The sequence below is a fragment of the Miniopterus schreibersii genome (assembly GCF_964146895.1).
Source record: "Miniopterus schreibersii genome assembly, chromosome: 16".
Classification (NCBI taxonomy): Eukaryota; Metazoa; Chordata; class Mammalia; order Chiroptera; family Miniopteridae; genus Miniopterus; species Miniopterus schreibersii.
Genome location: NC_138116.1, coordinates 1,953,545 through 2,090,000, shown reverse-complemented (window position 1 = coordinate 2,090,000; position 136,456 = coordinate 1,953,545). Strand labels below are relative to the sequence as shown.

The following is a 136,456-nucleotide window of genomic DNA, read 5'->3' as shown; positions in this document are numbered from 1 at the left end:
CGCGCCCCGCAGCCCACCCTGGGCCGCCGCTCCCAGTACCGTCTTTCCATTCCCTGGTCGCCGGGTTGATGATGCCAAAGAGCTCGTCGCAGGTGACGGCCTTGGGGTCCAGGTCCACCGCAACCGGCTTCCTCTTCATGTTCTGGTAGGTCTTGTTGAGCGACTTGAGGACCTGGGCAAAGGGGGGTCACTCAGCACGGGTCACTCAAGGCGGGCTGTAGGCGATGCCCTCAAAGGGGAGGGTCCCACGTGAACTCGGCACCCAGGCGCCCGGCCCTGGGTTTGTTTTGCTTTGGTGACACACGGGCGAGGTGGGTCTGCGTCCCCCCGATGAGGACCCGGGTCCGGGGGCAGCAAACAAGCCGCTGTCATCGTCTGCGGAAGGCACAGAAGTGCCGGCCTCGACCCCTCGCTGCGACCCAGGAAAAGCCACAGTAGCTTCCTGCTGATAAACATAACCTATGCTCCCCGAAAAAATGTAAGGGACAGAAACAACCCCTAATTCTTCCAGCCAGAGGACAAGATAGCGCGAGGCTCCTTTATACGCATGTGCGTATATTCCCTGTCGGTAAACTGGGTTCAGAGCTCGCTGTGAGCGTCCCCACGTGGCCGTTAGCGCCGGGACGTGGTGTTCACCCCTCGGGCGCCCAGCTGAACGCGCTGCTTTAGAGGCTCCCGCGTTTGTCAGAGCCGGTGACTCGGCCGCCACCCTCTGCTCCCACCGCCCCAGGCAGCGCCTGCAGACCGCCGAGGGGGGCGGCCCCCGGGGGGGCAGGTGGCCCCGGGAGAAGGGCCCCATCGTGGGATCAGGGTCCAGTGGTCACTGCTTGCCCCCCCCTGCTCAGGACACACTCGGGTGGGGGTGGCCTCCGGGATGCCCAGGGTGGGGGCAGGTGAAAGGGGGCTGACCCTCCAGCAGCCTGCCCGCCCGGCGGGAACCCTGCAGGGCCCTTCGGTGGAGGTGGGTGGGTCCAGGCGCAACTCGAGGGCGACCTGCCTGGGACTTGCCGCTGCCCGCGTTCCCGATGACGAACACTGAGTGGCGCACTTGCAGCAGCTCCTCCAGCTGTACCACCTTCAGCACGAAGTTGTCCTCGGCCTGCAGCTTCAGCTCCACGATGCTCTGCTTGATGATCTGAGGGCACAGGATGGGGCGCTGGGCATGGGGCTGGGCACAGGTCGGGGTGCTGGGCACAGGACGAGGCACGGGGCATGGGCACTGGGCCCGGGCGTGGGGACCAGGCTGTGTTCTGGGTGGGGAAGCTTCTGCCCAGGGGAGAGATCATAGGGGCACAGTCGCCCTTGAGGGCGGCTGTGTCTCCATGTCCCACCACGACGGCCACCGAGACCTCCATGGGTTTGCCAGAAGCCCCTTGGTTCCTCTCGAGACCCCAGCGTTAAGGGAGGACTGGCCAGGGCTGGAGAGGCAGCCTCGTGTGTGTGACTATCGCGGACTGGAAGACGGGGCCACCCACCCCAACGTCGCACCTGCCACTGAGGTAACCCATCTGACACGCGGTGGAAAGAAATACCCAAGCCCTGACCACTGGGCTCCCAGGCTGGGCCAGAGGCTGGTAGGACCCACCTTCTCAAAATTCAGGTCCCGTTTCCGCGGCACGTCCAGGGCTGGGAAGAGGTCCCCGATCAGCCCCATGAACACCGGCAGGTCGTCGGTCACGATCTTGGGGATGTTGAAGTCCCTCAGGGCCCTCATGAGCACCTGGTCCTCTGCCCGGCTGGGGTCGCCCCTCTTCAGGGAGCCGGCCACCACCAGCACCGACTTGATGGCCCGCAGGCCCCAGTCGTAATGGTCCTGCGGGCGGAGGCCATGGGTGTGAGCGCGTCTCCCAAGCTGGCCGGCTGGCAGTGCCCACCCCCGAGGCGGGTCTGGGGTCGAGGAGGGTCAGGCGGAGGCGGGCCTGCTGCTGGGACACGTGGAGCCTTCACCAGGCCAGCCAGGGAGGCCCCCGGGCCCCTTTGGTGTTTGCCCCTCGAGCACCCTGGCTTGGCGGGCCCAGGGTGCCACCGGCTCTCACCTGCTTGGAGAGCAGCTCTTTGCACAGCGTGTAGAGCGTGATGAACTTCCTGGCCAGGAGGCGGGCCTCCAGGAAGCCCTCCGCCACCAGCATGATCTCGCATATCAGTTCGAAGTCGGGGACCACCATGGCGCAGGGCCTGGTGGGTCAGAGGCTCAGCCGTGGCTCCTCCCCTCCTGCTCAGACCTACCTGCCCCTCCCCACCCAGGGGCACACCCACCTCCCCGGGGGCGGGGGGGGGGGGGGGCACGGCATCCCTGGCCTGGGGTCTCTGCTCCCTCCCCACCTCCTCCGCCCTCCACACCAGGCGTCTCCAGGCCCTGCATTTCCTCTCCTCCACCTTCTCTGAGAGTCACCCCGAACCCTGCCTTCCATCGCCTCTAGTGGGGACCCCTGACCTGGGAGACAGAGCAGGAGAAGCTGCCTGCTCTTCAGGGGGCCCTGGCCGGCTGGGTTCTATCTGCCTCGGGAGCCCCGTCTGCACCCCACTTGCCTCTCCCGGCTCCGCTCCTCTCCGGGCACCCCCCCCCCCCCCCGCCACGCACCTGAACAAGGCCTTCAGGTTCTCGGGCAGCTCCGTGCGCCCCGCGTAGCCGGGGTTCATGGTGATGAAGATGCCGACGCTGGGGATGAGTCCTATCATCTCCCCCAGGAAGTTGAAGGTCTTCTTCTTGGCCCGGATGGCATCTTGGACGCACTTGACCTAAGCGGCCGGGACGCAGGCCCGTCAGTGCGGGAAGGAGCGGCCGGAAGGGAGCGGCGAGGGGTCGGCAGAGGGGCCCCGACGCCGCCCGGCGTCTCTTTGTTTAAGTTAAACTTTAAATCTTGAGACAGCTGTAGTTTTAAGACAGAATGTGGGGAGACCCCCACGTGCCCCACCCAGCCACCCCAAGGTGACCCCTCACAGCTGGGGTGCTGCGCCGCGGACACCGCGCAGGCAGCCGGGACGCGGGGCGTCTGTCGCCGAGGGGACCCCGCAGGTCACCGCCACAGCCACACCTCCCCCCGCCCGCCCGCCTCTCCTTGACCTGCCCGGCCGTGTCCCTAACTGCCATCCCATGGACGTGACTAAGCGGGTCGCACAGTATGTCCCCAGAGGTGGGCTCTGTCACCAGCAAAATGCTGGGAGAGTCCCCAGGCTGCCGACGTGTCCCTGGCGTGTTCCTTGTCGTTGCTGCATGAGCCCTGCTCCTGCGACGGCAGTGACAGTGACGGCAGTGACAGGGACAGTGACGGCAGGGACAGTGATGGCAGGGACGGCAGTGATGGCAGGGACAGTGACGGCAGTGACAGTGACGGCAGGGACGGCAGTGACAGGGACAGTGACGGCAGGGACAGTGACGGCAGGGACAGTGATGGCAGGGACGGCAGTGACGGCAGGGACAGTGACGGCAGTGACAGTGACGGCAGTGACAGGGACAGTGATGGCAGGGACAGTGACGGCAGGGACAGCAGGGACAGTGACGGCAGGGACGGCAGGGACAGTGACGGCAGGGACAGTGACGGCAGGGACAGCAGGGACAGGGACAGTGACGGCAGGGACAGCAGGGACAGTGACGGCAGGGACGGCAGGGACAGTGACGGCAGGGACAGTGACAGCAGGGACAGTGACGGCAGGGACAGCAGGGACAGTGACGGCAGGGACAGCAGGGACAGTGACGGCAGGGACGGCAGGGACAGTGACGGCAGGGACAGTGACAGCAGGGACAGTGACGGCAGGGACAGCAGGGACAGTGACGGCAGGGACAGCAGGGACAGTGACGGCAGGGACAGTGACGGCAGGGACAGTGACGGCAGGGACGGCAGGGACAGTGACGGCAGGGACGGCAGGGACAGCAGGGACAGTGACGGCAGGGACAGTGACGGCAGGGACGGCAGGGACAGTGACGGCAGGGACAGTGACGGCAGGGACAGTGACGGCAGGGACAGCAGGGACAGTGACGGCAGGGACAGCAGGGACAGTGACGGCAGGGACAGTGACGGCAGGGACAGTGACGGCAGGGACAGTGACGGCAGGGACAGTGACGGCAGGGACGGCAGGGACAGTGACGGCAGGGACGGCAGGGACAGTGACGGCAGGGACAGTGACGGCAGGGACAGTGACGGCAGGGACGGCAGGGACAGTGACGGCAGGGACAGTGACGGCAGGGACAGTGACGGCAGGGACAGCAGGGACAGTGACGGCAGGGACAGCAGGGACAGTGACGGCAGGGACAGCAGGGACAGTGACGGCAGGGACGGCAGGGACAGTGACGGCAGGGACGGCAGGGACAGTGACGGCAGGGACAGTGACGGCAGGGACAGTGACGGCAGGGACGGCAGCGACCCATCGTCGCCTGCGTCAGTGTTTGAGGAAGCCGAGCGCCCCCCCCCCCCCAGGCGGCTGCAAACCTCCAGCCACCGCCTGAGGGCGCCCCGCGTTCGCAGTTAGCGCCGGTCAAGGGCCTGCGGGGGGGGGGGGGGTCCCCCTGAATCCCTGCCACCTCGCCTCTGCGGGAAGCCTTGCCCCACCTTCTGTTCCAGTTCCGGCGCCTTGGTTCCAGGCCGCGCACTCTTAGCACCCGAGGCGGGCTCTACGCGAGGCTCCTGGGGCCTGACTGGCGGGGGCAGTGCCGCCCCCGGGCCGGGGCGCTGGCGGCCTCGCCTTCTCTCTTACTGCCTCCAGCCCGGGGCTTGGGGACAGTTCCGCGCAGCCCAGGGCAACCGCAGCGCAGGCTGCCAGCTCCCTGCATTCACCCTAATCTTGCCGGCAAACCTGTGTCGTCGAACCCATTTTACGGATTAAGAAGTGGGGGCACGGACGTTGGAATCATCGGCAAGCACAGAACTGGGGGTCAAATTAGTAAACTTAAGCTGGGCTTCACCCCAGGCTGTGGGTCTGAGTAACCGGCCCCCCTCTGCTCCTCCCGCTGCCCGGGACTGTCCAGCTCTGCCCGCAGCCTCGCGTCCCCCGTGGGCCACAGGTCGGGCTCCAGCCACCTCCCGTCTACCCGTCTGTCTGTCCTGGGGGGGGGTCTCAGCACCGCCAGCACCCCGGCTCCCGGAGCCCTTTGAAGCATCAGAGTTGATTCCGGACCCTGAGGTTGGCCTCAGCTTCCCTGAGAGAGCCCAGGGGTGCCCAGGATGGACCGAGGCGTTTGTGCAAAACGCAGACACGTTCCTCCAGACATGTGGGGCAGGGTGGGCGCCCACAGGCGGCGGGTGATGCCGTCCCCATCCAGGAGGCCTGCTCCACCCTGTCCCCACCTCCCCACCTCGTGTCCTGGGCTCTGGCCCAAGTGTTCCCAAGACACCAGAGCACAGGCCCTCCTTTCCTTCTCTCCCTTGCCTTCCCGTTCTCCCCCAGCACCCTTGTCTAACAAACTCCTATGCATCCTTCAACACCCAGATCCATTGATATCAACAACAAAACCCTCTGTCCTGGTCCCCTGAGCAAAATCAATCGTCCCCTCATCTCTGCTCAGTCGCGTGCATGCCACCAGAGCTGACTTTCCTGTTTTCCCTTCTGCTCGCCCAACCGAAGCATGGGCCCCTGAAGGACGGGGCTGGGTCTCCCTCGTCTCTGTGCCCGCTGGTCAGGCTGAATGAACAGGCTGCAGGAAAGCGGACCTGCCCCGAGCTGGCAACGCAGGGAGTCCTCGTGTTTGACCCAGGCGGCCCTACCTGCACTGCGATCACAGACAAGACCTCCACCGAGATGCGGTTAAACTCGTCGAAGCAGCCCCAGGCTCCCGTCTGGGCCAGGCCCTTGTAGATGTTGCCACAGGACTGGAAAGGCCAGGTTGGAGGAGCGAGGAAGAGACCCGGTCAGTGGCGCGTCTAGAGCTCACCCGGGGCATGCAGGCTGCGGCCTCCCGGGGGGGGGGCCCTGCTTGGCCCCCCAGGGGACGTACCTTGTAGTCCATCTGCTCAGAGCAGTTGAAGACGTACACCATGGTGCCCAGGGCCCTGCCCAGGTCCTTCGTGGTCTCTGTCTTGCCCGTCCCCGCTGGGCCAGCAGGGGCTCCACCCATGATCAGGTGGAGGGACTGGGTCAAGGTTATGTAGCACCTGCAAGGGACCCCTGCTTAATTTCTACGCCAGCACCCCACGGCCGTCACTTTCCTCTCCTGTGGCTTCAGGGACACCCGCTCGGCCCCCCAGGTAGGGGAGGGCTTGCGATGTGATGGAGGAGCCAGCACCGTGCCTGGTCCTAAGCGTCACCATGTTCCCCGAGGTTTGCTCTGGGCGGTGCCGCTCCAAGCACTCTTTGCTGCTAAATGATTCGCTCCATCTTCGACAAGCTCACAGTATCCCCACTTCGCAGGCCCTCAGAGAGGTCAAGCAGCTCCCCTGAGGCCACACAGCTGGCCCTGGAGCGAGGGAGTGAGAACCCCGCGCCCAAGGATGGGCTCCGGGCAGGCGGCTCCAAACATGGGCCCCCCCCCGGCCCGAACGCCAGGCTCTTTCGGCCTCGGCAGGACATTCGGGTCTGAGAATCCGGAGAATGGTGGGGAAGGGCCCACGGGAAGCCCGGGCCTCCTTTCCCGGGCGGTTCGGGCTCAGGCGCGGTGGCCCCGGGACGCAGGGGCCGGGCGTCCGCACCTGTCGGTGAGCGGGGTGATGACCAGCCTGGGCGTGTTGCCCAGGTACTCGTACGAGTACTGGATCTGGGCGTCGCAGATGTTGGCGAAGCAGTGCCTCTTCTCTTCATCCCAGCGGTGCCGGAGCTGCGACTGCCAGGTGAAGGCCTGGGAGCTCTCCACCTGCAGGGCCACCGAGGCCGGCCTGTCACCGGGCTGCCCGGGCCCAGGCCATGCTCCCGCCCCCTCCTCCTCCAGTGCAGGGGTGAGTCCCAGGGAGGGCTGAGGGGAGTGGCCTCCCAGGAAGGGGCGGCAGTGGGGGGCCGGAGCCCCCCCCACCAGATGCCAGGCCCCTCCCCAGCGGTTCCCTGCCCGCCCCCGGCCCGCACCTTGGCTGCGATCATCTTGGCCACCACGTCCCGCGCGTGCACGTCGATGGTGCAGATGGTCATGATCTTCATCCTGTCGCCGGCGCTGAGGTTCCCAATGAGCAGGGTGATCAGCACGTTCAACTGGCTGATCTGCAGGAGCGAAGGCCCTTCGCTGGGACACCGGGCGGCGCCTGCCGCGCCCTGGCTGGTCCCCGGGAGCTGCCCACCCACCGCGCCCGGGTTCACGAGAACGAAACGCAGGGGAGACGTTCACACCGGCCCCCAACTGGGGGTGGGGTGGCTGCGGAGCGGCCCCCGGCAGACGCCGCGAAGCCACTAAAAATGGTGTGGTAGAAGGAGACCCGGTGCCGTGGAAGGTGTGGACGTTAAGAGAAAACTGGGTTTTAAAGCATTGGAAAACAAAAACCAAAAAATTTCATAAAAAAATAGGCCGTTGGATGTATGTTTAACATATATAATACAATAATATTATTAAAGTAATATTATTTTGTATATTCTATATAAAAGTAATACTATTCTATATTATTAAAGTAATACTATTAGAATAATAACAATAGTATTAGCACAATAATTAGCTAATAATGTGTTGACGGTGGTTATATCTTGGGATGGGTTACGGGTCATTTTTCTTTTTTCCATTTGACATTACCTTTGGTATCTAAAATCCTAATCAAGAATCTTTATAAATAGAGTCGCGGTAGCAACTGGTTATTTCCAGACAGGAAAGTAACGTCCTGCCTTGGCAAAGCGGCCCCTGGGGCAGGGCCGCGGGCCTGCGCTAAGGGACCCCCCCCTGGGGACGTGGCCTCCGTGCCCCGCGGAGTCCCGCAGGGTGCACCCCGCGCACCTGCTTTTTGTTGTAGTCCTTGATGGCGTTCTCGTAACCCTCCTCCAGCCTGGCGAACGCCATGCCCACCTCCGTGGTCCACCAGATCTGCGTGCAGGTGAGCGCCACCTGCGGCGGAGGGCGGCCGCCCGCAGTGAGCCCGGCGCCCCCGGCGGCGCGGGGACCCTCCCGCCCTCAGCCCCGAGCCCTCGCCCCCGACACCTGGGCCGAGTAGTCGAAGATCCACTGCTCCCGGGGCTTCTCCTCGTAAGTCACCACGGCCTCTGGGATCTCGTGGCGGAGCGTGGTGCACATGCGGTCCAGCACGCGGTTCAGCCACACTTCCACCTGCGGGAGGACGGAGCCTGCTGACTCGAGAGGCCGCGACCGTCTAACTCCGACTCGCTTCGCTACGTAAAGATTTTAATATCGGTCATCATATTGGCCCCAGGGATTGAAATGTCAAGGCCTTTCTAGAGTAGTAAGAACGGCCAACCGGAAAAGGGGCTGGGAAGCTGGGGGTGCCGGGCACTCATGCTCACGCGTTGTTTCTAGGCAGGGGAGGGAGGGGGGACCAGAGGAAAATCGAGAAGAGAAGACAGGCTACGTCTGAGCCCCTGGGCGTTGCCGACATTCGGAGAGGCTGCGTCTCATCTCTGCCCCCCCCCCCGCCGTGTTTCGGGTTCTGAACAGTGGAGCCCCCACCTGCTCCTCAGGTGCATCGTCTCAGGATCCAAGACCGTGACCCGGGACAAACCTGCCAACAAGGCTGCTCGCGTCTTAAATACAAACCCTCAACTAGCTGCTACTGGGGGCGGGGGACCCAAACGGATCGCAGGGCCGCTCTTCCTCTTTAACTACAGGTCCAGCGTGGCGGCCTTCCCTGTGGTTCGTGGTCACGTCTAAGGAGCTCGGTGGGGAACGGGTCTGACCCAACTCCGATGGGGGGATCTGGCCACGGCCCGCCAGCCCCTCCGGGCACAGCAGGCGGCCAGGCTCCCAAGTCCACGTCACTGAATCTCGGGGTTTCTCGCATGAGATTTCCTCTCCCCCTGAGCGGACTTAGCTCCAAATTACATTTTGCTTAGGCTCATGTCAACATGGGTCCCGAGGCTTGGTCAACACTCGGGCGATGAGCTGTGGGGGAGGGGCAGCCGGGACGTTTCCCCGGAGAGGGGCACAGGGCACCCAAGGGAGGAGGCCTCTGCCATCTCTCAAAGCGATGGGGCCGGCGGTGCTTTCTCAGCGGGTATTAGAACTTGGGTCGGGTGTGTGTGACCCCTTCAAAGCCACAGGAAAATTCAGTGGCGTCCATAAACTCTTTCCTCCCCTCCTCGCCTTTCTTGGCTCTTTCTTTCAAGAACACACCTCACGCTACGTGGGTCCGGCTGTGCCGGAAACTCTGGAAGTTAGTCCTGGAAGGACTCCTTCCTCAAAGGCAGGGGCAGGAGGGGACAGGGACAGTCAGGGACTGGCGGCGACACCCGCCTGAGGGCCCCTGGCTCTCCCAGCGCCGCCCTGTCCTCCTGAGGGCGCCGTCTCCGCCCGCGGGCCCCGCACCCACCTGCCCCGAGAGGTCGCACTCCCGGTCGAAGTCCACGTATTCGTCCTCTTTGCTGTACATGCCCAGGCCCAGCTTGAGCGGCTTCTTCTCCGCGTCCAGCCGGAACTTCAGTTTGCAGAGGCTGTCGAAGAGCTTGGACAGGTGGCGGCTCACCTGGGGGCGGGGGGGCACCGGAGTTACACGGCCGGGGGCTCCAAGGGGCGCCCGCAGCCCGCGTTCCTTGGCGGCTGGAAGCATCTTCCTTTCCGGGGGGATCGACTCCCGCTTCTCTGGTTAATGTGAACTAAACACGCTCAGCCAACAAAAGGGAACAGCGGAAACTGCTGGGTCCTCGCCGTACACGGTGTCTGTCCCCAAGATTTCTTTTCCTTGAGAAGTTCTGACCCAGCCACCGGGCCTATTTCCCCAAGTCACACACTCAGATCTTTAAATTTCGGGCCACCCTAGTGCATCCCCGATGGCGAGTCCCGCAACTTTACAGTTAATATATAGTCACCTTCCCTTCACCTGGTTAGTTAACCTCCCCTCTTTCAGAAGAGACTCGAGGAGCCTTTTTTCCAGGCCCCGGGGCCGGCTTTATGGTGGGGGGACCTAGTGAGTGGGCATCTCTCTCAGGAAAGCGTCTTGCTCAGCCCCTGGCATCGAACCCACTTTCCACACGAGGAAACGAGGCCCAGGGTCCCCAGAGAGTCTCCCGGTCTTTCTGTCATAGTTGGGCCCCGGGTGGTTTCTGGTGTGGACAGCCTCGTGGAGGTGACGCGGGACACCAGGGACACTCCTCCACAATTCCAGGGCCGCCCGATGTGGGGGTGAGCACGCGGTCCCCTGGAGCGGGCCTGTCCCTCGGAACGGCGGGGCCACCTACCTCCACGGGGTCGTTTCCGTTGGAGAGAATGTCCAGGAGGTCGGCCGAGGACACAAAGTAGAACCTCGGGAAAGCCAGCCTTTTTGTCTCCAAGTACTCGGCCAGGGCCTTCTCGCACACGGCCAGCCTAGGGCAGGGGGAGGGGCTGTTGAGGCCCGAGGGGCAGAGGGTTTCTCCTGGGCCACCCTGCCCCTGTGGACTGGCAGCCAGAGGTGCCCAGCCTGCCGGCCCCAGCCTGCTTGATTCCAGCTTTCCAACCCGACGTGCTCATGCCCTGCCAGCCCCTCACCTTGGGGGCATCCCTAAGTAGGAGGGGGCATAGTTTAAGGTCCACAGCTGCTGCTCCCTCCAATGTGGCCGGACGTGGCCAGACGTGGCTGACGTGGTCAGGCGTGGCCGACGTGGCTGGGAGCACTAGCTCCCAGGGGAAGGGTGTGCAAACCCACGACCTGGGTTTTTGTTTTGTCTTTTGCGTTGTCCTGGCCAGCACTCGGGTTCCCCACCGTGGCGTCCCTGGTCTACATGGGCGTGGGCACCTACCTCTTCTTCAGATCCTCCAGCTTGTTGTAGAGACCAGGCTTGTTGGTGGCTTCCACCACGTTGGGTGTTTTCACTGCGTCTTCCATCAAGGCCTGGGGAGAGGAGGGGCCGCCCAGGGTCAGGAGCCCCGCCTCCTCGAGCGCAGCCGTTTCTGGAAAGGGCGGGCGGGCGGGAGCGAGACGGCCGCGCTCACCTTGAATTCCCTGTCGATGTCGTCAAAGTTCCGGGAGTCCTGCGGCAGCTGGGAGCGGATGTCCTCGGAGCCTACGAAGATGCTCTCCAGGTGGCTCCAGGTCCTCTGGACCTCAAACCAGATGGAGATGACCGAGTCCGCCGTGGACAGCTTCTGCTGCCAGCTCGTCACCTCCTTCAGGAAGTGGGACAGGTACTTGGACATCATGAGGTTCTGCAGCTGCACCTGGTTGTCCTCCAGCGTCTCCACCAGCACCTCGTCGGACTTGAGCATCATGGTGCCCGTCCGCGGGTGCGGCTCGTGCTCGAACACCATGGTGGACCAGGTGCTGTCCAGCACCTTCAGCACCTTCCGGGGAACAGAAATCGGGTCAGCGCGCCTCTGGCAGGAGGGCCTGGAAGGACCCAGAGTTTCCTAGAACCTGGAAAAAGCCCCTCTTTGAGAAAAGCCAAACTGTTCGTACCGACGTCATTCACAGTGGCCAAAAGGTGGCAACTACCAAAGTGCCCACCAGCAGACGGTGGATAAGCACGACGGGGTCCATCCACACAGCGGAATATTACTCGGCCATGAAAAAGGAGTGCAGCCCTGACCCCTGCCACAACGTGGCTGGGCCCTGAGGACGCTGCGCCGAGTGAAAGAAGTCAGATTCAAGGGCCACGTGCTGGGCGAGTCCCCTGATGTGAAGTGTCCGTAATATACAAACCCACAGGGACAGAAAGCGGGTCAGTGGTCGCTTAGAGCTGGGGCAGGGGTGGGTATGAGAAGACGGGATGTGGGGGGTAATAGCTAAAGGACAGAGGTTCCTTTTTGGAGATGACAAATGTTCTGAAATTGACTGACTAGTATGTGACGGTTGTGCAGATCTGTGAATACGCTAAAGGCCGTCGGGTTGTACCCTTTGCACGGCGAACGGTGTGGTATGTGAGTTATCGCTGAATAAAGTCGTTTTGTTTTGTTTTTTAAAAAAGCCAAAAGGTGGCGATCCAAACTCCTGCAACAGTTAGGAGAGGGGAGAGGTCCGGACCACACAGGGCCTCGGGGTGGCCCTGTGGCTGGCGGCTCATTAAGCTCCTGCCCCCTGCCTCCGACATCCGGGAGGGGCAGACAGGACACAGGTCGGGGTGCCCCAGGAAAGGAGAGAGCTCGGGGTGCTTCAAAAAGCGCAAACCATTTTGGGCAGGGAGGCAGAGCTACAGCCAGGAGCTGGCATTCCGCCCCCCCCCCCGGGGATAACATCAGGAGATATTTTACAAGATTTCTCCCGTGGGCCGGGTAAGAAAAGGCCCAGGAAACTTTCCCTTTGTGTTACGTGAGCGCTGGCGCCACGTGGAGTGAGTGGCACACGGCGGGTGGCGCATCAGCGCCTGCGTCACCTCAGATAAGACAGACAAGCCACGGGCCCGTCCTCGAGGTACCTTCTCCATGCCGGACTCCTTCACCGCCTTGTCCACGATGTTCCGGACCTCATCCTCAAACTTGTGCAGGTTCAGCTGCAGCAAGTCCGCCAGGGTGGTGTCCTCTGACATCTCAAACTTCACCTGGGGGGGGGACAGGCAGGTTCCAGCAGGCCACCTGTGCTCCGGCGGGGTCACCTCTGTCCCCCGGGAGAGGCAGGTCGGTGAGCCTCCCAGGCCACAGACGGAGCATCCGGCCTCGCCTTTCCTCCCCGTAAAACTGCGAAGCCGCAGCACCCGCCTGCAGGGGGCTGAACCCTGTCTCCCAAATTCTTGCCCCACCCCCCGCCCGGACCTCAGAATGCAGCCTTTTGGAAATGGGGTCTTTGCGGACGCTGAGGGTCCTGAGATGAAATCCTGCTGGTTAAGTGTGTGGGGCCCAAGTCCAAGGGCAAGAGCTCTCGCAAGAGAGTAGAGAAGGGGCTTGAAATGCAGGAGGCGGCCACGGGACCTCAAGGCTCCACTCGATGTCTCTCCCCCAAGGCCCAGGCCACACAGCGCAGGCTCTGCAGTCCTTCCTGCTCTCCCCTCGCCTTGGGGTGACTGCCTGCCTCCGCTACACGAGGGGAATCGTCCCAGAACACCCACCCGCGTGGCCTCCCCTGCGTGGCCGCTGTGCCCGGGGTTCCTTCCTTGCTTCCGTGAGAGCGGAGGGCTTGTTTCTCTCTCTGTACCCCCGGCACCTACGTGGGGCCTTTGCAGAGGGGCTGGCGAGTGGATCTGTGCTCAGTGTTTGCTGATGGAGGGGGAGTGTTCCCATTTTCCTTCCGTGGGTGTCAAGGCCAGACCCCCATGAGGCCAGACCCCCAACTAGGGGATATCCCTGGGAAGATCTGGGCAACGGGACTGTGCTCCTGAGGTTCAGGGGGGACCCGAGAACTTTTCATCCACCCCAAGCTCCCTGAGCTCTGTGCATATTCAACCTACAACCAGAACCGGCTGCACATTTGGCGGGGCCCAGGTCAAAATGAAAATGCTGCAGTCCTTTGTTTAAAAATTAAGAAATGCAAGGAGGAGACAGCAGGGCATTCAACCCGGTGCGGGGCCCCCTCTGAGCCAGGGCCCTGTCACCGTTCAGGCCACACGAGCAGGAAGCCGGCCCGTCCACGTGGGCCTCCCTCAGCGCCGGGCCCCGAGCACTGGGCGGAGCGGCCGCCAGCCCCCCGGCCCCGGGGCGGGGCCCTCGCTGCCCCGACGGGCACCTGGGTGGCCTGCATGAGCTGCTGCCAGTGGCGGTCGCGGATGGCGGGGTTCTGCAGCTCGCTCACGGCCCGCAGCGAGGTGATCATGTTCTTCACGGTGTTGTCCAGCCCCACGAAGGCGTCCCAGGTCTTCATCTCCTTGTCGAGCGACCTCACGTCTTTGGCAAACTTCTTGCAGTCGATGTCCATCTGCTCCACGTTGATGTCCTTCCACTTGGTGGTCTTCCAGTCGTCGAAGCTGGTGTTCACCTGGGGGGGGCACTCGCGGTTGGCTCCCGCGGGGGAGGCTCAGGACGGCGCCCGGGCCGCCCGCCCGGCCGCCCACACCCGCGCCAGTGAGGAGACTTGGAGCCAGTGACAGAGTTTGAGAGAGCGGGCGGGCCCAAGGGAAAAACAACCCCGTCGCAAAGATGCCACTCAAGCCCGGCCGGCGTGGCTCGGCAGTTGGGCATCGACCTATGAACCAGATCGCGGCTCGATTCCCGGTCAGGGCACAGGCCCGGGTTGCAGGATCGATCGATCCCCAGCAGGAGGCGGCCGATCAGTGGCTCTCCCATCACGGATGTTTCTATCTCCCTCTCCCTCTCCCTTCCTCTCTCTGAAATCAATAAAGACATATATATATGTGTGTTTTTTTTAAGATACAACTTAAAAGATACAAAAGTCAAACTTAAAAATACAACTTGAAAGTTAGCACTTAAAATCTGTTTTGGCACAAAACCAGTTGGGACATAGACGGACTGAGCCACACAACCAACCCCCAGCATCTAACCGACACACAGAGCGCGTTCCACCCACCAGAAGCAGGACACGCTTTTTTTTTTTTTAAATTCCAAGTGCCCACGGACCACTGACCAAGACAAACCCCACCCCGAGCCACACAATAAGCCTTAAGAAATTAAACGTAGTTGAAGTCATGCTGCGCGCTCTCTGACCATGTGGAACCGAACCAGAAATCGACAGTTAGAAAGGCAACAGGGAAACCCCCCAAACGCTCAGAAATTAAAAACACGCTTCCGAATAGTCCACGGCTCAAGCGGGGACCTCAAAAGGAATTAAAAATGACACAGAACTGAAGGAAGTAGCGAGACACGCGGGATACAGCTGAAGCCGAGGGACCCGTTTTGTAAACGCCGAACGTCTGCACTGGAAAAGGCGGAAAGCCTCAACTCAATAAAGATCCAGTCGAGAAACTAACGAGAGAGAGGAAAGGAAAAAAAAAAAAAGTGCCAATAGGCCCGAAGCAAAGAGCGGGAAGGAGCGAATAAAGACAAGGCCGGGCACCAGTGACGACGGAAGCCGCGAAACGGCGGAGAAAAAGCGTCACCCGCAACGCGGGCTCTTTGAAAAGTCGGTGAACTTCATGGTTTATAAACCTCCGGTGCCGACGGCGAGGGCGAGGGCGGACGCCCCGCATCGCCGGCGTTGGGGGCGCCACGGGAAAGGGTCACACGGAGGAACGCGACCACCTTTCTCCCGGGACCAGGCGACGCAGAGGAAACGGGCCCGGAAACCACAGGCCACCCAGCTCACTCCCAGCTTCTCGCACAATTGCCACAGGCAGCCGGAGCGGGGCCGTGCCCACTAGAGAAACGCCATTTATCACCAAAAACCTCCCCAAAGAAAAATCTCCAGGCCCAGCTGGTTTCACTGGAAATCTTGCCGCGCAGTCAAGGGGGCGTGAACGCCCGTTTTCCACAAGAGTGTGAAAGAAAAGCGGTCACTGGCCGGTTCCTCTCACCCTGGTGCCAGAGCCGAAGGCGATCACGAGAGGCGGCAGGGCGGAACCTCTCGCGGACTCGGACACAGGCATCCCCAGCGGATGCTTAGGAAGCCGAGTCCCGCGACACGCAGGAAGACGCCGGGCCGCGGCCAAACGGGGTTTGCTCCGACGGCCGGAGCTCGAGCGGTGTCACGGCGCCGTTGCAGCCGACGAAAGACGGAAAATCGCGCGGCCACACCGGTCGGCACGGAAAGAGCGTGAGCGTCGGCCGGCGCGGCTCAGGGGCTGAGCGTGGGCCACGCGCGGCAGGTCACGGGCGATTCCCCGCCGGGCTGCGGCTCCATCCCCAGCTGAGCATTCAAATAATGAAAAGACCCTGTGGGCAAATCACAGATCTGACGAAGGGCTGATTTCTAGAAGATATAAAGAAATCTCGAAACTCGAGAGAGAGGGGAAAAAAAGCCCAGTTAGAAAATGGGCCGGAGGGGCGCCCAGTCCGCAGAAGAGGCTGCCCGGGGGTCGGTGGAACCGCCCGCGAGAGACGCTCCCCGTCGCCAGCCAGTCGTCGGGCATGTGACCAAAGCCTCAGGGGTCTTTCTCTCCGGGAGATTAGGGGAGATTCCTTATTTTTTAAAGTTTTTAAAGAGAGGTGGAGGTGAGAGAGGGTGAGAGGAGGGAGACAAGCGGGAGGCAGTGGAGCTCGCGGCCCGTCACCTACAGAGAAAATGACAGAGAGACGCCCATCTCGGGGTCCCTCGGGTGCCTCCATCAGGGACCGGGAAGCTGGGGTTGCATTTTCACTACCGAAGGATGGGGGAGCGACCCCTCTTGGTGCTGAGCCCCCCCCCCCGGGTGCCGTCAGCACTGGCCGGCCCCCCCGCCCCGCCCGCGCCCTGGAGCCCTCGGCCGCTCACCATGAAGATCATGTCCCAGAGCTCCTTCAGGAGGCAGACCTCCTTGTGACAAGCCTTGAGCTGCCTGTAGTCGGGGACGGCCACTTCGAACAGGCCCCCCGACTTGCTCAGCCCCTCCATGATGTTCTCCATGGCCACGATGCTCCTTTGTTGCTGCGGGCGGGTGAGGAAGGCCGTAGGCACACCCAGTGGCACCCTGCCCCTTTCTCCCTGCTGCGCCCTGAGCCACGCGCATGCTCTACGCCAGCCCCTCTTACGTGTCCGGACGGCAAACTCGGCCATGGGGGGCCGGGGGGCGGCACCCTCCCCTCCCCGCCCTCTCAAAGCCCCCCTGCTTCCGATCTGACGGGAAGGGGGTCTGGTCTGTCTTTGCGAGTTCAGGCCCGGGGACTGACTTTTCGGGGATGTCGTGTGAATGCCGAACTTCCATCTGAGGTTCCCCAGAATCTCCCCCATTTCCCTGCTACGTGTATTTTTTTTATCTTATTAAAAATTATATAGGGGATGCTGGGCTGCTTTGAAAAAGAGAAAACCCTAGATAAGCAACGGCGGGGAGCCATCTCAGAGCCCATGATTAAGCGCGGACCGCCACCAACAGGAGCCCTTCGCCTCCAGCCCGGGGCCCGTGTGTAAGCGCTCGGGGGTCCCCGGGGAGAAGGGGCCTGTCTGCCCTGTGGCTCGGGAAACCGGAGGTTAGGAGGTGGCCACGGACAGAGGGTGGGACCTCGGCCTTCAGAATGGTGGGCGTCAAGCTGAGCAGGGGAAGAGCAGCGGCTTGGGGGGGAGCGTGGCGGACCCTGGGGGACACCTCGGGGCTCCCTGTGCTCTCGCCGCAGGGCAAGGCAGAGGTGTGGGCTGGGCGAGGTGCTGGAGCAGAAGCGCCGGCAGTGCCCAGCGTGCTCCCGGGGCTCCCTGCCGGCCCTGAGGGGCCCGTGGGGCCCGACCGTGAGTGGGGGCCAGGTCTCGGGCCGTGGAGCTTGCGAGGCGGACGCTGACCATGGACGTCACAGTGGGGACAGAGAAGGGCAAGGGTGAGGCTTGGCCATGGGCTGCAGGTGGTGGGCCAGGGGCAGGAAGGTACCAGGGGGCAGGAAGCTGCTGAACGTGAGGGCGGCTGGGGCCCAGGAGGCACAGCGCGGGGGGCGGGTGTGAGCCGCGGGCTGCAGCGGAGGCCAGTCCCACGGGGCGTTTCTGGGCTCGCGGGAACGACGGCCGGAGGAGAGAAGGGGCGCCCGGCTCCGCCTCGGGCACCGTTACCTTGCTCAGGGACTGGTAGGGCTCGGGGTCGCTGAAGGCGAACGGGGCCTCCTGCCTGAACTTCTCCCTGAACTCGTACTGCTTGAGCTGCGGGCGGACACGGGGGTCAGGCACCTGCTGCCCGCGGCAGCCCCGCCCCCCCGCGGCGGGCGCACCCCCTGCCCCGGCCGCGCACCTCGAACTGCTGGCACTTCCTCCTGAGGATGTTGACCTCGTTGGCCTGCAGGGGAGCCACGTTCTGCTTCACCTGGAAGGCCAGCTTCTTGGTGTTGGTCCACTGCTCCGGCAGCTCCTAGGCGGGCGAAGGCCGGGGGGGCGTCCCGTGATTACAGACCCGCGTGGGGAGCACAGAGTCCCCCGGGCCCCCAGCCTCCCGGGCGCCTCTGCAGGGCTGCACCTCCATGGCCAGGCCAGGCGGTGGCAGCCTTGTGTTTCTGGTACCCAGGGGAGCTGAATCCGCATCTATGTGTGCACGTGTGTGCGTGCGTGTGCATGCTGTGTGTACCTGCATCTATGTGTGCACGTGTGTGCGTGCGTGTGCATGCTGTGTGTACCTGCATCTATGTGTGCACGTGTGTGTGTGCGTGTGCTGTGTACCTGCATCTATGTGTGCATGTGTGTGTGTGTGTGCTGTGTGTACCTGCATCTATGTGTGCACGTGTGCGTGTGTGTGCGTGTGCTGTGTGTACCTGCATCTATGTGTGCACGTGTGTGCGTGCGTGTGCTGTGTGCCGGCGTGGTCCTGAGCAGTGTCATCCTGTGTCTCCAGGAGGAGGCTGGCCGTCTCCTCCAGCCACGGGAAGGGTCCCGGCCGTCCTCTCTCCCCTGGACACGGCCGCCCGGCCCCGCCTACCTGCAGCTTCACGTATATCTCCTCTGGCATCTCCTCCCCGTAGGTCTTGAGCAGCTCGATGGTCTGCTTCAGGGGCTCGAACATGGTGTCGGTGGCGGCCTGTCTCTCCTTCACCCGCATCAGGTGCCCCATCACGCCCACGAGGCCGTCATAATCCCCTTCCTTGATGGGCGCCCTGAGGCCCTCCTTGGCGACTTTCATGAAGGCTTCCAGGTCACTGAGGCTACGGGACAAGCAAACTGCCTGTGACAGAGGCCACCTCCCCGGGGGCGGGCTGTGGCCATCCGAGGCGGTGGGCTGGGGGGGGCTCCCCCCGGGAAGGCAGAGCCGGGGTCCATCTCAGGACACCTGCTATTTCCCCACCCGCACGGCCCCCCACGCCTCACCAGCGCCCCTCAAGCTGATCGGCAAATCCCAGGGTGAGGCCGCGTCTCGGAGGGCCTTTGCTGCCTCCCCAGTGGCACTGAGCTGGGTCACACTCTCTCGGGATCCCGCCCGTCCCTGTAGCTGCACCGTCCCTGGTGCCTTTGTCACCGGTCAGGACTCCCTGCCACACTCGCCTGAGCGGAGGGTGTCCTCACGCCTGGCACCCAGATGCCGCGAGTGCGCAGTGAGCAGGCGCAGGCCAAGAGGCGGAGGCCCCCTGGCAGCCAGGGGACCCTGCCGCTGGCGCCACCCTGGGGAGGGGGGGCTGGCCTCTCAGCTGGAACTCCACCCCCGTCTGCCCCAGAGAAGGCGCCGGACGACACCACGCACTTCCCCGGACGGTCGCCTGCAACGGGCCCGCCTGCCCCCCGGCTCCCCCAGGCGGCGGCAGGGCGCACCCACCTGGTGATGACGTGGTTGCTTAGGTGGCGCTTGAACATGAAGCTCCAGCGCTTGATGGTGTTGAGCAAGGCCTGCTTGAAGGGCCGGCAGTCACACTGCAGCCAGCCGCTGAACACCTGGGTGTTCTCGCACCGCGACACCTCCTCGTAGAGCCTCTCGTAGGAGTCGATCTGGGGGACACAGCCGGCTCGCCACGGGGCCGGGCCACCCCGCCAGCTGTCCTCCCCCGGCACCCCCGCCCCAGGGCCTGGCCTCGCACCGCTCAGGGGAGCCCGTCCGAGGGGCTCCCCAGGACGAGCAGGGTCGCCCGGCCCTCCTCAGGCCGCCCTCCCCGCTGAGGCTCTTGAGCGCCGCCCGCTGGCCCTGCCTTGTGCCGCACAGCGCGCCCACCTGGGCGCCCGCCTGCCTGCTCCCCGGGTGCCCTTCCCTCTCGCTGGGCCTCGGGAAACAGGTGCAGGCTCCCGTGTTAACTGTGTTTTCTTATTTTTTTTTACTCCAGCCTCTGGGGCCTCACTCGCCCGCGAGGAGCCCCCACCTCCACCCAGCGACAGCGCCCCAGGGAGCCGTCTTTCCCGTACAGACTGACCCACCCAGAGCCCACCCGCCTGCATCAGGCTCTCACGCTCCGGGCGCCGTCCCCGTCCTACGCCCCCCCCACCCGGGCCGAGTGTCAGAGCACTCGGGGGCGTCCCCCTGTCCTACGCCCCCCCACCCGGGCCGAGTGTCAGAGCACTCGGGGGCCGTCCCCCTGTCCTACGCCCCCCCCACCCGGCCGAGTGTCAGAGCACTCGGGGGCCGTCCCCCTGTCCTATGCGCCCCCCCACCCGGGCCGAGGGTCAGAGCACTCGGGGGCGTCCCCCTGTCCTATGCGCCCCCCCACCCGGGCCGAGGGTCAGAGCACTCGGGGGCGTCCCCCTGTCCTACGCCCCCCCACCCGGGCCGAGGGTCAGAGCACTCGGGGGCCGTCCCTCGCCCCGGGGTCCACGGCACTGATTCAAACCAGCCACCCCCAGGCCCGCGTGCCTGCCTCACTCGTTCCTTCCCATGGAAACCACAGCATGGCCTCCCCCCCACTTTCTTGCTCCGTTGCCTGCTGACCGACCCCGGTGCTCCCCCCTCGTGGCCCTTCGGGGAGCGGCGCCCCCTCCTCTTGGGAACCCTGAGTCGCAGACTCTTACGGCGGCAGCCGCCTCCTGCTCCGCCGGCCTCAGCCGTAACGCCGGGTCCGGAGGCAAACCCCGCGCCCCTCCCCGGGGAACGGGGGGTTCGGAGGCGAGGGAGCCAGGGGCGGGCGCCCAGGCACCTGCTGCTGGAACCGTGTGAGGGTGGGCGGCGTCCTGGAGGCCACGTCTTCGGTCCGGGCGTCCACGTCCTCCTGGGTCACCGTGCGGCCGTAGGCGAGGAAGTTCTTCATGGACTCCTGGAGGTCGTCCACCCAGAGGTAGGAGTACCTCTCGAAGGAGTCCTGGAACTCCTCCGCCTCCTTCATGGCGCCGACCACCAGGTTGGACATCTCCTCCCGCATCTGCATGAGGTCCCGCGTGTCCTCCAGGTCCGCCTGCAAGAGGCAGGGGAGACGCCGCCCGTGAGCCCGCGGCCGAGGCCAGACGGCGCAGGAGGGAGCCCCGCGGCCTCCGCTGTCTCCCGCCACCCCCGCCCACCCCATCCCGCCTCCCAGGAGAGCAGCCTGACCGCCGAGAGGGCCCCCGCAGAGAGACCGGGCGTTTTGTTTGTTTAAATGAACGAAATCATATTGTAAACAGGGTCCTCGGCTCCGTCAACACTTGACAACATGTCACGAGCATCCTCCCGGCCCGGGCTCATTTCTGCGGCTCCCCCGGGTGCCTTTGCGAGGATGGGCCAGAGCCTATCCAGCGAGTCCCGTCTGGCGGGCATTTCGGCCATTTCCAATTTTTGTTTTACTGTCCCACAAACGAGGCTTTGACAGACGCCCCCCTCGGAGGGGAGCCCAGTTTCCGGCGCCTGTCACGCCCCCGGAATCTGATCTGACCGCGTTTACTGTCGGCCAGGGTCTGACGGTATTGAGAGTGGACGGCCGTGGGAGCGGGCGGAGGCACACGTGTGGCAAAGGGCCTGGGTGTGGAGAGAACCGTCGCAGTGCTGACGTCACAGGAGGGAGAGAAACAGCCCGGGAGGGGCCCGGGCACACCCTGGGCATCCGAGGGGCGTGGGCAGGGGCCGGGGAATGGAGCCCGGCCACTCCGGGGGAAGGGCAGGGCTTGGGGGGTGGGGAGAGAAGTCCCCCCCGCAGTCCGGGGGCACCTGTCACATCCCGAACCACTGGCCCGTAAAATGTAAGTAACCAGGCTCCGCTGAGCTGGAAGGCGGCTCCGAACCGGGAGAGCAGCAGGGAAAGCGGGGAAAGCGGGGGGCGGAGGCGCCCGACCCACCTTGTAGTTGAGCCTGCCCTTGGCCAGGCGGGGGATGAGCTTGGCGGTGTTGTAGATGTCGTTGATGAGGCTCTCCATCAGCGCCAGGAAGCCCCGGTCGTCGCCCACCTCCAGGGACGGGCTGAAGGCCAGCCCGTCCTCACCCAGCTCCATGTGGACCTCGAACAGCGGCGCGACCGTCTCCTGCAATGGGCCGCGGGGGGGTCAGCGCCTCGCCCTCGGAGGAACCGTTCTCAGCGCCAGGAGGGTCGCTGCCCGGCTCCCACGGGCCGGGGCCACTCGGGAGGCCACGCTTCTCCGTGGTCCCTGCCGCCGGGCGGGAGGGCCAGCAGCCGGCTGGAGTAGCCCCGGGCAGGGCCGGGCAGCGACCGGAAGGGAAGGCCAGCGACCGACGGTCCCGGTTCAAAGCCCGTAGCTGCTCCTTACTCGCTGTGTGGCCGTGGCCGCCCGGTTTCCCCAGATATATATAAAATGATAAAAAGCATTTTACGGAACAGACAGCTGTCCCCATCTCTTTGGGTTACTGTGAGGACTGAACTAGTCAAGAACGTGTAAGCCGCGCACAGGGGTGGCTGGCTGGCTTCTCAGGGCCGGCGGCCACGGCCACGGCCACGGCGCGTGGTGGGTCACAGCCCGGTGGGACGAGCCCTCACGTGCATGGCAGGGTCCCGTTTAGAAAGCACGTGCACAGGTAACCCTGCCTGTTCCCAGAGCCACCCCCTCATGAGCCTGCGGAGCTGAGGGTGCCACCTCATTGCCAGGTGACAGGAGGGCGTCCCCCTGACCCTCCCAGGTCGACAGGAGGCGGCGGCAGAGGTCCCTGCCTTCCCTCACCTGGCAGCAAAGCGGGCGACTCTCAGATCTGCCAGGTGGGAGGGGACCGGATGAGCCGAGAGCCTGGAACCGAGGAGGGCCTGGGCGCAGGACTTGCCATTTTAAAACAGGGTCGAGTGGAGTGGGTGGCCCTGGCAGCTTCTCATAACCCTGTTTACTTGTAACGGGACAGCTATTCTCTCTCCAGGAAACTAACCTACCGATTCCAACGTAAACTTTGTATTTACAAAACCACATTTATAACACATACGTATTCTCTCACACAGCCCCGCTCGTCTTCTGCGTATAACTTACGTCCAGAACCATGTTGTTGATCAGGTAACTGAGAGACTTGCGGATGAAACTGTCAAATTCGTCCAAGACCATGCTGTCGATGTACAGGACGTATTCTTTCCAGGGCTGGGTGGCCGTGTTCGCTCTGAACAGCTCCGCGTTTTCCTGCCAACAGGCCCCGCAGTCGGCCGTCTCGCCGGCCCCCGACTCCCTCCCTCCCCAGTCAATGTTCACGGTGACCCGGGGCCGCCTGTCTGTCCCCACGCCCCCGACACGCCGCGCCTCTCGCCTTTTCCAGGCCTGGGCGGAGCGCCACCTTCCAGACACAAGCTGGAGGAAAGTGCGAGGAGCCCCGGGGGTCAGACCAGGCGGAGCCCCGGGGGTGCCAGGCCGCCGGCCAGCGGGGACGCCCCACAGGCCCTGAGACTGTTGGCGGGCGGGAGGGCCCCACGCTGCGGGCAGCGGGGCAGGCTCTGGTGTGACACGTGATCCCCACCTAGCGTGTTGGCCCCGACACGCCGGACACGCGCGCTCAGCGAGCCCCACTTTCCCCGGGCTGCTGGCGCCCCTCCTGGTCACCGGGGCCTCACACGGAGCTCGCCCCGCAGCAGCTGGCCCCAGAGGAACAAGCTCGGGGACCTTGTAAGAAGATGTCCCTTGTCTGCACCCACTTTGTGCAGGGTAGTGCTGGCCTGAGCACCAAAGGGTCGCGGGTTCAATTCCCTGTCAAGGGCAGTGCCTGGGTTGCAGGTTCGATCCCGGCCCCAGCTGGGGTGCATGCGGGAGGCAGGCAATCAATGCGTCTCTCCCGCATCGATGTTCCTCTCCCTCCCTCTCTCCCGCATCCTCAGGCGAAAATTAACAACCACAAAAAGTCTCTGGGGTTAAAGAGCGTAGATTCCGGGACCGCTGGAGTGGCTGTTGAGGGACCTCTAGCCACCCCCACCCCCGGCCCACGAAGGGCAAGCGGCCCCCAGGCCCCCGGGGCTCCGTACCGTGACCATGGCCTGGATTTTGATGCCGGCCTCCTTCACGGCCGTGTAGCGCTTGTTGAGGTTGACCAGCCTCCCGTCCAGGTCCAGCAGGGCCTCCTTCTTGTTGTCCTTCCTTTCAAACATGGGGTTGGCTGACCAGTCCTGGGGGACAACCGGGAGTGAGGCGGGCGCCCGGGGAGGTGTTCCGGGCCTGCCCTCCGCGGCAAACGCCCCTGTCCCCGCTGACGTCCGCGAGGACGAGGGGCCGCCGAGGACGCGGGCCGGAGAGCCCCCGTGCCGGAACCTGCTCCGGGTCTCGGAGGACGGCCGCGGCCTCCCTTGTCCGGGAGGCTCCCCCCAACCCCCAGGCCACGTGAGACACGCTCCAGCAGGTCCAGCCGTCCCTGCGCCACCCGTGGCCCCAGCGCAACCGGGAGGGCTCAGCTCGCCCCTCCCTCCTCTGCCAGGATTTGGTCTCTACTTGGACCTGCTCCGAATTATATAAACTTCAGGTCCAGGGGGGCTGACTCAAATCATTTCTTTTCCGATGAGTTTCCTCATGGAGCCAGGGGGTCCGACCCACTGTCTTTGTTTTTGGTCGTCAGTTGTTAGACAGGGTCTCGTGCGGCGGGCACAAGGCTGGGAGAGCCCGTGTCCTCCCAGACGCCCCTTCTGCACCTGAATGTGAGCATGCCGGCCCCCCCCCCAGTGCCCAGCACGTCACTTCACCGTCGCCCCTTCTGAACGTCTGTAGAGTCGTGGCTGTGGCTGTGGCTGTGGCTGTGGCTGTGGCAGAGCCGTGAGGTCGGCGTGGTTCTCAGTGTGACGGGCCCAGGCTGCTCTTCCTGGAACTGGGGTTGGTGTGGCCCCTCCAGGGTTTGTGTGAAATGCTTGTGTCCCTCCCAGATTCACAGGTCGGGGTCCCCATGGGGTGGTATCTGGAGGTGGGGCCTTTGAGAGGCGACTAGATTTAGATGAGGTCACAAGGGTGGAGCCCCCAGGGTGGGATCAGTGGCCTTATGAGGAAAAGCAGAGAGCCCTGGCTGGTGTGGCTCAGTGGGTTGGGCCAAGTTCTGTGCACCAAGAAGTTGCCGTTTGGTTCCCAGGCGGGGCACATGCCAGGTTGCAGGCTCCATCCCCAGTAGGGGGCGTGCAGGAGGCAGCCGGCCGGTGTTTCACTCTCCCATCGACGTTTCCCTCTCCTCTCTCTCTCTCTCCCTTCCTCTCTCTCTAAAAATCAATAAAAAAAATCTTTAAAAAGAAAAAAAGTAAAGGAAGGGAGAGTAGGTCTCTCGCCCTCTATCTCTGTCTCCCTCCCCCGTCTCCGCCCCTGTCCCACGCGAGGACGTGGTGGGAAGGTGGCCTCTACAAGCCGGGCAGAGAGCCTGCAGCTGAACCGGATCCGCTGGCACCTTGACCTTGGGCTCCTGGTCTGCAGACCACCCTTGCTGTTCAGATGCAGGGGGAGAGCCGAGTTAGGACACAGCCCCAAACCCAACAACCTCGGAGACCGGGGCCCATGGGGCCACGATGAGAGATGCGGCGGCCAGGTCGGGAGCCGCACGTGGGGCGGCTCAGAGTTCCGGGGGGTGCATGTGGGACGGTGACTTGGTAGAGAAGGTGCGGGGCTGAAGAAGCGCGGCACGGGGGCCCCGGGTGGCGGCCCAAGCCCGGACGGTTCCCGCTGCCCCCGGCACTTTCCTCAGAGTCTCTGGGACCCAACTCCCCGGCCCTGCTCCGCTCACCTTCATGACCTGGGAAATGGCCTCTATGTTTTGCTTGGCTTTCTGAATCCTGTTCTGCAGGTTGTGCAGAATTTCCCGCATCTCCTGGATGTATTCAAATACACCTAAGACAGAAGCGGAGAGGAACCTCAGCGATGGACCAGTCAGCAGGAGGAAACCTCCCCGTGGGCCTGCTTGACGGCCCTTGGAAAACTCATCGACTCCTCGGGAGCGCTAAGCAGAAGCCACTGAGAGGTCCCCGAAAGGCCACGCTGGGGGACAGGGCCCGCGGTGCCTCTGAAAGCAGCACCTCCCTGTCCCCAGACAGGCGGAACGGTCATTCCACCCGGCACTGCAGGCCCCTGAGGTGAAGGACCCCCCATGCCGGGCCCTGGGCCACGGCACAGTGCTGGGGACTTGAGCAGCCTGGACCCCAACGGCTGGAAAGAGACGCGTTCTTGGGCAGAAACGAAAGGAATCATACGACGCCCTTGCCCAAGATAAGCCCCAGTGGACCCTGGTTCAGACAAGTGGACAGTCCTGCCTTCTTGTTTAGATAGTGGAGGCAGAATAGGGGGGCAGAGGGCTGGAAAGAGGGCAGAAGGGGAGCAGGGAGGTCTTGATGGACGGGGTGCCCACCCAGCATGGGTCCTGGGGACGAGGGGAGTCAGGGGGCCTGGTCCAGGGGTGGTGGGGGAACAGAGGAAGGGGAGTCCTGAGTACGTTTCTTTCTACGTCTCCGACACCTGCCCTGAGCCGGCTGCCATGGGCATGGGCTCTGCCATCCGCTGTGCCTGCCCTGTGGGGAGCCACCATAAGCCCGGCCTCTAGCAAGTCCAGCTGTGAAACTGTGAGGTCCTCAGGGGTCCCCAAGGAGCCTCCACCAGGTCCCACAGGCTGTTTGGGGGCTGGGCGAGCAGGGGCCACTATCCTTTGGCCAAACACACAGCCCCGTTGCAGTCCCAGCGGACCCAGGGGCCCGGAGGCAGAGGCGGCCGGCCCCTCCAAGTCTAACCCAGGGGACAGGCACGGGGCCGCGGTACCTTGGCCGTTCCAGAACAGCGTGGTTTCGGCGCTCCATAATTTGACGTCGATTGCTTCCAGCTCTGCCTTTATGAGCGGGAACTCCACGTCCATCACCGTGGTCTTTATCTGCGGAACAAACAAGACCGTCTCGGGGCCTTCGCTCCAAACCCACCCCGACTCCCAGCGGTCTCACGGCGAGGGCGCTGACCCAGACCAAACCCACTACGATTAGCGTCACTTGACAGGGAATTATAGGGCCATCGGATTTGGGGAGATTTCACCTTTGAAAATTAATCACCGAGGGTTCATGTATATACCTAACGCTTCATTACCCACGTTATGGGGTAGAAAGGGAAGAAAATATGATCAGACAAAAAACAGCGAGCATATAATCCAAAACTTTATTGGACTTAGAATCACGCAAAGAAAGAGAGACGGACATGGGTCACTGGGCATTTCTGGGCTCAGACCCTCTCCTTGGTCCCACGTCTAAGGCTCCACCTTTGGTTGCCCCGGGGGCATCGGCGTTCACAATAGTATCGGCTCTATATGGTCTCGAGGCAGCGCTATCCTGCTCTCGGACATTAATTTACTGCTTGAAAACCTCCACTCATGGAAGAGAAAGAAAGGGGGCGCTCGTGACCTTCTCTCTAAATTATTCCTTTAAAGAACAAGCCCGCTGAGCTCCCATCCCGCAACAGTCTGGCTTCTATGTAACTTTTCCAGGTCACCCATCCCGCAACAGTCTGGTTTCTATGTAACCTTTCAAGGTCACCCATCCCGCAACAGTCTGGCTTCTATGTAACCTTTCAAGGTCACCCATCCAGCAACAGTCTGGCTTCTATGTAACCTTTCAAGGTCACCCATCCCGCAACAGTCTGGCTTCTATGTAACCTTTCAAGGTCACCCATCCAGCAACAGTCTGGCTTCTATGTAACTTTTCCAGGTCACCTGCACCCTTACCAGCGAGGCGTGGACACCGAATTAAAACCGTGTATGGGGGGGCGGCCGATTCGCCTCTCAGAATCCTTCTTTACATACATTTGGGACTTTCAATGGTCCCCGACTCCCCACCCCATCCCGCTAATGCCTTCAAGCGTTTTCAGACGGGGAACTGGTCGGAAAGGTGGGCAGGGGCGGAGACATCCAGCGTGTGAGCCACGGTGAGCGGAAACCGGGCCAGCAGAGGACAGCGCAGGGGGAGGCGCAAAGCAAGGCAGCGAGACGCGGCGCCAGCGGCGGGCTCGGCCCCCTCGCCGCGCCCGCTCACCTCGTTGTACCAGCCCACGATGAGCTCCAGGTTGCCCACGAACTTCCGGAAGGTCTCGTACTGAGAGAACAGCTTCTCGGCACTGTCTGGGATGGCTTTTTGTTGCTGGAAGTTCAAGTACTTGACCTCTCTCAGCACTGCCACCAACTAAGGCCAACAGAGACCACAGAGCCCGTCGGGGGGTGGCCTCCGCGGGGCGGCACGTAGCAGCACAGGGAGGGCCTGTCCCCGACGCCTCTACCGTCTGGGGCTGGAGCTGGAGGCGGCGTGTGCGGGGTGGGGCTGCTGGCCGGTCGGGGCAGCCTCACCCACTGACCGGGCAGTGTGGGTGGACAGGTCATCCAGCTTCCCCGCCCGGGGCGTTTGGAGGGAGACCAGAACCCCACCTGGCCCCTCCTTGGGACCTAACCTTCTGTCCGTCTCCTCCTACCTGCCACCACCCAGGAGGTCGGGTCAGTAACACACCCCATCCCCCAGAGCTGCCATCCTCACTGCTGGTCCAGGGCCGTCCCGTCAAGGCCCCAGTGACCTGTGTCGCTGAACCCACCGGTCACTTCACAGGCCTCGTCTCCCGGGACCTTGCAGCAGCTGGCCACCCCTTCCCTGGACACCAGATGCTCCTAGTCACCACCATCAGCCTCTTCCGACGCTTTTGAGATTTGCATGTTGGGGAGCTGCAGCGCGTGGTCCCCCCATCTCCTCTCCCCTTGGTGACCCCCCAACATCACAGCTTTGAGAAGCATGTGGACTATTCCTGCACTTACGTCCCGACCCAGACCTGCCTCCTGACCCTGGGCTCCTGTATCCACCTGCCTCCTTAGCATCTCCATTCGGGTGTCTTGTGGGCACCAATGTAGCCAAGACAGAGCAGCCGGTGCCACCCTCCAGCAGCTGTCTCCACCTGCGGTTCCGGCTGACCCAGTCCCACCCTCTGGCCGCCAGCCCACCGTCGCCGGCTGATTCCTCTCCTCCTCACGGATCCATTTCCAAGGGCCTGAAATCTCACTGGCTCTGTGATCAAAACCCAGTCGGCCCTCACGCCTTCTCTGCGGCCACTCGCTCCAGACCGGCAGCCTCTCATCGTCTCTCCTGGGTTCTAACGGGGGTGCCCCCTTCAACCTATTCACCTCACAGCGCCTGGAGGGACCCTTGAAAATACGGCCCCGCTCGAAACCCGGCCGTGGTCTCAGAACAAAAGCCCAGCGCCCCCCAGGCACAGGGGACACCCACCGCCTTGCTGAAGTTGACCCGGATGAGGTTGGTGGCCGGGTCCCGCTGGATGAGGGGCTGGCCCAGGTTGAAGCGGCAGTCGGCGTCCACCCCCGACACCCACTGCAGGTAGATCCTCTCGCGGTAGCTCCTCAGCAGCTCCATCATCTCGTCGTATTTCTGGTAGATAAGCTTGGCCTCCACACTGGACATGACCCTGGAGTCAGAGTCAGGCGGAGGGGTGAGGCGCGGGGCACCTGCCAGGGGTGTGACGCGCCATCTCCTCGGGGCTCCGGTGGCAAGATCCCCGGCAGCAGTGGCCCCACGTGGCCGGGGCTTGATTCAAAGCTGCCAGCTGCCCCAATGTTCTCCGTCCCTTCTGATATCAGACCGATGGGAGGAAGCCAAATAGGCTCCCCCTGGGCGGTCTCCCAGGACGTCCCTCTTCCAGGCCCCAGTCGGGCTCACCTGCGCCCTCCCAGGTTCTGCTGGGAACCCTCCCATTCCTCTGCCTGCCTTCAGGTCAATGCCAAACGCAGGCGACAGCGGCCACCTCCCTGCCACCACAAGCACTGAGCAAGCGGCCTGGGCCTGTTCTCACGAGGGGGTCTCTGTGGATTTCCACCTGACCGTCCGTCAGGGGGGAGGGCAGGCGGATTCCTCCTGACCACCCATGTGGAGAAGGCACCCAGAGGTGGGGACGCACACAGGCCTTTTCCGGGAAGCTTGTGCCTGAAAAGATGAGGCTCGGCCGGTAGGAGGCGTGGGGCTGCCTCGCGGTTTTCCCAGCATCACCCCCCACCCCAGGGCGGCCCGGCTGCTCCCCCGACTCACGGGTGCTCGATGTGCTTCAGGTGCCGCATGGGCACCTCCAGCCGCTCCTGCAGCTCCAGGCTCCACTTGAGCTGCCCGGCCACGGGGGGCATGTTCTTGTGGATTGGCGGGATGTTCCCGTCCGCGGAGGCCGCGATCTGGGCGTCGTACAGGATCTTGGTGTTGTCCAGCTCGGCGTCGAACAGCTCCAGCATGACCGAGTAGCGGGGCACCACCTCGGTGAGAATCAGCGGCCGCTCCAGGAGGCCCCCAAACATGTACAGGAGCTGGGGGGGAACAGGAGGCGGGCCTCAGGGAGCCTCCCCACCGCCCGCCCGGGCCCGGCCCCGAGGAGACCCGCACCAGCCCTGCGGCGGCTGACATGATGCTCCCGCTCCAGCCAAGCGCCAGGAGGGAGAAATACACGTCCTGCCAAGGCAGAGACGCCTTCTCTGCTCAGCCCCTGGCTGGGCGACGCCTCCAGGAGTCTTGTGATGACGTGTGCCGGGTCCCAGGATACTGGGCTTATAAACCCGCAGCACACGCCAGGTCCACGGTCCGGGGAAATGTATTCCAGGCCCAGGAGAAACAGGGTTTGGGCGAGGAAGAGCCGAACAGTTAAAAAAATACGATTTAAAAACTATAAAACCGCCCGGCAGGCGTGGCTCAGTGGTTGAGCATCGACCTCTGAACCGGGAGGTCACGGTTCGATTCCGGGTCAGGGCACAGGCCTGGGGTGCAGGCTCCTCGATCCCCAGCGGGGGGCGTGCGGGAGGCAGCCGGTCAGTGACTCTCGTCACTGATGTTTCTCTCTCTCCCTCCCTCTCCCTTCCTCTCTCTGAAGTCAATAAAAACATACCAAACAGACAGACAAGCACTGTAAGAATAGCTGGGACACTGCAACTGCGCAGCCAGGATGTCCTCTCACAGCCAGGCAGAGAAATAGAGGCCGAGTCGCAAAAATTACTCCCCCTAGGAAGGCACTCGCCCTCAAGGATGGGCCCAGGCAAGAAAACACACCCCCCCGGGGAAGTTTGCTCTACTGGGAACAAACAAGGGCCGTGGGGAAAGGGGAACCGGGAGGGAGGGCGCCGAGCTCACGCTGCGCGGGGTCCCCAAACGGCGGCGCTCACCCAGCGCTGGGTGTGAGCTCGCACCTGGGTGAGCGGAGCGTCCCGGGGCTGTGGTAGCAAAGTGCCAGCAACGGGGCAGCCTAAACATGACCTTTTGGGTGGCCACAGGGAAAGGGGGAGCGATTTGCAGGTCCCCCCAAAGCCACCTGGAGCGGCCACGACCCCTGGGAAGTAACCGAACCTCTGATGTTCTCCTGGGGCCGCTCCTTCCTGCAATTACCCCCGGGGGGGAGGGGGCCTGAGACAGGAGGTCGCCAGGGTCTTTTTTTTTTTTTTTTAAGTGGACATGTGACGGTTAGAAAATACAAGCTCCCCTGGCTGCTTCGCGCCCCCCCCCCCCCCGACATTTTCCCCTCTCCCTGTGCTCGTGGCCTCCTTTTCATATTCACAGATTCTTTTGGCTGATGGCGTCTGGGAAGGAAGCTAATTTCATTTTCTGCCAGGAGGAGATGAAGTGGAAAATTGCTCTAGAACTTTCTCTGCTGTGCGCGAATTACCGACGGTGAGAAACAACCCGGAGGCAGCTTGGGAACAGGCAGGGGACGGTGGGCAGGGGAGGGAGGGGACCCCGGGGCCCATCCTAACCAGGGGGCTGGGCTGTCAGAGGTTCTTAGGCGGAGAAAGGAGCAGATGGAGCTGGGGGGGATCCCAGTTTCCCTTCGCTTTTTTTTTTTGCTTTTCCGTCTGGCGCGCATGTAAAGGTAACGTTTAGAAGGTGACTTTTCCTTCTGCAGCACAAAAGCGGGTTTCGGCCGCCGTGGGAGAGGGCGTGGCACAGGAGAAAGCCGGGGGGCAGAGCAGGTGTGTCGGGGAGCTGAGCTCCCTGGGGGGGCGGCTTCTACCCCGAAGGTGCCCGAGCCAGTCCCCCTGACCTGCCTCCGCCCTCAGCGGGCCAGGTTCTCCGCCGCAGCGCCCCTGCCCCGGGTACCTTCGCACAGGACTCGATGGAGTTGCTCTCGTCGAAGGCCTGGCAGAAGATCGAGGCCAGCCTCCTATCCAGGTCTTGAATTTTGGTCTCAAAGTCAGCGTAATCGTCATTGAAATTCTAAAAGGGAATTAAAACGTCAACCTCTTTTATTAAAAAATATGTTTTGCCCTGGCCGGTGTGGCTCCGTGGTTAGAGCGTCGGCCACGGACTTGAAGGGGTCCTGGGTTCGGTTCTGAACAAGGGCATGTACCTCGGCTGCAGGCTCGATGCCCGGCCTGGGCCCCAGCTGGGTCACGTGCAAGAGGTAACCAATCCGTGTCTCTCTCTCTCACGGATGTTTCTCTCTCTCTCCCTCCTTCCCTTCCACTCTCTCTGAAAAAGCAATGGAAAAAATACCCTCCGGTAGGGATAAAAAAATAAAATAAAATAATAAAAATAGATGTTTTTATTAATTTTAGAGAGAGAGGAAGGGAGAGAGAAAGAAACATCATTGTGAGGGAGAAACATTGCACGTCCCCTACTAGGGATCGAGCCCACGACCTGGGCCTGTGCCCTGACCTGGAGTCAAACCAGCGACCTTGACCTTTTGGTACATGGAGGGTGCTCAGCCAACTGAGCCACACGGGCCAGGGCAAAACATCAGCCTCTTCGCTCGCATGCAACGCAGGGGCGGTGCTCACCCTAAACCAGCCCCTCTCCTGCCGGCAGGACTCTGGTGACGTCCCAGCTGAGCATGCGCCCTGCCTGGGACCTCTCCACGCGCAGTTTTCGTGACATCTTTCAGTGTTGGGATCGTCCGCCCGCACGCCCCTCCGTGGGCCTCCCGCCCCCTGGGGCCTCCGTCATCGCTCCAGCCCAGGCCCCAACCCACCAAATCTCCGGGGTCCAAGGGGTCGTATTTGCAGTCAGCAAAGACCTTCACCAGCTCGAAGACCTCCTCGTGGATCTGCGTGACCAGGCTTCCCAGGATGTTGCCCCGCACTCCCCCCACCTCGATCTTCTCCAGCTTCAGAAACTCGATCGCCGTTTTATAAAGGTCCTGGTGGAGCAAGAAGCCAGGACGCCAATCGGTCCGTGTTCATAACCACACTCAACGGCTCAGCCACGAATCCAGCTCTGGGACCAGCGGAGGAGCCGGGGAGCAAGCGGGATACCCCAGGGCCACGTGACCAAGGGGGGCTCAGTGTATTTGGGCAAATGCTCTCTGAAGTCATTTCTGGAACTTGGAGAGAGGGCGAAGGAAGGGTTCTATGAACTGTCTCCGAGTCCTGACCACGGAGGAGGTGGTGATGCTGGGTCCTTTCCTGACCTTACACCGGCCGGAACAACCACACAGTACGGGCCCTGCTTCCTCGCCTCGGAAGGAAGCGGTTTCTGAGGCTCTTGCTAAGCTTCAGATTCTCTGCTTCCTGGGGAGACCACCCCACACTCTGAGCCCGTCCCTGGGGGGATCTGAGAGGACACCCTCACATACGACGCCCGATGGGCGCCCCCGTAAATTCTACTTTCTCTGAGGTGCCGCTCACCCCTCTTCTCTAGAACCCCCCACTCTCCGCCCGTGCTCCTGGTTTTGACGTTTAATCACACCCATTAATTAGCGCTTCTGCGCGTGGCTCTTATTTTCTGATCGAGGCCCCAAAGCCTCCCTGAGGGCCACGAGCGGAATCTGACGCAGGCAGATGACGCGAAAGGTGCTCAGCTCAGTTCCCGAGGCCGAACCAAGGTGGGTGCTGGTCCCCAACATGCACGAGCTGCGTCGAGCGACCACCAGAGCAAACCCAGTGAAAGCCATGCTTGGCCATGCCCTGGGCTTTCGGGCTCTTCCCCGGGAGGAGGAGACACGGGGCTGCAGCCCACGGGCGGGGGGTGGACAGCAAGACCGCCTCTCTCACCCCCAGGGCCCCTCTGTTCCGCAATCTCCACCCTGGCCCAGAATCGGCGATGTAGGACCAGCAGCTACATGGCCAGAGCCTGACTGGGCCCCGCAAGTCCTCCGGGCACGAAGACACCCCCCGTGGCTGAGACCCCGACAGGCCCTCCCGAGGCCACTGCCGATGGCGCCCATCACATAACCGACCCCCAGTGGTTCGAGGGTGGCTTCTCCCCTTTTCACGAGGTGCCGAACATGTTCACAAAGTTTAAAACCCCCACACAGTTTAAAAACACAAGGCAACACCTCCTCACCCTCCACGTCTCACCTCTGGCCCTCAGAGGAAACCACCCTGAACCGCTGTCACCTGCTTCCGTTTTCATTTAAGGTCCTCATCGGCGCTGACTTAATCCCGCTGGCCCTGTCCCCTCGGTCTCCAGGCCTCCTGACCGGTCAGTCCCTGCATCATTTAGCCGCTGCTCCAAGGCAGGAGGCAGGAGCCGCGGGCGGAGCCACCAACGGGCCCCTTTGGCTCCTGGCTCACGGCCGGGCACGCAGGAGGCCGGCCCGAGGCTCCGTTTCCCCACGACACCGGTGGGAGTGGGTGGCAGACGCGGCTACACCCCGGCGAGGGCGGCCTGGGACGCGCAGGGAAGGTGGGCCCGACTTCCCCTTTACCTCAATGGTCTGGATGCGATGGAAGAAAGAGTTTATTCTGGAAAACGCAAGGGAGGATGGGAATTCCCAAGGCACCGGCTCCTTGCCCTCCTGGGAGAGGGGAGAGGGGAGGGGGCTGAGCCGGTGCCCACGTCACTCTCCTGCCTTCCGCCGCGGTGCCCGCGTCAACCCCACCTCGCTAACGCCCCGCCGGGTTCCGCCAGCCGGGCTGGGCCGGGCCGCACCTTGAAGAAAAGCTTCATGTTTGCGCAGCAGAAGTCGTAGGTGCGGTACAGGCCCTTCAGGACGGCCACGGACAGCGAGATCCCGTTCAGCACCTCCTCGATCTCGCCCTGCAGGCCTTTCAGCACCTCCTCGGGGCCCAGGAAGGTCCGGGTCTGGGTCGAAGAGAAGACATCGCACAGCTCTGGCGGGCTGCGTGGGGCCGCGTGGGGCCGCGTGGGCCGCGTGGGCCGCGTGGGCCACGTGGGCCGCGTCTGGGCGCACTGCCGTGGGCTGTCAGGCCCGTGAGAAACCCGCCGCCATGGGCCCCGCGACCTGCTTCTCAGGACACAACCCGTCTGCCCGGTGCCGGGGGCTCTTCAGGAGCCTGAGCGGCTTCCCTCCCCGGGCCCTCCTCCCCCGCGAAGGCTCACAGGTGACTAGGACTCTGGGGGTGAGCCCGGGACACCCTGCTACGGGCTGCAGGGCTCTGGGCTGCAGTGCCCTTAGGGGCCTGCAGACAGGGCTGAGAGCATGATCTTAGTGCCCCCGGGCAGCCCGGCTGGCTAGTGGTGCTCGTGAGGAGGAGGAAAGGGAACCTGTGTTGAGGGAGACAGGAGCCAGCTCAGTGCAGGGCCACAGGAGCCCACAAAGCCCCGGCCAAGCCCCCCCTTTCCTCCCTCTGACAGAGCTGGGGGTCCGGCTGGCACAGCCCAGGTCTCGGGAGAGCTCTGGGGGGCCACCTAGAAGCTCCAATTTAGCCCATGGCCTGAACACCCCTGTGCCAAGCTCTGCGTGTCTCTCACCCGCCGGGGAGGCCGGGCGGGGAAGCCTGGAGTGGAAGGGGGAGGGGACCGGCGGGGAGGGGGCGCGGGCGGCCGGCCAGGGCTACCATCTCAATGATCTGGTTGCAGAACTCCTGCAAGATGACAATGACCCTGGAGGGCGTGTTGTAGTGCTTGGAGGTGGCCCAGATGAAGCCGATGGTGTACAGCACCTTGGCGATGAAGGTCGGGAGCTGCGGGGACATGGTGGGCGCCCTGTCGCGAGGTCTCAGCTCCCTCAGCCCCAAGGCTCCAGGAGGAGACCCCAGTGTGGAGGGAGAGGCGCCTGGTCACAGCCAGCTCCTGCTCCCTAGGACTCGAGCCCCCCCGCGCCCCCCGCCAAGCGGCCTTTCTCCCACGAACATACGCTGGTGAAGTCCGCCTGCTCCATCTCCTCCAGCAGGACCCGCAGAGGCTTCAGGTGCAGGACAATGTCGTTGGCTTCCTTCAGCCCTGCCGGAACAAGGCCAAGGTCAAGGTCAAGGTCAAGTGCGTGTCCAAAGGGAGCCAACACACCGGGCCGCCTCCACTGGGCAGGGTGTCAGGGAGACCTGCTCCCTCAAAACACAGGCGCTGCCTTAGAAGGTGGGGCCAGGAAGTCGCTCATGGGGGAGCTGGCCCACCCCCCGGGGTTGGTGACCTGCCCCAGGCCCTCCCAGGAGGCACCGGCAGCTTCCTCGGGGCTCCCCCCCCACCTTCAGTGACATTCAGGTACACGGTCTGCAGGGCCGGCCAGTAGCAGCTTTTGGCTTTTTCCAGGATCTCAACTATTTTGTTTACTTTGGGCCTGTTTAGCTGAGAAGGGGGACAGAAGGAGACAGGATTTTCAGTAGAAACCCGCAGACCCCGCACCTGTGGCCTGACCCTGCAGCAGGGGGGGAGCTGAGGCACGAACTCGGGCGAGCAGGGTCCCCCCAGGGCTCCCGGGGGCCCAGCACAGAGAGGCCGAGGGCTCGTGAATTCGCCTGGTGCCCGGTGGGCACGTGGGCCGTCTGGCCGCCCAGCAGCTGGGCGCCCGGGCGCCACGGTGGGCGACAGGTGTCACCTGGTCGTGGATGCACTGCAGGTTCATCAGCCGGGCGTCCCAGAACTCAAACTCGACCCGGGGCAGCGGGTGCAGCCCATCCAGCAGCACCTGGGCCGAGTCTTTGCTCAGCACGTCCCTGATCTGGTGGGACCAGTCGATGATTATGGTTTCGATGGCATGCAGCAGCGAGTTGTCCAGGGAGGACGGCAGCCTGCAAGGCAGGGGGGGCGATGCTTCCGGCCCCCGGGACGGGTTCCAGCAGCCCTGCCCCCACCCCCGAGGCCTCCAGCCGGCAGGCCCTGGGCACCCACCAGCAGCCCCGCGTCTCCTCGCCCCATGTCCCCGGGCCCCTCCTCACAGCCAGCCGGGGAGGCTGGAGGATCCCCCAAACCTCCCCGGCGACGAGAGACCCTGAGCACATGGTGGGCGCAGTTAGAGACGTCGGCTCCCCCATCCCCCGAAAGGGAATATAATGTCCAGGATGGGCCCTCTTGGCAGTTCTGGGGTCACACGGGGCACATACTGGGGCTCAGTGGCCCACGGAGGAACGGCCCACGCGGTGAGTCCCCGAGCAGCCGCCCTCTGACGTGAGCCAATGGAACAGGCCACCACCCTGCACGGCGCCCAGAGCCTCGCGCCACGGGCACCTGCCGTGGTGGCCGGTCGTGTGCGTGTGGGGGTGCCCGGGACGTCACAGCCCCACCTGCTGAAAAGGAAAATCCCTTCCACGCCCCTCGGTGCCCCGAGCACCCACGTCCTACAGCGGGCGTCCCCTTTCCCGGCTGGGTGGCGCGGGACAGTGACATCCCGTGCGTGCCGTGTGACGCCTGGACCGGTCCCCGTGCGTGGTAGGGGGCCTCAGTGCCCCGTCCCATCCCGCCCTTGTGCCTTCAACCCCGGACCCGATGCCACCGTCGGGTCCTTGCGTCCCCGGCGTCGAGGCCGGTCCCCGGGCGGGCCCCTACCTCTCCATGGACTCCAGCGTGCCGTCCAGGCTCCCCAGGTGCTCGGGGATCGGCAGCAGAGTCTTGCCCCTGACCTTGCCGCCCATCACGAACATCTCATTCTTGAGCTTGTGCACCTGCCTCACCAGGTCTTCCGCGACCACGTGGGGCCACCCGACGATGTTCTCAGCCTGGTTTAACAGGGAGTAGAGGACCTGGAAGGAAACGGTCGGTCCGCGTCCCGCCTGTGCCTTCCCCGGGCCCGAGGCGCCGGGAGGAACTGCGAGCCCGCCTGCGGGGCCCGGAGCCTGGGGAAACCGAGTCCCGTCCCGTGCCGGGGCGGGGCCGGCGTTTAGACCAAGGACCACGGCCCAGCTCCCCGTGTCTCTAGTGCGGAGCCATCTCCTCGGAGGAAGACTCGGCTCCTGCAACAACTTTCTGAGCTGCCAGGAGTGCCGTGCTGGGCTAGATCGTGTCCCCCAAATCCATATGCTGAAGTCCCAACCCCAGCACCCCCGGATGTGACTGTGTTTGGAGAAAAGGTCTCTAAAGATGTGATTAGGTTGCAATGAGGTCACAAGGGTGGGCTCCGATCCCATATGACTGGCGTCCGCAGGAGGAGAGGCGATCGGGACACAGACACACACGGGGGGACAACTGTGGGAGGACGGGGGGGACGCTGCCTGTGAGCCACAGAGAGAAGCCCCCGCCGACGCCTGACCCAGGGACCGTGGCGGCCGAGCAGGTGAATACAGATGCCCGGGGGCTTCAGTTTGGGCGGCCGGGCGCCTCATTCAGACGCGAGGGAAGCTGGCCGGGGTCTGGAGCTCCACAGGGCGGGGGTGCGAGCCCCCATTTCACAGACCCGGACAGCGATGACTAGAAAAGCTACGTCACCTCGTAGCGCGGGCGGTCGGACTGCCCGCGTGGGCCGCACCCGCGGTGCCTGTGAGAGCCACGCGGGGAGCAGACAGGACAGCGCGGGGACCCGTCAAACAGCACCGTTTCCCCCTTTCTTCACTCAACGCCTCGGAATCGGGGAACCTCACCGACCGGCACCCGCTCGGCCCCCTCCTGCGGCCGTAGGAACGGACTCTACCCAGCACGTAGGTGCAGGGGTTCTGATGGTATCGAGAGACCAAGGCGAGTCCGGCCTGCGTGGCTCAGGGGTTGAGCGTCGACCTATGAACCAGGAGCCACGCACGGTTCGGTTCCCGGGCGGGGCGCCTGCCCGGCTTGAGGCTCCGTCCCCAGCGGGGGGCGTGCAGGAGGCAGCCGACCAGTGACCCTCATCTTTGATGTTTCCGTCTCTCTCTCGCTCCCTCTCCCTCCCTCTCTCTGAAATCAATAAAATAACATCTTTTTTAAAAAGAGAGGGCGATACCCTGGCCAGTTTGGCTCAGTGGTTAGAGCATCGGCCAGTGCCCTGAAGGGTCCCGGGTTCGATTCCGGCCAAGGGCACGCAGCTCAGTCCTTGGCCCCGGGTCGGGGCCTGTGCAGGAGGCAACCCGTCGATGTGTGTCTCACGTCGATGTTTCTCTCTCTCCCTCTCTCCCCCAATTCCACTCTGTGAAAAGCAAAGGGGAAACATCTCCTCGGGTTTGGGTTATAAAAAAAAGGGGTGGCGGGGCGAGGACAAGGTGAGGGCCGGGCCTCTGGGCCTTCGGGTGCCCAGCAGCACCTGGGGTCTGGCTGGAGTGCAGGTCTGTCTCAGCCGCCGGGGGACAGGGCCCGACCGCCCACGTTCTAACCAGCTCCCAGGCCACGCCGGCGGCCCCCGCGCCACCCTGTGGGCAGCGGGGCTCTAGGCCAATCGCTGAGGGCACAAGGACCCGAGGCCGCTCCCCCCGAGCCCTCGGCCCCCGCCCAGGGCCGCCGCCCCGAGGCACCCACCTCCTCCACCACCGCGATCAGCTGGTCCACAGGCGTGGGGCTGATGTCCCCGTAGAGCAGGTTCTCCTTGTAGTTTTCCTTGGTGATGGCCACGGGCTTCTTCTTGATGAAATAAACCCCCTTGGACTTGAGGGACGCGGGGAAGCCCAGGCAGGGCAGGATCATGCCGGCCTGGTTGAGCGTCAGCACCAGCACGGAGACGTCCGTCTTGTCGAAGAACTCCAGGAAGAGCGCCAGGTGGTCCTCCGCCCCCATCAGCTTGCCCCACTTGTCTGCCTTGAACTTGAGGATGACAGAAGCCACTTGCTCCAAATACTCAAACCTGACGTCCAGGGTTTTCGCCATCCTGACGATTTCTCACACCGCGGTCATCTGTCAAAGGGACAGACGCACGGATGGACATGCGTCCGGGGCTGTGCACCGCCGGCCCCACCAATCGTGGGAACCCTTCGAAGCCCTGCTCTAACCCAGCGAGGACCAAAGGGCTCACGGTGAACGTTTCCGGGGGGGGGGGCTGGGGCCGGGGGTTCCCCTTTTCCAGGTGCGGGAATGGGACGCTGGGGAGTTGGCAACGCCTCTGGAATTTAAGGAAGCCTTTTGCGGTTTCTGATTTCACAGATCTGGGTTTTTACAAAATCAACTTTTTGTCTAAAAATGGCATCAGAAAGGGGTCCCTCCAGAGTCACACTGTAGATGGCTTGAGAGGCCCTGCTGTCCCCCCAAATCTCTCCCAGCCAGCCGGTCTTATCTCAAACTCCCATCTGGCCGTGTCTGGGTGAAGGTGAGGGGGTCCCAGTTAACAGTCCTGCCTCATGTGAGGCCTCTGGAGGGGCACAGGGGCAGCTTCTCGGGAGGTGGCTCTACGCTGGGCCCTCAGGACCAGTCAGGAGAAGCCTGGGTTGGGGCTTCGGAGAGAAGGGGGGCGGAGGCAGGCGGGGGCGGGGGACAGGGGAGACCCGCGTCCAGGAAGGGGCCGGGCTCAGACCCCTCACCGGCTCCAAGCGGGAGCAGAGCCACTTGAGGGTGGGTGACGGGTCCCCTGCCCGCCAGGGCCTGGGTGCCACCCCCGCCTCAGCCGAGGGCCACTCACCAGCCGGGGCACACGCGGCCGCAGGGCCAGCAGGGGAACTGACGGGCAGCTCCTCCCGGGCCAGTGAAGGAAATGGCTCCCTCCCCTCGAACGGCTCCAACTGCCACAGAACACCTGCGGGCCCCCTCGGCACCTGGGCTTCTAGAACCTTCTCCGCCGGCCCGAGCGGCCGGGCGGCAGAGCAAGGGGCAGCCCTCCGCCGCCGGCCACAGCGGGAGGGCCCCGGACGGTGACGCCGCTCAGCTCGGTCCCTGAGCTGGAGCCTCAGGCCGCTCGGCGGAGTCACTCACCTACTGGGACTGAGCCGTCCTGCCCCTTCTGGACGCGGTCGTTTTTATGATTTCGCCCCCCCGCCCCCCGCGGTCTTGGCTACAACGCGTCGTCTGCTTTTCCCGCAGAGGTGAGTGGACAGCGTAACGCGTCTGACCTGTCCCAGCTTCCCAGCCAGTCGCACCTGAGGCCCCGCCAAGCAAAGGACACAGAGAAGGACCCACGCTGTCTGTCTGTCTGTCTTTTTAAATCCTCACCTGAGGATATTGTTCCCATTGCTTTTTCAGAGACGGTGGAAGGGAGAGAGAAACATCCATGCGTGAGACACATCGATGGGTTGCCTCCCGCATGTGCCCCGACTGGGGCCGGGGATCGAGCCCTTGGCCAGAGTCAAACCCGGACGCTTCGGGCCGCAGGCCGGCGCTCTAGCCACTGAGCCAAACTGGCCAGGGCGGGGCCCACGTTTTCTAGGTGGCCCAGCAACCTTTCCACGTGAATCCACGGTCCGTGCTGCAGGGGACACGGCGAGCCCTTCGAAAGGGCCAGGGGACGCGTCCTGAACTGCGTTCGGGGCCGAGCTGGCCGCCATGGCCCCACCGGGTGGGCCGCCCGCCGAGGCATCGCTCGCCCTCGGCTCGGGCAGGCACAGCCCCTCCGGCTCATCTCCGCTCCCGGTCCCCTGGGAGCGCTTCCTCCTGCCGGCAAGTTTCAGGGCAGACGCTGCCCATCGTTAACCGCAATTTCCCCGCCGGGAATGCTCGGCGACAGCGGGAGCCGGGCTACCTGGGTCTCGTCACGCCCCCCGCGCACACGCATCCCCAGGCTGAGTCCCACAGCGGACCAAGGACAGAGGCCTTGTCCCCTGCACGGGCATGTCCTTGCCCTTGGCACTGGCTCTCGGTTCTCAAAGGTGGCAGCATGGCCAGAGAGATGTCCCCGACTCACTGGATTCCCAGAGGTCACTGCAAGGGTGGACACCGTGGAGGCCCAGGGACCCTTCCTCATCCGGGGTCTCCGCATAGCAAGCCCTGGGGAGAGGCCCCCACAAGGCACAGAAATCGGTGGCTTCCGAGCCACCCAGGCTGGGACACGGTGGGACAATGTGAGGACTTCACAGAAAGACCCGCCCCACAGCGGGAAGTGGGGGACCCACCCCAGAGGGTCAGGGGCTGAAGTCCAGGTTCTCAAAGCCCCCTTTGGGTCCACGTGAGGGAGCCCCTGGTCCGGGAGGGGTCAGGGCCCCTCTGAGGTGAGTCTTGCTGCCCTCGGCCCATCCAAGTGGAACAGTGGGTAACGCAACAGGTGAGACACGTGGTCCACGGGCGGGGGGCGCATGGCAGAGCCGTGTCCGGGGGGCTCAGAGCAAAGCCTGGTGGCCGGGGCCCTTCCCGAGGACTGTCCCCTGAGGGACGGATTGTGGCCACCCCTGGGGTTCTTGCAGGAGTCGGTCCCAGGTAGGGGTGGGGTGGGAGGCCGTCTCCTTGCCCAGCTCCTGACCATCCTTTCCCACCCTGCTCACCACACCCCCCGCCCCGGCACCCTCTCTACTTGGGGAGGGGGGTGCTCAAGGCCGGCTGGGCTTTAAGGCTTCCGTGTGCGAGGGCTTCCAAAATATTACAGCTCACCTCCTACCTGGAAATAACACACATTTCTTCCTTGAAAGGACAAGGACTCCTTTTCTTTGGACTATTAAAAAAATCAAACTGTGTCACAGAACAATCTCTTCACCGACTTCGTTTATAATAAATATCTCATCCTGGGAAATGTCTCCAGATGAAAACCAGGAGCTCCAAGGGGGAGCTACGCACCGAGGCAGCGGGCGGCTGCAAGGCAGGGCTTCTCCCGCTTAAACAGTGGCAGCGTCCTGTGTGGCCCACTCCGCGTGGACTGACCCTGTGGCCTGACCCCGTGGCCTGACGCCGTGGCCTGGCCACGCTCAAGTTCAACTCTGAAGTTCAGGGAGGGACAGACAGGCCCAGGGCCGGGGGCTGGGCCTCGGCTGGAGGGGCTTCTCTGCTTTGTTTGGAAAATGAAATATGCGCTTTGAATGTAATGAGTCAGGAAGGAGGAATTTGAACGAAGTCTGGAAATGAGATTTCCTGCCTGTGGTTTGACTCAGCCGGTCTGTCTCCAAATCTCCCCCAAGGACATTCATTCCCCGGTGACAGGGCTGCCTCTGCATCCCGCAGACTCCTCGAGGGGGGTGGGGGAAATCACTCGGGGGCTGTGTGTGGATGCAGAGCCCTTTCCTGGTGCCCTGGGAGGACTGGGGCCTCTGACGCCCAAGACATGTCCCCTTCAGTGTGGCCTTCGTCCCTGAAGGCTTCTTAGTGCAGAAGGAACTTGAATGTCAGCAGGCCTGTGCCCTGTGTCTCTCCAGGGGTGGCAGCTGTCCCCGCGTGTGCAGGACCCAGGGACTGCCCAGGAGTCCCGGGCACGCCTGCACTGGATGGTCGCAGTGCTGTGCTAACTGGTGCAGGAGAGAAGGGCCGGCCACAGCCACACACTGCCCGATGTCATTTATATGAAGTGTCCAGAGCAGGCAACTGCATAGAGACGGAGAGCAGACTGGTGGCTGCCCGGGGCCGGGGGGGCGGAGGGAGAGCAACTGCCAATGGGAACAGGACTTTCTTTGGGTGACCAGGCCCCTGAGTCCTTTCTGCAGCGTTCCCACCCCCCGCCCAGGCTGTGAGCCCCCCGCCCTGCATGGCCATGCCCAGTGGGTCTCTTTCAGGATCCTCTGCCCGGGGACTGACGACAGGACATTCCCTTTGGCAAGGGCATGGCCCTGTGGGGGTGACCGGGCCTCATCACCCGTGACTCACAGGCCTGCAGGTTAGATGGTTTCCTGAGAGGGAAACAGCCCCGTCCGTGCCGGGAATGCCGAGGCGGACGTTCCGAGAACACCGTTTTCTGAAACGCAAACCCGCCAGCCACCGCCTCCCTCCCGGGTCTTCCAGGGTTTTCACAGCGGGCGTCGGACAGGCGGCCACACGGCCTCCCCTCGGGGTCCCAAGGGCCAGCAAACTGCTTATGTAAAGAACCAGAGAGTAAAGAGTCTAGGCTTGGGGAGCCACATGGTCTCTGCGACAGCTTCTCAGCTCTGCCACCATCGTTCTGAAGCAGCCACGGGCAGTGCGTGGATGGTGGCCGTGGCCATATTGGGCCTGCGGGCCTCGTTGCTGACCCCTGGCCTGGGAAAGGAGAGCAAACATTACCCAGCTTCATTTTCCTTTCTTTGTGAGTTCAAGAACCTTCCAGAACGGGCACCTGGGAGAAGCCCTGCTTCCTCACTTTGCCGGCGGACTTCCCCAGCGAACTGCTTGAGGGGCCCCCGAGTACAGGCTCTTACCTGTGAGCGATATTCATGCTCTATAGTGCTGACACCCCTCCTTTCTAACCTGTGTTCTTGCCTCACTGCTGCGGCGAGCCGAGCCGAGCGGGGGGGGGGGGGGGGGGGCCGGGTCCTTGTCTTGCTCCCGATGCTCGAGGGTCCCAGCTGTGGGCTCGTCCTGCGTCGCCGCCTCTGTGACGCGGAGGCAGGCTCCCTCCGGCTCCGCCTCGCTCAGAGTTCTCGTCATGAAGGGTGTTGTCGTTCAGGTTTTTGTGAGGGATAAATTACAGATAAGGAACACCTGTCCTTTGAGTTTTTCCCAGCGCGTACGGTTGCTGTCCCGCACACGAGTGCTCATTTCCCTCGGGGAGAGGCCTTGGGCCGTGTGCTGAGCCCGTTTAACCTTCCGGGGGGCTGCGCGGTTCCCCGAGGGCCACTGGGCCGGCGCCTAAGCAGCCGCTCCGGTCGGGCTGTCAAGCTGCCAGTTCCAGGAGGAGGTGCGACGCCGCCTTGAGGTTTGAATTTGCGTTTCCCTGTATGCCGAGCACCTCCCTGTGTGTTCAATCATCCGTCTCTCTCCTTTGGTGAGGCCTCGTTTCCAGTCCTGCGCCGGGTTCTGTTCTTGTTTGGCTCCGCGAGATCCCCGCGCATCCTGGAGATGGTCCTGGAACAGGACGCGGCCCTCACGCACTTCCTCCGGGCGTGGCTTTGCTGCTCGGTCTCTTAACCGTCCCTTCCTGAGACCAGACCGTCTTCATTTTGATGAGGTTCAGCGTTACCAGCTTTGCATTCATAGATTGTGGTTCCAATGTTGTACCTGTGAAATCTCTAACCCAAGGGCACAAACACCGCCCTTAATGCTTTCCTCCCGGAGTCCGAGCGCGTCAGTCTACGTCGGGTCTACGATGGGCTCTGAACTAACCGGAGCGCGCGTGGAGGGTCCCGCTCGGCGCGGGGGCGTCTGACTGTCCCCGCCACGCTGTTGGGGCGACTCCTGCATCCTCCCAGGATGCCCTGAAATCGGGGAGAGCGAACGGGCTCTCCTTTTTCACAGTGACTTTGGTTATTTTAGGCCCTTTGTATTTCCCGTAACGGCTTTGGAATCCGATTGTCAATTTCTATAATTTATAAAAGCTTCAGGGACATTGCTTAGGGCTGCACCGACTCTACAGGTCCATTTGGGGAGAAGTGAGATCATTACACTATTGAGTCTCCCGGCCCGTACACAGCAGGTATCCCTCCGTTGGTTTTTAAAATCCTTCTTGGCAGTGTTTTTCAGCTTTCTGTCAGCAAATTGCTACCCAGAAGATACTTACATAAACTCACACACACACCTGCTTCTGTGCCACAAAACATTTTAATGAGAAATGAGAAGATAACCGCTTTTGAAAGAAATTCTTCCTACCGACCCTACTATTTTGAAAACAGATGTTAGGAATTATCTCCACGGTTATACTGATCTCGTCGCCAAACACAATATAACCGTTTCCCTATTAAAAATCCTCCTATCTGTTCACGTTGAACAGTCTTACTTCTTTAGAAATCCCCCATGGGGACCGTCCCAGGCGTTTTAACCATCGGGGTAAACACGTGAAAATACAACTTTCCCCCATTTGCTTATAAGGAAACCTGACCGACAGTAGGGAGATGGAAATTCACTGGTCACACTTTTTATATTGCGTATGGGCAGGTGAGTCTGGAAAATGAACGGTGATTTAACCAACAGTGCGAGTGACTCTGCCCTTAGGATCCGAGGGAGCCGGGCGCCCTCCAATAGGACCACATCCTGTGCAGCTGGAACGTTCTTCTGGTTTCTGGCGGCAAAACCACAAACGCCCGGGGTGGGAAACTCGGCCCCCTCCCCGTCACGACTGCGTGAAACAAGCCTCCGACCAGACTCCCCGCACCCAGCGGTGCTACTGGACGAACACTCGTCGGCCAAGCAGGCGCTGAACTGTTAGTGGAACCTATAGGCATGACTGACGCCCCAGCTCCGAGCAGGGGCCCTGAAATGCACCTGGGCGGACACAGGTCAGACGTCCTCCTGCACCCCTGCTCAGGGCTAGGGCCGGGGCTCCCCCCACCCAGGGGTGGAATGTCTCTGAGTTGGAGCCAACTCACGTATCCACTGCGCTCGTTAGCGGGTTTCCAGCTACAACAATAAAATGAAACTTTGGGCCTTGGCCAGTGTCTCAGCTGAGCGTTGTCCCAGGTCCCTGGTTGGATGCCCGGTCGGGGCACATGCCCGGGTTGCAGGCTCAGTCCCCAGTAGGGGGCGTGCAGGAGGCAGCTGATGGATGTTTCTCTCTCTCCCCCTCTCCTTTCCTCTCTTAAAAAAAAATTTTTAAAACAAAAAAAAAACCAAAACAAAGAAAAATTTCCAATACCCTCGTAGATGCTAACTGGTGCCGTGCCGGCGGTGACTGGGCCACCGATCGCAAAGGGCGGCCCTTCAGGCACGCGGCCCACTGAGCACGCGGGACTGTGCTCCCCCGGCAGAGTGAGTGAGCTGAGGGGTCCTGGGGTTGGAGCTCCGGCTCCTAAACCATCCACACGAGTGACGTCACACCAGCTACACTGGAATGCTTTCTGTTAAATCATAGATGCTGCGATGGATACAGGTATTTTTGTATAGCGACAGCTACTAAGGCCACGGTGAGGCTGCCCAAGTTCACGGGGCGCTGATGGCTTCGAGGAGGGAGCCCCACCCCCGACCGCTCCCACCCCACCAGCCTCAGCCTGACACGCAGGGCTCCGTGCCCACAGAGGACTGGACTGGACGTGGGGATCTGGCCCTGAATCCAATGTTTTCGCTAAGCTGGGAGAGTGTTTGGGTCACGCGTCGTCCACTCTGTCCCTCTGCCTCCCGTGAAACAGCTGGGGCCCTTCGAAATGAGGCCCGAGAGCTGGGCAGCCCCAGGTAAAATCAAACCACGAATGGTGCAAGGAGCCCCACGCAGCCTCCAGGGTGCCTGGGACAGGGCAGGTCTCGAAGTTCACCGAGCTCTGGGTCAAGTCCCCATGTGTGAAGCCAGGCACCTCCCTCCCTCCCTCCTTGGGTTGTTTTGCTCGGGGGCTTTTCCTGTGAAATTAAAATTCAGTGTGATTGTGTGAAACTCGGCAGGTGATACAATGAAGAGCGTTCCTTTCCAAACATAAGAGTCTGCATGGTGGGGACAGGGCAGGGTGCGGGCAGGGACATGCCATGGGTGAGGATCGGGGTGGGGGGCTTCCTGGGACTGTGGGGACAGTGAAGCAGCCCAGGGAAGAGGGAGGAGGCACTTCCAAGGGGAGAAGGGGTCTGTGGGCAGCACAGCAGGAACCGGAGCTGGAAGGGGGAAGGGCGGGTGACAGGCAGAACCCACGGACGACCACGTGGTTGGGCAGATCGGAGTTTATTTGCTGCAGCTCCTTGGTGCTAGTTTACAAGGCAAAAAACCCAACCAAACAAAAGACAGCTGGAGTAATAATTATAACTCTTTAAAAACCCTGTCAACAGCTTTCAGTCATTTCTTTATATTTTATATTTTGACAAAACTTTTTTTAAACAAATACAAAATAATCTAAGAGGAGAAAAGCCCTACGCGGTAATTACACCTCTGATAAATAGACCAATACTGACCGGTCCCTCTGTCAGGGAGAGGGCTCTGGCCCCGCCCGAGGCCGCCTGGACTTTGGCTGCCCCTCTGGGAAGTTCATGTTCCAGCGGGACCTCCTGCATCTTCCCCAAGCTCTGGCATAAAAATCGCCTGAAGCCACTCAAGGTAGGACCTGCACCAAGGGGGAGGACCCCTGAGGCTCCCCACCAGCCCCTTTTACAAAAGCTATTTCCAGAGATGCGAACCTGCCCTAAAGACAGGGAGCCGCCAGCCCCCCTCCCCCTCCTGGCCCGGACGGTGACGGGAGCCCCAAGAGTCCCTGAGAGATCGGCAGGATGAAGCTGCTTCCTGGCTCCCTTCGCACCACAGGTCAGAGGGCAGGGCCCACTCCCACGTCTGAGGGACAGCTAAGGGATAGCACAGGTGGCTTCCCACCCCCTGCTCCACCTGCCCAGGCGCAGGGCGGGGGGGGGGGGGGGGGCAGGTGTGGGGCAGAGAAAGCTGCAGCCCCAGGAGAGTGGTCAGACCCCCCATCCTCTAAAACGAGGACTGGAGTTTGGGGAGTGGGAGCCTAACCAAGGGAGGGACATGAGGCTGCCAGAGCCTCGCGGCCGCCTGCTTGGTTTTGGTTACTAGGTATTTAGCTCAAGGAAAACGCCTTCTACTCTAAAGCCCGGTAGGTGTGGATCCCGAGATGAGCAGCGCGGGTGTCCGACGGGCACTCCCCACTCGGCGCTCCCGGGCAGACTCCGTGTCAGGTCCGTGCCCTTGCTGCTCCCTCTGCCCTCCCACTGGGGGCCCACACCTGCCCCTAGGCCCAGGGCCACCCCCTTAGCAGCTGCCGGGGAGAAGCCTCCCAGCGAGATGGGCAGGATGCGCAGGCACAGCTCTGCTTTACCTTCCTCTTCTTAAAAAACAAAAATATATCTTTATAGGACGTGGCTTCTCCACTTCAACGTGTGGTGCTACAGAGACATGGATTCCGGTGCAGGGCTGACGCCTCCTCCCAGGGCAACACTGAGGGCGCCCGTCACAGGGCTCGGCCACCAGCGCTGAGCGGAGACCCACGTGGCCGCTGAGTGGACACCCGCGCGGCTGCCCTGGGGCCAGAGCTCTGCTCTTTCCAGAGAGAAGGCGCCCCCGCGGCACCGGCTCAGGTCCCTCTTCCCAGCGGGAGCCGCCTGCCCTTCTCCCACTTTAAACAAACAGCAAAAGCTGAAGCTAGTCTCTGGGGTCGAGGGCGATGCCCGGCGCCCCTGCCCAGCGCCCCGTCCGTGGGAGCCCCGCCCCTCTCCGCAGACTCAGTGTCTCTTGGTGGAGGAGACCTTCTTCTTACGCGCAGCCAGCATCTCGTAGAAGGGGTCCCTGCTGATGGCTGCTCTGCAACACAGAAGGGGGAGCGGAGAGGCTGAGGGCAGGCGGGGGACACAGGTGCCCAGACCCCTGCTCACTCCGTGCCCCGTAAAGGCCATCAGTGCATCCACCGTCTCCGTGTCTGCAAGACGGCTAAGGAGAGAGACACGGAACGGGTGACAAGACCGTGTGGGGTGTTCACAGGAACAGAGTGTGACACGTTCCCTCAGCTGTGGTCTCACCGGGGTAAACAAATGTGGAGCTTTAGTCCACGACGGAGCAGTGACACCCGCGACCCAACCGCCGCAGGGCTGCACCTGGCACGGGTGCTTTCGGTCGCAGCCAGGTCCCACCGGGACACCCAGCCGTGACCTCCTCGTGGTGCTCGGCAGCAACGCGGGGCAACCCTGGGCCACGGCTCTGTCCACACCTGGGCGCTGACCGGCACCTGCCCTCCTCCCAGGGCACAGCCTCCCCGCGACAGCAGGACCCTGGTCACAGCCACATGGCTTCGGGCAAGTTACTCTCCCGCGACAGGCCTCAGCTTCCTTCATCTGTAAAAGGGACGGCGGCACCTCCCAGGACTCAGAAACGACAAAACACGACTCCCATGGCCACTGAGCCGCCACCGTGAAAACCAGACCTGCGCCTGAAGACCTGGGAAAACCAGCTGGGCGAATGGCACCTGTTCCTGTCACTCGCTCACCTGCGCCCCACGGGCCTGTGAGGCGCACGCTCTACGATCCGCTGAAAGTAATCTGCGGATCTCGGTCACACTCTCCGTGGAGAGGGCAGGGCAGCTGCTCTCAGCAGGGGCAACAGCGGGAGAGGGGCGGCCTTGGGGCGCGGGGAGTGGGGGGGCGCAGGGCGCGGGGCTGGGCCCAGCAGCACCCACCTGATGCATTTGATCCACTCTTCCTTCTCCTCGGGCGTCGGGGCGGAAATCCGGTACACGGTGTGGTTCCCCTCCACCACGCGCCCGTCGGCCTCCGTCTTGCAGGCCTTGATGACCTGGTCCTTATTGTCGGGGATGTACAGCTCGAAGCAGTTCTGAGAGTCGGGGCGACACAGATCTAAGAAGAACGTTAACTCCCTTCCCCCGGCTCTGCTCTGACTTCACACGCAGGCCGTGTGTTCCCGGCAGGAAGAGGAGCCTGGACTGAACTCTGCAGGGCGAAAGCTGTGTCCGGACCGGCCTCCTCGGCAAAGCCACCCCCAGAGCGAGTCAGCCAGAGCCGCGCCGGCAACGCCACGGCGCTCCTGAGACGGCAGCCTGACCGGGTGCTGCTGCTCCTCAAAAGGGACAAGTCCACCCCATGGGGTGGTGAGTGACGCTCAACAAGTGGACAGAACAAAGAGGTCACTCGGGGCCTGACCTTTGGCCTGAGCACTAAAGTCCAGGCTCGACAGTCCTGCCCGTGGTTTTTAGGTGAATCTTCGCCTCATTCTTTTGCAAAGAGCTGCTCCACCCATTCCTTTCCTTCCCCAAATATCCCACCACAAGTACTCACTGGCTTTTTGGAGTCCTCCACCTCCCGGATGCTCAGGTTCTCCAGAGGGATGATCCCCCGGGGCTCCTTATCCTACGAGAGGTGGGCAGCGCTCAGGGCTCGGTTTGCAAACACACCCGCGACATGACTCACCCTCACCCGTCTGCCTCCTCCAAACTCAGCCAGTCCCACAGCGACGCTCTCAAATAAGAACCAGGTCAGGAGATGCATGAGTGCTGTCGGGACCCCACGTGGATCCCCATCATCGGAGCCTTGGCAAGGAACGCGCCCAGGGATCCAACAGACCCTGGCAAGAGGGTGACGGCCAGACCCGTGTTGCCCTCGGTGGGAGCAGGTGGCCCTTCAGACGGCACACATTGAGCGTCTCTGCCTGACCCCTCCTCATCTTTTAAGCCTCAGTTCCTGGAGTCAGCCACCCCCAAAGGCCCCATTGTAGTCCTAGGTGCCCAACACCTGGGATAGAGCTGTCACGGGGCATTCTCTACTCATCTCCTGGCCTGTCTTCCCCGTCACCAGACTGAGGACCCTCCAAGAGAAAGTGCCCATCTGACAACTCCACCAGGATCCAAAGAGGCACCTCACTCCTGCCCAGAACACAGCAAACCCCGTGCCGTCCCCTCACCTCGCCTGGTCCTCCTGCAGGGCTTCCCAGCTCAGCAGCGGTGGCTACCACACAGGCGCCTACACACAGCCCGACGGCCGGCAGCCCAGCCCCCCAGCCCCAGGCCCCGAGCGGGCACTCACCGTTGTATACTCAAAGTAGTAAAGGCAGTTGTCCGTCAGAATGAACCAGCGCCGTTTCCAGGTCTTGACCCTGCCACCTGCGGAGCAAGAAGAGACACGTGTGGGCCAGGAGGTGCCGGGCAGGGTGGGCCCGCAGCACGTGCTCCCCTCCAGTGAGGAGGAGGCAGCAAGAGCAGGCGCCAGAGAGACACAGAGACCATGGCAAGGTTCACATTGGTGACAAGACACAGAGCCAAACAGAAGCACCTTTCACCAGGTGAAAGTCTGGTACAAGCAGAGCAAGCAAGTCAGGTGGCGCCTGAGATGGAGTCAGGACAGAGATGAGAGCAAGATGAGCTCGGTGGGGAGGGAGACCCGGGACACGCTGGGCACGCGACGCAGCTCTGACGGGGCTGAGGAGTTTCTCTCGGGGTGGAAATGGGCAAAAAAAAGAGGGGAGAGGGTGAGCCCCTGATCCAGCTGCACGCTGGGCTGGCCAGGCCGTCAGAGCTGCTGTATCAAAAGGCGGGGGAGGAAGAAGGGGGACACTGCCGGCCCTTCCTGTCAAACCCAGCTTCCTGGGATGTGGAGCCGCACTTCCTGGGTGTCGGGAACTCCTACCTCGGCCTTGGCTTCTGGACCAGGTCCTAGCACTAGGACTTCCTGGAGCCCTGTCTCAGGGAGGTTTCCTGGCAACAGGAGGCTCTGGACTGCTCACCGGACATTTGTGGGAAAGACCACTCGACAGGGCCACGTGGGCCCTGCAGTGCAGCTGCGAGCTGCTGACGGCCTCTCTAACCCTTTGCAATAGTTCTCAACGGAAAACAAAGCCAAGCTGGGCCGCGAAGTCACGGAGAGCCGGACACGGGGGGAGGGAAACTGAACTGTGACTTGCCTCGTTCACGACCAAGGCCCACACTTTACCCCCTACTTACGCCAAATCAAGGGGAAGCTTTCTGGACATGAACAAAGTTATCCAGAGGCCTTCAGTGCCACGACACATGGGGCATTTTAAGCACTCCTTCCTGCCCAGATGGTATGCGCTTTTTGGTAAGATTTAACCCACAGAGAGCGTAACTTCTGCGATCTTCACAGACAGTGAGGACCACGGTGTGAAGCTAGTGTGGACTCGGCAGTGCTTTCTCCTGCCTCATCGCAGAGAAGGCAGTTCTGCAGGGAGCATTTCCCACCCCAGGATGTGCCCGCGTGCTCACGCCAGGTTTCCCGAGAGGAGATGACTGCGGGAGGGATGCGAGCGATGGCATGGATAAAGCGTGCAGCGTGTGTCCTGGCAGCAGTGCAAGGACCGCTGGTCCCTCTGGCGGGCTCTGTGTGGGGCCTGCTCTCAGGAGGTGAAGGGGCTGACCACTCATGCCGAGCTTCTGGACGGCACACTCGGTCATGGAAGAGGTTGGCGGTCACAAGCTCGTGCGACACCCTGCCCGCCTGCACTGGATCAGGCAGACGCTCCCCCACAGCGATGGGAAGTGTATATGAGCGCATGCCCGTGGCCCCGAAGGCATGGAGAGGACAGCCATGGACCGGGACGTGGCATGCACGTGGAGAACAGGAAAGGCTGGCGGAATCGAAGGAATGAGGAAAAGGCACGGGGCTTACTTAGACCTGGAGCCGCTTTGATAGGGGAAGGCCCCCCCATTTCAGAGTCTGAGAACTCAGCTCTCCTGCCTCTTGGGCCTCCATCCCCACACAGGGCTCAGCACCCAGGACACCTGGGCCCTCGCTGACGACCATGCACTCCCCTCATGGGACCACCCAGGGCACATGGGGCTCAGGAGTCATGGGAAAGGTCAGAGGCCAGAGGAAGACGGAGGGGATCCGGCAGAGAAAGCGAAGCTGGGGGGACTCTCCCCGACTGAAAAGCTGGGCCACTTCCCCAAGCACCTGCGGCATCAGAGACTCTGCCAGGAGGCTCCACTGCAGTCCCCGGGGGCACTTCCCCGCGGGAAGAAAACAGACATGAAACAAGCAGACAGGTCAATGCGCACCTAGGACAGTCCCTGTGGAACTCACAGGACCCTCCTCATGTCCCTGAACCCAAGATGGAAGGCCAGAGCCAGCTCCCCCTGGAGTCGGGAACAACTTGCCCGTCCCTAAAACGCTGCCAAGAACGTCACCGTCTGGTGGTTCTTTTTCCCCCGGGAAGCTCTGCCCAGGTCGGGGCACAGGCCTGGGTTGTGGGCTCGGTCCCCAGTAGGGGGTGGGCAGGAGGCAGCCCACTGATGTCTCTCTCTCCCTCTCCCTTCCTCTAACATCAATTAAAACATATATTTTTTTAAATTTAAGTAATAATATAAAAAACAGAGCCAAGGCTGGAATGCCCTCTCCTAACACCCAGAAATGAGGCAAAGGGGCTTTAAGGAGGAGTTTTTGGTTTCTGTCTCCTTTTAAAAAAGTTTCACTCGGCACTGTTCTGAGCTCAGGAAACACCGCTTCCCTCTTCACGCAGAGGTGACGCCCTCCCCGGTGCTCCTGGTCAAATTGGATCAGAAGCACGCGGCTCAGGAAGTCAGAATGCCCCCCTCCACTTTAAAAATTACTTTTTAATTCACGGGTGTTGACTGAAATTCAACAAGTGGCACACGTCTCTGGGAAGTGCCTACAGGAAAGCGTTCGGGGTCCTCTCTGTGCTTTCTCCCACTGCTGCCTGCAGAAGGCACCTCGCTGTCCCCACTGTGCGCCGCCCCAAAACGGGAAACCCCTGATCCTGGCCAGTTCCCGAGGGACTGTACAAGAAGTTAGAAGCAGCATTAACACTACCACCAGCAATTAAAAACAAAGTAACCAACAATAACAAAATCAGAAACGCTGCAGCAGTTACAGTGGCCTGGGCAGAGCGAGCGAGCAGGGGGAGGGGATTACATACCTCCTGGAGTTTGGGGCAAGGAAAAGGAGAGCCAAAATCATGGAAACATACAAATGAGGGAGAAAAGAAAATTAAAACAAAGAAATCAAACCCAGCTCCTCAGTCTCAAAGTGCAAAGTATTAGTCATTCACGTCTGCGGGGCAGGGGGCGGGGGGGGGGGGGGGGGGGGGGGGGGCAAACACAGCCACTGCGCCTGGGCTGCCTGGCCTGTGCAGGGGTCTCCTCAGCGAGTCCCACGGGAAGGCAGGACCGGAGGCACCAAGAGACCCTGGCCCCAAATCGGTTCTCACAAAGCTGCCATTGACTCAAAGACCCAGCTCCCCAGGCGAGGAGGGTGAGGGTACTTTGGGGAAAATTAACTGTCTTCCTTCACCCGGCTGCTGCTTTTTAATGTGTGTGTAAGGATGCACATGCACAAACCCATGAACACACGTGTGCCTGTGTGTACACAGGAACACACATCCTGTGCTATATGCACACGGACATATACACACCACTGCAGACGGCTGGGAGCCCCCTCTCAGCACAGACACAAGGGGCTCTCAGTGAACACACACCAAGACCTGAGGACGGTGTGGGAATGTTGGAAAAGGAACACGGTGACCTAAAAATCCTGTGTTTTTAACACTTAGTTAAAATTTATTTTTAATACGGGCAGTCTTGTGAATTTGCATGTCCCGTTGCAAGAACCTAACGTCAGCAGCGGCTGTCACCGCCAACATGCAAACTCTCTGCTTTGGCATTTACCCAGGTCTTGCTGGAGGGGAAGGAATGCAAGCCTGGTGCCCTCATCAGTTCCCAGTAGATTTCCTTTAAACTCAGGCCACTGGGCACTGGAGATGCCCAGCAGAGGGGCTGCCTCTGTGGTTAGTAATTCAGAGCCTGCAACTCAAAAATCCTACTGGCTCAGAGACAGATGGAACGCTGGCTAATCCAAGAGCTTAGACTCCAATCAGTGAGGCAGTGGTTTAAAAATATGTGGATACGTCATGAGGCATAAACACAGGACTGGGAGGTGCTCTCAGAGGGAAATACAAATCCCACTGCCGTCCGCACCCATCAGAATAAGGTTCCTGTGCAGCACCTCCCAGGTGTGTCAGCAACAGCCAAGAGCAGTGACGTCAACCCCCGGGACGAGCCACTGACATGGCAGAGGAGGGCCCGCTGTCGAGCACCCTGACACCATAGGACAAGCTCCGAAAGGCCGAGGCAGATCAGAGCAAAGTGCTCTCTCAGTGGCCAAAACAGTGACGTTGCCACGTCCGGGGCTCTCTGGGTTCTGCACAATAAAATAACCACGTATGGAAACGAAGACCTTGGGAGCCCCACTATCCTTTCCCTTTTGGCTGCTCAAGCACCGTCATGGCACAAGTCTCAGCCACATGAGCTCACTTTCCCAGAGGGAGGAGCAACTGTTCTGTTTTCTGAACAATAGTCATTAGTGCGGCTGTGGGGTTGTGGGGTTGTGGGGTGAGGAGGAGGGCTGCGGGTGCGGGTGCGGCAGCTGGGCTCGAGGTCGCCATGCACACTGCCGTGGAGCCAGATGCAGAGCATGATGATGCACTGGGGGGGGAGGGGTGCGGGGTGCACATCTGTGTGATGGAAGTAGAGAGATGGACGAAGCTGGCCACCCACCCCATGAGTGAGGGGCAGGCGGGGAGGGAAAGTCGGCCATCACTTCCAGAGCGGACGTGGGGCGTGAATGCACGTGGCAGTTTTACGGAGAGTGGAGTCTGTCCCCACAAGTCTCTAGCATCCCTGGGGTACTGACTGGCTCTCCTCTCCTGTCTGAAGGTGGACTTCATGGTAACAGGATGAATCTGCGACCACCCTGTTTCCCCACAGCGTGTGAATTTCCGTGGGGGCCTAATCCAGAGGGCGCCACTCACCGAGTTTCAGGAGCCAGCCTTCGCGGTCGGGATTGAAGAAGGTGTGTGTGAGGTCGTTCCCATCATCCTCGGGGATCTTAAAGGGCTCGTTTTTTATGCTCTCATAGAGATTCTGGATAAAAACAACACTGCATCTCTCTGGTTCTAGAGGTACCTTTCCTCCCCCTTCTCCCCTCCGGCAACAAGCACCCTGTGGGTACCACGGTCAGCGCCACACTGCTGGACACTGAGGAGACCACAGCTCCTGCCTTCACATGGCTCACGGAGACAGAAAAGATAAAGATGCCTGACAGATAACCGGGAAGGAAAGAAGGCAGCCCGACCCCCCGATTTATAAACCATTCCTGTCCTGACTCTGCAGCTGGGCCTCACCACCAACTTCCTGACAGAGGCACACGACTCAGTGGGTGAGGGGCACGCATCCCACACCCCCACTGCGTCTGCGCCGCGCTCACCCGGAGCAGCTCCTCGGGCAGGTCGCCTCCATCATTAATGCCCCGGTTCATGGCGATGAACCTCTCCACGGTGGGCTTGTCTTTGACGTTGGGGTTGTGTAGGCTGGTGTTCAGCATGATGATGGCAAACGAGAGGACGTAACATGTGTCTAGAGGGGGCAAAGGGACCGTCAGAAACGTCCAAGGAGCAGGAAGTGCGGGTAAAACCGAGGCCCATGAGCTGGGACAAGTCCATGTGTCTGGAACCGCTGCCACTGAGCAGCTCTGTGCAGCTCCTGAGAGCAAGGCCACAGAAACAATGCCCAGGGCTAAAGGTGCCCACTTTCTCAGATCTTAACTGCAGAAGGTCGGAAAAACGATACAATGTACGAAAGAGAAAATGCATGTTGCCTCCTATGGATGTTGCGCCTCCTATTTACTTTACTTCCTGTTTGCAAATGGCCCTCTGTGGGTAACACACCACCAGATATATGGTTTGAGTCCTGTTTTTTCTAATCTCATTAGCATTTTCCTATAGCAATAAAAACTCTTAAAAACATGACTTTTAAATACATAACAGAGATACCACAATTTATATCCCCACTCCTTATGGTTGGATGTCGGGTTGTTTCCTACTTGTTACTGCTCTAAATACCATCTACACTGATGTTCTCAGGCATGAGCCCAGCCCCCTCCTGTAAATGTCGGAATGCCAAGATGAGCCTGCGTGAGGCCACGTGCTGAGGACTGCCCACCTGTGGACTGGAAAACCCCAGGGTTGCACTGGCAGTACCGCTGGGCGAATGCCTCCATCATCCGGTCGATCTTCTGTGCCTCCCCCGGCAGCCGGAAGCTCCACAGGAACTGCCTGGGTGACAAAGACAGGCCATGTCACAGGGCTGAGGGACACCCGTGGGGCTCAGCTTCTATGACAGAAACTGTTCGGATGCTCGCTTTCCACATCACTCCCGTCCCGTCCAGGGAGAGGTGCGAAGGAGAAAGTGAAACTTAACATCTCCCTAACCCTCAGGGTACTGCAAGGACGGAGCTACGGACAGTGCTCGTCCTCATGACCTCAGCTTCCAGAGCACAAGACACGGGGAAGGAAGAGACTCTATTGGAGCCTTCACGACGGAGCCTCTGAGTCAGAGAGACCATGCCCACAGGGCTGATCTGCATTATCTGTGTCTCTCTAAGTGATGCTACTATTACACTACGGCACTGAGAATACAGATAACTTCTCAAAGGACACACGCTAAAAGACTTAGTAAAAAATTAAAGTTTACTTTTCTCTCTCTAAAATGAAGCGCACAGCTACCTACTTCCTGTTCTAGGACTGAAATAAAAGCATTTTCTAAACTAAAAATTAGAAAAGATTTCGAAAGTTAAATATACATCCATTTCCAGAATGTTAAATGAAAATCCCAAGGAAGAGCTTTGCGAAACTTGCTTTCAGAAAACAACAGAATTTCACTCATTTTAATCACCCAATTTTTCAATCCTAGTCCTACAAAGTGCTTTTCTTTAAGTGCTGCAAGTATCCAAAATAACCCCCGAAAGGTACCACCACTTCCCTAAAATGCCACCAGGAGGACACCTGAGCCAAGACCTGCCTCTCCTGCCTTTCAGGTGTAGACTCACCGTAGAGCCTGGACAAGGTTCAGGTCAGTGAACTCGTGCAAACCCACAAACGCATGGAGAACCTGGATATTAAACTCGTCTCTATCAAGAAAAACAAGACACAGGCAGAGAAAGCAGGTGTCAGACACTGATAGTCCAAGGCTGGCCCAACCCCCAGCGGGGCAGTTTCCCAGGACACCGAGTCCCGCCCTCCTATAGGCTCAGAGGAGGGACCCATCTCCTCTGACTGCTGCAGAAGCAAACACAGCGCCCTGCCCTCCCCTCCCCGCTCACACACCAGCTGCTGCCCCCTGGGGCCATGCCCCCTGCACCCCGTCACATGGCTGCTGCTGCCCAGGACAAACTGTCCTCAGGAACTCAGCCTTCTGAAGCATCCCTGTGTAACCCCTGGCCCACGCACTACCCCGTGTCCCTGGGCCTCACCTCTCCCCCAGGTAGTCCCCGATGGCAGTTTTGTTCAGCCCTTCACCTTTGTACAAGAACTGGGCGATGTCCTCACAGGTGTTCTTCAGCAGGTCGTTCTCTATTAAGAACTGGATCCCCTAAAAACAAAACAAAGATGCTAGTGACACTCACTCCAGAAACATCTAGAAAGGAATTCAGAGGCACAGCAAGAGGGTGGGTGCCCTGGATGCAGGCGCAGTGTGATAAACACTGTCACCGACGCAAAGGGCGAGGGCACCGTGACGTGGGCACCACGGCTTCCACATGAGCTGGGCTCCACCCTGAGGGGTACAGGCTGGTGAGCCGTGACCAACCCCCCAGCCTCGAACCCGAGCCTCTGACCCACCCTTTCTCTTACCTTTTTAGGGTCCATGTTAAATTTTTTCCTGCCCATGGCTACCTGTTTGTTCCTCTGCATGTTTTTCCTGGAAAACAACCACAGCAGCTACTTTAGTGCCCAGGCATCAGAGGGTCTAAAAGATGAATATAATCCCCACATGCAGGTGGCGGTTCCCAGGGAATTCTGCAAGATCCACCCAGAATGCACAGGCGTGCTGGGTCTAACTGTGGGAGGGCCACTGGAACCCCGACCCTGGGGCCATGCTCCTTCCACTCCAGGGTTTTGTTTTCACATGGCTTTTTAAACTTCATTAACCTATACTTTACGTATCACAGGATGCACCCTGAGCGATGTTTAGTAAACTTTTACTAAGCTGTGCAATGATGCCCACCATCCAGTTTTCTATCACCTTTGTCACACAGGAAGCAGGGGAGTTAACAGCCTTCTACCTCCAGCTGTCCACACATCCACCTGTTGGCAGACACTGAACCATTCCCAATTTTTAGCTATGTTAAATAACAAAGTTATAAAATACCCTGTACAGGTCTTTCTGTGGCAGGCTTCCTTTCTCTTGAGAATACCGGGCGTGGCCCTGCTGTAACAAATGGCTGCCCTGTCTTATCCTTGCCCACACGAGGAACCCAGGCTAGTCAGCTCCTCCGGCCACTGGGTGTGGAGCGGCTCCCCGTGGCAGGTTTAGCTATATCTCCTATGACTGAGGATGGCGAGCATTTTCCACGTGTCTACGACACATAAGTTTCTTGTAGAAAGCATCTTTTCAAGGTTTTTGCCCACTTTTTTCTGGCTTTTTTTTTAAAGTTGTATGTGTTCTTTATATACTTGTATATATTCTGGCTACAGAGCCTCAAATACAGGTATTGCAAACATGTTTTCCTGGTCTGTGGCTTACCTGTTCATGTCTTTTAACAGTATCTTTTATAAGGGCAGAAATTTTAAATTTGGTGAATTGCAATTTATCCGTTTCTTTTAAGCTACAGTCTTTTAAAAATGAAGAGAGGTGTGATCCACAGCTGACGACAGAGACACTGAAAAGATGAGTCAGCCACTCTCTGGGACAAGAGCCTCACTAATCCCACTGGCACTGCCCACACACATTTAAAACAAAGTTCACAGTCTTAGGAGGCCAGACAGGGAGCGCGAGGCTTCAAAACCTCAGGCCCGTACGAATGAGAAACAGCCCATCCATCGCTTTGAGCAGTTAGGAAACGGTCGGGGAGCCCCATTCAGAGCCAAACTCTCCGAGTCGCTGACATTTCACATAGTGAGAAGAAAAACACAACCCGCAGGGACCCCGTCCTATGCACTGTGACTCCATCTCTACATCCGACCTTCAGCCGCAGGGCGCGCAGACAAGCTCGCGAGTGCCCAGACCCACAGGGCGGTACGTGTCTCTCAGTGGGCAACTGGGGGGGAGCGAAGGCTCCCGCAGCAACGCGGCAGCGAGCTGTCTGGGCCTTCCCGGCCACCCCGTGTCCCACACCGAAGGGTAGGAGACGGCAAGTGTGGTTTCGGACACACTCGCTGGGAAAACAGGACAAAAATACGCTTCCTCCTTAGACGCCCATGACAGACTGCACGCGGCGACCGCAGCCGCACACCCACAGGCACCAGCAGGCTCACCGTTCTTCCGTGGAGCCCAGGTTTTCAATTTCATTGGCCACTTCTGCTATCTCATCCTTCAGCCTCTGTAAAACAGAGCCCGGGGTCACCAGACAGGAAGGTGCATGTCATATTAAAACCTCTGAAACCCCAAAGCTCCATCCAACGAAGAGCAAAAATAAGGCAAACTGAAATAAGTCAAACCAACAAAAATCTAAACAATTTTGGAAATTCTTCTATTCAACGCATCTTTACCGAGCTCCCAGCAGGCAGGGAGCATGCCAGGGAGCACCAGGTGGAGACAGTTCCTGCCTTCAAGGAGGTCGCAGTCTGGGAGACGAGCATTTCCCACTGAGACACGGCTGCCATGGTGTCAGAGCCCAGCTGTAGCCTCCAAGAGCAGAGACAGGAGGCCCCACCACCCATCCACCCAGCTGCCCCCAAGGTGCGCGCTGGGTCAACACAGCTGCCAAGTGCTGCAGAGGACCTGCCGGCCCAGGCCTTCATTCCGCCTCCTCCCTCCCTCCCAGGTCTGCAGGCCCTCAGCACGGACTCACAGTGAGGGCAAAGCCTTCCTGGCATTTATCAGTGAAACAGGAATCAGAATTAGGGCAAGTGGTCCAAATACACAGGAAACCACACTGGAGCAAGGTCAGTGTTGCCCTGCATGCTCACAGTGCTGGGTGACAGGGCTTGTCCCTGCCCCTCCCCACTGCCCGCCTGAGCTTAGGGATCCCAGAGGAGCACCTGCTGCCTCTAATGGCCTCTACGGCTTATTTCCCACGAAGCTGGGTGGTTACGCAGAGGGACAGAGAGAAGCACCGATAAGTATATATGGCTGACTAAGCATCTCCAGGGACCAGCAGCTTTGCAAAGTCCTATCCAAACTTGAACTCACCTAACCCCACGGCAACCTGTCAGCAGGTGTTTTCATTCTCATCTTACAGATGAAGAGACTGAAGTTCAAGGAACCAAGACTATGGTGTCTGAAATCACTCCCCGTCAGCAGCAGTGCCAGGCCTGGACATGGGTCTGCTCTGTGCTCTAATCAGAGCCCTCCCCTGTCCCCCTCGGGAGTCTGGGGACCAGGTCATTCTGCCCCTGACCACAGGCCAGCTGGTGGAGCTTACAGACCACTCGCCTCTCCGAGCCCCATTCTTTGCTTGTTAAGCAATGACCATCAACACCTACACTTGTTCAGAGCTGTGGCGAGTCAGGAGAAGACACTGCAGAGGCCACCTGTCCCCGACAGCACGGGTCACCTCCTACCTGAATGTCGGCCAGCAGCTCCTGCTTCCTGCGCCGGATGTTCTCCAGTTCCTGCCGCTCCTCTGCAGTCAGGTCGCTGGGAACTACAGAAAAGGAGGAGACTGTTAGAAGAAAGCTTCCATCTCACCAACAATGAAAATCCAGAGGCCCCTGAAGGACACAGCTACCACAGCAGCGTCAAAGGAAAAAGGAGCCAGGACCACAGAGAGAGCATGAGGAAGGCGCGCACCTGCTGTGAAGGCAAGGAGAAGAAGGCGGCCTCAGGTTAGGTGAGGCTGGCCGGGAAGGAACACGGACCACGGCTGGGCCCTGGCGGCTCCATCCCTTACAGCGGAGGTTCCAGGCCCCGGCTGACCAATCCCTCGGCCTCAGCTCCCTCCCTAAGTCCAGCTCCAACGTGGAATGATGTCCATGATACCCTCAGGGGAGGGGAGACCATGCAAAGCGGAGGGAGGGGGGAGCCTGCATGTGTACACAGAAAAAACCTAGAAGGATTCATCCCAAAGTAAGAATGGCACTGAACTCTGGGGACTGGGTTTCGGGGGCTTTTCTCTCTGCTTTGCACCTTCTGCATAGTTTGCGTGTTGTTTTAAATGCGTTCTGATCCTGAGAACAAGTTACTTTACTCCAGCCACAGCTCCCACCGCACGCAGAGACTGCTGGGAGGCCATGTGGTCACCGAAGATCGAGCACTGGCACCAGCAGACCTGGCTCAAACACCCCTCACCACCAATTAGGTCACTCACAGGTCACACCACCTGCTCGGTCATCAAGGAAGCAGAGATACCACTGCCCACCTCACCCAGTGCCCGACAGAAGCTCAACGGTGCTGCTCCCACTTCCCTGGAGCCAAAGCAAGGGCTCCACGTGCCTGATGGCGGGGCAGTGTGTGGGCGCCTCGGTCATCTAAATGAGCTAGAGTTCAGTGTATGACATGGTGGCCGGGGACCATGCATGGCTGTTAGGCACTTGAATGGGACGAGCCCAGTTTGCGATGGGCTGCGTGTAAAACACACAGCAGACTTTGTACAGAATGGCAGAACCTCTCTTTATTACTTTACACTGATTACGCGTTGAACTTACACCTTGGCAGGTGAAATCTCTTACTTGCTCTCACGGGGGCCACTAGCAAGGAGCCCAGCAGACAGGGCTGGGATGGGACAGCCCTTCCCGAGAGCCGTCGGGGCCGCACTAACTGGCACTGAGACGGATCCGCTCCATGCACAGGGTAGCCCTCCCCATGCATTTCGGAAACACCACGCAAGGTGACAAGGAGGCAGAACAGGCCTCGGGGAGGTCTGCAGTGCGGTGCCTCAGCTACATCAGAAATGCTGAGCTTTCTTTTTTTATCCAGCTTTTCCTCACCTTCCTCCAGAAAAGTGTCATTTACACTACGAGATCCACAGTGAGAGATGCACCTGATACCAGGACCCCCCTCCCTGACATAGCAGCATCAAAACAACAGGCTCCTCCTGTGAAATCCATGGTACTTTCTGTTGTTTTACTCTGAGTTTATCAGCAGTGGCTGCACCTGCCGAGTTGATTTTGTGGCTTCACTAGTGCAGAGTCTTGGGGTCTGGACTCCCTCTGTGCGCGCAGCTGGCAGGCCACCCTCCCTGGACTCCAGCAGCGGTCTCGGGCCAGCCCCGGCCGTGGTCCCACACGTGTCCTGAAAAACGAGCGTGCTCTTGCTCCCTCAGGAGGAAGCTGGACTAACAGCAAATCAGCTCCTTCAGACAAAAGCCAATGTGGTAACTGGTGCCCGTGGCTGCCTGTGCCAACATTTGGGAGACCTGGCGTTGCCCCATCTCCAAGGAGGCTCATGGACACCCAGCCTAATGCAGAGCCCATGGCCCAGGAGGCCCCAGCAGGGAGCCCCACAGAACGTGTCCACTGCGCCATTCTCACCCTCAGAGGTGGCTGAGCCCACAACCCATGTGAGAAACGCCCACCCTGGGGCAGACAGAGATAACCAAGAAAACGTTAAAAGAACAGGAAACTCTGAATAGGGACAATTACAAAGAAAGAATAAGCTCTTAGAAATTAAGCACATTTGGCCACTCCAACCTACCCCCAAAATAACCAAGTAATAAAAGATGAAGCTGAGGCACCCCCACCCCCCAGAACAGGGAGCCAACAGAAAGGCGGGAAGTAGAAGCAAGCCGAAGTCACGAGCAGCCAGTTCCTTCACTACGAGGTTTTTCCATCCCACAGGGAGACGCAGAAGCTGGAGGACTGAGGTCGACCCTGAAACCTCCACGAGAGGCAGAGAAGGTGGCACCTGCTGGAGGGGCAGCGGCCCCTGGGAGATGGGGGGGGGTGTCAAAGTTCTAAACAAAAATGACCCTAGAATTAACCCTCAGTCAAGTAGGGGGCAAAGCAGACTGGTTTCAGACACAAGGACTCAGAAGGCTGACCTTCTGTGAACCCCTCAGGAGGAGGGGCATGTGTCCACAGGATGGGGGACAACTGGGACCCTGAGGGGGACACAGGCTCATGGGGTGGGTAGGTTGGAACAGGAAGCCCATGGGTGCCAGACATCGTCACAGACAATGGAATCACCATGAATGAGAGGTGACCAGGGAGCACTGCAGAGTATCTGACATGAGAGGCACCACTCAGTCTTCTCTCGACAGCAGGGGACGTCCCACACAGGCAGCGACACCAGGTGCCGCAGGAACCAAGGTTACGGGAGGCTGGCTGACACAAAAAGGAGTCAGGTCCCACGCATCTCACCAACATCGCAGCCAGAGGACAGCGAGCGAGCAGAGCACCTGCTGTAACAGGAACGGGAAAAACCAGACTGAAGGGGGCCCCCCAGCCATCCCATCGGTGGAGGGTAAGGAAGGGCCGCTTGGTGCTGGGAACAGCCCTTCCTAAGAGAGGGAGCCCATAGAGCACAGCGGGGCTCCCGGCTGGGCAGTATGTGGTCTCTGGTGTGTGCTGTGCGCAAGGTAACTTCAGAGTCAACCTGTGGACACGGCTTAGAGGCTAATCCACCTTACAGGACACAAAAGCTATATCACGAACCATAATCCTGTCACAGCGGAGGAAGAGCGGACAGAGGTGAGGGGCCAGTGGGCGGGCGCAGCGGGAGGGCAGGGAGGGCACCCATGGCTTCCTCCTGGGGGGGCAACAAGATCACAGACAAATCCTGGTTGTAAATACGGGTACGGAGTTTCAGAGGGGACACTACAGGAACCTGAAATTGTGATAAACTACAAAAGTGCGGGGAGAGAGTGAAGGCAGGGTGACGTAAGTGGAGGGAGTCGGGAGACGGTCTCTGACTCTGACACAATAACCAGTGACGTGAGAATATTAAGTATGAATCTGGCACCTGCCAGGTCAGCAATCAGAAAAAGTGACATAACAGGTGCTTCCGGGAGGGTCTGAGAGGGAGGAGACGGGGCATGAGCTCCGCACACCTGCCAAAAATCCACACTTAGGTAACTGCTTCTCTATGAAAGATGAAAGTGCTAACGTATGGTTACCAGAAAAGACAGGCGTCCCACGACCCAGTCGGGCGGGAAAGGCCTCGCCAGCTGCCGTTAGAATCAACGGGACATCCATCCACTGTTTGAGGAGGCTCCTGACCGCCACCCCCTGATCTGTGAATCACGCCATGCTCAGCCTTCCTGCCCACGCTCAGTCACCTTGTCATAATGTTGCTTCCCTTTTGGGTCAAAAACCCATCTAAAAACTTGAAAAAATAAAAAGCAGATCTCATTGGACCCCATTTTTCTAGTGGAATTTTGCTCTGAGATGAGAAAAAAATTCCATTTGTTAACAAATGTATTTCCCTTGGCTTAAACGTCTCGATGCAGCATCCAATCTTCACCCTCACACACCCACGAGGAAAACGAACTCCACAGACAGAAGGCTTATTAGTTTACTTAACAGCCGAGACCACGCTCTGGCTGGAGCGCGGGCGGGAGTGACCTGCGATCCCACCGGCGTCTGGGGGACCCTGGAGGCCACAGGAGGACACCAGGACAGAGCTAGAATCCACAACCACACCCACTCTGCCCCAAGCCCCTGGGGCAGCGCGTGGACCCCTGGGAGGGGCATCCATCCATGCCGCGGCCTCCCTGCGTGGCCATGAGGGTTAAACTGCAGCAGGTGGGCTGATGGGCCAGATGGCAGAGCAACAAACAACCCCCCCGCCACGTGCTGCAGCCACGCTTCCGAGCCAGGAAGGCGGCTCAGCCGCTCCTCTCGGGAAGAATGGCCGTGGTGGGGGCAGCAGCGGGCAGAGGGCAGAGCAGAGCCAGGGGCCCAGGCCTCGGAGCTCATTTACAAGGTTAATTTACAAGGCGTCCTGCTTGCAGACAGGGACCAGCCCGGTGTCCTGTGGGCCCCGCACCATCCCTTTGCAGGGCTCCGATTAATGGAGGAGATTAAAGGGCCCACAGCAGGGCCACTGTGCTCCACTGTGGACAGAAGGCCACAGAGGAAAGCGGCTGTTTACTCCTTTATTTAAATGTTGCTCTGCAGACTGTGCTGGTGGCAGAAGCCCAGGGCTGAGAATGCCCCACGCGGCGCATACAAAGGAGGGCCATCTTAAAGGGCCAGGCCTCCTGCGGCCCAAACAGTGCAGCCCTTGGTGCCCATCAAGGTCCTGCCCAGCTTCTCTCTGCTCCGTCAGGGCAGGTGCCGGTGACCCGCAGGAAGTTCAAGTGAAACACAGGCCTCCGACAGCAGCTCCTGCTCAGCGGAGCACAGGCCACTGCCAAACCAAGCGGACGACCTGTCTGTCCTCCATCCCAGGGGCCTGAATGCAAGCGTCACAGTGTGCGTGCATCAGGGCAGAGACGCCGCCACGGTCACAGGCCACACGAGGGCCCACAGCCTGGCTATAAAAGACACACTGGCCTTACGTTCCCACCATGACCACCAAACATCACCCTTCTTGGAGCCCCTGCCTTTCCGTGGATGAAGCCAGCACAGTGGGCACACATGTTGAAACGTGAGGCCATGAGTCCAGAAAGCCCTCCCTTCCCTGCGTGGAGGAACCGCCTGGCTCAGCTTCCCCTGGCGCAGGATGCACGGCCTGTCCCCACACTGCAGCCCAAACCCTGCACTTCACAGAGCCGCCCAGAACTGACCAGAGCGCATCTGATAAGACTGGGAACTCAGCACACTCGGAGCCTCCCATCAGCCCCCCTGCGCCGGGCAGTGCGGGCAAGCACAGTGCAGTGCTCTCCCAGGCCCTCTGCAGACACCTCTGGCTCTGGAGGGGGCCATGGCCATGTACACACAGCTCTGGTTCCAGAGTGCAAATCTGGGAGACTATCTGGGCAAAGGCCGTGTTTCTCCCCTCCAGACTCGAGGTCGGAGGGCCTGTTGGCACAGACATCCCAGCACAGCGTGTGCTGGTCACAGGCTCCGCACCCTGACCTCAGGCTGTGCGGTGCTGTTACGTCACCTCACCTTGCCCCACCCTGTGGGTACGTCACCTGTCTCCTGAGAAATCCCAGTGACTAACAATGTGAAAAGTCAAAGCACTAGAAAGAACTCAGGCTCTGGACACATACGAACATTCAGCAAACTTCCACAAACTCGACTCCGGTTGGGGTCAGATCCTTGACAGGGAGAAGACGCAGCCAGATTCCAGAGCATCTCCAGGTAAGGGCAGCATGAGGACCCATAAAGCAAGAGGCTCTGATTTGCCAAAGGCCTTGGATTCAGAAACAGGTCTTGGGGAGCCATCAGGACCAGAGCAGAGGAGGGAGAGGAGCATGGCAAAGGGATGTGACCGAAGCCCCAGACTTGGTGCCACACGTGGCCACAGTGTGCTGCTGCGGCCACATCACCTCTGTGAAAAGTCTGCCGACTGGGAAGCCAATTACCTTTCCTTCCTACTGAGTCCATTCTAAAATAAAATGTACTAGGTAGTATGAACTGTAGCAATCTTTTCTAAAATGTACTACATAGTCTAACCTGTAGCAATCCTTTCTAAAATGTACTATAGTCTAACCTGTAGCAATTCTTTCTAAAATGTGCTGCCATATTACTCAGCCTTAGAAAAGTCCTGACACCTGCTCCCTGTGGATGAACCTCGGGGCCAGAATGCTGAGTGACATCAGCCAGACACAGAAGCGCAAGTACTATGTGATCCCACTCATGAGGGACCCAGAGCAGTCAAATCCAGAGACAGGAAGGGTATGGTGGGTGCCAGGGCTGGAGGGAGGGGGGAGTTGCTGTTTAATGGGGACAGAGTTTCCACTTTATAAGATAAAAATGTTCTAGAGGTTGGCTGGGCAATAATGTAAGTGTATTTAATACTACTGAACCATATACTTAAAGTGGCATATTTTATGTTATGCAATATCCTGACTTCCTGACTTCTGCTCACCTTAGTTCAGTTCCCTTCCCAAGAAGCTATAATTTGACTTTTGTGTAGAAATTTTTAAAAAATGTCTCACCACCAATTTATGGCCTAAGATGCTTTAAAAGAATGTACACAGGGACCAGGACCAGAAAGAGTTAAACTAGCGCGTGGCGGCATAACTGACACTTGACACACTCAGTGAGGTGCCTTCCAGCAAATCACCAACATGTATATTTAGGCTCTTCTAGTTTAAATTCTTTCCACACAACACCCGCCCGCTCTCCCACCTAAAAGGAAACATACTGAAGGTTTTATTACCATATTCTGCATTTTTAAGGAAAACTCTCCTAAGCACTAACCCACCAGCTCAGGCCTCCTTCACCCAGTGAGAGCAGCCCAGGGGGAGAGGTGGGGACACCTGCACAGGGTCTCCAAGGATGTCAGTTCTGTGACCCTGGGGACCCGCCGCCCGGTTTCCTTAAGCACGCACAGGGCCTATCCCATCCCTGCCTCCCCAGTGAACAGATACACAGAGAGCCCGTAAGCGGCCTCACAAAGGCCGGGCATTTCATCCTTTGCTGACCACAGAGCAAGGAATCAGTACGTTTTACATAATAAACACTAGAACCCGGAGTTGGCACAATCTTATGATTAACCAGCTAACCAAGGGGAAATGAAGTCAAATTTCAAGGTAGTAAAAGAAACAAAGTCACGGTATCCTAAAAGTTTGGTTTAGAAAAACAAAGTTAACATCTGCTTTCAATAAAACTGAAACAAAGTAACCACTTTAAGAGCCTCAACCTCCTCTAACCCTGGCAGCGTGTCTGCCCAGGGCCTCTGCAGCCCTCTTCCTAGACTCCCACATCCAGGGGCTGCTGCCGCCAGAGGGCCACAGGAACTGAGAGCGCCCCCCTCATGGAGAAATAGCCTGCTCTCCCTCTGCCTCCCTGGGCTGCGGCAGAGCCTTGGCTCCCAGGAAAGTCCGGGAATTCCCAAACCTAACCCTCTGTGCCCGCGCCCCGCCTCCAAGAGGCCCTGGCAGGCCTGCGCCAGCTGCGATCACCTCGCCTGCACAGCTGCGCCACCACACCCTCCACGTCCAAAACAGAGGCGGGGGAGGGGCAAGGGGGTGGGTAAGAAGTCGGTTCCCTCTCGCTTTGCCCTGGTTCCTGAAACTACCTGCATGCGGGTGGCCCCTTGTAAACCTGGATTCTCCTACATTCACATCCCCTCAGCCTAACGGCTAGAATGAACCCCTAGGACAAAATTAAACATGTACCCCAACTCCTTTCCTGCCTGCACTGTTGGAAAGTCCTTAAAGAACAGGAACTCCAGCAGCAGGGCGGGGGCAGTGGCCCTGAATGCGCCATCGGCGCTCTGGTCCTATTTTATTTCTAACCTCAGCGAAGCAGGGCCACAGACACTGGTGATCAGCTTGCCAGTCAATCTCAGGCCTAGGAGCCACACAGCATGCCTGAACATCTCTCTGAAGGAGCGCATGGAAAAGCCCAGGAGGCGAGAGCAGACTGGGGGACCTCGGGCAGCAGTGCAGACAGCCCTGCACAGGGCAGCTCAGCTGGGCTCCCGGGGGACAGGTGACAGAGAGCAGAGCGGGGTCCCCTCGCTCCACATGATGCTCCACACCGTGGGCTCCCCAGGCCATCCACCCGCCTCTTACCCAGGGTGAGTCCTCTCTCCTGCGGCCCCAGCGTCCTGGCAGCCCCGGACAGCACTGTCAGAGCCTGGGCAGGTCACAGCTGTCCGCTTCAGAGCCCATGGTGGGCCAGCACCTCGACCCCGCAGCCCAGGGCTCCTGGGCGCTCCCCCAACACCCAGTGGAGGGAAGGTGGGAGCCGGCACAGCCTGTGTGCCAGCACAGCCAGGGTGGAGGCGGCCGAAGGAAACAAAAGCTGAGCAGGAGCCGTGGAAAGGGAGCCGAGGCTGGTGGGGAGGCTGGTGTGGACGGAGATGGCGGTGCTCGGGGCTGTCGCCAGGCTGACACTTGGAGTGTGTGCGGCTTGGCTCCTCGCAGGCTCATTTCCATGAATGCGATTACGGCCGCCCCTCCTCCGCTCCCCACTCTCCCCCACGTGGGCCTCCTGCGGGGGAGGGGACGCACCGCCAGCATTTGCTCACAGGCTGCACTGGCTTCTCTCCCCTTAGAAGCAAACCCTGATGGCTGCTTCCCGGGGATGTTAGCCCTTTCTTACAATGCCCTCCGCTTATTGAGCGGATGGCCGATCTGTGGAGAGCAGGCTACTTCTCACCCTAAGCACAAGGCCCCCTTCTCGCCCTGCTCTGCGCCACGTCAGCAGGTCAGCAGGCAGGGACCTGACCGACTGCTGCACACAGGCCCGGCTCCAAGGCCTCAGGCCCCACTCCCCACGGATGCTCCAGCCTTTTCTCCAAAAAGGCGCACGAGCCTCCACTCTGCGCACATGCTAGCCACTGTCCCTGTGCCCTGACAGTGGCTCTGTGTCCTGACCAGAGGCTGCAATGTCCACTCCAGTCCACTCTGGTTCAGTGAGTTAGGGTGACCCTGGGACAGTACTAGAAGATGGCCGGTGACAGGAAACAGGACGATGGCCTGAGAGCAGTGGCCATCCATCTTTGGGGGCGGTGAGGGTCACCACAGGCACAGATTTGGTACCCCAGGTGCAGACCCCACATCCATCTGAACAAGACAGCTGGGGCCGCTGTCCACAGACCACCCGAGAAGCATTGCCTTTAACCAATAAGGGAAGAGGAGAGGTGTGTAAAAGTCCCAGATTCGTAAGGAGACGACAGCAAATGAGCCACTACAGTAGGAGTGAGGGCTCCCTGACCTCAGCACTGCTGACACAGCGCAGGTCACTGTGCTGTGCAGAAGGTCCCTGCACCCTGGCTCCTCTGCCCACCGGATGCCAGGAGCACCCCCACAACAGGGCCACCAACCCAAACACTCAGCGCCACAGCCCACATGACATCTTTTAAGAAGCAGTCCTAACGTGAACAACTGTCCATACACACCTGGATATTTTTCATAATTACTTTCACTGCTTTTGACCTGCGGCTGGGAGTCCATGGACGTGGAGGGCTGGCTGTACACACTGGACACATTTCACTGGGGACTTGCTATCCTCAGATTTTGGTACCTGCAGGGCGTCCCCAAAACATATGCCCCTGAATACCCAGGGACAACTTAAAGTTTTGGGGAGTCAGGTTACACTTGGACTTCCAACTGTGCGGGACCAGCCCCCTAGCCCCCGCTGTAAACTTCTGTGCTGATATTTCCACATTCAGAGAAAGCGTGACCACCATCCACTACGCTTGCTCAGTTGACCTAGGTCCCTCCACTGAGGAAGGAGCCCGAGTCCGTCACATGCCCGTGAGGTCCCTGCGGGGGCCACGCTGTCAGCTGCAGTCTCAGGTGTGGGATTCCACCTGAAGTCCATGAGTCAGAACCCTGAACCTAACAGAGAGCACGGAGGAGGAGAGGCCCGAGCTGCCAGAAGAAGGGAGATGTGGAACCTGCCACTGACTCTGCAAAGAAACGCACCAGCTCTTCTCAGGTGGGAGGTCGGGCCTTCGTCACTTCTCCGTAGAGAAGGGAAACGAAATCAAGACTCTATTTTAAGAAGTGAAGGAGCATGCTGGGGCGAGTCCTGAGCCCCGACGGGGGGCAGGACCAGACTCTCCTGCCTCCAGGAGCCCAGTGGTGTCCTTCCGGGAGCCCAGCGGTGCCCCAGCGGTGCTCCCTGTGGGAGAGCTGACCGGCTGTGCCAGGTCACTTTGAAGACACTCCATGGCCCTGTGAGTCTGTGAGCATAGTGCACTGAGGAGGTCCCTGCTGCGAGATCCCACAAGCAGCAGCCCCTCACGAGGCAGCCACGAGGAGCCCAGAGTCTTTCTGCAGAAGAATCTCAGCTGAACAGACAGGGACGGGGTAGCTTCAGTAAAGGGGCTTTGGAGGGTGTCGAGTGCAGGGGAAAGGAGGAGTGGATACTGCTAAAAACTTCCAGAAGGTCTAGCCCACCTCTAATGTACCAGCAGAACCTGCAGTAGGTTCTGTCTGTGCCACCGCAAACACTTCCGAGAACCTTCTGGAGCCACAGGGAGCACATGTCTCCGTTTCCTAGGTCTGGACACCTCCTACCCAGATCCATGGCCCGGCCCTGTCCCCGCCTCAGCTGACCACTCAGCAGGCTGGCAGGGCTCTAAAGCCTGCCAGCACCCACACACCTGCCTTTTCTTCCAGAGCTGGCTTCTGAGACAACCGCACCTACTGCCTCCCACATCCCACCTGTCTACCGAGCTCTGGGTGCTGCCCCCCACAGCCAGCCCTCTGCTCCAATCGTAACAGAATGAGGAAAGCTGCAGAAAGCTGAGGACAACTCCGCCTCTTTCTAAGGGGCCGAACCTGTGCCTCTTTCTGCTCCCTTCTTTAGGAGGGGCATCTCTGAACCTCCATATAGCGCCACGGGCATCCAGCTCCCGGGCTCCATAGGAGAGCCGAGAACCTCAGACCAGAGAGCGTCCCTTCAGACCTGCCCTGGCAGATGGTGACGTGGGTCTGTGGTGATGTGCGCCTCATGCACCAAGTGCTCCTGCTTAAAAATAAAGATCTCACCATTTTTGATTCTGCAAAATACAAACTCAACCCATAAGAACGGGTGTGAGAATATCTATGGGAACATGAATTTATAGTTACAGCACTTGCCTTTTCCTTCCAATGCCCAGCTCTGCTTCAGCAGCCTGTCCAATGCAAGGCTGAGGCTGGCGGGACCAGGAGGAAGGCAGGCAGAGGAAGGGAGAAGGTGGGACGTCAGCAGGGGGTGGTGCTGCGGATGCCCCTGAAAGCCCAGGTCCGAGGGGAGGCGTGGCACTTGTCCACCTGGACCAACTTCCCACAAATAATACCACTTTACACTCACATGGTAGCTCACAGCTGAAAATGCTTTTTCATTTCCATTTTTATCAGAACTTTACACAAAGTCCACTATGGGTGTAAATAACCTACCTAGGCAAGCTACCAACAGAGAGAGCCCGGCTCTCACTCGGGTCACTGGCTGGTCCTCAGCTCTTTATTTCTCTGTCACAGTCAAATGCCCATCAGTTCAGCCCTCACTGGGCATCTACACAGGCCCAGCTGTGCTCAGAGCCAGGATTCAAACAGCTCAGGTCCCTACCCGAAGTGGGACACAAGCCAGGGAGGAGGGGGGAGAGCCTGCAGCTGTAGCGCACGCAGCAGCAGAGCGCCCAGTGCTCACTGGACACCAAGAAGCTTCAGAGTGGTCAAACCTCTGGGCCAGGACTGGAAAGACCTGAGGGAGGAGCACAGAGCAGTGCGGATGGATGCACAGGCCAGGCGAGGTGAGAGGCTGGGAAGCAGTGGGTGCCTGGGTCAGGGCAGGGTCCAGGGCGCGTGGGGACTGGGACAGCACTTGGAAGAGAGCCTAGTGTGTCCTGTGAGGTCCTCGTGTCCCACACAGCAAGGAGCTTGGATTCCACCCCACAGAGAAGGTTCCAGGACAATCAAGGGAGGCAAAGCATTAGAAAAGGTGAGAATGAATAGCTAAAACCAGCCCAGGGCAGCAAAGACAACAGGGCCCGATGCAGTACACAGGACGGCTCTTGTCTCAACACAGCTGCACAGCACTGGAGGGAAACTGGTGAGCGGACACACCAGGTGAGGACCGAGGCAAAAGCAGCATCTGTCATTTAAGGGTGTGGGTCTGAACTAGCGCAGCAGGAGAGGGTCTGGTTCTTTAAAAAAGTTTTCAACCCCACTTACCCTCCACTAGGCACGCTCTCCGGGTGGCACATCTAATAAGAGCAGCTGTGTGTGGAGCTAAGGCTGACACTCAGCTCTCCCTCCCCTGGGACCTGGGGATCTGCCCAGGAAAGTCCCCGGCTCCCTGCACTTCCACATCTGCTTGAACGCCATGTCTGCATCTCATCTCAGCATGAGGACATGGTTTTAGCACCGAGGAAGGGCAGCAGGCACACACACTCCCAGGAGGGGAAAATCACCACCCATCCCTGAAACCTCCATGTAAAGTGCCGAGGAACCCTGCCCCCGAGCTCTGATCTCTAAACCCCAGCCCTCAGACAGTGCCCCTCCAAGCACGCACCAGTGCACACAGGCCCAGGACACGTGGCCCCCAACTTAAACTCTAAAGTGACTATTAACAGCACCTCCCCAGGGGTTGGAAGCCAGGCTCACAGAGGGAATGGTCACAGCAGCATCAGTCACGAGGTGTAATGTCCTCTCCACTCTCAAAAGTGTCCCCTGTTGAACGACAGACCTGGCTACTGCAGAGCTGCCTTCCAGACACACCTCCTGCGTGGGCTGCTCAGCCGGACCTGGATGCCTCTCTTTACTGCACAGCACTATAAACATGAACGTGTCCCTCTCCCTGGTCTTTCCCACGGCACAGCTTTAAAACGTGTGTTACACACAGACAATAGTGTGGGGAAGGCCTGGGGGACAGAGATGCAGGGTGGAGGAGGCCAATGGGGGGGAAAGGGGACATCTGTAATACTTTCAACAACAATGGTAAGTTAAAAAACACACATGTGGGTCACAGTAAACAGTTAAGGAAAAGCACAGAAAGGACCCCGAAGTTGACGATAACTTTCAAGGTCCATTCACTTATTTCACACTCACTCCGGCTCCCAACCAGCCCCACCTGCTGTGTCCAGTGGCATCAAGCCACGGTGCCAGTGACTGCACACCCGTCCACACACCCACACCCGGCACGGGGAGGCCAGGCCTGCGCTGCCCACGGCACTCCCGCGGAACCTTAGGGATTTATGAGCACAGCACCTGTCACCCCTTTACTCAGTGTCTGCTCACAGTGGTGTGGAGAGGAAAGGGGTTCAGTCTTTCCCTCCAACCGAAACAGGAAGGGAGGTGCCACTAACTCTGTACGTTCCCTTTGTTACATATGAACTGAGAAACACAATTTGTGCCTTTGGCTGGCCTCTCATGTTGTCGCTTTTCGGTGTCACTCACTCTGGACATACGGGCGACTCCCGGAGCTTCTGGCAACTGTTACTCAGACACAGGAAGTCTGGGCATAGTCGCCAAGTGAGAGCCCGCTCCCAAAGGTGCATGGGGCAAAGGCAGGGGGGCCCTCCTGGGTTTAAAAACACACTGAGTTAGACACACACAGACACACACACACAGCCTCAGCTCACAATCACTAAAGCGCTCCCCAGCCCTTCTCCTGGAAACCAATACACAGAGCAGTCTGGGCAGCTTTTCCTCCCTAAAGGCAGCAAGACTAGTCCCAGGATGTCATGTACTGATCAAAACACACTGAAACCCCACTCTGCACCCTGGGCCAGGAATGGACTCACCAGCCTCCTCTTCAGTTTTAAGGACCATCTTTTCCTGTCACAGCAGGACCCTGGAGGTTGCTCGGCTAGTTCTTCCACAGACGACCACTGAGCAGTGCTTCCCTGGGAGCGGGCAGGGTGAAGCCAGGACACCTGTGGCCGTCTGGCTGAGGGAACAGCTCAGCTGCCTCCGGAGCCCAGGAAGTCTCAGGAAGTCACCGGCTGCGCTCCTGGGCCAATCACCACTGTGTACACGGCCACCACCCAGTTCCTGAAGTCAAGCCAGAGCAGTCCCTGGGCGTTAACCCTCTCGGCCCCGAGACCAGCCTCAGCTGGAGGCCCGCGAGTCTGTCTCAGGTGGGACCACAGCAGCGGGCGAGCTGGCGGTCCTCTCTCTACTTTCTCAGCGTGGAACCTCGGAAAGCCCCTGCTCCTCACAGCGACGTAACAGTGCATTGTCCAGGACAATGACTAAGATATCGTCATCACTGGGTGAGGGAATGAGGTCACAAGCTAAAAGCAGAAGGCGGATTTGAGGCCAAAACAAAAATCCGAGGGTGGCACTCCCAATGAGTTCCACTCTATCCCCACCCCACTGTCTTGTGGGCTCCAGCAGTGTCCTCTGCTCACTGTCATCCCACGCGTGGCACACATGCACTGCCGAGATCAAGGAGACCTTCATCCCACCAGCAGCAGCAGCAGCTCTTCCAGGCTGTGCTGTTACACCCTCACTCTTGCTCCCATATGTATCTTTGTATCTAATTGCCCCCTCTCTTACATAACACATATAGTAACCATAAAGCCATGTAACAAGATGAACTTCTCTCACTAGATAGATTTATATTATCTCAAGATCAGTATATAAACACCCACATGTAAAAATGTACAGAAAGGTAAATACACATGCCTATGCGAACGCAGAGAGAACTGAATATTTCATAGGCTCTTTACAACCAACTACTGTTACTTATAACAAACCTCTTCCATGACTGACTGGACACCTAGCTCGGCTCCACAACTCACGCTGCAGTCCCCACGCTGCCCAGCTCACATTCTCACAACAGGTGCTCTCAAGGGCCACAAGGCCATCACTCCTGCTTGCCTAGCGGGCCACCCTACAGACCCCACCAGCCTCAGCACAGGTTTCTGTCTGTCCCATAAGCCGCAGGCAGAAGAGCTGCCACTTAAGTCCTAACACGGGACCAGGCAGGGCCAACCTGGCCAAGCCACTGCCTTCTGTTCGATGGCTACTGTCCCAAAGCTGGTGCAACACACACTGCTTGTTAAAAAAGGTGGGGCTGAACGGAGGCACGTCTCAGCCCCTTCAGGTAGAATCTGAAGCACCAGGTTATGTGTATGACTCACTCCTAAGGAAAGCGACCAGGTAGCTTACCATCCACGTGGGGGCATTTCTGAGACAGAAAGCAAAGCGGGTGCTATTCAGGATGACGTCAGCCAGCAGGCACCTGCGGGGCTCCCCTGGCAACCTGAGCCAAGTGGTCACCACGCCCTGCTGGCCGGCCAGGAGCAAGGTTCCCAGGGGAGCGAGGGGAAGGAGGAGCAATGTCCATGCAAAGGGAAGCCGTGCAGAGGACCCAAGTTCACTCTGAAATAACCGGGAAACAGAAGCGAGTCACAAACCAGGGCAGGCCTGCAGGCCTCAAGGGTGTCTGAGTAAGGAGCGGGGCAGAGGAGCGGGCAGGGAGCTGGCCCAGGCCCCGCAGGAAGCACTAAACCAGCCCCGGGGAAGCCAGCCTGGCAGCGTTCATACTGAAGTCATCAGGAGGCTGCTGGGGGCAGGTGTTTTGACTCAACACGCTTTTTATTTTTAATTAATAAAATGCCTTAAGTAGCTTTAATCCTTCCCTGGCCGCCCCCCTCTGGTGAGGGGTATGGTGAGACCATGCAAACACGAATGGTTTAGAACGACACTCGGAGAACCCTGGCTGGGTGGCTCAGTGGGTTGGAGCAGCGTCCTGCACACCAAAAGCTTGCAGGTTTGACTCCTGGTCGTGGCAGGTACCTAGGGTGCAGGTTTGATCCCCAGTCGGGGCGTGTGGGGGAGACAACGGACCAATGTTTCTCTCGCACACTGATGTCTCTCTCTCTCCTCTCCCCTCTCTGTAAAAATCAACGGCTATGTCCTCAGGTGAGGGTAAAAAGTGACACTAGGAAAACTAACATTCACGAAATATCCTGGGGAAAGTTTTTTCTCCGCATGACCCTCACATTGGTCACAATCCCAAGGAGACACAGTCCAGGCAGGTCTGGACAGCCAGGAACGGGGCTGTTCTGTAACAGCGAGGGAAGGATTCAGGAGACCAACAGGAGTGACGGAGCCCCCAGGGCCAGTAAGAGGGAGCGGCTGTTGTCAATGCCAGGCCTGCAGGACGCAGGCGGCAGCTGAAGGGAGAGGCCACCAGACAGGAGTTTTGGCAGAGGGTTCAGCTAACTCTCGGCTATGGGGCAGGGATACCACACCTGGACCACCCTGTCCTGTGGCCCTCCTGCAGACAGCAGGGTGGTGATCGCAGAGTGGAGATGCTGAGAGTAACTCCGAAGTCTTCAGGGACCCCTTCATCTGCCACCCATGCCCCAGCTCCTTACTCTGTTTCACGACCCTCCTTAATCTGCCCATGCTGCCCCTCCCGCCCTCCTCTCTCACCCCCTGTGCCTGCTTTTGCCCTTTAAGCAAAACAACATGCCCACATCATATGAAAAGAGAGCAGCACCTAACTAAGGCTTAAAGCAGAAAACCACAGCTTCCTGCCCAGGTCGAGCCCACCACAAATCCTGCTCCAGAGAGGAAGCTCAGCTACTTCTGCTCGTTAGCCCAGTGTTTCTGAACAGCAGGCTCACACCATTGGTCCTCAGCTCTCGACATCAGCTGCCTGCCAGAGGAGGAAGGTTTAGCTTTACTTCCCCACCCCACCCCACCCCACCCACACGCACAATGGCCGAGCGCACTGCCCGTAAGTTTCTGATTAACTTAGTATTTCCATGAGTGTGGCTCACACCTTAGCTAAACCATGTTGGTGATTAAAGTTACCACAGAGCCCGGCTGGCGTGGCTCAGCAGTGGAGCATCGGCCTAGGATCTAGATCGAGGTTCAATTCCCAGTGGGGGCCATGCCCGGGCTATGGGCTATCAGCAGGGGGCGTGCGGGAGGCAGCCGATCAGTGACTTTCAACATTGATGTTTCTCTCTCCCTCTCCCCTCCTCTCTCTGAATCAATAAAGACATATTTTTTTGAAAAGAAGAAAACACACTCAGCAAAAAATAAAAGCTACCATAGAGGCATCAAGTATCTTTTCGCCTGTCTGCTTAGCTCTCTATGGCTGTTACTGAACCCTACCAAGGCCATCAAACCCACTGGCTTTGACATCTGTGCATTTTTTTCTGAGAAGGGTGCTGGCAGGCTCATCGGATGCTGGGAGAACCCTCTGAGCTGCTGGCACTGTCTGGGTCCACAGTCCTCTCTGAGTGGGGGAGGAGCACTGTCCCCAGGGACCCTGGTTGTGACGCCTGCTTTCTCAGGGTGATAGAGTGAGGCCCTGCAGGGCTGCACTCAGCAGTCATCGTCACCATCACCACTGTCCTCGGGGACACCTGGAAATGTGTGTACTTTAGAAAGTCTGAATGTGACAGAGTCACAATGCTAAGCAGACACAACTTTCTCCACAAAAACAGAGACGCACCAGCATGACTCACAAACGAGAAAGCAGCAGCAGCTCCAGTTGTGATAAACTGCACACCAGACCCAAAAGCAGCTGCTCCAATAGTTCTAAATGCCCTTGTTAAGAAGTCAAACAGTGGATGTCATCAACTCGATCTGTGCTGCCCTCTGCTGCCGATTTGAAGAGACTGTTAGAAGGATTACGATGAGCCACTTTTGCCAATAAATAAATTACCTTTGGATGGATGTTCACAGGGAGAGGAGAGGGAATTCATGTTCTCCCTGGAACAGGCCACACTCGGATACCCACCAGGCACTCTGTTCCTGAAAGGCTCTGTTCGTATGAAAGCTGGTGGCCTCGTCCACACGCTGGCTCCTCAGTGGCAACAGTGAGAGCCACGGGCAGACACATCACACACAGCCAGCCAACAGACCAGCGCTCCAGGAAGAGGGGTGCGTGGGGACAAGGAGGGACCTGAGTGCACATGGGAGGGAGGGTTATTAACACGTTGAATGTGGTGGTGTGAGCAGGCACTGCTGAGAACAGAAAATTGGATACCCCCCCCCCCCAAAAACGCAGAGAGACCAGGAACAGGCTCCTTTCTCGTTTTGTGCTGCACCAAATGCGTGCCTGTTCTCGAGCCCACACTTCCCCCTCCTCACCACGTGCACCAGAGACAAGCTGAGCAGCGTCTATGAGGTCTGCTCACCAAGGCCATCTCCCCAGGGAGACCGGGCTGGGGACCCCGAGGCCTGGGACATGGTGCCTCCCACGCCCAGCTGTGCCGTCTTAGGAGCTAGTCTCACCACCTAGTGACCTGTAAGAGCCGCACACCCAGAATACCTGTGCTCCCCTTTCTAGCTGGTGTTCACACACACTACTCAGGATCTTTAAAAATATACTTGTTGAGCCCGGCCCGGCGTGGCTCAGCAGTTGAGCATCAGCCTAGGATCCAGGCGATCGGGGTTCGATTCCCAGTCAGGGCACATGCCCGGTTGAAGGCTTGATCAATGACTCATCATTGATGTTTCTATCTCTCTCTCCCTCTCCTTTCCTCTCTCTGAAATCAATAAAGATATATTTAAATATATATATATATATATATACACTTGTTGAGTTCTTTGCCATTATTCAAAAAAGACTTGAGTGTTTGTGTGTCAATTGAAGCCGCACCTGCTGGGCTATGCACCATGCTGGCAGGTGCTGGAGACCAGTGCAATTCTCAGCACAGGTCCGGGCCCAGACGGGCTAACAGACCGGCTGGCACAGGCTCAGCCAGTTCCCAAGGTGGCTGTATCTTCCTGCAACAGTATCACGGGTACATGCAGGAGAAGGGCTGAAAGAGCTGAGCGTCACTCATGGCTGCAAACAACTCCTAGGCAAACTAAAAACTTTTTTTTAACATGACAAAGGGTGTCTACAAACAACTTATTGTAAATGTTACACCCTGTGGGGAAGCCCTGAAAGCTCCTTCGAGACTGGGAAAAAACGAAGGTATCTACCGGCTCTCACAACCCCGTCAAGCCAGCCTTTCTCAGCCAGGAGCACTGGCCCTGAAGCCCCTGCCAGCTCGAAGGGCATAGAAAGGGCATAAGGCTTGGGGAGAGGAAAAAGTGAAGCGACCGCTATCACAGCTGGTCCCCGTGTCCACACAGAAGGAGGAAGAAGCTGAGGCAGCAGAGTTAAGCTGCTGGTTACAGAGCCGATACACAAAGCAAGTTCATTTCAACACGCTATCAACCAGCAGTGATTGCAGTCCCCAGGACAGGTCTCTCAGCAACGCCCAAGGTTTCCCAGAAGAAAATTATGGAAAGGTATTGAGACTGCAGAGGCCAATGAATGGAGGGTGGGAGAAACTGCACTCGTGTCTCAGGACACTAAAGATGTTGGCCGTCCCAGGTGATCCCGAGTCAAGGCCACCGCAAACCACAGCCCAGCAGGTTTTGTCTGCTTTAGGGATTGTAACACAGTGTGGCACTGGCCGGGGATAGACCCACAGAACAGAATCCAGACTCAGAAACGGCCCTACACAGACACAGACACTTGACCTGTGACAGGTCAGTGCAGATTTCACAGCTGCTTTTTCTATAAATGCCGCTGGGCATGTATCCGGCCCAAGAACACCAGGAAATGTGGACATGAGTGGTCACAGCCGTATCTGCTGCAATCACCCCAAACTGGAAACCACCTAAATGTCCATCAAAAGTGGAACCAATTTTCTTCTGTTGTGGCATATTCCACATTACACTTTGGTAAAAATGACCAGACTACAGCGATGTGAAAAAAAGATAAATTTCATGGACATGATGGGAACCAAAAAAGCCACCAAAATTAGAAGAAAGCTTCACTGGAAGAACTCGGTACCAAGTCCCCGAGAAGGTGTTAGGCACAGACTGAAACATTTTCACGTCTTCTAATAGGCTAACTCGGAACACAGACCTCGCATACCTTCCACGAGGACCCTTTTAGACGACGTGCTTCTGCAACCTTGAGGTTAACCAAAGCCAGAAAAAGCCTGGACCCAGGGAAGTGGTCCGGCAGGGAGGCAATTCCAGGACAGCTGCAGGGAAGCCCGAACAGCAGATCCAAGAGCAGCAGGAAACGGGGGCGCCGCGCAGGGAGGTAGCTGACCACTGTGCTGATGCAGAGAGAGCAGGACAGGTCAGCCCAGGCAGAGGTGGAGGATTTCAGGAAGAAGCAACTGACAACCTCAAAGACCCAGGCAAAGGACAGACTGAGGCAGTTAACAGCTCCAGGAAAAGCAGAGAGTTGTGTGAGAAACACGAGGAGGCTCAGGAGAGTGTTGTGGTCACCAGCAGGTCCACGGCCTGTGCCTGAAAGTGGCATCAGGGAGCAAGAGGAAAACGTTATTTTAAATCTGGAGCTAAATCAATTCAAACAGCTAGAACAATTCCACACAGTCGCCCTCGAGAAAGGGCCCGAGGTGGGGCAGGGGGCTGCTGGCTTTCATCACACCCCTTTTAGTTCTGTGCTATTTTTCTTTTCACCAAGATGGCAAATGTTTCTTCATATTTGTTATTTAAGAGACATATCTATGCATTAGATTTTAAATAAGGGGCTGAGATCCACACAGTGTATTCTGAACATAAAAGATCAAACGGAATTAGTGCTGCTTATGTGGAGGTTCCACTGTTTTTGTGAAGACTTAACAATACTTCAAAATTTTATTTAACCTGAAAATGGCATCAAATGTTAAATTTCCTAAAGGAAGACTTTTGAAAAACTGATATAATTCACAAAATCATAAAACTCGCTTTTTACAAGTATATAGTTCAATGAGGATTTTAGTTTTCACAGTTATGTAACTATCGCCACGATCTAATTCTAATGTTTCTACCACCCCAGAAAGACCATCTGTACCCCTCGACAGGCACCCACTCCCCGCTGTCCTCACCCTCTAGTCCCTGGCGACCACTAACTGATGGACATTCGGCTACTGTGAATGGTGCTTCTGTAAGCATTCATGCATATTTGTGTGGTGCACAATCTTTTAAACTATGTATGTTTATCACTGTAATGAAAACAAATATTAAAATATTTTCTATCTTTCGACCTATTCTTCCAAGCCCAGCTGCAGAGCCTCCCCGTGGCGCTCTGGCCACGTCCATCACGCTCCGTGTGTGGGAACAAGCAAGAGGTGTGACCAGACTTGTGATGAGTTTCACCCCTGAACATTTACAATATGTGAGCCGAGGCTCCCAACCTCAGGATGACACCTGTCTGCTGAACCGGCTTCCTGTGTTCCCGGGTGACCACGGAGTGACCACGTTAGGTGTGCTGCCCACTCCTTGTAAATACCCATCATTCCACTGTGTGGCGTGTCCTGGGTCACAAGGAAAATGTGTGAAGGTCAAACAGGAAAGGGACAATGGGCAGTTCATCCTGTAACTGGAGTGAAGGAGTGTGTCACATCCACCGGCGTTCGTGACCAATTCATTCATGTGTCCAGAAACGATCTTCCTGGAACGTGTACTACTTGGGGACACAGAATTCAGGAGTGGAGTGAGTAAGCTAACCCACTGGATTGTGTGTGCACACTAACCCAGGTACAGTCAGGAATTTTTAGAAAAAGTGTTCCTGCCCTCACTAGGGAGGAAAGAGCTAACAAACATCCTGGGGTGAAACAGCACGTCCACCACAGGGAGGTCTCGGGCAGTGAGCACAGTGGGCGGGGCGCAGGGTGGGCCTGCTCCTTCCCTCTGACGCCCCTCCCCTCCCCTCCCCTGATGCGAGGCAGGCACATCCCCTCTCGCTTCCTCTAGGCCCTCCTCTGCCTCACTAAGTTTACATCACTCCCTTTCTTTGTAAAACCACAAGACGAGCATTACAAAATCGGTGCACTCCACCCATCCTTGTATCTGCTGACAGAGAGCACTGAGCCATGGAGAGGAAGCCGTCACGTGGCAGCTGGGAGGAAGGCAAACCAGGCCGCTGCCGTCCTGGGGCCACCAAGGTGGGGAGAGGACAGGACCGCAGTCAGCCACCCAAACGACGTCTCCACATGGCGGTTACTGATTTTAAAAGGAACTGTTCTGTCTAAAGTCTCATCTCCAAGGCAGGTGGTCTCAGTAAAAAATAAACAAGAAGACTAACAGTCTATTTTCGAAGGGTGTTTCCTCAAGAGTGTCTTCAAGCTCTTATTTAAACCACGGTCTCCATGATTGTTCTCAAATATTCCAACCCGACTTAGAAGTAGCTCCCAGCTGGCAGGAGCTGCCGCCACAGACAGACACCACACGACAGTGTAAATGTTTACTGCACAAATTGTCTCAGCTGCTTGCTCGAGGTCAGCCTGAGAAAGACAGACTCCCCCGTGCTCAAAAGGGGGCAAGCGTGCCCTGGGTGCCCTGGGAATGCGGGGGCTCCTCAAAAGTGGCAGCAGCCGTGGAGAAGGGCAGGCGGCGTTAGTGCACGTTCGGAGGTAGGACAGGGCTGCTCATGCACTGGGTGTGGAAACGCAGTCAGGGAGGACTCGGCTGACCCTAGCATCTGGTCTGCACACGCTATGCCCTAGGACATGGCGCGGCATCAGGGGCTCTGCTGGATGAGCCCTCCAGACACCTAGGGACAACAGGTGAGGCCGAGGGCTCTCAGGGCCTAAAGAGGGCTCTCTGAGCTCGAGACACAGCCAGTCCCTGTGATCCGGGTGGTCATGTCCCACAAAGTCGCTGCTGCTGCTCGAGTAGTGATTTCTGATCCAATGCTCCAGAAGAAACACAGGGCCGAGGTCCCAGGGCCCCTCACATTTCCTCAATCCATCAGCACATGAGCTTGCCTCAGGTGTGTTTCTGTTTAAGGACACCTTACTCGTCTAACTTGATTCACTGACACTGAACTCACACCTGAATGAAGATCATCAGACACACCAGCTTTCTACGGGGCCACATCTCAGCCATCTTGCGCCGGGGCCATTTAAGCAGCCTGGCCACCAACAGAAAGCGCAGAGATGTGGCCCTAAATCATGCACTAAAGGCCCCGTTTACGGCAGTAGAGCTGCAAGACAAGGCAGGCCATCGCCTTTTCAATGCCCTGCGCATTCATGCTCGCAACTTGGCTGCGAAAGCATCTCTTGGGCTGACTTGCGGTTACGAGCAAATGGTAGTGAGAGCAGGCAGACCACACACACAGACCCACAAACAATGAGGACCGGCCAGTAAATCTGGGAGACGTCAGAGGGCAGGAGGTACTTAGGGCTATCGGTTATATCGAGCGATAATCCCAAATGTTCAGAAGATCTGGTTACGGGGACGCAATGGAGACACCTGACCGCGTTACAAGTCTTCAGCCTGCTCCCAACGCTCCTGGTCGGGGGCTCTCCGTCCCCTGGTCACCAGCGCTCCTCCATCCATGTTCCGACCCTGCCCTCTCCCCCAGGAGGGCAGAAGGTGGAGGGAGAGGAAGAACCTCTGTGCCACTCTTTCCCACTCTCAAGGAAAGGGCTTTGTCCTGGGCATTTTCACAGTGATTTTCCTAGAAACTACCTTCAGAAAGTATCTAATGGAGAAAAACAACTCTGGTTTCTGGACTGCGAGACAAGCAGTGCTGCCCATGGGAAGATGGCTGAGATCTCGGCAAAAGCACGTAACTCAGTCTGCAGCTCTGACCAAGTAAAGGCGGGTTTCGTCACACAGCGCGTGTGTTACACTGAACTGTGAAATTAGCCTAATTACATACAAGCTGCAGGTAGCCCTGTGGAACGTGAAACTTCCTGTTTGTTCGGTACAGGGCACTCCTGCCAAAAAGTCCTGTGTAACCTTGGCTGGGAAACAGGACATCCAAGAACACACTGAGAGAGGCTGCTCAGGGGCCATCGAATCTTTCCCCCAGAGACCGCTCTTCTTCTCCCAAAGTCTTCTGGCACGTCCACAGGGGAGTTGGGACTAGTCACGGGGGCATGAAGACATCTCGCCCCACCCCAAAAGCTGGCAGAGGTAAGTACAGCATCAGGCCTGCTGCCCTCGGAGGTAATCACATGGGGAATCTCGCCTGAGATAAACATTCAATTAAGCAGCACTAACAATTAAGACAGAACAGTACATAATAAGGTACTAAGTGGACTAAACGGGGGATTCACCATACAGCAATTATGAAAGACCAATGTCTCCAACTTTAAATCAAGCTGAATTACCTTTCTTATAATCCTCATAAGAGGATATTTTTTTCCCATTGCTTTTTGGAAGGGGGGGGAGAGAAACATTGATGTGAGAGCAACACGTCGATTGGCTGCCTCCCACACAAGCCCTGGTGGGGGCCAGGGATCAAGCCTGCAGCTGAGACATGTGCCCTTGGCCAAAATCAAACCCGGGACCCTTCAGCCTGCGAGCCAATGCTCCAACCACTGAGCCAAACCGGCTAGGGGCTCCAAGAGTTATTTTAAAACTAGTTGCATACCATCCGCACACACATTCCTTATTCCTCATTACCTCTATTACATTCTACACACAATGATAAAACATTTTTAAGTGGAAAAGGAAGACTCTACCACACAAGCCAGTCATTCCACTCACAGAAATGAAACACGCCCACGCTGACTGGGCAGGATGCGCTTGGCGGCTTTGCCCAGCGCCAGCTGGAAACAGCCCACCCCCAGGACAGGTGGACAGAAAGGTAAAACGTGGTCTATCCAGACAGCACAAAAACCACTCAGCAACAAAAAGGAGGGTTGACATTCTTCTTCCACCTAGAAAGGAAGGTCGCCGAGAACTGTCACATCTGAATCCCAGCTCTGCTAACTGAATGAATGAATGACTGGGAAAGAAGCTGCTGTAATTCTGATTCACATGACACCGGCAAAGTCTCAGGACAGCCAAAGTTCACCCACCAACAGGAAAAACATAGTTAAAACTTATACCAAAACTAATTTAAATGAGGTTCAATGTTGGGAAAGGTAAATGAACCATCACACACCAGTGAGTGTGAGCTGATAGAGCTCGGCGGACCAGGCAGTACACGTCAGGACTGAAAACAAGGAGTCGAACTCGCTGACCCCTGGACTCCCCTTACAGGAAGGAGTCTAGCGCAAGAAAATCATCAGAAATGTGTGTTTTACCAACAATAGTGTTACAGGGTTGTTACAGGGACAAAATGGAAACTTCTAAATGACCAATAGTTAAGATGCACCTGTAGTGGGCTTTGTCCAGCAGAGACAGGCCACCTTGGGCCCTGCAACCCCACACCCCTTTCCGTCACATTAGTGGGCCAAGGAGACCACAGCAACACCTGCTGGCTCCCTGGGGAGGGGCCTGGCTGGTCTGCTGCTACATAAGGTGCCAGCCCCTGGTCCTTGCTCCTCAGCTGCAGACCAAACCAATTCAAGCGTGGCCATCGTCTGGGCCCACTGTCACCTGAGGAACGGGGGGTCGGGAAGCAGCACTCCCCGGCTAAGGCCCCTGTAATCAGCCACCTGATTCTGGCCCAGTGAGCCTCGCCCCTGCTTCCACCCCGAGGCGCTGGGTGAGCCCGCCGCTGCCTATCCCCTCTTATGACAAAATGGGCTCCTTTCCCGCCAGATGCCGCTAACAAACTGTCCATTAACAATTTTAATGGCAAAGAAAAGCATATGCTAATGTATTCCAAAGGGTGACTAGGACTATTTTTTAAGCTTATTTTTATGTCCTTAAGTTAAAAAAAAATTTAATCTACTCATTAATTCTACAATATCTAAAAAAGGATGTGAAGCGGGTGAGCATGTAGGTATACGCATAGAAAAAAGACTGAAAGGGAACCACACCAAAATGTCCACGGGGGTGGCTCCACTGGGCTGCATTCCACTCTCCCCTCTATTTGCATGTGTGTGAAGTTTTCTGTAACAACGATGTTTTCAAATGCGGAAGTAGAAGGATGTTCAAGAAAGCGGCTTAATTTTCAGATTGTCACTATCAGCTCCAAGAACGAATGGAAGGCTACTCAGAGGACACCTTTGGCAAGTGACTGGGCCTCAGTCCTTCACAGGTCTCGTGGGCCTGGCAGTGCCCCCTCAAGTGGCAAGAGGAAGGATCTTCTGGTCACTTCCTCTGCCGCACAGAACAGGGCTCTAAGGTGGCGCCCAGCCAGGGGCTGCCTAGCAACACAGCCACACGAGGGAAGGTGTCTTCTAGAAAGAACAAATAAACTGTACAGACACTTGGGGAAGCCAAAGTGGGGAGGTAGATAAACTTGGCAGCTATAAAAGGAGTTAAAAAAAAAACACCAAAAAAAACACACGCAAAACCCGAGCTTGGTTATTTTTTGCTTCTTTGGTCTGCTGAGCCTCTTCTTAAAAACCTCTGCTTAAAAGCTCAAAACCAGCCAAAGGGAGTTCTGAATGGCCTACAGCAAAACCACATGAATCAGATGGTGACAGCTGGAGAGATGCATGTAACACTCAGCCATCCCCTCCTACAGCCCTGGACACACAAATCCTCACACCATCATTTCACACAACGGACACAGGAAATGCAGGGAACCCCCTCTGGCCAGGCCCTAGGACTGACCCCGAGGAGGGCAGTCTGAGGTTCCTGGGATGTGCTTCTCAAATTCAGGAGCCTTGAAAATGTGTGTACGTGTTGTATTTACGTGACTCATTCATTCATTCTCAGACTCTACCCTAGAGGATCCTGGTTCATGAGGTATGGCTAGAGTAGAGCCCCAGAATAAACGGCTTCTTTTAAAAAAACTCACCCAGGTGTTTCTGCAGATTAGTCAGCTAAGGGAACTGCCACTCTAGTGCCCAACTGACTAGATTACAGACTTCAGATAGGAAGCTGAACAAACCTCTTTTGTTGTACATCTGCCTGGGGCACTTGACCACCCCAACTGCAAAAGTGCCCTCAGGACCTGGGAAATACATGATTCTTTCACAAACTTGCATGTGTAAAAGCCATAACCCCAGGAAATAATTCCCTGTTTTTTACCACTGCTGGTTTAACCCTGGCCTCTCATCAAATAGCTAGGATTTTCAGTTTAGCAGAGACTGCAATGGCATTTTGGCAAACAAAAAGCCCACTATAACAGGTCTTAAGATTTTTATCCAGATGTAAGAAGTAATTCTACACAGCCGGATAGCTCTGTGGGTTAGAGCATCGTCCTGATATGCTAAGGTTGCAGTTTCGATCCCCGGTCAAGGCACATACAACAATCAACCAGTGATGCACAAATAAGTGGAGCAGCAAAATCCATGTTTCTCTCTCTCAAATCAATAAGTTTTTAAAAAGTAATTCTACACAGACATCATATGTCTGATGACATCACTTCTTGAAATCAAAATTCACCCCAAACACCACCATCCTGCAGCCACCGTCATTCCTACTGACTGTCGGGGAGAAAAGACCACTGTTCTCTGCACTTTCCATGCCCATCTATCTAAACGTGTCCTGCCCCCCACCCCCGGCCCACAGTTTAGTTTTGGTTTCAGTGTTTGATTTGAATTCTTATAAAGGTTATGGAGGTTTTTCCCCCCACACATACCAATGTCAGTTGGTAAAATATGTATGTTTTAATAAACAGAACTTTGTGAGCAACCTATTTTTTCACCCACCATCAAGTGGCCGTCCTTCCTCCAAGCCTACGAAGGCAGATCTCCTACTTAAAGGGCGCCTGGCATTGAGACATAAGACACATCACAGGCTGAATCTCTCCTCGCTGAGGAGCAGTGAGCACTTCCAAGTTCTCACTCCCTCGGCAGTGCTCCGGCTCATGGCCCTGCTCTCAGGTGGCGAGGCCCCGGAGCTCCTCCCAGCTGTCAGGAGGTGATGCTAGGGCGCAGATGTCCCCCCATTCACAGGAGGCGATGCTACGCAAACATCTCACACACCCAAGCTTCCCAGCCTTGTGAGTCCAAATGGACCTGAGGTTGTTTTTCTCCAGGCTGCAGATCTCCACGTGCAGCCAGGTCTTGGGCCTGGGAACTCCAGTCCTGCAGCTCCAGGATGGAATCAGGGAAGGTGAAACTTATTTTGTGTGGAAATCAACTGACCTTGGGGAAAAACACTGAGAAGTAAAATCGCCCCAACGTCCTGGGGCCTATTAAAGCCCCTTTAAAAATCAAAAGTGACTTTTAACCACATGCTTTTCTCTACCAATTGATTTCTTACGATAAGGATGTGTTATTATTGTCATTTTTTTAAGTAGAAGTTTAAATTCCTCTTATTAGAATACTATATATACACATATTTACGTGTTCAAGAAAACAGGAGATTACAGCAGTATCAGAAAAAGGAAAGAACAGTAGTATTTAGCCACAAATTTGCTTCTGTATCCTTGAAATCTAGTCGGGGTGAAAATTAAGCCAAATGAGGATTTAACACAAATTTGTGAGCAAGGACCAGCACCCAGCCTGCTTCCTCCACAGTAAGATATCCACCATAAGACATGGGGACAAACGGCAGATGTCTGGGAAAATCAGCACCAAATAATATCCTGCCAGCACCTCCTCCTGGAATAACCCCTGTCCTATCGAGCTCACTGCTCAGGGATGTTTCCACTACCTGAAACCAGGACACACTCTCTTCATCAGAGAAAGTACAACACATTCCTAAGACGTGCAGCAAGCACAGGGGCCTCCAGACTTCCGACTGAACACACTGTGTTCCAGGAAGCTGATGACAAACGGGAGGAGACAGGGCGGGTGGAGGGGACAGGACGGTGGGTCAAGGCACCGCTCTGCGCGTTTCCGCTGCCTCTAGGGGGGCGGGCGCTCTTCTAGAACCAGATATGCTTAAAAAACAGACCAGGTCTGCACAGACACTGTAACCCTTAATACCCACGTGGAACGTTTCCCTCAGATAAAAGGATGCACGAGACCACACTGACTGTCCTGGAAGGACGGGCACATCCAGGACAAAGCGCTAGGGTGGGTGTGTCCCCAGAAAAACGGCCCAGAGGTGTCCACCTGCTAACCTCGGACCCTGTGGCTCTGTTATATCACATGGCAAAGGGGAGTCAGGCTGCAGATGAAGTACAGCTGCCAATCAGAGGTGGGGGGTTATCCCAGATTGTCTGGTGGATACAACATAATCACAGGGCCCCTAACGTGGAGGAGGGAGGCAGGAGAGCCTTGTCAGAGTGATGAGACTGACAAGGACTCCACCGGCCACTGTCCACTTTGAAGATGTAATGGGACCATGAGCCAAGGGACGCAGGTAGCCGCTGGAAGGTGGGAAAGACAAGGCCTCCAGAAGGAACCAGCCCTGCGACATCCCAGCCCTGCGACATCATGATTTTAGCTGTAAGGCCCACTCCAGCCGTGTGACCCCAGAACAGCACAATAATAAATTTGTGACAATTTGCTACAGCAGCCATGAGAAATGAATACAGTGAATGTCCAGAAAAAATCTACCAAGAGCTCCAGTTGCTCTCCTGGTTTCTTTAATCATAAAAAAATCAATTACCATTTTTAATTCTTTTTAAGACATATGCAATTATCAAACACCTTAGCACTTCCTAGAATAAAGCGGACTCCAGAGCACGGCACTGAAGGCCTTCGAGCCCCGCCTGATGCATTTCTTTGCCACACTTACCTTTCAGGAACAAACATCCTGTTTTTCACCTAATGGCTTTTTTTGAGATTTGTGCTGAAACCTCTGAATGCACAGAAAGTGTCCCCATAACCCTCCCAGCAGGTCAGCACTGAGGACTTCCAAACTAGTCATTACAACGAACAGTGCACAGGAACCCAGAAGACTGAAACAGGACATCGTGCCTGGGAGGCAAGAGGACCAAACTCCAATTCCACCTGCACCTCGCAGACTGAGCAATTTCAATGGCAGTATCCACATCAAAAACAGGCGGGGGAGGGGGTCAAGGTTTAACACAACTGTTCACAAACACTGGGCCTACAACAGGTACCCACTTGCAGGCACCTGCTAACCGCATCTAATAACAAAAGAGAGAGACACTCCCAGGCTCCTGCCTTTGGGGAGCTTCCCCTTCAGCTGCACTCCAGCTCCACCAGGTGCTGTCAGGTGCCACCCTGACAGAGTGGCATGGACATAAAAGCAGGAGGCGTGTCCCAGGCTCCCCGAACCACGGTCCCCTTACAGGCACCTCCACAAAGCCTGGTTTTAAACATTCCTTCCAACAGTAACAAATCGGCATTCTCACTAACAGCTGAGACTGAGGCCCGGCTCAGAATCTTCAGGGAGCCCAGCAGGGTCTCGTCCTCTTGGCTCACAGCAGCCCCTCCTGACTCCTGACTGGAGACAAGGCTGCAGCCAGAGCCTGGGGAGGAAGACCTGGAACACACCCTGTCACTCCCAGGAAAAAGATCTTTCTTCCCCAGCACAGCCCTGTTTCACTGCTGAATCTCTTCTTTCATTGGCCCTTTGTCTCACCATGAAGAGTGACAAAGCAAGGAGGGACATGAAAAGGTGGGTCCCTGGAAGTGGCTGAGAGGCAAGCTTCAGTGCAAATCTGAGAGATGAGGGATTACTGATATTGACCCATGTCAGTTCCCCGGGGCCAGTTACTCCACAGCCCTGGCCTCTGCTCACTGTCTGGCCTGAAATCTACCTTTGCCACACTCACCTCGTTGGCACCAACTCATCTTCCCAACTTCAGCTCATCTGGGAACCTTCCTCTGCCCGGTCCAGTTCCACCCCACCTCCAGGTAGGACTGCTCTCCAGTTTACCTAAGTCTCCGTACAGTCTGCCTGTGGGGCCCGAGCACCCGTGACCGCAGGGTGCCGGTGCTGAGTGGTCACTAACACTATGGACTGCTCTCAGAAACAAAAGCTGTGCGGTCCTGCTGCACAGGGAGGTTTTTAATAGGTTGTCCATCACTCATACCCAACACCAATAATCACAGTACGACTGTGACAACGGCAGACACAGGCACACTTCTGAAATAGAAGCTTCCTGAAGACAGAAACTTGGAAAACAGGGAAGGTAACATCCCAAGCCTCTGCTAACAGTGTCAGGTGGCACTGAACATGGTAATAACCAGCTCACGATGACCACGGCAGGGAGCCAGAGCGGCCTGATTCCGGCTAAGGAGGAGCCAGCGAGCCAGGGTGACCCGATCCCTGGTAGCGAGGAGCAGCAGGAATCCCGGCCTGCGCTGCGTCATTACAGTAGACACACAGAGAGGAGCAAACAACATCACAGTAGCTTTGGGGGCGTGGGTCCACTGCTTGAGCATTTCTAAGTAACATCCCACCTCCTCCACGCCTCTGTCACTGCAGGTGGAATGAGCAACAATAACCCGAGAGACCACAGGGGCGCGGGGGCAATGGAGCAGTGGGCAGGTCCAGGCACAGTGCTCTCTCTCTGGAGCCGCTGCCCCAGCCTTTCACCTGGGGTGGATGAGCAGGAAGGGCAGAGAGGCCCTCAGGAGGGGAGACTCCACGAGCCAGGGCCTCCTGCAGCTGAAGCTTCCAACCCCTGCCTCACCTGTCTCCTCCCTCCTCCTCTGCCAGGTGACCTACATGTTTGCTGTCACCCTTGGACAGGAAGGCACTCCCCTGGTTCTCACTGTAGAACCACCTGACCTGGATGCATGAGATACCTGAGAAAAAGCCTGCCTGGCAAGATCATTTTGCTGAACACCTGGGACACTGAGAAAGCAGCAGGTATGAGCCTTCGGAACCCACAGACCCAACTATTTATCATGATAACCCAGACCAATAGCAGCTACTTAACTCACACTCTCTCCTCGGAAGAAAACATTTTGCACTTGGCCAGGAGACAATAGATGGATGGAGAAATAGTCAATCTTTAAGACAAAAATTAAGGAAAGGTAATAACTAACTACCACAATTGGTCAAAATCTCCCCCAACCCCCAGTCAGAACGAACACATGAGAAAAACATAAACCACTGGATTTGACAGAGGCAATAAAACTAGTTAATCTCAGTTCGGTAAATAAAGGAACCATCACCCCACAGGAGCAGCCCGGTTCTAATACACAGACAGGCAAAAAAACTTTTTCACCCTAGCTCATAACCAACAGATTTAACAAGGTGCCAGTGTGTAACCATTAAGTTGGGTTTGTGGGTTTTTTTTAAAAAAAAAGCTTTTGAATGCTAACCCTCACCAGGGGCCCACATGCGATGATGAAGGAACATGTACCCCCATGCTAAGAACAGTGTGAACTAGGACACAGCCCTTTAAAAGCAAACTGGCACCATGTACCGGGAATTCTTCAATGTTTGTACCCTCTGACATGCTAATGTCGCCCCTGGAAATCTCCCTTAAACACCACGAAATGTATAATTACAGGAACCTTATGTTCCAGAGTTTCCAAGAAAGCCCCGACTTCGCAGAGCTGTGTTCTCCTCAATAAGGCAAATCATTAACTGCATAATTAAACTTGGAGAGAATGAAAGTCATCAATATCACAGAAAAACAAAAAAAATCAATTGGGCCTAGGGTCAGACAGGTACAGAAAAGGGTCCTGGTTTCTGTTTGGGATGGAGAGTTGAAGACAAAAACTCAAGCTCATTGATATTAACTTCTGCCTCGGGAGCCTGGTTCACTCTCTGCCCCCTCAACAGTTGCTGAGCAGCTCCCATTGGGCTCCAAGCGGCACACTGGTCCTGGACGCACAGACATGAACCAGCAGCCTCCCCTGAGCGCAGGGGCTCTCACTCGCTCACCAGCCCGCAGCAGCCCTGACCGCTTCTGCCCACAGCCCCGCAGGCGTGCCTGCTAGGTTCTCATCTCCCCTCCACACGGAAGCCTATCTCTTAAAGGCCAGTTCTCCCTGGTGGTGCAGACAGGGACAAGGCTGATGCTAATAAAAAGCCAGAGGAGCCTGGCCAGCTGGCGTGGCTCAGTGGTTGAATGTCAACCCACAAACCAGGAGACTGTGATACGATTTCAGGTCAGGGCACATCCCCAGGTTGTGGGCTCCATCCCCAGTAGGGGGCGTGCAGGAGGCAGCTGATCAATGACTTTCTCATCATTGATGTTTCTCTCTCTCCCTCTCCCTTCCTCTCTCTGAAATCAATAAAAACATATAAAAAAATAAATAAATAAGAAAAACCTCCGCTGAAGTTCAGAGTCGCCAAGAGGAACTGAGCCACTGGGCTGTGCCTTGGGCAGGGTACCCTATGGAGGCAAACCTCTTCCTTTTGTGAGTGACGTCCAGGAAGTACAGTGACCTAGCAAGGAGGCAACGTGACCCTGAAAACTCCCGATGCTTTCTCGGGGTTCAGAAAGCAACGGGGGGGCGGGATCAGGACTAATCGGCCACAAGCAAGACGAACATCTTTCTTAAAATGTCCATTGAGGTTTCAGAAAATCACTAATTCCACATTTCAAAGAAAAACAAGCTTTAAAAGGACTTCCTTTTAACCTTCCCCACGCCCGCACATCTTCATACCAAAGCACATCACACCAAAAGTGCAGCTGTGACCCCATCACCTGTGGAGTGAGCCCCCGAATGAACAGCTCACTGCTACGTGGGCGTCTGGGGCAGGAAGGGCTTTGGAACCCAGGGGGGCCATCCCAGATCCACACCCCACACCACACCGCGAGCGTGCTGCCCAGCCTCTTTGTAACACTGCTGAAATGTTCTTTAATTGAACGACACTCTAAGACTCACCCTCTTTTTTCAGCGTATTACAAATGAGTTATGTTCTAAAGTTTTTTTATATCAAGTGTAGCCAGGAAATCATAACCCATTTCCCCAAAGCATGACGTTAAAAATAGCGGCTGTGTCCCAAGTTCTGAGAGAGCCTAGGGACAGGGCACTTGAGGGGCTTCATGAGCCAGCAGCAGACATTTCCTTTTGAAATGTAGTCTGAGTAGCTGTCGTGTCTCTCAAAGTAAATTCTCTGTAAAACCCGAGGGAAACGGACAGTTCTGGAAACGCGGGCTAACCTTAAAGAACTCAGATTCTCATTCTTGGCAGGATCATCTTAAACCGTTAGGTACTTTCTGTGTGGTGAGCCCTATGGGTGGGGAATCTTTAACTCACCCTTTCTGGTTCCTTCAAAATACAAAAAAGATTTTTCCTTAATGTATAAAGGAGAATAACCTTCTTTCCTATATTTACGTGTGGTCAGTAGAATAACAGCCCCCAAAGATGCCCAGGTCCAAATCCCCAGGACGTGGGAATATGGCACCCAACGTGGCAAGGGGGAGAGTACCACTGGAGAGCACCACTGGAGAGCTAGGGCTGCGGACCCTCAGGCTGGATCATCCAGGCGGGTCCGACACAACCCCGATGAGAAGAGGCAGAGGTCGGGGAGAAACGAGACAGGGCTGCCTGCTGGCTGTGGGGACGGAAGGGGGCCACCAGCCAAGGAGTGCAGGCGGCCTCCAGAAGCTGCATGGATGTACCCCTCCAGGAAGCAATGCAGCCCTGCAAACACCCAGTGAGACAAACGTGGGCTTCTCTAAGACAATAAACTTAGGTGCGTCGTTTGAGCCCCCATGTCTGTGCCGGCCGGTGGCCACCCGCCGCCGTAGGAAATGGATGCACCCTGCTTCCATCACCCTCCCGAGTACAGGTTCATGTCAGGCCTGGTGGCAAAGCAGTCACTGCACTAAAAGCAACCAAACCAACCGTTTCCTGCCCAGCCAGGCGGGTAAGAGCATCAGGAGAGGGCGAGGAGAAAGCCTGGCAGGACACTGGGTCGGAGAGAGATTAAATGGCAAGAGAAGGTAGGAAAAAAAAAACCGAAAGAAAAAAAAAACTGAACAAGGCTTTTCATGGGCAGAGAGAGAGAGCGAGTCCTCAGGAGGAATTAGAAAATCCTTTGGAACCAGCCAGAGGGTTTTTTTGGTGGGTTTTTTTGTTGTTTTTTTTTTCTGAATCACAAAGAAAAGCACACATGGCTTTTACTTGGAAGGTAACTAGGGGACATCTGATGGGCACCCTTCCCGAAGGCGCTCGGGCTCCAGGCCTCGGGGGGTCCTGCGGGCAGCCTTCGGGTCGTAAGCCCCTCCTCAGCAGTCCCCAGTTCTCCCACCGACTTCCCTCGGAAATAAGCAGAAGAGCCCGCGTCAGCCCGCGAGCCGGGGCCGGGCGGGCTCCGCTCAGCCGCATAAGCATTTTAGGTCCCGCTGCGTCGGGACTCGGCGCCCACTTGTCCCGCCCGCCCTGCCGGCCTGAGCACCTCGTGAGCCAGATGTCCCCCCGTGCGCGAGGGCCGGGGACGCCCCTCGCTCCCAGCTGTTCTCGGGGGGACTCCCCGCCGCCGGCCCACGGGGTCCAGGGCGAGCCCAGCGGGAGGAGAACTGGAAACTCGGAGCGTTCAAGTTTCCGCCGCCGGCGCGCAGGGCCACGCACGCCGCCCCCCGCGCCCGCCCCCCGGCCCGCGCCGCCCGCTCCCCGCGCCCAGCGCCCCGCGCCCCGGCCCGTGCGGCCCGCGGCCGGCTGACGAGGAGACGCGGCCGGCAGCCCGGACCAGCGCGGCGGACAGCGGCCGAGGTCCCGGCCCCGACAGCGCCCCAGGCCCCGCGACTCGGCCGCGGAGACGTCCCGCCGGTGCCTCCCCGTCGTTCAGACAAAGACGCGCCCGGGCTCACAACTTGCGGACCCCGGAGGGGCCGGACACGGCGGGGAGCGCCGGCGGGGCGCGGGGGGCCGGGGCGCTCCGGGGGCCCCGCCGGGCCTCAGCTGCTGACAGCGGCCGCACCTCAGGCGCTGCGACCCCGCGACCCCGGCCCCGCGAACCCCCGGCCCGGCGCCTCCCCGGAGACCCGGCGCCCCTCCGCCTCCCGCCCCTTCCCCCGCGTCACCGTCCCGGGAAACGCGAGCCGCCGGGCGCCGCCGGCCGGGAGGGAGGAAGCGGGGGGAGGGGGGGTCCGGCCACCCGGCCGCGGCCGTACTGACCGTAGGTGTCGTCCTCCTCCATGGTGCCGGTGCCGGTGCCGGTGCCGGTGCCGGAGCCGGAGCCGGAGCCGACGCCGGGCTGCTCGCCGGGCTCGCTGCTCGCCCCTCACGCCCCGTCGCGCCGGGCCCCCGGTCGCCTCAGCCGGCCCCGAGCCCCGCCCCCCGCCCCGCGCCTCCCGCGGGGCGCCCCGCCCGCCGCCGCCCGCGCCCGCTCCCCAGGCACGCGGCCACCTCCGGCCCGGGCTGCGCACGCGCGCCCAGGCCCCGCCCCCGGCCCCGGCCCCGCCCCGCCGCCCGCGCTCGCGCGCTCCTCACACCCCCCCTGCAGACCCCCGGCGCGCAGCAGCCTCCCGGCACGCGCCTGCGCACGCGCGCGCCCAGGCCCCGCCCCGTCTCTTCCGCGCTCACTCCCCTCACCCCCACCCCACCCCCGGACTCCAGGCACCCGGCAGCCTCCAGGCACACGTCTGCGCACGCCCAGGCCCCGCCCCCCGGTCCGAAGCCCCGCCCCGCCCGCCTGCTCCGGAGCGCACCCCCCCTCGGCGTGCGGCCTCCACCTGCGCGCGCGCCCGCCCGGGGCCCCGCCCTCTGCACCGCCCCCTGGCCTGAGGCCCCGCCCCCGCCCCGCCCCCGCGGGCCGCGCAGGTTTCGGGTTTCGCAAGGGCGCTGCAGGAGCTCGGGCTGCTCGGCCGCCCGCAGAGGCCCGAGGTCCTGTCCGGCCCCCGAAGGGCGGGGTGGTCCTCGCTGAGGTCCAGCGCGCTGGCCAGGCCCGCCCCAGCCCGCCCAGGGAGGGCCGGGGCGCGGGCTGGAGGCGCCGAGCGCTCGCACCCGTTTATTCCTGGGGGTGCGCCTGGGCACCAGGACGCTTGCACCAGCGCACGGCCCTCGCACTTCCTGACATTGTCTGAATTTACATTCCCTCCCAGCACTGCAGGGTGTCGGGACCCCGACCCACGCGCCTCTTCCCTCGTGGCCCAGTTGTTTGCGCGGGGCTGCGGGGGGAGCTCAGCCCAAAGCCGGGGCCAGGTCACAGGACCTCTCGGCATGTCCATCAGGGGGAGGAAGGCGAGACCCGCGCTCAGAAACCTATTTCTTCCCTGGCCAACCCTGAAGTGGGCCTCCCAGGACTTCCCGGTTGTCCTAAACGACAAAGAAAAGGTGCTGACCGTCATGGAAAAGTTAAACGAATGAGGAACCTCCTTGCCTTGGTTGCGGACCTGCTCTGATGAGCCTTGTGACCTGGGCAAAGCCCTCCACCCCCTGGCCCTGTTTCCCGCCGCAAAACGCAGCCTCGGCCTGCAAAATCCCGGCTTCCACCCAGCACTGACCTCCGATGGGACACAGCTGCCCCAGTCTCCGGCTAGGCTTCTGCGCAGCTGATAGTATTTCTGTTAGATGAGATGTTTTGACACACCAGCCTAAGGAACCCTAATCTGCGTCCTGCCGGGGGTGCGGCTCTGGCCCTCTGACTCTCGTGAACCAGCTGACCCCAGCCTTTGGTGGAAAACCTTGATGTCCCCTGAAAGCCTAAGATGGTCTCTATTTCCTTACCACCCACCCGCTGTCTATTAATTCCAGAAATTAGACACTTCCCTTGAATAGATTGTTATCCTTCCCCTAAAAGATTGATTCTGGTGGATTTCCTAGTGAAAGGTTAAGGTGGGTGGTGCACTGGCAGCTAAATACCATCTCGGTGGATAAAGACAAGTTGAATTTATGTAAGGAAAAGGGAGTGGGGGATGGGAATATCCAACGGGAAGGACTACGCGGCGCTGAGCCGAAGGGTATTGGGTCCGTGACACTTGGGACAGTGAGACGGGAAGAGCGCAGAAGAGGCAGCAGGGGAGCCTGGGCTGGGCTGCTCTGGCTCACGGAGAGGCCAGAGAGAAGGGGCCTTGGAGACAGGCTCAGGGGGCGGGCCTGGGGTGAGCTGCCGCTGCCCTGGTTGCTCCCCTGGTTGCAAGTCTGTGGGCCCCCGTAGAGTTTAGGAGATTCCTGTAGGGGAAGGAGAGGGGAAGGATTCCGCTCCCCTGGGGTAGAGCCCGCAATAGGTCCTTCACCCTGAAGGTTTTTATTTCTCTCTTGCAGGTGGAACTCTTTGGGGAGGTCTCAGGGGAGGGTCTAATAGAATATTCACCAGCTTTCCAGGTGCGCTCTGTCAGGGTCGTGGTCTCTGCTGATTGGTCAGTGCCAGGGCAGGGGGTCATGAGTCCATGCAGCTGGTCCTGAGGCAGCCCCTGCGTCACTTGTCTGGTTTTGCTGCTTTTCTGGGCCTGGAGCTGAATACAACTGAGGCCTGGATGTTATCTTTAGGGAGGAACTCTCAGGGGGTCTAAACTGCATGACCAGCAATATGCTAGGGGAGGAAAGGTTACCCTGGAGGCAAGGTTCTTGTTTTCCCAGCTTTGCCCCTTGGTAGGCATCTGGGGCTTCCTGCCCTGGTGAGTTTCTGTACCTGAGTTTCTGTACCTGGCCCATCTAACAGCAAGTTTGATCTCCACTGATTTCACCCGATTGTCTAGTTTTACAGGCGACATGAGCAGAGAGTCACACCTTGGCCCCATGTCCTTGAGTTTTGATGCTCTTAGAATTGCCCCACCTTGTCTGGTGAGTCTCTCTTCATCACAGCGGAGCATAGACTCTCCCCAGCGTTTGCCCCAGAGTCCCCGGAAGGCTCAAGGCATGTTCCAGCTGGCTTTGTTCCCTGAACTGTGTGCAGGTGTCCCTTGCCACCAGAACTCTTGCTCAATGACCAAAACTCAGGAAAGGAAGATAACATGGTAATTGTCACTATCATCACTCCCGACTTGTTATCTGAACTCCCAGACCCGGTAGATTAGGATAGGGAGGCCCGCTGGCGCGATGCTAATCACCTCCATTAGCAGGGTACTCACTGGTTACAAATTCCCTTAAAAAGAAACATTGTTTCATTAAGACAGTGTTTTCAACCTACACATAGGGCCTCTTCATGGTTGAGAAACCAATCGTCATTAGAGGAAGAGACAGAATGAATAGAAAGGAGCCCTGTCCTCTATCACCTGCAAGAAGGAAAATGCCCGTCCTGGTTGTGCAGGGAGCACACAGGTGTCCCCTGGGTGAGGGTTACTGTGTATTTCTGCCTGTGGGGCACTGTCAGGGCTTTGCATCCGCTCACATTCCCCACGAAGGGATCGTTCCTCTCCCTAAGGCAGGCTTGGAGACTGATGCTCACAGAGGTCACAATGTAGAGTCCTAGGAATCAGGGTCATGTGAGCTTACTGGCCACCAGCCCCTGGAGCGCAGTGAGACCTCAAAGAGGCGGGAGTGGAGGAGCCCCGAGGCGCCCGGAGGCCCCTGGTCAGGATCTGGAACTCCATCCACTGCCCTGGAGGCTTCTGACCCAGACCCCCCCCTCCCGTCACTGTTCTTCAGACAACCTTGAAAGTGGGTCAGGGCTCCCTGCGGGCCTCACTGTGCTCTGTTGTTCTCAGTGGTTGATCCACCTAACTTTTTTTTTTTTTTTTTAAGTTGGTGCCTCTCTTCTGCCATCCCTGCCTTACATAATCTCAAAAATCAGAATTACAGAGGAAGCCTTTTAAGCAGAGTAACCCAAAATGTATTTTTTCCTGTGATTATACCGCAGAGTTTCAGCCGTCTTCAGACACCGCCTCGGTCCCCAGCAGGGCAGGTCGCCGAGTAACACTTTCCTGCAAGGGAGCACTCCCCGGCTGTAGAAAGATGCATCTGCCAAAGGGAGAGGGTTCCCAGTGAAAAGCGGAAGGACAGGGCAGTGGTGTGTATTTGTTTGTAATAAAAGCTCCTATATGTGTAATACACATTTGTGGGTGAAAAGGGGGTTCTATGGGAAACCACCTCACAGGGTGAACAGATCATAATTTCCTAACTGGGCAGGCCATGGTGGGTAGTCACACCCAGGCTTATAGCTTCTTTAGTAAAAGGGTTTAACAAAGCCCTGCCCGTCCTGGCTGGTGCAGCTCAGGGGTTAGAGTGTCATCCTGGGCACTCAAGGGTCATGGGTTCGATTCCAGTCAGGGCGTGGCCGCGAGGCGACCAATCGATGTTTCTCTCTCTCTCTCCCCCTTCCTCTCTCTCTGGAATCAATGAAAAAAATGTCCTCTGGTGAGAAGTAAAAAAAAAAAATCATAATAAAAAAAGAAAGCAAATGATTCCTTTCGTTGCCTCTCTCCCTCTCATCAGGATGAATGAGGCAGCGGGGCGCCAAGCAGTAGGCAGAGCTGGAGGTTCTGGTGAAAAGGGGAGGGACGGGGCTCCCTCCCCACATGAGCACCGACAGGCCCCCTGGCCCCCTGTGCTGAGCGACAGGTGAGGGAAAGAAGGGCTGGGGGGAAACAGGGAGGAAGCCCGGGCCCTGTGCTGCTGAGGCCACCAGACCTCAGGAAACTACAACATCCTCCGAGGCTCCGAGGACACAGAAGTATTTACAAGCCACTTCCTCCGGGCCCCTGCTGAAAGCTCTGCCAAGACGGGGCGGGGGGGGGGGGGGGGGGGGGGGGGCAGTGAGGCTGACAAATGCCCCAGGACTCCACTTCCCAGAATGTCTGAGCCGACCTGCCAGCCGTCACCGACCCAACCTTCCTGCAACCTGAGACCAAGGTGACAGGCAGGGCAGAACCCCTCTCCCCTCTCGTGGCCGACCTCGGATCCCTCCCAACCCAGGGGGCTGGCCGGTGTTCAGACAGGCATTCACTGCACCCTCAAGAAATGCGGGCCAGGGACGGTCGGGGGCCTGCGCGCACCCCCGCCTGACCGCGTCTGCAGGCGGCGCCGGGGAGGGAGGCGGCGCCCGGGGGAGGAAAGGGCGCCTCCTGTGAGCGAGCGAGGAGACCACAGACCGAATCGCTCACGCAGGCCGAGATTGGGGCATTGTCTTGCTTTGAAAGCCCCCAGATTTTATTTTGCTAAAGCTTGCAATTTCCTCTGCCTGTGAGTGGCACTGAAAAACTGTTTGTAATGGAACTTGATTGTATCCAGCTGTCACCAACTGTTCCCTTGCCGCCCAAAAGACAGCTGGCCACGTGCCACGAGGTTCAGGCTTTCACTTCAGAAGAGTGGGGGGGAAACAAAGGGGGGGGCCCGGGGGCTCCGGCTCAGAGAAGGCGACGTCAGGGACAGCTGGGGCAGGGAGAATCTCCGAGGTGGTGACATTGATGGGGGAAGGGGTGGCTTTTTAAATTTATCTTTATTGTTGAAAGTATTACAGATGTCCCCCTTTTTTAGGGGGTGGTGTTTTCTGAGCAGAGTCTAAATGCACGGCCATGGACCATGCTCCTTACGGAGCTTTCCCAGTTCTGTTGTTCAACAGACTTCCTGGGTGCCTGGGGTACCGGGCCCTGCCCACTGGGAGGCGCCTAACTGCGGACAGAAAATAGCAGAGAAATACACGTAGAGGGGGAGAAAAAAGTACATAAAACAGGATCATTTCTAATATCATAAGAGCAAAAAACCCCATAAAGTACATTTCAACGACCCCAACTGTCAGCACGGGTGACACCTTCATTCAGCAACAGTCACGAAAAAGCCACTGATTGGTTCAGGGAAACACACCTGAACCAATTACCTGCTCACTGTTTTCGAATTTTTAACTTTTTTTAGTTTTAGAGAGTGTGGTAGGGAAGGAGGGAGAGAGATAGAAACATTGATGTGCGGCCCGGGCTGACAAAACCTGCAATTTTCCACGAGCCCAAATTAAATTCATGTGGACAGTAAATTCCAGTCCCCGCAAAACACAAGTCATCTCCACACACCCTCCACCCCAAGCCCGAAGTGGCTGGGCTGCCCCCGCGGGGCAGGAGGGACTGGTGGGCGCTGACCACCCTGCGGCACCCTGCTCATCGCACAGGCCGGGCGGGGGGACCCACACTGAGGCCTGCATTGCTCATGCCAACCGTGAGGCCTCACAGCTTCGTGAAGCCGATTATGTCTCCCTCATCTTTGCCTGCAGAAACCCAAACATTTTTCAGTGAAAGAAAATTTGAACACACCTTAGTGGAATGATACTGTTTCAGTTTCCTCAACACAGTCATTGAAAAATCACCCACAAAGGTTAGGAGCCCCGTCTCCTTAACCCTGAGTAAATGTATTGTTCAGACACCCGAATGCCTCTCTGTCCCCCTTTATTCTTAACTGAGACCTGCTTAGACATTCCCACCGGAGCTGAAGGCGACCAGTCCCACTCCCCATGGGTCACCTGGACGTCCAGAGGGCAACACATCATTGGAACTGAGGAAAACAGATGAGGGTCAGGATCTACCTTTTTTAAAAGTCAAAGACACAGGCAGGACTCAAAATACCTCGTGATTTTATTGCACCAAGATCTTGGCCACATCTGGGGCTCCTCGGCCCAGGGAGCGGAGGCATGGAGCGTGGGGCACAGACCTGCCCGCAGAGGTGATAGCCGCTGGCCGGCAGAAGCAGGTGAGGCGGGCGGGGTGGCCCCTCCTACAGACCCTGCCCCCCTCCCCTCCACTCTAAACAGTTAAATTAAACCCAGGTTCTAAGCCAGCCGAGGGGCCGTGGTTATAAAAGCCCTGGTTACTTATATGTATTTACATATGTACACACCACTTAGAATTTGGACTAATTTTCTGGGCCCGCCCTTCCCCGCCCATTTGGCAGATGACGTTGTGGGAGGGGAGGGCTGGCCTCTAACAGTGATAAATGCTGTCTCCAGTCAGGCCGGGCTCAGCACTGCCCACGGTGACGGACACACTCCCTCAGGTTTTACAGTGACACGGTGGGGGGAGGGGACACAGGACAGGGCCTGATCTGGAGGAGAGGAGGGCGGTAACGAAAGGGGAGATTCTAGCACACAATGGACTCTTCTACTTCAGCCACAGGACACCAGACAAGCATGGCTGGGAGGCGGTCCCCACAGGACGGAGGGTCTGCAGCCCACTGCACCGCAAAGGGAGCAAGGCCTGCCCACAGGGGCACCTGCCTCCTCTCTGGGGGTGACAAGTGACAAAGCGCCAGGTTGGGCCCCGAGTCTCTGAACAGGTGTGGCTGACAAGCAGAGGTCAGGCCTCAGAGAAAGGGCAAAGCTTGGGACCAGCGTCTGCACAGCCCCCTCGCTTTCTCGGGACCAGAGGCAGCCCCAGGGCCAGCCACCGGTATCACCCTCCCCACTTTTTCAAAGGGAAAATGAACAGAAAGGAAAACCAAAAACTACCCACATGAAAAAGTTAACACACCTCCCCATATAAAAAATATAACATTTAATTACCACCGGAGACCGCAGAGCAAGGGCAAGGCCATCGGGAGAGGGGCTCGGGGCCAGGCCAGGGCACCGCTCAGCCTCGGGCCGAGGAAGACTGCTGTGGGGACGGTCCACGCAGCCCTCGGTCCAGCTCCCCGCGCAGGTCCCAGAGAAAGGAGCCGAGATGTGCGCTGAGGAGGAGCTTCCAGATTTACTTCTACCCCTGGGGCAGGTGTCTTTTTTCTGGAAAGCATCAGCTGGACTGAGAATTTCCTGTAATTACTAATTTATAAGTTTGCAGGCACGGCTTGAGCAAGGTAGAAAGTGATCTGCAGTTACACAACTGTCTAAATTCAAAAGCACTCACGCAACCAAGCGAAGGAAGCCAGCATGTGCATGTGGGGAGAGGAAAGGAAACCCACTGCTGACGGGACCCAGGCCTGGTCAAAATAACCAGCTACGTGAAGACCCCCACCTGGATAGGAACCCACGGTTACTGTGGTTACACGGAAAGGCTCGGGAGGCACCCTCAGAGCCAGCAGCCTGGTGAGCACGTGGTCAGCTCAACAGTTCGAGCCCCCAGCCCACCCCACACAGGCCCCTGCCCCCAGAGAGGGTCCAGTTCCCCGCAAAGCACGATGCGCTGCGGGCCAGCCTCGGGCCCCGGCGTTCTGAGGGTGGACAGGGAAGGCATAGGGACAGAGCCCTGCCCAGGAGACAGGAGGGCAGGGCGCAGGCGGGAGAGCAGTGCCGGCCACCAGGAGCAGGTGACGGATGGCTCGTCAAGAAGAGCAACCGACCACACACGGTCACCCCAAGGGCACTGGATCGAGCACACAGGAAGAGTGGCCGCCATCCTCTCTGCTCTCTCCCTTGGCCCAGACCAGACACTGCCGTCCAGGCCTCCAGCCGGGGCTGCTGTCTGTGCTATGCGTCACTGTGTGGCTGGTCACCGGCGAGCTGTCACCGGAGTACTCGTCCACAGAAGCCAGAGCCCACGTGCGCCATCCTCTCATGGCTGTCCAGGGCCCGGCTCAGGGCCCAGAGGTGACCCAGCCAGGAGTCCATGCGGCAGTTCCCAGGAAGGGACACCCCATCTCTGTGAGTCTGCGGGCAAACAATAGTGTTTCTGACATAGAAAGGACACCGAGAGTCCCTGCACCCACCCACCAGTGCCTGTCAACAGGAACCACACGGGGCATTGGATGGAGCTGGGAAACAGCATGGTCCTCCCTCCTCCAAGAGTGGCTGGAGGGCTCCACACTCCACACCCCCCACCCACGCACACCACACACACCCACACTCCACACCACAATCACCCACTCCATACCACACCCACATCACACACACCGAACACACCCACTCCACAGCACACACACGCACACCTCCACTCCATACCACTCGCGCACCCCCCCCACTCCACAGCACATGCACACACACCCCCCCCGACTCATGCCCCAAACTGACCCATCCCAACAGCAGCGGTTCATCGGCGGTAGCTGAGGCTGGCGGCCTTGGCTGGGTGAGTCACAGACCAAAAGTTCCGTCTATTCTGAAGTTTCTGGAAGGCGTTGAAATTTCTTTTCTTTTCTCTCTTGAATTTTTTAATTTTCTTTTCCTGTATTGAGAATCACAGGTGTCACAACTACCAAAAAGGGCTGTTCCTGGTCCCAGTGGCTACGATGAGCGACACACCTCAATGTGAGACGTTATCAACAGGCTTACTCCTCCCATGGCCTGGAGGGGGCCCCACATCCCAACTTCACAGACGAAAGGACAGAAGCAACCTGGGACCAATGCCCTGCCCGGGCCACATCCACAGAGGCCAAGCAGCACCTGAACCCAGCACCTGGCTCCAGTCTGGGCCCCAACCACGTCAAGCTGCCCCCGTCAGGCCCTCCCTGACTGCCCGTGGCCGAGCTCCAGCCTGTGGTCGAGTCACACTGTACCTTCCCACGGTCAAACTCTTCATCCCAGTCGTCGACCACGGTGGCGGCGCGGGCCAGCCTGCTGTCTCGAATAGCATCCTGGCTAACAGCCGACACCTCGCCGCCCCATGTCAGAACTGCAACAGACACGTGAGCGCTGGCACCTCCGGATTCCCTGCCACCCTATTTTTTTGTCTTTTTTTTTTTTTTTTAATTAACTTTACTGGGGTGACATTGGTTAATAAAGTATGTGGGTTTCAAGTGTACGTTTCTATGACACATCGTGTGTATACTGCATTGTGTGCCTACCACTCAAAGTCAAATCTTCCTTCAACATAAATTTGACCCCCTTTACCCTGTACCACCCCCACCCTCCACGAAGTGCAGCTGTTTTTAAACCCACGGCCTCGTTTGAGAAACAAGGATCTCATGTCCTTTCTCAGAGTCTGAGTTATGAAAACAAGTTTGGGAGTAAGAACTCACCATGGGTGCTGGACAAGTGTTTCCGCCCCTCCCTCCCTCCCGCCTGGCCTGCCCCCCAAAGGTGCATGTCTGCCTTCTCCCACCCCCAGCCCAGGGAGAAGCTGTTCTGGACCCTTCCACAGACCCCCCGTGGGGACCAGTTCTGGACCTTGGTGCAGTGGCTGAGGGGTTGGAGAGGACCATTTAGATGCTCTCCCCACCTTTAAGCCAGTGGTGCCTGCACCCACGGTGGGCCAGGATCCACGAGGACACCTCCACCCCCAAATAACCCCAAAGTCCAGGCTCGAAACAGCACCTCTCTTCCCGTAGGCTTTATCAGACGAGTATTCGAGCAACTCCCAGACCACGTCGGAGCCTCGCTCCTTGTGGCCGGATACCTGGGGAGCCTGGTCCAGCCCTGCAAGCAGAGACACTTTGATGTACATTTAAAACCACCACTGGGGAAGCGGTTATCCCTTTACTTAGAGCAGGACTCCAGAGCGTGCTCCTGGCAACTGCTCTAAAGGCCTAAAAGGGAGCTCTCCCCGCCTGCCCGGGGGTGGGGTGGGGGGCTAAGTCGCTTGCGGGTGCCGGTAAGTCCCACACCTGCCTCTAGACATGGGGGGCCTGCTCCCAGCTCCCTCGCCCCCAGGGCCCCGCCCCGCGCACACCTGCGAGGTCCCCAGGACACTGGCCGTTGACAGTGGGCACGGGATCGCTCCCAGGGACAGCAGGGCCCCCCTGCCTCGTGCCCCTCCAGCCTTCGGGGTGCTCCTTCTCGTCTACTTCCTGCCGAGCCTCTGGCTTTCGTTTTTTCTTTCTCTTTTTCCTCGGAGATGGCGCAGTGGGCTCTGGCTTGACGGCGTCCAAGGGGGAGCAGTTCCTGGGGCATCAGAGTCAACAGCCAGTTCCCAGCAAACTGAGTGTGAGACACCTTCCTCCCTTCAACTGGCACCACCTCAACCCACAGTCACCCAGAGAACCACCACCCTGAGCCTGGCCCGGGGATGCCACACCACAGCCAAGCACGGGGGACGCCGGAGCTCCTGGCAGAGGTGAGCCCTACAGAGCAGGGACCAGGTGGCCGCCCTGCAGTGCTGGCCGGGCCTGGGTGCTGCTGACCACGCGCATCGGTCAGCGCGCTGCACCTGCAGGTGACCCACCCAGGAGCAGGCGGGGTGCTGGCGGGAGGGCGGGCTGTGCTCCCTGCTCTCACCTGCGCCCAGGCGGGTCCTGGAGGAGGCCGGCTGCCCCGCCAAGGCCCTCGGCTCCCTTCTCCCTCTTGCGCACGCGGGCGCCCTCCGTCTTGCATCCCGCTTGCCAGCCGTTCACCAGGCCCTGGCCGTTCACCAGCCGCTGTCCACCGTCCTCCTGCGGCCCGGCCGCCGGGCGCTGTGCCTGGCCCTCCTTCCTGCGCTCGGGGCTCCCGGGTGGTCCTGGCGTCGGCCCCTCCGGCGGGGGACAGGGGTCCACGTCCTCTGGGCGCCGCCTCCTCTTCTTCCGCTTCTTCCCAGGAGGGGCGGCAGCTTCCCCGACCCCTGAGCCCGGCCCCTGGCTCTCTCCCGGGTGCTTCCTTTTCCTCTTCTTACAGAGGCTCGGGGGGGGCTCAGTGGCCTCTGGCAGCTGGTGTGGGGGGGCCCGGAAGCCCCTGTTGACCTGAGGCAGAGAGGCAGAGGTGGGGCTCTGTAGGCCCGACGTCCTGAGAGTCTGGGGGCTGCTGGGCAGTGTGGCGGAGTGGGGGCCAAGGGGGAGCTTCGGGAGGCTGGACGGTCCAGGAGCAGGTGAAACAGCCCTGTGAGGACAGGCCGGCAGTGAGGACGGCTGTTCTGAGACCAGGCCCACCCTCAGCCCCCTTCCCCCCAGCCAGGGTCACCCTGTGGATCTCAGACAACATAAACTATGCGTAAGTTAAAGAAACAGGCTAATGAAATTCAGATCTAGGCAAGATCAAAGTTGGTAACAATCATTGTATTGTTACTTTCCCACCTCTCTTAGTTTGTCACCAGCTCATAGTAATTTTGCAAACTCTGATGTTTTTAATTTTCAATGCATATACATCAATAGAGGAAAGCGTCACTAAGCAACACACTCCCAGCCCCCACGAGTCTCAGGATGTTCAGGACGGGAAGGGGGCCCGTGAGAAAGGCCAGTGCGGGCCTGCACATTTCCAACTACGATTTCCTCTGGAATCTGGGGCTCAGGAAGAGCAGGGAAGCAGACCGTACGGGTGGGTCACACAGCAAGACCAGCACGGGGCGGGGTCTAGGACCAGGTCGGGTTAGACTCTGACCATCGCACTTGCTACGTGACCCTGAAAAGGTGAACTTTCCACTCTGGGACTTTCCCACCTGTAAATGACTGACCAGGATGCCTGTCTCAGAGGGTCACCAAGTAAACAGGACTGTCATCGTCACCACCTGAACCAGAAGAAGCTGGGATGCCCGTATAAGCTGTACTACACATTACTGTGTTTTCTGGGATTAAACGTCAAACAAAGAATAACTACCCACTAACGGTCTTAGATCTTTAAGAACCTGCCATGTGGAAACATACTGTGCTGGGGACAGTGGTGTGCAGTGAGACAGGGTGGCTGGGGCACTGGGGGAGGGGACATGCGTCAGCGCCTCCCCGAGTGGGAGAGTACATCGGGCACAGGGCCAACAGCAGCCCCTCCTTCCTCCCTTCTTCCCTCCCTCCCCAGCTGCCAAAGGCCTCGAAGGCCCCTCAGCCAGCCATTTATCAGTCATTCCCAGCTTTCTGCCACTCAATACACTAGGTAAGATGAGCAGAGTGGGGTCCACCAAGCCAAGAGGGGGGACCTGAACCTCCAGGGAGGGTGCCTACCAGGGGCTGGAGCACCCACAGAGCCTGCTCGGGAAACCAGCTCGAAGCAGGCAGTGCCAGGGACAGTTCCCACGGGGGGGGCCTCTGGGGAGCCAAGGAGACTGAGCCACTCCTCAGAGATGGGCCTGGAGAGCGAATTCACAGGCCCAAGCCCATTCGGGGTCTGTCTGGAGCTATGCCCTTCTCTCCTCCTGTGGGCTCCTGTACTGAGGCCAGAGAGGGCCCAACGGACGGATCTGTTCACAGCACACCTGAGTCACACAGGGATGTGGCAGGGAGATGGAAAACAAAGACGAAAGTACAAAAGGCAGGACTGCAGAGACCACACAGCCTCTGAACAGCAGCAGGTCCCTGGCCAGGTGGAACAGAGACCCTGGTATACACGGCGCCCTGTACCTGTCCAGCCGCGCTAGCCTTCCCGCGGCGGTCACCCCGCAGCGCTCGTGCGAACCATGGGGAGAAGCAGCCGGCCCCGCGGGGCCACGCCCAAGCTCACCTGGTGGCACCGACAGGCCGGGCGCAGGCAACGGCAGGGTGAATGGCTTTCCTGGGGTAGGTGAGGTCGGAGAGTGGAGGGGGGGGCGGCGCACAGTCAGTGCCGGTGGCCCTCCGCAGGGTGCTGGCCTGCAGTTATTGACATAAATAAAAACTTGGTGGTCTAAATAAGGTTTCCGTGAGTGAGGAGGGAAGTAAATGTAAAAAACAGAAAACAACAAACCAACAACAACAAAAAAACAAATGAAGACGTCCAGGAAGCAGGATGAGGGGACAAGAGGGGGAGGGGGGCGGGGCAGGGGTGACAGAAGAAGAATCAGAGTGTTTTTGGTTAGAAACAAAAAGGAAAAAGGAAGGAAATTTCAACAAAAATCCAGGCACGACCGTTCCACCAGAGGTGCCAGCCATGTCCTGCGGGGCCCATGTCCCCCCCACGCTCAGAGCCCCGAGCCCAGCACCCCAGTCTCCCTCTGGAGCCATTTCCTCCACTGACAGGAGGGAGACCTGCTGCCCACCCCAGGCCGCTGTCAGCCGAGTGACCGCAGGAAATCAGGGCTCCCTGCCCCTGCCTCATCCCTAAACCACCTGCTCCTCCGGTCCAGGAAGGCCCGGGGCCCCACTCCCCCGAACCGGAGATGCCTGACATTCCCGACCGTAAGACTCCCACACACTCACCTTCTTGGCAGAAAGGGCCAGTTTTTTGGCTGGTGGAGGAGACATGGTGTTTGTGGGCTCAGTGGCGACATTGCTCAGGACAGGGGACCTTGGCTTCACCGCCTTCGAGTCTTCGCCGTTCAGCGGTGCCCTGGGTGGGCCGACCGTGGAGGTCCTTCCCTGAGAGTCGCAGAAGCGGGCGCCGCTCCTGGGGGTTGGGGAGGCCTGGGCGGGGTCACTGCTCCCAGAGTGCTCGGGACTGGAACTGCTGGAGTCCTCCCTGTCGAGGGCGGTGCCCTCAGGCCTGTGCCCGTTGGCAGTCGCTGAGGGCGGGAGCCTGGGTGAGGTAGAGAGGACAGCACCCCTGCTGTCCCAGGAGCCTGGCCTGTGGCTGTCACACCTGCCGCTGGCACCATGGGACCCCTGAGAAGTTTTGAGGGGCGGGGAGAGGTGCTGCAGGGGAACCGACTTCTTGACTTTCTTTCCAGGTTCATCCAGGATGGTCGGCAGGGGAGTGGGTGTTTTGGAGAGTCGGGGGAAAGAGGACCCCAAGGGCATCTTTGGAGGAATGTGTCCATTCTGAGACTTCAGGCCCGAAAGGAAGCCGTTCCTGGACACGGGCACACCCGTCTCTTCGGTGGCCTGCAGCTTCCTCATGGTCGCTGGGTCCAGTCTCTGAAAGAGAGCAGAGCGGGGGCGCGGTGAGACCCAGGCGATTCTCCCGCGGTGAAGGCGCTGCAGCCGCAGCAGGTCACGCTCACAGACACAGTGAAGACGCCGTTACTCCTCTGAACAATCTTACCTACGGGCGCGTGTCTTATGATCACCTTTACTGTGAAAACAGTACATTTTCATGAAGATTTGAGAAACAGGAAAAAGTATAAAGGAAAAAAATTTACCACCGTTCCATCCCGTAAGCATAACCACTGACGAACTGCTGATGTTTTCTCCTTGGGCTTCCCTTTGGCCGGGTTTAGGTGGCGGAGGGGGAACCAGTGCGTTTCAGGGGTCCCTGAGCCACGCTCTGTAAGGGTCTGTAACGCCTGACCAGCAACCATCTCATCCATGCAGCCTCCTGCGCTACACTGTCTCCAGTGGTTCCGGAAACACCGATACCACAGGACGCCCCCCCCCCCCAGGCCCACTGCGATCCTGACACTGGGCCTAAACCACCCGCCGTCTAAAGGCCCCGTCCCACCCCCAGGCTGAATCAGAGTGCTGGCCATCGAAGCCCCCGGCTACCCCCGTCCGGCGGAGTCTATTAAGCACTATTTGCCGAGGGAACTGAATGTTTTCGCTGTTACTATTCCATGCTGGCTTTCGAGTATGTTCGTGAGTTGCAATGCACGCTGACAAACTGCGTTTACCACGTGCTCTTACGAGCCAGCATCTCTTTTTCAAAATGTTTGCTAACTGGATACTGTGTTTGGCTCCCATCACTTAACACTAGCATCCTTTGCGCAGGCAACAGGGCGATTTTAAGTCACCTGAGTGAGTCCTTTCCATCACTCATTGCTTTGTCTGCAAATCTGAGCTCAACCTTGTTAGTAGAAAATGTCAAATACACACAAAAATAACTTCAAGCCCGGCCGGGTGTGACTCAGCAGTTGAGCATCGACCCAGAATCCAGGAGATCGGGGTTCGATTCCCGGTCAGGGCACATGCCCGGGTTGCGGGCTGCAGCCGATCAATGACTCTCTCATCATTGATATTTCTATCTCTCTCTCCCCCTCCTTTCCTCTCTCTGAAATAAAGGTATGTTTAAAAAAAAATTAAAGATAACTTCAAGGGTATTTCCTAAGGGTTAAGGTTTTGTCACATTAGCACTCTCACTGTCTCTCACTCTCTCTCTACCCCCACTCTCTATTTCTGTTTTTCTAACCATTTGATTACATTGTAGACATGATACCTTTTTACTCCTAAATTCGTCTGCCTGTGTACATTCCTGAGAAAAGGGCGTTCTCTCACCACAGCCACAGCGTAGTGATTGAATGAGGAAATCACCTGGTGCACACTCCTCACACTCTCAGCATTAAAATGTGAGGATAGAACCTATTTTCCCAGATGCCTCAGGCCATGAGTTTGCTCAGCGATCCTGTCACTAGGCTTCTGCATGGCAGCTGGTCTAAGAGGGACGCAGCCAGCGTGACTTAGTCCTGATCGGCTGGGTCATCACTGTCCCCTCCTCCTGCTCACCCAACATCAGCTGACGACCAAACTAGGGCCGACTGTCTGCCTCTCTGACCACTGGGAAAGGTCCCTACAGAGATCCAGGGGCTCCATGACCCCATGAAGCACTGCGTGCCTGTCTGCTGCGCAAATGCCGATCCTCTCGAAGAAGTACCTTTCCTGGCAGCGGGGAAGAAACGGTCCCGTTGCTAATACTCTTCTTGACGTGGTTGGGAACCACGCCGGGGCGCCCAGAAAGGGAGGAGCCCGTCCTGGAGATGGAGCCCTCGGGACTCTTCTTGGAGCCTGGGATTCTGTCAAAGGAAGAAAACAGGCCAGGGATTCTCTTACTAAAGCCACAAACCTTTACAGAAACAGTGTGAGAAGGAGCCAGAAAAAAAAAGAAAAAACGCAGGGCCGCAGCCAGAGAGAACCTTGACCCTCCTGGCGCGGTCTCTGAGATCCCATTTGGCCCTTCAACCCACGTGACGTTGTTACCTAGCCTCAGATATGTGCTCAGTATAAGCGGAGAGCAAATTACAGTCAGAGCTCCTCCGAGATTAGTCTCAATTTATCAGAAAGCCTCAGATGCTTTATCCAAATTTAGGACACGTACAAAGCAGCAGGAACGCCTCCAGTCTCCATGTTCTCCAACCTCCAGGGCGGTGACAACCAGCCCCAGTCAGAGGCACCTTCCAAAGGTGCTCAGCTACAGCCCCCCCCCCCCCCCGACAACTGAGCCTCCCCCTCTGACAGCTACTTCAGGTCCCACCACGAGCACTGCCACAGAGGAAGGGGTGCTGGCCAGCCAGTATCTCCCACTGGTGCAGTAAGAGAAGAGGTAACCTTCCCATTACATTCACAGTCACTTCCATGGGGGGCAGATGGAACCGTGCCGACCTTCCCAGAGGTTCTGGCTTTTACTTAATAGCCAGGCGGACGTGGTCTAAAGTGTCCCTCCTGGTGGACACAGCCACACCCACGACGGGTGGAAGGGGCGCAGCTCAGTTTCCCGCCTTCGGGTCCCCCGGCTGGGGAGGCCCGTGGGCAGTGTGTGCGGCAGAGCAGAGGGACCGAGGGGCGAGGGGTGCCTACCGCAGGTAGAAGAGCACGTAGGCCTGCTGGTTCAGCACCACCTTGATGTTGCTGGAATGGACCAAGGAATCGTTCATCTGGTACCACTGCCCGTTGCTCGCCTGCAGCCGCCAGGGGGTAGGGAAGACGAAACAAACACCAGATCCCATCACCCTCACTTTGGAAAAGGGTATAAAACACCTGCTGATAACTGCCACACACATCCAGGGCTGAGCAACCAGCAGCGACTCCACGCTAACACGTCTCATGCTCCTCTCACTCTGAATGTGACCCACGGTGCGCTGAGTGCCCCCTTCTCCTGGATCCACAGACCCGAGCGTTCCCTCCCGAGGGACATTTTGGCAGCTCCTCCCACCGACATTGGGCGTCTCCAGGGTTCTAGGGCCAGGGCCCTGGGAGCAGCCCAACCAGAGCCTCTCCATGAGTCCAAGAACACTGTGGATGCCAGGGCCGCCTCAGAGTCGCTGCACCCCCACACCGAGGCAGCACCGGGGCCGGGGTGCCCAGACCCCTGCCCCCTACTGCAAGCGGAGCCACTGACCTTCACGTAGCAGTAGTAGTGCCCAGCGTGGCAGCTATAGCCCGAGTGGACCAGCACTGCGTACAGCCCGTAGGTGACGGGCTCGCCACTGCTCTGCGACATGTACGGGCGGATGTTCAGGAATTCCGGGTAGCCCACGTCCTGTGGGAGGAGCCAAGGAGGGGACTAAGTTCACCGCTGGGAGGCAGGGCCAGCCGGCCTCTCCGCCCAGGACAGAGGGCGCACGTTCAGCTGGCCCTGAACAGCGCAGCAGCAGGGCGCCCGGCCACGCTGGCGGGGCCCCCGAGTCCACGGCTGAGAACCGAGGCAGAGGAGGGCGTCTTCTGACTTTCGTCCCCGCCGCCCGGGGCTCCGCAGGGGAGGGCGCCGCGAGGCGCCGGGCAGGCCTTCGGAGGGGCCGCAGTGGTTCCATCTCACCGGAGCGGGTCAGAACAAAGGTCGTGCAATGTTTATTTCAGAAACGGACAGTTTTTCACGGGAAAATATTTTCATAAACTATCTTTGATGGGCCACAGGAGAGGTGACGTACCTGCATGTTTGCCTGCACAGGCTTCTCCTTAAAGAGCGTAACTTACAGGGCGAAATGCACGGCTCTCAGGTGTAGTTTGATGGCTCTGACAGGTATACACTGTGACCCATGTTCCCATCACGATACAGAATCAGCCCAAAAGCCTCCCGAGAGTTCCTGTAAGTGCCCGACCCCAATCTCCGCTGTTCTGATTTCTCCATCAACTAGTTCTGTCCATTCCTCAGCTTCATAACACCAGAATCAGACAGATTGTGCTTCTCTGTGTCAGGCGTCTTTAGATCAACATACCATCTGTGATGTTTACCTACCTATCCCTTTCCTTCCACCAACAAACTCAAAACCTCCAAAGCCAATTTACACCCTAGGCTCAAGAGCCCCAGTGCAATCTGGACACACACACGGCCCCCGGATCAAACAGACCCGCGACCCTCAAACTGTGTTCCAATGGAAACTAGTTCTATGAGCGCCTCGGGGCAAATGCACACCACCTCATTCACCGCCGATGACTTCCCACTGACTTCCCGGTGCCTGGCATGGCACAGTGCAGTGTAAGTTCGTAATTACTAGTAAAATGAATGAATGGATGACTCCCCAGAAAACTAGGTTCAGAAATTCGTCACAACAAATTCCCCTCTGGGAGATTCAAAATGCTATAAAGCTCAATAAAGGCTCTGAGAAGGCCTGCAATTAAGAAAAACTACTAGCATTTCTGAAACTCAGTTGAACACAGAACACTTTTTCAAAATGCAATACTGACATTCTGCAGAACACCAACTAGGGAGATATGCTGATCTAAGCAAGTCCCCTACCACTGCCAGTGAGGGCACTGAGGCTCAGACGAGTGCCTTGCCCCAAAACATAGAGCGAGGCTCTGACAACAGATGTCTAGACTTTTATGCAACAAGACATTTGCTGTTGAAATGCCACTGTGTAAAATCAACTTTTACTCCACATTTCACTAAAAGCCACAGCATGTGAGTGCACCTGTTTTAGACACAAAAAGGACACAGAGGACCAGAGCTTCACAGTCCACACTCACCCTTAAGGAAATGACCTTGACCTTCCACATCAGGAGCAGCCCAAGAACAGGCAGAGGTCGGGGAAAAGTCTAGTAAGACAGTGGTTCTTGAACTTGACTGTGTGATAACCATTTAGGGATTTCACAAAAATGCAGATTCCTGGGCCCTGTCTCCCAGGATCTGAACTTGTTGGTTCTGGGGTAGAGCCCGGAACCTGTATTTTTAAAGAGCAGCCAGCTGAGGAGACAGATGCCTCGGTGAGCACTCACCTTGGTGATCTTGCCCCCACTGAAGTTGGCGAAACGCTTGAGGGAGAGGGTCAGGACGTTGGAGGTCCTGTGGATGGTGAAGCGCTTGCTGGCCGGCACCTTCTTCTTGCATCTGAGGAAGGGAGGGGGTGTCAGCTCCTGCTCGAGGAACTGTCCTCGCGCCGGGTTAATGGTTGCACTGCACTGTAGCGACAGGCCCGCCTAAGATGAGACTTGTGGCTCCCACACCCCTAACAACCAAACCGACACCACTGAGGAACGGAAAGCCAGGCGTCCTGGGGAACTGGCAGAGCAAACTAGAGCACCTTCCCGACTCCAGGCTCAGAGGCATGAAAAGTAACTTGTTTTTATTTTTTACTATTATTTTTTTTAATCCTCACCTGAGGATATTTTTTCCATTGCTTTTCAGAGAGAGTGGGAGAGAGGGGGGGGGGGGAGACACCGATGTGAGAGAGACACACCGATGGGTTGCCTCCTGCACATGCCTCGACCTGGGGCTCAGGATGGAGCCTGCAACCGAGGAACGTGCCCTTGGCTGGAATCGAACCAGGGACCCTTCAGTGCACAGGCTGATGCTCTAACCACTGAGCAAAACAGGCCAGGGCACGAAAAGTAACTTTGGGCAAAGAACCAACCAGAGCAGACATGGTGGCGCGATGGCCGGGCGAGAGGGACTCCGAGCGAGTGAAGCCAGAGACAGGAAACGAAGGGGCAGGGACAGCGGCAAACGGACAGACAGCTCCCGGAGCACAGGGGGCGGGTGTAGGGGGCGCTAAAGGCAGTGTTTTGGCGCAGAACAATCAACCAGAAAAGCAGAATTAAGAAAACAGCTTTTAAATGACCTAAATACACAGTAACAAACACAGCCACACACTGAGATGGCACAGCCCCCGGAAGAACAGGGCCAGAGCTACACCTGCCGAGGGGGAAAAATGCCAAGAAAACCTAAGAAATAGCAGCCACAGAACAGGGTCATCTAAGAGGCGGGACAGCAGCGGGGCTGCAGCCCACAGCCACGTGCATGCCCCTCTGTGAAATGGGGCCACTGCAGGGCCCGCCTCCCACGTGGACACAGTGAGGCACTTGGAGCAGCACTGAGTGCTGTGCGCGTGTCAGCCACAGAGACCACACGGCGCCTCTTTGGCGTCCTCCAGAGGTTTTTCACTGAAAGACAGATGGACTGTACTCAAGAAATGTGAGCAGGGTCACCTCTGGGGGACACGGTGCATAGCAGTGCCGGGTGACGTGACTCTTCTACGTCTTTCTGGCAGCCCTGGTCTCTGGGCCGTGAGCAAAATTAAACTTACTTGGCACACATGTAGGCGTTCTCTCCGCTCAGGACATCTGGCTTCACAAAGAGCTCCAGAGCACGCACAATATTTGCAGCTTGCTGAGGGGGACGAACCGGGGGAGAGGGTAAGAATAAGCCGCGGAAGGAAAGGCTCCCTCCAGAACTGCCACCGTAAGGCCTTTTCAGGCTGAGACAGCAAATCCCAACGCTCCTCTTGCATAGAAATTGATCCACTAGCTGCCACCTTCTGGGGCTCAAATCCTATCGCAAAGGATGGAGGAGCCGGGCTGCCACCCCTCCCTTCCCCACTGACAAGCAGTCTGAGCAGAGGCTGCCCACAGGCACCGGCCCCGAGTTCAAGGCTGCAGCTGGGTTTGCTCTGAGCCTCAGGCAGAGATGACCTTGCTGGGCGGCAGGAACAGCCTGGGCCCCTACGGTGCCTCATGACACACACTTGCATTTTATCTTTATTTTTTCAATGAAAAAATGTACATAGAAAACCAGCTAGAAAGAAATATGCAGAAATGGCAGTTCCTACTTTAAGGCAGGAAGGTTCTAAGTGTTTCTGACTCATCTATTTGCACAATGGGCCCTTGTGGGCTTGTGTGGTTTGGGGATTTTCGCCCTCTGTCCTCTGGTCCAGCTACAAACGGAACCATGGTATGTACCCGGATCTCCAGCGCCACGTCCAGGTAGGGGTCGTAGGTGTCCGAGACGCTCTTGCACACGGAGCACTTCACTGCAACAGAACAGGGGGTGATGGGCAGGTGCAGGCATCACTGCCCCCCACAGGTGTCCGAGTCCTAGAACTGGGAGGTGCCCCCGGCATCCGGAGGGACAGCTCACTGACACCGAGTTCACAAGACCACGTACGTCAAACCTGATGCCACCCTGAGGTGGGCCGCCTTCCCTGACAGCCCATGGCACCCCCAGGTCCTCACTGCCCAGCTGGAGGGCAGAGGTCACATCTGAGGGACTAAGGGAGTCACAGGAAAAACAGTGCCGCCTTTGCTCTACACATGCCTGATGTTTTGCTGCAAACCTCCTCCCAGGAATAGTGCGCCCGTCAGGCAAAGCACGGGGCACAGGCGAGTCTGAGACCAGACTCCAGCCTCGGGGCTTCCCCAGGAAAGAGCCCAGCTGGTGTCAGCTCTCAGCCTTTGCAGGCTAACCTTCCCGTCCCTTGACAAGAGGGGTAGAGAGAAACCACGTACCACGCGATCTGAGATAGCCTCCGAAAATCTGATGGACCAAAGTAGTCGCCTGCGTCTGACGGTCCAACCTGGAAAGGAGGCCACAGCCTTCAAGCCAGTGACAGGTACCGGCAGCCCCGCGCCCAGCACCCCGCCCGGACATTCCCCACACAGCCAGGAGTCCGGTACACCCAGCCTCGGTCTCAGCAGGACCCCCCGTGGTGCCTGGTGGGCTCTCCACGCTGCTCTGATCTACATGGCCTGCTCCCCACAACTGCCCCCTCAAGCCTTCAGGATCCCTCTCCACCCCTCAGCAGGTGACCTTGCCCCCCACACTCCCACCCCTTCAGCTCCACCCCCTCAGTCCTGCATGGTCACCACCACTTCTCCACTGGCTGTGGCCTGTACCAGCCCCTTATCCGAGACAAATGCCCCCAGGCGGGTCCTTTCGGCAGGACAGCACTGGTCCCAGGCGTGGGCTCAAGGTCGGACAAACCTGCATTCAAGTCTCCCAGCCTGTTTACTAACCATTCAGAGCACAGCACCTGGACACCACTGCTGCCATGTAAGGAAGGTTCTGGAAGCAACACACCACATCTAGCCTCGACTCCTGGGTGTCACTCGCAACTCACTGAAGCTGCAACTTGTTCCTCAGAGCCACCACGACCTCCAGGACACACATCTAATCAACTTTTTATCTTCTTATTTAAAATGTTAAAACTGCACAGGGAACACGGCAGTGCCCGCCGGACAGTGTGGCCCTCTCCCTCCGAGGACAAGCGTCCCCTCCACCGGCTGCCGTCCAGCCCTCGGCCTCCACTACGGCATGCACCTCCCCGGGCCGGCAGGAGGGGGCGCCTGCGCCAACTGTGCAAGTCAAAGTCACCGAATTCCGGGACAAGTGAAAACAGCTGAAATCCATGCAAAGGCACTTCAAGCAGGAAACTGCAAACCAGAAGCAAGCCCATCATCGGGTGAGAATCGGCCCCAGAAAACAAGCATGAAACAGGAGGGAGGAGCCACCCAGAACTCCGAGCTGAGCTACGGCTGTCCGGGACGCGAACACCACCCCAGTAAGATGTTTTCAAACTACACATTAAGAAAGAAAGTTAATTGTACTCAGGAAGAAAACGGGGGGAAAAGAATGACTTGAGAAACGAAGGCTGAACTACAAGGAGCCCGTCGAGAAGAGCTCAGATGAAAGCCCAGCAAGGCGGCGAGAACGAAGCGGCGGGAGGATGACCCCTGGGCAGGACAGCCGTCGGAGAACAGGGCGAGCGGAGGGCTGAGCGCGGGAGACCCCGACAGAGCAAAACACACCGACGGCCACGTAGAGCCAGCCCACGAGGAAGATTTCCAGACATTAGACTAACGGGACTAACACCAGCGTGTGCTCCTGAGGAGACAGTCCCTTTCCTGTCAGTGGGGACTGCCACCAAAGGGAGAGCACTGTCCCCGGTGATAGAGACTGGCCGTACACATTTCACAAAGAAAGCGCCGCACTGGGCGGCCTGTCGCACTGACCGACCACATCTGCCTGAGTTACTGTCGCATGTTTTCAAACCCTGACACTGGGCAGAGCTGCCCAGACACCAGCCGCCTCTCATGCTGGTAAAAACATCTTCCTGTTCACATATCTCCAGAGTCCGTCTCCACCACAGTCACCGGTCACTGGTCAGTACCTGGTACCTGGGAAAAGTGGCCAACAGCAATCAGCTCCGGGACAGTCCCGGTGAGAGCACCAGACTGTAAAGATCAAAAAGGGACCCTGAAGGCCTCTGAGCAGAAAGATCAAACACTGACCATCACAGGCAGAGAGGGGACTGGCCTCAGGCTCTGGGACCCAGCAGCCCAACCTGGGGCGGCCAGGAGACTAAGATGGAAGCAGAAGCGGGACCAATGTGGGAGGAAGGTAGACAAATCTTGTCTGTCCCAACAGAATAAGAAATAATGTGACCAAGATTTAGGAGCAGGGAGAAGGGAGGAAGCAGGGTACACACACCGCTGAAACTGACTAAATCGAGGTTCTGAAAGACCAGGGACACATGTAGCCGTCACCAGAACCAAGTGCAGGTCTCCCGAAACGCCAAACGGAAGTTTGACATAAACAAGCAAAACCAGACAGAGAAATAAGCACAGCCAAGATCTCTGTAATAATCATAAAACAAAATAAAACGGCCAAGTCAAGACCAAACTTCAGCCACAACAATGAATGTGAGGGGCTGAAGCTCCCTATAGAACAAACAGATCCCCAGACGGACCGGAGGCGCCAAGAGCAAAGCGCTTCAGGCGCTGGGAGAGGACCAAAGGGCCAGGCGATGGGCAGGGCTGTGAGCCGGGCGGGGACAGACTCCGAGCCAAAGAGCATCCAACGGTGACGCAGGCCACTCTGTGACGCTGACAGCTATAGATCTGCACAAAGACGTGGGGTCCTGCGTGTCCAAACACAACCACTTTCATAAAAAGCAGCAGCCATGGAGGAGCAGGGAGACGCCCCATTCTCAGCAGAGACCAGGAGAGAAGGAGGGTGCTCGGGTACAGGAGACACCACCACAGTCCCGCAGCACCGACGTCACAGACGCAGACTGCCCCACAGCACGAGCAGGCCCCGTGGCACTGCACAGGGAGTGTTTGCAAAGAACAGAAATATGACACTCTGCTCAAATGAACAAAAGGCCCGTCCATCCACCTGCTGTTAAATGGGGCAAGTCACTGTGCGAGACCACGCCTGCACCAGTCCTACAGTTTCTCTCCCTTCACTACAGACCAGTAAACGCTTTCTCATGGATGGGTGTCCACAAGTGTCCCACTCCCCCCCGCACGGGTGCCCGGCCACGCCTGGCTCACCGGATGTGGCACCGGATGCCCCACCAGTGCCTGCTGGATTCTGTGACACGCACCATACGTGGCTCACCACTTACCTGCTGCCCAGATCACAAGCCTGGACTCCTCCCTGCCCTCAGCCCCAAACCCAAACTAGTCCATCTTACCCTCATCCCACCCCTCCCAAATTCTCCCACCTCCAGAGTCTGGCTCATGGGCCTGGCATGGGGTCAGGGCCAGTTATGGTCCTAAGAGCTCCCAGGTGACTCCACCCTGGGAAGGGCTGGAGCCACTGCAGACGTGCCGCGCCCACCTGCATAGCACCACCTGCCTCTGCAGGCCTCGCAAGCCCAGCCACATTCCTCGAGGTGCAAGCCCTGGGGTAACCCCCCAGGAGGCCTCCTGGAGGTGAGAGGAGCATGGGGTGCTCCTGGGGGCAGGTGGCCCTCCACCACAGAGCTTACACAGGCCCTGAGCTCTGAGAGCTGTGTTCCAAGCCCAGGCAGCAGCCATGAAACAGGAAGCAGCTCCTGCCTATTGTCTGAACCCACAAACCCAGGGACGATTCGAAAACCTTCCTGACAGTCACCGTTTGACAAGGGCACAAAGTTGTCAATGTGTCACGTGCTTGGTCTGTGCTCTCAAACTTGCAGTTAAGACACAGCAACTGGGCAGAGTGAATGTCAAAAATCACCACCTTCCTGCCTTCAAATCCCCAGCATGCTTTCAGGCTCCTCCATAAAAACACTGTCATTCCCACCCCCATCCTGTGTCAGAACAACGGATGGTTTAACAAAGATGGGAAACACCCACAGTGAAGGCCCCGAAATGTGCCAGAGCCTCCCCTCCAGTGAGCTGATGAGCTGCGGGGACAGCGTGGCCACCATTGCCCGGTCCCGGCCACGCCGCCTGGGCTGAGGGAAGGTACAGGAGAGGCCTTTCCCGAGGAGCATGTGCAGCCCGTCTGAGCTTCAGCAGGTGGAGGACCTGGATGCACCAGCCCAGAGGAACCCCGGGGGAGGGGGGGCTGGCCCCTCCAGGGTGGAAAGGCGCGAGGGAGGCGCGTACTTGGCAAAGCCGTTCAGGCAGGCCTTCTGCATGGCGTCGATGGTGTACCGCAGGAACTCATGGGCGTCCTCCTGGTTCCCGAAGCGGAAGTGCCGGGCGATCTCTGCCGAGGGAAGAGGCGCCCATCAGATGGGAGGGGGAGCCCCAGCCTTCTTCAGACACCTGCATGTGTACACCCACCTCCCTGCTGACCCATTGTCCATAGCCGACCTCTGCAAAGGGCAGTGAGGGGATGAGCCCCACATACTCTATGATGTCCCACTCTCGGTCCCTCAAGGCACAACTTTCTCAGTGAGACCTAAGGGCTTGAACCCTCCCCACTGGACAGAGGAGCAGACGGCTCGGGATGCCCGGCACTGAGACTATAAATCCACCCATGACCCGGTGGTCCCGAGCCGATGCAATACAGATGGGAGGGACATGACTTGGACAGCATGTGGTCACAGGCAGAAGAGGCCTCACCCACTGTCCATCACCCAGCTCTCACTCGCATTCACCTGCCCCCGACCCCACGATAAAGCCATCCCCACGGACCTGGCCACAGCAGCCTGGAATCCACAGCCCCTTCAGTGTGCACCACCTGCTCCACGAAGTCTCGGGGCGCCATCCCCCCAACCCACCCTCCCAGCACCTGCTACAGGCAGGAGGTCCAGAACTCACTTCTCAGGTCCCGGATGAAGGATACCGGCTTGATGGCGTTGCCGCTGTTGGCGAAGGCCTGCACGATGTGGTTCTGCATGACACACAGCATACAGAAGCTGCCCTGGAGACCTGCAGAGGGGCGGGGCAATGTGAGGGCACCCCCCGCATACACAACAGAGGGGCCTGTGACAGTGCAGCCGGAGACCAGACCCCGTGGCGGCTCAGGGACCACTGGGGACTGCCTGCCGTGGGGGAGGGAAGGAGGGCACTGGGGTTACGACCCACTGAGGCTGTGACTCTAACTCACCCAGGACCCAAGGCTCGTGTGTTGGCCCCTGTAAATCCTTCTCATGTTTTTTTAATCTATTTACTGACAAGAAAAGCATGTCTGACACTCAAGGGGAAGTTCTGGAAAATGTTTCCTTTAACTTCAGCCACGTCACATGGTCAACAGGCTGGAACAGTGGGGGCACCTAGACGCCCCCCAGCCTGCACTGCCGCCTCTAGGGGACGCCCGCTGGCGTCAGGGCTCAGGGAGCCCCTGTGAAGCCCACATGGTGCACACGCCTGGTCTGCGGGCCACTAGCCCTGTACACGGTGCCGACTGTGGCCCTGCCAGAGGACAGTGCCGGGATGCGCTGGGCGGCGGACGCTGACGAAGGCGGGAGGCGGCCCACCCCACAGGCCAAGTCCATCAGCCAGAAACTATGTTCCTCCCCAGGCACCAGGCGATATTTAGACTGAAGTGCGATGACGCCCACCACCCAGCTCCACCCATTCTAGGCGTCAGCGAGGCACTGGAGAGCCGCAGGCCTGGCCCCCGCGTCACCGTCACTGCAGCCTCGCGGGCTTCCTCTCCGTCCCCCGCAGCCCGCTGCCCAGCCCGCCAGCCGCTCAGCCTCACTCGCACAGGATTCCCGGGCCGAGGGGACCGAGCGCAGCCACTGCGCCCCGCCTGGGAACGCCACCCCCACTCGCTGTCACAGCGAGGCTGCCGAGCCTGTCCTCGTGCACGTGACCTTGTCCCCGAGGGCAAGCACGCCCTGCGCACCGAGGATGCTGCTGTCTCATCCGTCGACAGCACCACCTCTGCAAACAGACCGGGCTCCTAACGCCAGATCCAACACCAACCCATCTGCCTTCCCTCCGGCACCTCCAGTCCGTCTCCCAGGCCCCGGAATCAATAACGGGACGGCCCGCAGCCTGTTTACTGCACACGCAACGATGCTAGTGCCGCCGGGCCAGGTGGCTCACCGGGCTGGCGTGCTGCCCCGCACCGCAGGAAGGCTGTGGGTTCAACTCCCGGTCAGGGCACATACCTAAGCTGTGTCTCAGTCCTGGGTCAGGGCACGTACAGGAGGCAACCGATCAATATTTCTCTCTCACATCGATGTTCCTCTCCCTCCTTCTTTAAAAAAAAAAAAAAAAAAAAAAATCAATGAAACGTGTCCTCGGGTGAGATTTTAAAAAAAGAAAAAAACTAGTATTTACAAACAGAAAAGAATCTGTGTTGGCAAAGATGTGGGAAATTGGAACCCCTGTGCACTGTTGGTGGGAATTTAAACGGTGCAGCCACTATAAAAAACAGTTGGCAGTCCCTCAAAAATTTAAAAATAGAATTCTCATGTGACCCAGCAGCTCCATTCTGGGTCCACACACAGAAGGGAGGAGAGGCAGGGTCTGGGAGACGTGGGCGCCCAACTCACAGCGGATCGCAAGAGCAAACGCGCAGACGCAACCCAAGTGTCCACGTGACGACCGTGTGCCGAGCACCAGCCCGAGCACTACGCGCGACTCGTTTGCACCCCACAACACCTGAGGGGGACAGTGTTAACTACTGTGGGTGAGGGACGGGAAACTCCAAGAGGTCAGGGAACGTTCTCAAGGACGCGGAGCCGGGGGGCAGCCGGCTCAGCGACGCTCCGGGGCCAGGGCATCCTGCATCCCCAGGATGAACCCACGCTGCCCGAGGCGTTCGCCGGTGTCGTGTGGAACGCTGACATCTACACCCACAAATAAGGCGGCTGTAATCTCCTCCCTCTCACGTTGTGCTTGCTTCGTGGTGTTATCCGAGCTGCACAAACCTCACGGGAGGAGCTGGCGAGCTCCCTCCCCTTTCTACTCTCTGCGAGAGTTTATGAGCCTTGGGACACTCGCGTCCTTAAAAGTTGCATAAACTCAGCAGTCAATCATCTCAGCCTGGTGTTTTCTTCAGGGGAAGGTTCTGATGTCATTTCCCTAACAGCTGATAAAACACCAGTAAAATAAGAGGCATATAAAATAACTGAGTATACCTACAGGGCGGGGCAAACGGAGGTTCACAGTCGTGAGCGCTCGAAACAGGGTTCGTTCTTGCGTTACTGTTAATTACCATATTATTTTCCATACGAACAACTGTAAATCTACTTTGCCCGCCCTGTACTCGGAGGTACGATTTGAAAACGCTTTGTTCTGTGCAGGTGATTACGCTCAGAAAGGTTGGGAGACCATCACTCCCCCTGAGCGACTCCCTTTCATGGCCTATCCCGCAGCGGCATGAAGCTCAGGATTTATCGGTTGCTGGGTGTCGTGAGTTTCACCCCTAAGTGTGATCCGGGTGCACGCGGCCCCACGAGCGCGCAGGTCTGCCTAGTGCCAGGACTCAGAGCCCTCCCCGCAGTCACTCACAGCCCCGCGCGTGCTCCCGGGACAGCAGGTAGTTGGCCAGCGGCGGCGTGTAGGTCAGGCACTGCACGGTCGAGTTCAGGAAGCACGTGTTGCCCAGGTTGTGCAGCCCGGCTCCCACGCGGTACACGCGTTCCCACCTCAGAGACAGCCGCTCCACGGGGAAGAGCACCTTCTGGGGGGCGGGGACACCATCGCCACCGCTCCCGTACACATGCTCGCTGCCTGAGACGGGGACAGGGAAGAGAGGGCCATGTGAGTCTGCGCACAGGTGGACCACGGAACGAAGTCCCCGGCGTGTACTCAGCACACATCTGTCCGAACACGGCGGCGAAGGGTAACCGGTGTTCATTCCCATTTACTGGGGGATCCTCGAGAGCCCAGGAGGAAGCCCAGCCACCCCACCATCTTCCAGATGGAGCAGGTCTGGAATTCAAGGCCTCTCCACGGACAAGAGGATGGACGAGATGCAGAGAACGAAGGGCCGGAGGGGCCGGAGGGGCCAGGCCTGGGCCTCTGCAGCCCACCTGTTTCTCTTGCTTGTTTCCAAGCCCCAATTTGACCCTGTGAAACACACACGTTCCCAGGAAACCTAGGGACACAGATCTTTCTGACCAGCCCCGTGTCATTACTTCTGCCTCCGAAATTCACGGCCCCCACACGAAACTCACAACTCTGACCACACTCTGCTTTGGTTCCTACTCCTCCCACTCGGCCCACAGGGCGAGGCCCCTCTGCCAGCACCCCGTGCGCCCGTACCCTGCCTCCGGGCCTGTGGCTCCTCCCCGCCCCGGCGAGCGGCGCCCTCTGATCTGGGGTTCAGCAGCACGTATTTGCTCTTCAGCGACTCCAGCTGGTAGGAGAAGCTCCTGCTGGCCGGCTGGAACTCGATCTTCTGTAACAGGACCTTCTTGGCAGAGGAGGCCAGGAGCCTCCCCAGCTCCCCATCGTCGGCTGAGTCCTTGCGGCCGGGTTTCAGGGCTTCCTTCAACTTATCGACAATGGGCATGGTGTGTCACTGTGGGGACAAGAAGGAACACGGAGTGATGGGTAACCAGGTCCCCGTTACTGGAACAGAGTACATCTCTGAAAAGCCCCTTTGGTCACTGCGGACATTAGCCACCATGAAAAGCTTCGCTGGGTGGCTTCCAGCCCGACAGGGGAAGCATAAAACACAGAGACCCACAGGTAACCACGAGACAGTGAGTCCACGCTGTTCCTCTCAAAAAGACAAGGCGCCTCCACAAAGGGCGCTAGACAGACAGGTGTGGCGGCACCTGGAGGCCGGGTCACCCTCCGGGCGTGCACCTCTTCCACGGGTGACTGTGGACTTAGCGCTTGGTGCATCCTGTCCAGAGGCACCCGCGGGGTGCTAATGTCTGCTCGAAATTAGGGAAACACCAATTCTCATTGGTTACATACCCAAGTCCACGTAATAAAGGAGTCAGTGTGGCAACTTAGAGGAGCACACTTGGGTGTTGAGACCCACTCTCTCCAAATCGGAGGCCACGTGGAAGGAGGCCGTTCCAAACTGAGGTGTGCTGTGAGTGTAGCACACAAACCAGACTTCGAAGACTTGTAAGTAGGAGAACGTAAAACGCCTCAATAAGTCTTAGACTGCTTATGTGCTGGATTGATATTTCACATGTATTGGGTTAAATAACACAGACTGTGAAACTGACTTTCACCTGCTTCTTTTTACATTTTACTGTGGATGCCGTAACATTTTAAATTACATCCGTGACCCGCATTATTGGACAGATCACCTTTATAAGGGTCAGAAAGGAGAGCAGGGACAGTGGCTGGGGAGGTCACCTTTATAAAGGTCAGAGAGGAGAGCAGGGAGAGTGAGGGGACCAGAACAGTAAACTCAAGATGCCTCAACGGGAGCAAAGTGGCAGTGGCAGCTCCAGGCTCTGGAACATGACAGGTCTGCACTGTCCCATCCCCTTTTTGCTATGAGCTCAAGGACAATCACTGTGACTTCCACAGGTCTCCTAGTCTTTGTAAAACAAGGACCGACGTAGCGCCACAGGTGGGTGTGAAATTAGGGGGACGACCAGCACTGGGTGGCGGCTGAGCACCGGCCACAGGGAGGGCGCTGGTGGGGCAGCCACAGAAGCTGTAACAGTCAGGAAACCCCATCACCTCTGCCGGCTACGGCGGCATCTCCCACTTCTCTTCCCTCCGCCTCTGCCTCTGGACTCAGCATCCAGTCACAGCTAGAAAAATATCTTCCCATCAGATAAATGGTGACTCCCTCGGGTCCCTGGCGACATGCCTGCCACAGGGGCACCAACTAGTCAGTTGCCCCCCAAAACCTCTGCTCTGGTGAAAGGACCACTCAAGTTTATCGTCATGAAGCATCTAATTTTGCACATGGATCAAGTTTCTTTGCCTATTAAAATGTCTGTACAGTACAGAATTGTAAAACTTACTTTTTAAAATAGAAGCACGAGTTCTATGATTTGAGGAAATAAACGCCCTCTTTGGAGGGGAATCATCTAAGAGTCCTCACCACCGAGCGTCAGCCGCCGGGTCCCGAGCAGGAACGAACGAAAGGTACGCAGGGCCCCGCGCGCTGCATGGCTTACCTGGGACCGGGAGACTGGGACGCACAGTTGCTGCAGCATGGGTCAGGGTCTCGGCCAGGCTGGGCGGACGGGGCGCTGGGCACGCAGATGCATTTATTTGCTCTTCCTCTTTGGCCGTTAAATCACCAAAACTGAAAACGTGTCCTCGGAACGGGTGTCAGAACCTGCAGGATAAACAGGGCATCCGGTGAGCCCGGCTCTCCCCGCACTCCCTCGTCGGCCCCCCTCTCGGCGCGGAGCAGGGAGAGGAACATCTACCGGGAGCAGTCCCTCCCGGAACAGAGGGTGTGAAGGCGGGAGAGGCACCAACAACGCGGATCTAGAAGAGTCGGGAGGGGAACCGAGTAGCTACAAATCCGCTCACTGGGCAAGACATGAAAACACGCTGTTCGCCTTATATTTCAACTTTCCTGTCAGTGACAGGACCAGCCAGCGAGCAAAAACCTCCCTGCATTCGCCAGTCAGCTCCAGTCCAAGCTGCATTCTAAGGAGGAAGAGGTGAGCTTTCCAATTTCACGAGCCAGTGAAATTTAAAAAATAAAAGAAAAAGAAAACCGAAGGAGCAATAAGAATTGCCAAATTATCACTTTGACTGGCGTGGATTTTTTTTCCATTTAATACCCACAATCACTACGGTTACATAAAATCGAGGTACCCGTGGAAATGTTCAGACACACACGACATCCCGTCCCCTTATTCAATGTCAACAGTTATTACTCTGCAGGGCCATCCTGACTCCTCCACTGTCCCCACAGGACCTCACAGCAAACCTCAGGTATACCCCGTCTCACATCCTCGAATTCAAGCTCATCAACAGCAAACAAAACAGAAACTCCCTACAGTGTCCCTGCTGCAGCCAGGACTCACCCCTGGGGGGGGGGGGGGGGACACGACAGGCTCGGGGACCTGGTCCAAGGGCGAATGTCTGGGAACCGAGGAGCCAGAGGGTAAACAGAACTTGGGGAGATTGAAGCCAACGGAATTCCAGGTAAGTCACCAAAACAGCACCTGTCCCCGTGGCCAGCGCCTTCAGGTGGAGTCAAGAGATTTTGGACGAACGTCATTTTTCCAGTTCTGCCGGCAAGACCAACCTCTACATCGTCACCAGTTCCCCCCGCCCGGGTGAGCAGGAGCCTAACAATGACCTCTTGGGGGTGCAGGAGCCTAACAATGACCTCTTGGGGGTGCAGGAGCCTAACAATGACCCCTTGGGGGTGCAGGGGCCTAACAACGACCTCTTGGGGGTGCAGGAGCGCAGAGCCATGTCCCTGCCTCGCCAGCGGGCAGGCCCTCTGCAAACACCTTCACCCGGGAAGGATGCTGAGTCCTCCGCGCAGCAGTGACCCCCCCCACTCCCCGTGTCGGCTTCTTCTCCCCCCCCCCAGCTCTCAAACACGCTCCCCTCAAGCACTTTCTCTTTCCTACCCCCACAGACCCATAAACCGCACTGAAGACTCGGGGTCAACCACGTGCAGGCGGGGAGGAGCCTCGGACGCGCAGAGCTGGGCCTCCCCGGGGCGCGTCTAGAGGGGGGCCCCGGTCCCCAGCAGGCTAAGCGCCCGCCCCTTGGAGGCCCCATTCCCCGCACCCCTCCTTCCAGGAAGCTTCTGTTTCCGGGTGCTCCTCTGCCTCCTGAGACCCCAGGGGACACCCAACAGTCCCCGACCACAGCAGCGGTGCCTAAAACACCCACGCGCGCCGCGACCACGGCCGCGACCACGCGCCAGCTGCCCGCCTCCCCCAGGGCCGAGCCCGTCCCTGCCGCTCCTGCGCGGAGACCCACGGGACCCCGGCCCTGCCGCCCGACGGGCCCCCGCCCCCCGGCCGAAGCGGACTTAGGCTCCTTGCAGGCGAGCCTGGCTCCTGCGTCAAGGATGCTTCTGTGCGCAACCAGGGTGCCCAGGTGCGCGCGGGCCAGGCCTCCTCCCCGCGCGGGCTCCCGCGGCGCGGCGAGCTCTCCCCTCCACCGCCGGTCGGGGTTCGCGGGGCGGGGGGGCAGCACACCGGACCCAGGCAGTCCGGTGCCCCCGGGAGCCTCCCGGACGCGCGCCCACGTTGCCCCGCAGCGCCCCCGGGTGCGCCCGCGTCGGGCCGCAGCTTCCCGCGCGGCAGGCCCGGCGGAAGCCCCTGCCCCGGACAGACGCGCAGCCTTTCCCGGCCCACGCGCCACCCAGACTCGGCCCCGACCTACCCGGCCCGCGGCCGGCCCGCTGCAGCCCGCGGCGCTGGCTCCTGCTCGGCTCGGGCCCCGCAAGCTCACCATCCGGGCCCTCGGCGCAGCACACACGTGTCACCGCGACACTTAAAGGCGCCGCGGCCTGCGGCCAGCGCTGCTGAACGCGGAACGGCCCGGACGGCTTTAAGAGGAGGGGCTGGCCTCGGCCCCACTCCCTGGCCCCGCCCCCAGCGCCCTTACGCACGGGAAACGTCAGCTCGCGGCCCCGCCAGCCTACGCAATGACGCGAGCACGCAGAGCCCGCCCCCTCGGCCGGCGCTCCGCGGTTGCCGCGGAGCTGATGAGGCTCCCACTTCCGGGTCCGGCGCGCGGCGCGGGCGGCGAGCGCACCTGGGGCTGAGCCCGGGCCGCGCACCTGTTGTCGGGGGGCGAGCGCACCTGGGGCTGAGCCTGGGCCGCGCACCTGGGGCTCGCCCTCCGGGGCCTTCACTGACCTCCAGAAGCGCCCTCCCGTGAGGTCCACGTTAAGGCTTTTGCTTGAATGTTTGCAAATAGGCACGGCACATCTGCAATATATATATTTTTAAATCCCTTTCATTTGCCCGGCCGGTGTAGCTCAGTGGTTGAGCTTCGACCTATGAACCAGGAGGTCAGGGTTCAATTCCCAGTCGAGGCACTCCCCAGGGGGGGCGGGCGTGCAGGAGGCAGCTGATCAGTGTCTCAAAATCGATGTTTCTGTCTCTCCCTCTCTCTCCCTTCCTCTCTCTGAAATCAATAAAAACATTTTTTTTAAAAATCCCTTTCACTTGAAGCAGCTTCTGCGGCCTGGGCAGGTGGAGAGTGCGGCTCCTGACCTGACCTCTGGTGGTTGGCTCACGAAAGCAAAGGGTGGGAATAAACGCTTTTCCCAAAAACCAGCAGCTTCGTGCACAACCCCGTCTGCTGCGTCTTTGTCTTTGGGCCCTTCTTCCAGCCCCTCTAGTGGGGACTGGGGATGGAGAGAGGGAATAGGTGTGATTGGAACGAAGTTCACCATGTAGTTAACACCCGGTCTTGGTGGGGTTTTTTTAACAAGCAAATGAGCAGAAACAAAACCTTCGGAGCCGGTTCCCTATCTGAGAATCCTCAGCGGAGCTCCAGGTTGAGATTTGTCCCTGTGTGAGTCTGCCCTGCGCCCCAGCAGTGATTCAAACAAAGACAGTTCTCACTATCCCAGGCCTGATACAATATACGTGGGTGATTAAGTGTGGGCCAGGTGCAGGGCAGGGGCAACCGGCAGGGGAATGAGCAAACTTGAGTTTTATTCCAACTCTGTCCTAAGTGGCAGGTTCTTTTAACTAGCCCCAGGCCTCAGTTTCCTCATCTGAAATAAATATGCTCTCCAACACCTCTTTAATTCTTCCAGTAACAAAACCAACGGCATTTACTTCAACTGCTGAGCTTGTATGTGCCAAATACCGAGCTGGCCACTTTTCCAACATTGACTTAATCCTTGTGGCAACCCTACAAAAAGATATGGTTCCCATTTTGCAGATGCAAAAACTTGAGTGTGCATGGTCCCAGCAAGCTAGCGGCGGTTGGGGCCTGAAGGTTTAAACCCAGGTATCTGTTAGGCTCTGAGTTCACACCTTTAGCTCAGGCTCTCAGAGGTAACCCAGACAAAGAAATAGCCAGAAAGGCCTGTGGGCTGCTTGAGAATGTAACCTGAACCCTGGATGCTGGGAGGAGCCTCGGGCCACCCACACTCTGGCCCCCACTCTCCCCTTCACCTTCCCTCACAGAGGCCCTCAGAGTGGAATCTTCTGGACATGTTCACATGACACACATAAGTCCTCCTAAGGTGCTCAGTCTCAGAGAGCACCTGAAAAATGCCAGTGAAAACCACCATGAGGTGCATATCACACCCCCTAGAACAGCTAAAATAAAAAGACCGGATGTCGTAGAGGATGGGAGCATGCAGACCCTTTGTAAGACTGCTGGGAAGGTAAAGTGAAGCAACCACTTTGGAAGCTAGTTTGAATGTTTAAGTACCAGGAGCAGGTTCCCTGTGAGCACATCCATTGCTATTGTTGCTGTAACTAGGGCCGTAGGCTGGCAAATTCTGTGTGCAGACGCAGGCCTCTCTCCCCATGTTTGGAATTGTGGACCCAGTAAGTGCCTCCTGGACATCTCCCCTGGAGGTCCCAGGAGCACCTCACACTCACCATGCCCATGCCCACGCCCATGCCCAGAAACAACGCCTCCCTGCCCTCTCCTAAACGGCCTCTCCGTGTCTGCCCTGTTGCCCACTTGGGCTGCTGTGCTGGCGCTCAGACCGAATCCTTGCCCTCTTCAGCTCTTTCCAGGCTGCCTTGTGAACTGGTTTCCGGGGCGGGGGGCAGGACTGGAGGGTGGAAGGGAAAAGCGGGGCCATCTCTTCCTCTTCTTTGAATGGAGTTTCTTCAGCTCCACCCAGAGGCGCACTGCGGCCCCAGCCTCCCCACCTGTGCTCTCCCTGGGCTCCCTACCTCAGCTTCCCCCTCTGCCCCACCGCCCTGGAGGTGCCGTCAGCTTCCTGCGTGCCCTAGGTGGCTTCTCTGGGAGTTTCTGTTAAACAAAAATGTGAACTTCCAAAGCCGAAAGTCTTAAGAAAGGTTTTATTGAGCCAAAAACACTAGCTAAAAAGAAGACTGGTCTTGGGGCCTCAAGTCCTAACCTCCAGCAGATGTAAGCTGCTGAAAAAATTTACTTTAGAGGTAGGCAAAGGGTGGGAGAAGGTGAAGCGGAGCCACCCCAGGGACAGCAGAGTCGGGAAGAGGGAGATCCACTCCTGTGGACTGGCCGTGGGCAGGGGGTTCGCTGGCGCCTGGCTGAGAACCTGCAGACACAGGCCCCTGGAAATCAACTCCACGCCCAACAGACATGGAAGGCGCGCGAGTGGTCCTCTGTTAGCCGGCCGGCAGCCCTTAGCACACTAACAATGCTGTCTTCTCTCACTCTGGTTGCTGTGATTTAATTTAGAAAAACTTCAGAATGTTCTCCTTGTCACTTTTATCAGGATGTAACCAACCCCTGCATGAACCTCCAGAGTGGTTCCGTGTTCCTGGTTGAAATCCCAGCATCCGCCGGCCTGGCCAGCATTTTGGGCTCCTCTCTCCCTCAACTCCCTTTAAATCATCAATTAACAAATTTTGCTCATTTTACCTCATATATTCTTCAAATCATTCCCTCCCCTTCATCCAATTGCCCAAGTGTAGCCCCCTCCGCCCTCTTCTGTGTTGTTAGAATAGCCAAGTCCACTGCTCAAACTGCTAAACAGAATATTTAAAAGGCCTACCTGGACACATTGCACTGTGTCTGACACCCTCCCGTGTCCCCCATGCCCATGGGAAAGCCAAGCTCCTCAGCTTGGTCTCCAAGGGCCCCTGGGGACTGGCTCCTGCCTGCCTTTCTCCCCTCATCCCCAGCCACTCCCTGCCCTGGATCCTTCAGTGGAGTAAATCCAAGTGCCCCCTAGGCCCCAGTAAGACTGTCTCTGCCCCAGGCTCCAGCTGGTATTTGGCCTAAAATTTTCTTTCCCACTCACCCTTCAACCACCACCTCTGGCATCACCTCCTCCAGGAAGTCTTCCTAGATTCCCTCCACCCGAGTCATTAGGTTGGTACCGCCTTGGGCTGGTCTGTACATGCCACTTACACACTCAACGGGAATGTTCTCTGGGCTTCTCCCTCTCCCACCGTGACTCTTAGGAGCCAGCACCACGTCTCATTCATCTGCAACTGTGAGGCGAGTGTCCCGGCTGGAGGGGAGACGCCTGACCTGCGGAGGTAGCTGCTTCCACCTGAGCCGCATCTCTGTGGGAGGCTCTGTGGTCCTCAGGTGCGGAGGAAGGAGGGCAGGAACCGGTGCTCCGGAGGAACTGGGTCCGGGAGCCCACCTCCGCCTGGGTTCAAACCCCAGCTCCAGGGCTTCCTGGCTGGGTGACCAGGTAAATCAACCTCCCAAGCCTCCGTTTCTTTATCTATCGAATGGGGAAGATGGGAGGACCGATATATCTGCGTTTTATCTGTGTTGACAAGTGTTCAATGAGGTAACGTGTGTAAAACCTTTAGCACAAGTCCAGTGTGGAGCACCCATTAGCCGTGACTGGAATTACTAGATGCACTGGGGTGATTTCCTAAGCAGCGGTCCAGGGGAGTCTGGGAGGAGTCTCCTAAGCTGGGGGACAGATCATGAAAGGAAACGGACAGGACCTGCATGTGCAAAAGGGTTATCCCCGCAGACCGGAGCCTGTTCAACTTGGGAAGCCTGCCTTGCTCGGTGCCTGGGAACCTGGATTTCGGGAGGGCTCCCCCATTCCCGGCTCACTGCCTCACTGTTTGTTGATGCCAAACACCTGCTTTCCTTCTGGGAGCCTGGAGCGTGCTACCTGCTGGGCAGAGGGTGCCTGAGTGACCAGCACCCCATCACCACCCTGGTTGGAATCTTGCTGGTCCTTCCTGCAACCCCGACTCTGCCTGAAGCTTCCAGCTTTATTTTGGGGTAATGCAAGCAGCGCCACCTCTGCACCCCATCTTGGGCCCCATCCTCAAATCCTAACACGCGCCCTTTCTCCACGTGACCCCACCCCCACCGACACCCTGCCACTCTGCGGACTCGAGTCGGATCTGTATCGTGTGTTTCGCTGAATTGAAAGAAAATCCTCTCCCGGTTGTGACCGCGCGAACGTGCGCAGTGAGCTCCTGCTTCTGAAAGGCTTTTTCCTCCTGCCATCAATTTGGTTCTTGGAGCAAAGCTGCTGTGACAGCTGAGTGATCTGCCCAGAGCAGAGCCGGGCCTTTCACTGCGAGACCCTCGCGGCACCTGCGGGGTGCGGTGCGTTTCGGGTCCGCTGAAGGCGCGAGCCCCGGGCTGGGAGGAGGCCGGGTCGTGAGCTTCAAAGTCTTAATGCAAAACCCACGGTAACAGCAGATCGCCCGCAATGAAACCGGCCCCAGCCCAGTACGTCTGGAGGCCGTTTGGGTTTGATTTTTTTTTAAGTTAGATCAGGTAAACATATCCATTAGTAATTAGGAGGGAAAAGACTGCACTACCAACTTCTACAGTATTGGGACCAGTCCTGGTGGCCCTTCCTCCCCCGCCCCACCCCGTGTCTGCTGGGTGCTCTGCCCGGACAGCCAGGCTGTCCTCAGTTGTCCCACTGACTGTTCTGCCACAGAATGAGCAAAACTGAGGGGAAATAAGAGTGTCTGGTAGACTCTCTGACAATCTGGTCGCCCCATATGTGGGTCTCCAAACTGACTTCACGTTGTTTGCAAAGACTGAGAAAACCTGGGCCTGTGTGGCTCAGTGGTTGAGTGTCCGCCTATGTACCAAGAGGTCAAGGTTCGATTCCTGGCCAGGGTCGCGGGCTCAGTCCCCAGTAGGTAGCGTGCAGGAGGCAGCGGATCAATAACGGTCTCATCACTGGTGTTTCTCTCTCTCTCTCCCGCTCCCTTCCTCTCTCTGAAATCAATACATATTTAAAAAAAGAAAAAAATAATAAATG

At 58.3% G+C, this 136,456-nt stretch overlaps 3 protein-coding genes across 7 annotated transcripts in view; all 3 read right to left on the bottom strand.

Annotated features, from left to right (window-relative positions):
• The window catches only part of DNAH17 (dynein axonemal heavy chain 17), a gene marked incomplete at its 5' end in the record, with an annotated part of 77,347 nt that extends 37,758 nt beyond the window's left edge, over positions 1-39,589 (bottom strand). The window contains 41 exons of one of the 2 annotated variants that reach the window (XM_081161181.1): positions 40-172; positions 998-1,135; positions 1,586-1,813; positions 2,037-2,175; positions 2,582-2,739; positions 5,700-5,804; positions 5,930-6,086; positions 6,621-6,781; positions 6,988-7,119; positions 7,838-7,945; positions 8,039-8,164; positions 9,381-9,533; positions 10,246-10,372; positions 10,786-10,877; positions 10,979-11,326; positions 12,397-12,519; positions 13,638-13,886; positions 16,275-16,427; positions 17,532-17,618; positions 17,707-17,823; positions 18,385-18,607; positions 19,213-19,382; positions 20,516-20,770; positions 21,624-21,806; positions 22,752-22,895; positions 23,726-23,866; positions 25,450-25,553; positions 26,472-26,580; positions 27,725-27,871; positions 28,955-29,150; positions 29,768-30,033; positions 31,808-31,924; positions 32,679-32,846; positions 34,356-34,445; positions 34,580-34,732; positions 35,449-35,574; positions 35,748-35,833; positions 36,076-36,175; positions 36,426-36,618; positions 37,373-37,566; positions 39,245-39,589. In XM_081161181.1, coding sequence (XP_081017307.1) covers positions 40-172; positions 998-1,135; positions 1,586-1,813; positions 2,037-2,175; positions 2,582-2,739; positions 5,700-5,804; positions 5,930-6,086; positions 6,621-6,781; positions 6,988-7,119; positions 7,838-7,945; positions 8,039-8,164; positions 9,381-9,533; positions 10,246-10,372; positions 10,786-10,877; positions 10,979-11,326; positions 12,397-12,519; positions 13,638-13,886; positions 16,275-16,427; positions 17,532-17,618; positions 17,707-17,823; positions 18,385-18,607; positions 19,213-19,382; positions 20,516-20,770; positions 21,624-21,806; positions 22,752-22,895; positions 23,726-23,866; positions 25,450-25,553; positions 26,472-26,580; positions 27,725-27,871; positions 28,955-29,150; positions 29,768-30,033; positions 31,808-31,924; positions 32,679-32,846; positions 34,356-34,445; positions 34,580-34,732; positions 35,449-35,574; positions 35,748-35,833; positions 36,076-36,175; positions 36,426-36,618; positions 37,373-37,566; positions 39,245-39,589 — 6,544 coding nt within the window. The remainder of the gene's footprint in view (positions 1-39; positions 173-997; positions 1,136-1,585; positions 1,814-2,036; positions 2,176-2,581; positions 2,740-5,699; positions 5,805-5,929; positions 6,087-6,620; positions 6,782-6,987; positions 7,120-7,837; positions 7,946-8,038; positions 8,165-9,380; positions 9,534-10,245; positions 10,373-10,785; positions 10,878-10,978; positions 11,327-12,396; positions 12,520-13,637; positions 13,887-16,274; positions 16,428-17,531; positions 17,619-17,706; positions 17,824-18,384; positions 18,608-19,212; positions 19,383-20,515; positions 20,771-21,623; positions 21,807-22,751; positions 22,896-23,725; positions 23,867-25,449; positions 25,554-26,471; positions 26,581-27,724; positions 27,872-28,954; positions 29,151-29,767; positions 30,034-31,807; positions 31,925-32,678; positions 32,847-34,355; positions 34,446-34,579; positions 34,733-35,448; positions 35,575-35,747; positions 35,834-36,075; positions 36,176-36,425; positions 36,619-37,372; positions 37,567-39,244) is intronic. The other variant, XM_081161182.1, reaches the window with a different exon arrangement.
• Positions 39,590-47,444: 7,855 nt separating this feature from the next.
• CYTH1 (cytohesin 1) lies at positions 47,445-97,409 on the bottom strand. 4 transcript variants are annotated; one of them, XM_081161194.1, is made up of 13 exons: positions 97,258-97,409; positions 61,647-61,729; positions 60,399-60,463; positions 58,776-58,842; positions 58,397-58,515; positions 57,974-58,054; positions 57,088-57,200; positions 56,354-56,502; positions 55,899-56,010; positions 51,146-51,222; positions 50,402-50,473; positions 49,786-49,940; positions 47,445-48,917 (listed from the first exon to the last, which is right to left on the bottom strand). In XM_081161194.1, exons 1-13 carry the CDS (start codon positions 97,277-97,279, stop codon positions 48,839-48,841), a joined length of 1,194 nt encoding a protein of 397 aa, XP_081017320.1. In that variant the 5' UTR covers positions 97,280-97,409; the 3' UTR covers positions 47,445-48,838. The 4 variants fall into 4 exon arrangements, with proteins under 4 accessions (XP_081017320.1, XP_081017319.1, XP_081017322.1 ...); XM_081161193.1 differs by lacking the exon at positions 97,258-97,409 and adding an exon at positions 75,322-75,450; XM_081161196.1 differs by lacking the exon at positions 97,258-97,409 and adding an exon at positions 69,656-69,975 and having other exon boundaries at positions 51,146-51,224; positions 55,898-56,010.
• A 6,150-nt stretch (positions 97,410-103,559) lies between these two features.
• Positions 103,560-131,064, bottom strand: USP36 (ubiquitin specific peptidase 36). Its single transcript, XM_081161183.1, has 21 exons — positions 130,945-131,064; positions 128,754-128,917; positions 126,919-127,177; positions 126,163-126,384; positions 123,514-123,624; positions 122,854-122,956; positions 118,984-119,051; positions 118,438-118,508; positions 117,786-117,868; positions 116,479-116,590; positions 114,662-114,802; positions 114,121-114,221; positions 113,201-113,339; positions 110,878-111,531; positions 110,204-110,331; positions 108,080-108,655; positions 107,535-107,746; positions 107,180-107,281; positions 106,423-106,538; positions 105,941-106,091; positions 103,560-105,580 (listed from the first exon to the last, which is right to left on the bottom strand). Exons 3-20 carry the CDS (start codon positions 127,166-127,168, stop codon positions 105,960-105,962), a joined length of 3,321 nt encoding a protein of 1,106 aa, XP_081017309.1. The 5' UTR covers positions 127,169-127,177; positions 128,754-128,917; positions 130,945-131,064; the 3' UTR covers positions 103,560-105,580; positions 105,941-105,959.
• Between the last annotated feature and the right edge of the window lie 5,392 nt (positions 131,065-136,456).

Bases quoted from the DNA above. Each gene is read 5' to 3' on its own strand.
- CYTH1 (XM_081161193.1), bottom strand. From the start codon at position 75,349: ATGGTCCTTAAAACTGAAGAGGAGGCTG. The intron at 56,503-57,087 runs GTGGGCAGTCCT...TGCCCCCTCTAG, and splicing joins TGGGGTTTTCCAGTCCACAG to ACACATGTTACGTCCTCTCG. The intron at 51,223-55,898 runs GTGAGTGGCGCC...CTTGCTCCGCAG, and splicing joins AGGCTGGCTCCTGAAACTCG to GTGGCAGGGTCAAGACCTGG.
- USP36 (XM_081161183.1), bottom strand. From the start codon at position 127,168: ATGCCCATTGTCGATAAGTTGAAGGAAGCCCTGAAACCCGGCCGCAAG. The intron at 117,869-118,437 runs GTACATACCATG...CGTCCCCCTCAG, and splicing joins ACGTGGCGCTGGAGATCCGG to CAAGCTGCAAATATTGTGCG. The intron at 108,656-110,203 runs GTGAGCTTGGGC...CTGTCCTCACAG, and splicing joins CGGCCTGTCGGTGCCACCAG to GGCTGTTTCACCTGCTCCTG.